Genomic DNA, 105055 nt, shown 5'->3' on the forward strand with positions numbered 1-105055 from the left:
TCATAATTAAAACTCGAGATATTAAATATCTATACTTCTCTAATGTCTAAGATCCTTGAAATCTTAAAATATCATCGCTTCCCAAAATACTTTGATTTTCCATAATTTCTTTTTCCAAATCATCATGTGATTAAACTCTAACATATCCTCACATTCGAAACATCTAATTTCTCTTAATTTAATCATGAGAATATGCTACCAAAGCTATGGTCATATTATGCAAGAGCATACATGTAAATTTAAATTTCTAAGAGTTTAATAATCGATGTGTCCTAACCAATGAAATGGAGAAGGCTTACGACAAAGTAACCATCCGATATGGGTCGTGATTTTGTTCATCAACTTTCGACGTAGGTGAGTGACGTTGGCTGTCCATGGCGGTAGAACATGATAATATGAGAGAGAGAGTTGTGAGAGAAATAACATGGAGAGAGAGAGAGAGAGAGAGAGAGAGAGTAATTATGTACGGTGGAGTACGGTGGCATGGGGAGTAGCACAACTAATCTATGGGGGTTGGCCAGTGTAGAACCTACGACGGGTAGTGGCTATTTCCAGCAATAAACGGTGGCTGAAACTGAGGGACGTGGGGTCTTTTTTTCCCTTCATATTTTCGAGTGGTGAATTAGTGGTTGTTGTGGTGTTTACAGAGGGTGGTAGTGGGAGTATGAGCAGTGACTGAGTGGTGCAATTGGGTGGTACGTGGTCGAGTTGTGGCATCGATTTTATGTGAAGGAAGGCTCACAACGTGGAGGTTCTACCTGTGGAGGGCACCGAAGGGCATTCTCACAATGCAATGGCTTGCCTTCTTGAGGGCTTTTGTTTCGTGCAAAAGGGTTGAGGAGAGGAGGCTTCAGGTGGTTGCTCGAATTTTGGTGATGGTGGTAGGGTGCTAAAAAGGGCTGAGAGATTGCTGGTAGGTATGTCAAATCATGTTAACTGGTTGTATTCGTGTTGTATCAAGACATATATATTATACTTAATGGATCAACCCGAACACGACCCGTTAAGAATTTCGTGTCAAAATCTTAAACTCTAACACAACCCATTAAGATAACGGGTTGATATTACACGACCTGTTTTGATCAGTTACTGAATACGGAATAGATTGACACGATACGACATGACATGACCCGACCTGTTTCAACATGTATACTTTAATGGGTTGAACAGACCCGTTTCAATCCATTTGACCAAATTGATTTTATATAAATATTAAAATATAAAAAATATCTATAAAAAATAAAAAAACTAACTATAAGTCCAAAATTACAATCCAAACAATAAAAATATTGACATTAAAATCTCAACAATATCAAATATAATAAACATACAATTATACAAATACGATAAACATATATTGTAATAATATTAAAATTACAATCTCAAATATGATAAACATACATCGTAAAATATAATGTTACAATCCAAAATATGATATAAATGTAAATTCAAATTCAAAATTTTTAATGGGTCATAATGGGTTGACTTGTTAGTGACCCGTTAAGCAATTGTATTTTAACGGATCAACCTGTTTTGACTAGAATCCGTTAAGACCAAACTCAAACCCACTTTTATCGTGTTATGTTCTTATTGGGTTAACAGGTCGTGTCACATATTGAAACCCCTAATTGATGGTGGGCAGTGGTTCAAGTCGCTAGCGGTTGTGTGGATTTTTCGTGCGCTGAGGTGGTGATAGTGAGGACGTGCAGTGGTTCTTTTAAGGCAGTTTAATCGTGGGTTGAGATGGGGTGGTTTCTCTGGGTTTGGTTTCCAACAAAAGGTGGTAGTGGTATAAGGTGCAGGGAAGGGCTTCAATGCATTGGTTGGGCTACTCTGGTGGTTCTCGGTTGGATGTGGGCCCTTCACAGTGCACTTTCCTTGTTGTGCCATGGGGTGGTCGGCTATCTCATGGTGCAACAGTGTGGGTGAGTCCATTGTTTCGTGTTATAGGGGGAGGGGTTGAGGAGACTGTGTGTGCAAAATAGTGAGACGTGGGTCATGAAGGGAGAAACTGTTGTGCACGAAATGTAATCTAAGTTTATGGTTATCTATATATAGACGTTGTTGAAACCCTAATGAAAGAGGAGAGAGAGATCAACGTGCATGGGTTATGCACGTGTCTAAGGTAGTGCTTTCGGCTTTAGCTTGTGGGTTTTGGGTCCATTTTGAAATATTTGGGCCTACATCTTGATAGTGTATGAACTTAACAAAAATGGGTTTGATAAGTTAAAGTAGTCCAAATAATTTCTTTGGCTTCTTTGTATTTCCATGGTTCGAGTATATTTTAAATACTAATGGGCCTCGACACAAAGTCTAAATTAGCCTTACTCGTTCCATAAATTTTTCGGTCCAAATATCAAATAAATAAATTCCACTTGGTCCATAAAATATTAACTGGATTTAACCTAATTATCAAATAAAAAAAATACATATTCCATCATAAATAGTTTTGGACCCGTAGCCTATTCTAAAATTATTCGTTAAATCTAATCTGGGCTTTTCATACATACTAACCTAAAAACAATTTAATAGAACCTGTGATTTTTTTTGGCTTAGTTCTAGTTTGGATGTTACACATCTTCATAATTGTCTTTCACAATATCATAAAATTATAATTTATTTTAATAATCATCCATCGTATAATCATAAAGTTTTAATGCACCTCCTTTATTTCTTAAAAATATATATTATCTATATTAGCTTTTAGAAAAGAGAAAATATCCTACTAAAATTAAAAATAATATTTGAAATTATTTTATATTTTTATAAATAAAAAATCATAAATATAGATAATTTAGATATTTCTCATTATCAATAATAAAAGTGAAATTCGTTAAATCTACTTTAAAATAAAAGTGATTAATTTGTAAATTTATTTTTATATAATCCCTTAATAACTAATGTATTTTCAAATAATAATAATTCCCCATTATCACAAAAAAAAAGGGTAATTTCCCCGAACGACGTCGTCCCTTTTCATCTCCCTTACCTCCATTTATTATCCCTCCCTTCAGAGTTCACATTGAACTGTGCAGAGAAATGGGGAGCATTGGCAACAGAGGCAGGCCAGTGGCAGCCCACCAGACCCCTGTCTGCACTCGTACCCACCAGATTGGATCCCTCCTCCTAGTCTTCGCCACCTTCTTCCTCACCCGCCTCCTCGACCGCTCCTTTCCTCCCTGCCCGAACTTCTCCTCCGATCGCTTCCCGACGACGTCCCAGAACCACGTCGGCTTCTCCGGCCACGGCGGGTCCCTCTCCTGGCCAGACAGAGGCTACGGGTCCCGCATCTCCCTCAAGATCTACGTCTACGAGGAGGACGAGATCGATGGACTGAAGTCACTCATGTATGGAAGAGACGGTACTATCACCGCCCAGGCTTGCTTGAAGGGCCAGTGGGGCACTCAGGTAAATTGCCCTCTTAAATTTTGGTGCATATCTTATGCAATACTTAGAGAAAATTTAAGTAAAAAACCCAAACTTCCGAACAGGAAATTGGGGCGCTTTAAGCAGTTGGTTTATTGAAGTTCACAGGGCTGTTTCATTTGGCTGCTTATTAGGAAAGTTAAGAATGGCGAATTAGTTGAAGTTTTAGAATATTTAAAAATGTTTGAAATAATCGGCTTAGAGGTTTGATTTACTCATTATGCAGGTTAAAGTACATAAGCTGCTTCTGAAGTCGAGTTATAGGACAAGAAAGAAAGAGGAAGCGGATCTGTTCTTTGTGCCGGCGTACGCTAAATGTGTTCGGATGATGGGTGGTCTTAATGATAAAGAGATTGACCAGACCTATGTTAAGGTATAATATTTCCACATTTTGTTGCTTGAAGTTATATGCATTTGTATCTTGGGTACCAATTTACTTAAATATATTTATTTCCATAAGCAGACCTCTGTTGTCAGTGTTGTGGTCATTTTGGTCGGTTTTGTTTTCAGGTCATTAGTCAAATGCCATATTTCAGGCGATCTGGAGGCCGTGACCACATTTTTATTTTCCCAAGGTAGTATTTTGGTTGGTTCTAGCATTCTGGGCTATCCATTTCTTCGTTGTCGTTCATACGAATAATCTTGCTTTCACTCAACTGCAGTGGTGCTGGAGCTCACTTGTTTAAATCTTGGGCTACCTACATAAATCGTTCCATTATTCTCACCCCTGAGGTATACCTTGCTTGGCTCAAAATAATCTTGTAAGCTTCGTTTTTTATATACATTCATTACTTACTGCAAAATTGAAAATACTCTAGTAAAGACTTTAACTAGTACTGTTGATTTGATGATAATACATACTCATAACCTTTCAGCACAATATATAGTCGCATAGCATCTGGTGCTCTTGCATCGCATAGCAAGGATAAAAAATATGTATTATGGTCTTTATGTTTAAATCATAAGCAACTCAAAAAAGAAAAAAAGCGAAGAGTATTAGGAGATGAACAGGAGCAAAATTTTGCGCCCCCCTTGTCCATTTTAGGGACTTACTATTTGTGTCAGTAAATGATGAAGCGGAATAAAAAGGAGAAGAACAGGTTTCTCCCTTGGGTCCTTGAAGACCACAAAGAGAAGGACAGCTTTTTATTAAAAATAACTTAATAATAAACTCAATGATCTTGATGTATTGTTCAGAACCAATCTTTATAGGTTAAAAAATCCTAATCCAGACATAATCATAAAATTACTTGAAGACTTTTAAAAAGAAAATAAAACAAACCCTAAAGGTACTTGGAAAATCTGAAAAGAGAGAAGTCCCAAAAATACTAGGAAAACCTGAACAAGAAATAAAACATAGCAAAGTGTAATACAATGTCAAAGTTCTGTCCTTTTAGTCTGTTTAAACGTGCAGGTTAAAGTCTTGTTAGGTAAGGTTTATGTCTGATCGTTTCTTTTTGTGTTAAGCTTCCATGATAGGTACAATTCTTTTCGTTTTCTCAGAAGAAAACATGCTAGGTCAAATTTCAACCCAATTTTGAGTGGGTTTCCCTTTAACTGCAGTGGCATGTATGACATTTGCTGGCACATGTCCAGAAATTGGCCCTTGGATGCCTTGTAAGGTTCTTCACAAAACATTTTTACCTTCAGCCAATTCTAAGCAGCAACGTGTGCGTCAAAAGTTAGCATTCATGTAAAGATATTTTCCAATGTGGCTGCAAGTGTAGCACTTGTGTGTCGTGTGATGTGGATTGAACAGTGATTATATGTTTAACCTGCAGTGGGAACAACTCTCTGAAATCTGCAGTACTGTGGTTAGCACTTGTGTGTCCTTTTGTTTTCCTATTGTCGGATTAGGACATGCATCAGTATATTATCTTTTAATATATTCCTTGGAGGTGTCCTAAAGTTTCTATTTTTTATGGTACTTGGTCTGGTCCTGCACTCAGTTTTAATGAATTTAGGGGTGAGTTCTCTATATGGCTATTTTACTGTTGGTCCTAATTCTATTCTATTACAGTTTTTTTGTTTGACTTGAAGAGTGTTTAATAATGTGTTAGTGCAGGGGGACCGGACTGATAAGAAAGACACAAGTTCTTTCAATACGTGGAAAGATCTCATAATTCCTGGAAACGTTGATGATAGGATGACTAAGACCGGGGATACCCTTGTCCAACCTTTGCCTCTATCGAAGCGGAAGTATTTGGCAAACTATTTAGGTCGTGCACAAGGAAAGGTTGGCCGCCTTCAGTTAATTGAGCTTGCCAAGCACTTCCCAGACAAGGTATGTCATCATCTATGGTTTCTTGATCACTCTAAGTGAAGTTATCTGGTTCATTCAATTTGTATTCCCATTGACTCTATTCTGTAATTTATTTTCCTAAAATGCTCAAGATTTACACATGCTTTGGTTAGGCAACATATTCCTTTTGTGCGTTTTTCTCCTATCTTGTTAATATATTCTGGTGGCCAGGCAGAATGACTCTGATATTCATTGCTATTATAACTGTGTTATTGGATGTGCGGCATGTTGTTTCTGAAAATCTAACTTCGAATATTTTTAACTTCTTGACCATTTTAAAGAGCTATAGAAAGTATGCATATTGATACTGTGAACAGTTGGAATCTCCAGAGCTGAAGTTCAGTGGCCCTGACAAATTGGGAAGGATTGAGTATTTTGAACACCTTCGTAATGCAAAGTTCTGCCTTGCTCCTCGTGGGGAGTCTTCATGGTCTCTTCGATATTATGAGTCTTACTTTGTGGTCTCTCTCTCTCTCTCTCTCTCTCTCTCTCTCTCTGTGGGTGGGTGGGTGGGTGAGTTTGTACACACACCTAGGGTTAACCAGTTGCAATGATGTACTTGTCTCTGCTAAACAGGAGTGTGTCCCAGTGATCTTATCCGATCAAATAGAATTGCCTTTTCAGAACGTTATTGACTACAGCCGGATATCAATCAAATGGCCATCCACTCAAATTGGTCCCCAACTTTTGGACTACCTAGACTCTATACCAGGTCAAATTCAGCACTCCATTTTATCTTGCTTTGCTTTTGTACGCTATTATATGTAATAGCTCAAGTTGGGTTATATTTCCAGATGAAGACATAGAGAGGATGATTGCCCGTGGCAGACAAATGAGGTGCATGTGGGTTTATGCTCCTGAATCAGAGTCATGTTCAGCAATGCATGGGATTTTGTGGGAACTTCAGAGGAAAGTTCGGCAATTTCATCAGTCGGCTGAGACATTCTGGCTGCACAATGGATCTATAGTAAACAGAAACTTGGTTGAATTCTCTAAATGGAAACCTCCCATCCCTTTGCCTTGATCATGGCTGGAGATGATCCCTTTGTTTGCCAGTAATTTTTTTTTTTTTTAAACCATACCTCAATTTTATTTGCTGTTTACTCTCAAGTCACCATGACTTTCTCAGCCTAGAAGAATTTCTCCAGAACCAAACCCCCCCCCCCCCCCCTCTCTCTTTCTCTCTCCTTTTCTTTTCTCTAGTCAGTTTATGTATAGACCCATGGATGTGTTATCTACACTTTCAAGAAAAGAAATTGTTAATGTTAAGTGCTGTAACCCCCACTTTCATCTCTCCAACGTTTTTTTGCAAGTTTCACTGTACCGTTCGTTTGGTCTACTGATTCTTGAGGCTGGAATTATTTTGAAATCATTAACCGATTTGGCCATTGCAATTTGCCTCATTTCTCTCACCAAAGCGCTTCTTGTTCTTCACCGGCTTGAGTTGTGGTTTTTTTTTCCCATGGAAAGCATTGGGGTTTTATTTTTAGGCCCTCACGTGAATAAAAGTTTTGATCAGAAGAGGAGGTTACAACCTTGAGGACTGAGATCTCTTGCTCAAAATTGCTGTTAACCAAGTACTTTGGGAGGAATCCTCTAATTATACTATTTCACCACTTTTTTCGAGAAATTTGGCTGGAGAAACTTCAGAAGCTGTAAAGATAGGCATCGTATACGGGTGAAGAAACTCGGGCAAACACTTCAACAGGTACTGCTAGAATGTCATTTATGCATTCCGCCCTGCGCAACTTTAACTTAGGACTTTGATTTCAAAATATAGGTTCGCTCCTATACATCTGTTCTTTATCTATTAACAGCCCGAAATGGTGTTCTTAGTACTGCTGGGTATAAGAGAACTGCACCCTGGTGTCTTTTGCATCCCTTCATTAATCATGAGCGTCCTCATCCTTTCAGCCTTCTCCCATCTATTTGAAGCAGCATAAATATGTGACAGAAGAACGCAAAGTGACTCATTAGCAGTCATCATCTTCGCATTTAAAGTTCCCTCTTTTACTATCTCGTCTGTCATCTCCATGTCCAGATAAATTCGACAAGCTCCCAGCATGGCTGTCCAAACTGTGTCATTGGGTTTCATTGGCATTCTCTTGATCAAATCATAAGCCTCTTTCAATCGCCCTGCTCGTGCCATAAGGTCAACTAAGCAACCATAATGCTTGATGCTTGGTTTCAAGCTGTACTTCTCCATCTTGGAAAATATTTCCATACCTTCATTGACAAAACCCCCGTGTACACATGCTGAGAGAACGGAAAGAAAGGTTATGTCATCAGGTCTTTTATTGGAACTTTCCATTCTGCCAAAAATTTCAAGAGCCTCTTCGCATTGTCCATGAGTGGCATAACCCGAGATCATGGCATTCCAGCAGGCAACGTTCTTCTCATCAATCCTTTCAAAGACCAACCTCGCAATGGCTAATTCCCCACATTTTGCATACATGTCGACCAATCCATTTAAAACAAACACATTGCTGCGAATCCCCGTACGATGTATCGCACAGTGGATTTCTTTACCAGCATCCAACAGCCCCAATTGAGCACAGGCAGATAGAACGCTCGCAATAGTGACCTCATCAGGCTCGAATCCTTCAGCTTGCATTTCACCAAATGCGTCCAGGGCTCTCTCACTAAACCCATTCTGCGCATACCCGGAAATCAATGAATTCCAATTCACCAAATTCCGGACTGGAATTCGTTCGAAAATGGCCTTGGCCTCTTTGACATTACCCTTCCTACAGTACCCAGAAATCATTGACGACCAAGCAAAGAAATTCCCGTATGGCATCTCCTCAAAAATTTCCCTCGCTGCCTCCATATCCCCATTGCTGGTGTACCCATCAACCATCACAGTCCAAGTCACGACATTCTTCAACTCAGGTGGAACCCTGTTGAACAATCGCCTGGCAGTAACAGTATCTCTGCGCTTTGCAAACCCATCAATCATTTCAATCCAAGTCACTGCATTTCGCGTCGACATCCTTTCAAATAAAACTGACGCCGATCTTGTATCTTCATTCCTCAGGTACCCCCCGATCATGGCATTCCATGTCACTACACTTCTATCAGGCATATAATCAAACATTTTACGCGAGTCAACCACATTGCCACACTTAGCATACATGTCAACCAATGAGGTCCCAACCATAACCCCACAATCCACCCCGGCCTTGACCGAATCTGCGTGCAAAGCTTTCCCAAAACTAAGGAAGGAAAGAGAAGCACAAGCCTTGAAAATCAAAGGGACTACCACACCCAGATGGTGAAGTCCTTTACGGCGAATTTGGGTGAACAAAACAATGGCTTCTCTTGGTGATCCTTTGGAGATATGATTCCTTACGAGGTAGCACCAATTCGAGAGACGTTCATTTTGCTGATTATTTATTTGGGTTTGCGATTGAGGGTAATGTGTAATTACCTGTGGGTTTTGGGACAAAGTAATTGTCATTTCACAGTCCCATTTGTTTCGCTCTTCCAACCTTCAATCTCAGCTAATATTTATTGTGTTATTACGTTTGGAAGCTCTTCAAGACCACCCCTTAAACTTCAATATAATAACACTAATGCCCCTCTAGTCTTTTCCCTCCATGAACCAACGAGATTAACGGTCCTTTGAATAACGGCGCTGAGAATGCCGAAACTATTGCAGAAGGGTAAAACTATCAGAGAATTGAAGCAATGGATGTTGATCATTTCTCGGTCGGAATCCTTGATGGGTTTCCAGTTTCTTGGAAAATGGGATTCTTGTTTCCTTTCATTTTTTGCAACATGCATGAATGGCAATCTTCGCATTTCTCCATAGAAGTTTCTTCTTGTTGGCTTGTTGGACTTGTGGTTAATTCCTCTATTTCTTTGCCCTTGGCTACAGGAAACACTACCGCTCTGTTCCTCTTCCTGTGCCCAATGTATATTGAATCACCGAGAACCTTTTCTGACTCTTATGGAATCCGGCCGTTTGTCTCATTTCTCCCACAGGGAACTGATATTACAGGCCATTTAGAGTTCTCACCTTGTTTTTTATTTATTTACTCTTGGACATGTTTTAATTCCTAGTTTTCTTTGTTAAGTTTGTATGAGCGAATCATGAACAACTTTGCTACACATGGCAGAATTACGTACCTTCAAGAGGATCATTAAAAACAATTCCAGAGAGCAGTTTTCATGCATTCCATACACTTGATGATGTTGCTCAATTGCCAGGGTTCTGCTTTGTAAGCTTCTCGTTTCTTCAAGTGCTTCTTCTCGGTGTTTCCTTCCTTCTTTTTCTGCTTTTTACTTCATTTGCTAGTCTTGTTTATGTCATGGAGGACGAAAAAAATCTGCTCTGTGCAGGACTGGAAGATGGATGATGAGCAATGAACTGTAGTAACGGTCCAAATTAAAAGGTTCCAAATGGGACAAAATATCTCATGATCAGTGAAACCCCCCAGAAGTGCTTGGTGTTGCATGCAGTCAAGCAGTGTTGGATCAATTAATAAATTAGTAAACTCTATTGCAGTAAAAGAGAGGTGTACGTGGTCTTAAAATGGCCTGCAAAAGCAAATAGATCAAGTCCTGAAACATCATTATGCAGCTTTGTGAAAGGCAAAATCTTCATATCTGAGCTTTATATATATATATATAAAAGATAAGGCATAAGCTTCGACAAATCATAGAGAAACTGAAGACTGCCGGCCGCATGCAGATACTGATCTCTAATTGAGCTGAGGGGCCTCATTCATCACACACACACGTGCAAGCTTGATCAGCAGGTTTCGAATTTGGCACCAGCTTTCTCAACCTCTTGATCTTCCAGTGTCTTCATCTATTCCCAAAAAAACATCAATTTTGTTTAGATCATCGATAAAAATAATCTGTAGAGTTTGATTAATAATATCCAATGAAAAAAGCAAAACATGCAGAAACATAACAATTATATATATATATATATAAACAGTAACAGAAAAACTGGACATGCATTATATGTCATTTTTTTTCCACATTAGTGTCAAGTTTCTGCATCAAACGCCGGGGGATTTCATGCACTATATAGCGTATGTAGTCGTCTCATAGCCAGCTGAAGAAATAGGACTGGGGGCAGTTTGTTTTGCTGCATGCTGTCATATGATAATGCAGCTGCCTGCAAAGCATGGACAATAACATATTAATATATACATGGCCAAAGAAATTATACGAGACATATATAGTTATATTAAACGTGCAAGAACCTGTTTGGAGGTAAACCAAAAAAAGAAGGCCATACATATATATATATATATATATATATATATATATGTTCACATGGAAAATTATGCACATCCCGATAAAAGTCACCTATTCTTTTTTTTTTTTGTTTTTAAAATATTTAAAGTGTTTAAAAAATACTTGAAAAAAACATACAAAATAAAAAAGTGCATTTTTCTTGGTAAGAACTATTAGGACCCAATATCGGCAGCCCTAGCAGTACCCATGTTTACATATACTTACCCAGAGTTTTTCTACAGACAACCGCCACTTGCAAATGGGACGTAATCGGGGTGGACGTGGCACGACTTATGTAGGTAAATAAAAAATAAAAAAACAAAAGAAAACAAAAATTGAGGCACAGATTATGTAAGGAAAAAAAAACAAAAAGAAAAAAGAGAGGCAAGAAGCAGACCAAAAACACATAAAACTGATCGGCGAGCACAACCGATGAAATGCCTCCTAATAGAATTTCTCCTCCTACAAAAACAAACTCATTTTTTAGATTTCATGTTGACAGATTTCTCCTAAATCCATTTCCATTATTTTTCCCAAATGGGTTTTGTTGTAGAAATGGCTTCATCCTGCATTTTCTTTTCTTTATGTCCATTGACAAGAACTTTTTTTATAGGTCAAGAACACGAAAGAAAATATGAGAAAGACAAGGATTGAGGAATAAGGAAATAAATGGGCAATTGGTCAAAATCTAAAGAGATCCATACATCTAAGGCTAAGAACCTCATTTCTTTTGTTTCTGCCATCAGAATCTTCTTTGGGTTTTCAAAAGTTCTCCAGGATTATAAACTAGACAGATGGAGAGGAAGAGGACGAGTGTTGTTCTTGAAATTGGAGAGGGAGTCGGCAAGTTCATAAAAACAGAGGTGAAGAGGGAGAATGGAGATAGAGAGCCAGAGAGGAAGAGGAGATGAAGATGAAAAACTATACGAAAGAGAGGGAGGGATATCATTGAAAACATACCTTTTTCCTAAAAAAAAATCAACTAAAACACAATCGTTTCATTAATGACATGGCCACCACATCAGCGATTGCACGCCAATTGTCCTAAAGCCGATTGCATCCAACGTTTTTCATTTTTTATTTACCTACATAAGTCGTGCCACGTCCACCCCAATTATGTCCCGTTTGCAAATGGCGGTTGTCTGTAAAAAAACTCATAAAAAAAACAAAAAACAAAAGAAAACAAAAATTGAGGCACGGATTATGTAACCAAAAAAAAACAAAAATAAAAAAAGAGAGGCAATAAGCAGACCAAAAACACAGAAAACTGATCGGCGAGCACAACCATTGAAATGCCTCCTAATAGAATTTCTCTTTCTACAAAAACAAACTCATTTTTTAGATTTTATGTTAACAGGTTTCTCCTAAATCCATTTCCACGATTTTTCTCAAATGGGTTTTGTTGTTGAAATGGCTTCATCTTGCATTTTCTTTTCTTTATGTCCATTGACAAGAACTTTTCTGGTGGGTCAAGAACACGAAAGAAAATATGAGAAAGACAAGGATTGAGGAATAAGGAAATAAAGGGGTTGTTGGTCAAAATCTAAAGAGATCCATACATCCAAAGCTAAGAACCTATTTTCTTTTGTTTCTGCCATCAAAATATTCTGTAGGTTTTTAAAAGTTCTCCAAGATTATAAACTAGACAGATGGAGAGGATGAGGACGAGTGTTGTTCTTGAAATTGGAGAGGGAGTCGGCGGGTTCATAAAAACAGAGGTGAGAGGGAGAGGAGATGAAGATGAAAAACTATACGAATGAGAGGGAGGGATATCATTGAAAACAAACCGTTTTTCCTCAAAAAAATCAATTGAAACACAGTCGTTTCATTAATGACATGGCCACCACATCAGCGATTGCACGGCGGTTGTCCTAAGGCCAATTGCATCCAGCGTTTTTCTTGTAACTCTTTTGAAATTAAATCAAGAATTTAATTTTTATTAACAAATTCACTTTGTCTCAAACCTAAATACTTAAGTCCGTTTGGATACAGAAACGATTTCGTCTTATCTTATCTAATTTCATCTCATCATTATATCTTTCTCAAATTCTCACACAAAATATAATAAACAGTTCAAATTTTCAAATCTCAAAATAATAATAATATTAAAAAATAATATTATAACAATATTTTATTCAATTTTCAACTTTTATTTAAAATATCTTATCTCATCTCATCTCATTATCTTTAGTCGATGGCATTAATTTCAAAGTTTTGTTTGATATTTAATTACCTAGCTATACCTAGTTTTAGTTGTTTATACAAATTCTCACCAGATTTCCCCAATCATGGTAGAATTAATTAATCTATGAAAATGGATGTGTATATATATTATTTGGTAAGTTTGATGGCGACATTGGAAGAGATATTTTGTTTGATTTTTAGATACTCCAATGATTATCGGGGGATAACCCAGGACCGTTCCCTACCTCGATCGGAAATCCATGAGGTGAAGGAAAGAATATTAATTATTTATGATTGCAATAGCCAGCTGGCATGCAATTTCAAAAGTAGACCTACTTTAAAACTCATCAATTTTATTCATTTATGATTGCATTATTCGCAGATCATCTACTCAAGTTATAATGTTCAAGCAACTAGCTTCCCATCACATTAATTCCTATTTTTTTTTTTTAAATATTATCGCAGGAGTTGTATTATATTTTTATTTAAAAAATAATATCACAAGATGAGACATAAAATCCACATCTAATTTAATTTTATCTCATCACATTTTATTTCTAAACATAATTTAAATATAAAACTTTCAAACTAATCATTACAACCTTTTCAAACTATTCATTACAAATTTTTCAAATGAAAAATAAAAAATAATTATAAATTTTTCAAATCACAAATAAAAATAATATTATAAAACTATATTCTTAAAATATTTTAACTTTATAATATTTTTTATTCAATTTTTTTCTCTTATTTTCCAAAATCCAAAAAATACTCAACTCAAACTATCTCACGACTGTTCACAAACTATCTTATTAATATCCACAAAATTCTTATATCATCTCCCTCTCCAAACCAGCCTTAAATCTTATCATCTTTAATTATATTTATTAATATAATATTTTATATAATTTTATTTATTAATTACTTAAATAAGCAAAGTGTGCTATATATCAATACATACATATTTATATATATAATATGAGGTGTTGAATATAAAGAGAAATACTTTAATTACAAAATAATTTCATAGAAATAAATTCATAAATTGGTGTGTCTTGATGTGATATATCAAATTATAAAGTTACTTTTATTATAAAGTAAACTTAATATATCATATGAAATCATGTCAGTTTATGAGTTTATTTTTATGAAATCTTTTTATAACTATAACATTTCTTAAATAATAATTATCTTTTACATAAAGGATCACTCGAAGAAGATGATTATGCATATCTGAAATTTGTTCATAATTATGCATTTAACTCAAATCTTGAAAAGCTTACACACTCATCGTTGGTTTGCAGTGCATTAATTAACATGGTTTCTCTTGTAGCCATCGGTAAGGGTGGACGGCGGGGCCCTGCACCCCGATCGTTCGATGCAAGGTAGGGCTCCCTGAGCACATACACGGGGATGGGGCCCACCCTCATTGGGCCATGTTTATCCACTAAATACAAATCCTCTCCAGCCCTCTCTCTCTCTCTCTCTCTCTCTCTCTCTCTCTCTCTCTCTCTCTCTCTCTCTCTCTCGTTGGTTTTATGGTATTGTTGTCGTCCCCAGCCGATCACTGTCACTGTCATGGTCGTCCCAACCGGTATCCCTCTCTAGTTATTTTTGTTCACTAGTTAAGTGGTTCGATTAATTAGCTATGGCCAAATCATCAATGGTGTTTGACATTTGTTCTAGTTGGTGAGTCTAGTTGGTAGTTTTTGGCAGTTGATTATGAATCTTGGTTGCCGGTTGGTGGTTTTTTATCTGGTGGGCGGGGCACGGACCTATTAGAGGGCCAATCCGCACCCAACATGCAAACGAGGAGCCCCCGCCCACTAGAGGCAGGGCCAGAATCCAGGGGCAAAACCTCCTCCTGCCCATGCCAGGAGTGGGGTGCAGGAAGGGGGCAAGAATCACATGATCATAATATCAACATGCACCCACACATACATCAGATAATTGAAGAAAAAAAATAATATATGGATCCTAGGATGTTCAACGATGTTGGAACAATTAGAAGTGTTATAAATCACAGTGCAATTTATATTTTTTCTAAAATTTTCATGAGAAATGTAGAATGGATGAATGTCGAGAAATTATATTTGGGATAAAAATTATTCTCAATTGAATGAATCTTTTACATCTCAAAGAAATTTTATTCTCAAACATACCGACATGTATAGCGTAGAAACTCAAGATTTTTAAAAGCACCAAAAAATTTTAAAAGAAATTTTCCCAAAAAAAAAAAAATAAGAATTGGATTCTCCTCATGATTGGGCCATTGGGTTGGCCCACTTGGAATTGGGCCACCAGGCAGTCTTGTGATGACCCCAATTAGCCTTAGGTCACTGGCCACTTCATGGTAATCAATGAGCGGCTCGATCTAGGGCCCCTTGTGGCTGAAACCACCATGGAATTTAAAAAAAGAAATATTATTGGGAGAAGTCACTATTTATAGCAGCCATTTTTACACACATTATGTGACAAAATCTACACCACACATTTTTTAAATTTAAAATTAGAGATGGATGAGAGAGAGTTGATGAGAGAGAGCGGAAATGAGAGAGAGAGAGAGCAGAGCTGAGAGAGAGAGAGCGGAAATGAGAGAGAGATCGAGATGAGAGAGAGAGCAGAGATGAGAGAGAGGACGACGAGGGAGAGACGATGAGAGAGAGGCCTAGATGAGAGAGAGAGTCGAGGAGAGAGAGAGAGAGCGAGTCGGTGAGAGAGAGAACTGAGATGAGAGAGAGACGATGAGGGATGAGAGAGAGTAGATGAGAGAGAGAGAACTGAGATGAGAGAGAGACGTTAATGAGAGAGAGAGGGGGAGAGAGAGAGACGCTGATGAGAGAGAGATGAGAGAGAGAGAGAAGCCGTCTGCGTTTGAAGAAAAAAAAAGTGGATGAGAGGCATTCACGTAGTGTGTGCATTGTGTGCACCACTACAGTAGATGCTCTCTAGCACTATTCTTAAAAAAAATTATTTTTAATTTTTTATTACATCTTCCATAAGAATTTATTTAAAAATACTTTTCCATTCAAATATATTCTGAGTAAGTCCTACTATTCTTGAAAAAACTACATCAATTTTTTCACTTTCTGACATCATATATCTTCTTGATTTTAGAAAGACTTTCATTTTGCTATCTGGTTAATTTCATGAGAAATTTTTAATTACATAAAATTAAATTAATAAAATGACATGATTTAATATAATATATTAAATTATAAAATAAATATATCAGAATACATAAAATCACGCCAATCAATAAAGCTTTCCACGTCCAATAATCTTGTCTATATCCTTGATAATAAATGAATATATAAAATAAATAAAAATAGTACTCGTAGTATAGTACTGTGAGCTGCTCCTACCGTACATTTTCTTCCCATTCCCCGGGACCAGTTGACAAAAAGCATGTACCACAAATGCAAATGGAAATGGTGCTGAGACAGAGGGTTCAATCTATTATGGTAGTTTGGAACACACAGAATTGGACCTCCATAATCATATTGTAAAGGATTATTTATATTTGTTTATAATCCATATTTATATATTTATATCTTAGTATATTATATTTATTTAAAAAATAAAGGGCGAGAGAAGAGAATCTTCTTTTGAAACTATGGCCAGGCTCCAACTGTCAGCTATTTTTTTTTTTTTTTCATTTGCTGTCAGCTAAATAAAAATAAGTTGATAGTCCATATATGGAAAAAAATAATGGTACATATAAATCTTAAATATACAAATTTTTTGCAGGCTTTTAATTAAAAAAAATAGACTTCATTATGAAAAAGCCACATACAATTTTTTAAAAAAATAGGCTTTTAATTATTTTTATAATTTTAAGATGTGTAAATCTTATATATATTTTTAAAAAATATAAATAAATATGCTACATACAATTTTTTTTAATAATAGACTAAACTTTTTTAATAATATTATATACAGTCGTAAAATATACAAGTAATGCGTAATCTTTTTAAAAAATAAGAAGGTCGGTTATTAAAAATTTAATTTTTTTAATATACATATCACATTTATTCACTTTTTTAAAAAATAAAAATCATAGTAGTTATATATTATTACAAATATCATTTCTTAAACTTTAATCACTGTGCATACCTTAAAAATCCCTTAAAAATCTACAAAAATCTACCTAGGATATTAGCTTAAACGGCCGTTATGCCTTCTCAACGTTTCTCAACTTTCTCTATTTAAAAATTAACGGTGTGCCTTTCCGTCAATCTTCGTGACATGTTAGCCAATCCCACGCATGTCATGATGTCATGTATGTATGTATATATGTATGGCTTTGATGGTATGGGAGAGAACAGGATGTTAATTTTATGTTTCTTTCTAGGTTTAGGGTTTCTCGTTGTCCAGCTTTACGTGCCGTCAGTGACGTCAAATTTAGGAAACTCTACTGAAGTTGCGTTTATGTCCTCCCTTAATCACATAATTACCAAATCAAGGCCACGTGGCTTGCTATGTGGTTCCATGGCACGGTCACATTTCGTTTCGACAAGTGTCCAGGTGCGATTGAATGCAAAAATATAAAATAATATTTAGGCTTTGAGAGTATTTCATTCTATCTCGTATCATTATTATAATTTTATCTAATTTTTACATAAAATATAATAAAAAATTAAAATTTTTCAAATCTCAATTCAATATTTTCAAATTCTAAAATTATAATAATATTTTATTCAACTTTTAACTTTTATTTAAAATCATTTTATATCATCTTATCATCCAAACCAACCCTTATAATTGTTTTATACATTATTTCCATATAATATTTTAAGTAAAATTCTATCTATTACAATCTCATTTCACTATGATATTATATTATTCATTAATTTTTAAATTTGTTTAAAAAAATAAAAAATAATCCCTAATAAACATACTGGATTTTACATAATAGAACATACAGGACATTGCTTATATTTTAATTATTTATATCGAAGAAATAAGCGATCCGATTATGTTACGTTTAGAAGTTGAAGTGATTTTATATTATTCATAAATAATAATGAAAAAATAGTGGATAATTTATAAATAGTAGTGAAGTAATCTAAAAATACTTCACTTATCAAACACAACTTTAATAAATTACCGAGTTCTACTTTTTAATAATTAATTTTATTTTTTTTCAAGAATAATTCGTTAGATTTGTATAGTTCATAACTGTATTTAATATTACTTTTTCATGTTTTTTTCATACCATAATGGTATGAAAATTGCGTGAAAGCTATCAAACACCATACGCACGTTATGCTATTGAAAACTTATCGTTAAAGTATTCATAAATTTATTCTTATAATTTTTTTTGGTAGGCAACGATGTTGTATTAAACAGATTGAAGACATAAAAAACCCTCCAAATACAAAAGATAACAGACATAATGGTCAATGTACGGCAGAATAAGGGGCACACGATCTAGGCAATCAAAGATGATATGTATAAAGAGCATAAAGCCCTTTTCATAAAAGGGTCCAGCAGGAGCCAAATGTGCAAATTGTATGTGGTGTGTCTCACATATCGACAAAAAAATCCAGACAAAAGCCACATCCGATGGGGCATAGGTTGGTATCATATCAACCACGTAGATAGTGTGTCGTGTAAAAGTTTTTAAATAGAATTATCATTTATAAATATATATATGAATAACATTTCATTTTATAAGAAAGAAAAATATGAAAAGAGATGGTGAAAAACCATATAATTACCGTCCCATATAATTTAATCTTGTTACCCATATAATTACTATTTTTTCATTATATAAAAATACAATGAAAAAATGGTAATGGTATATAAAGCATGGACTGAACTCATATTCTTCTGCAAGTAACTATCTATTAGATTTAATTTTTGAAAAAAATGATGGAACTTCCTAAATCCTCATTCCTTTTCAGACAAAATGGAGGATATAGAAATGTCTCTTAAAAAATATGGACGAAAATTGAGGCGTTATTAAGGAAAGGCAAGTGGGTCACACGCGCCACCATATAAGCGAGAAGGATAATCGTTAGGTAGGTGGGCAAATTGAATGAACGGCGCATGGTGGCTGTAGGCAGACAAATGGCGATCGATTTGAGTTTTTAACACAGGACAAAAAGTGAGAGAGAAAGAAGAGAAAATGAATTAAAACAAAAAAAGGATTAGAGAGTAGTAAGAAGAGGCCGGTACCAAAAAATGCGATTGAAAAAGATTCAAAATCTAATGTTTGGAGGCGATGTGGCGACCATGCACTGATTATTTTGGATGTTGATGACTATGAGTGATGAAGTAGAGGTTGACAATTATAATGGCAGTGGCATGGATGTGATTTTTTGTTAATGGGTATAAATCATAAATCTATTATTGAAATGTTAAAGAAAAATGAAAGAAAGAAATACTAAGAGAGAAAGAGAAATGAGAAAGTGAGAGATGAGAGAATTATAAACGTAACAAGTACTTGTTTGATACATATAGCACTTAAGAGGGTCAACTACTTCCTTTTAGGGGTGCTACCCACACCTTCTAGGCGAGCAGCTCCCGGTCCCGCTCCCATAGGTGAATGCTCTGGTCTGGATGTCAGGGCCGGATTGGCCCTCAGGGGTTGGAGGTGATGGCGAGATGGAGAGATTGCGACGGACAAGGAGAGAGAGAGAGAGAGAGAGGGGTTTTAATTTAAAACAAATTGGAGCACCAAAATAATATTTTTTTTTATTAGAAAAATATGGGAGGACTTAGGGCTAGCCTGGGCCCCGTCTCCCGAAATACGGGTGGCAAGCGGACAGGATATGGAGGCCTGCCGCCCACCTCACTCCCTTATTCGAGTGTGACTTTTATAGTGAGTAAAATGGATAAGGGCTTCTCAACTAGAGAACTGTAATGAATAGTTGTTTCATACATCTAGCAATTTTGACGAAGAAGTAACAAAACTAACTATTAAAAAAGCCAAAAAAAGAGTAATAATATTATGATACATATAATATTTTTACAATTTTTTATAACTATGTTTTAAAATGATGATATTTAAGTAAATAGATGATTAAAATATTTATTATATATATATTCTAAAAAATGTTATGTTTAGTAATAGAGAAATGATATTTATAATTGTAGAGTGCGTAATTGTCACACATCTCTTTAAAAAAATAAGTAAATACAGAATTTATATAAAAATAATAACTTTTTACTAATAAATCTTATTTTTTTTAAAATAATTATATAATACTTACATACTTTACGATCATAGCAATACCCTCAGCAATAACATGATATACTCAAAAATTGCACTATTTCCTCCATGTTCTTTTAATGTGGCCTTTTAAAGAGAAAAGAAGTGACCGACCTTACAGTCATGGTCGAGTTTATATACGGTAGAATTGCCCCCACGCATGATCTGGCACTTCTTTAAAGCCCTTTAAAGACTTTCATTTCATTGCTCCCCATAATATTAATTAAATATTCACTATCAATCTTTCTTTTTTTTTTTTTTTTTTTTTCTATTATTTATTTATTTATTTCAACCTGTCAGGCTCTTAGGGGCATCTTGGTCAATTCAAAAAGTCAGCCAAGATATTGTTGACGTGTGGGCAAGGTTCATCATTGGAAATGATTTTAGTATTTGAGAAGCAAAGCACTATAGCAGTCTCCATGGTCCATACAAGTACCCCTGTCGTTTTGTCTGTGAGAGGGCATCCTCGTCATTCCCTGAGGGTTCCGCATTAGCCAATAGCCACGGAGCTCTTTCACCACGGGCTGTGGCGTTAGTGTGCCCCACTCCTGCGTTGATGGGATTTGCTGTTTTGCTCGCCTGTTATTTATCATGGGGTATTTTTACAGTCTATGTGCTCGTATACAAATAATAATAATAATATAAATAAACTTCCTCAGACCATTTTCGTTATATATAAAAAATTCAAAAACTACTAAAAACATGATAGTCCAATGTCTTGATATATTAGGCGCACGAGAGTAAAAAATAATTTGTACTTTAAAATATAAAATAATAAATTCAGAAATTCTATTTTTATATCAATTCTTAGGTATTTTCTTTTTTTAGATTTTTGTATAAATTGGGCTAGTTTGGTTACATAGAACCAAACAATCTCATCTCATCTTATATAATTATTATAATTTTTTTAAACTTTCACATAAAATATAATAAATAATTCAATTTTTTTCAATCTCAAAATAAAAATAATATTAAAAAATAATATTATAATAATATTTTATTTAACTTTCAATAAAACATTTCATCTCATCTCATCTGAGCTGAATAGATTATAATGAGATATATGAAACAAATTTTACAATATTAATGATTATTAATAGGAATATTTTATAAAATATTAAATGCTCAATAAATATTTTAAAACTCATTATATATATATATATATATCTATGTTGTTATTAAACCCTACAGTTTTTGTTTTTTTTTTTAAAGTTTAGACATCAATTCTAAGAAAAATGATTAGAATACACAAGTCTTGCATATTCCAATTAAAAAAAGAAAAAAAAATATGTGACTAACTTGAAAAAATTATTTATTATTATTATTGACTCAACTTTTTTCAAACAAAATACGTAAGACTTGCATACCTTAAAATTGTATTTAGTATTGTTTCAAATCTAGATAATGGTGATTCGTTTTATAGCAATTCAACAACACCTCTCAAGTAAACTAATCTTAATAACTATTACATTGATATAAAATGTGGTAACCAATAAAAAAAATGATATGAAAATATCATTTCTATAATAATAATTATTGAAAAAAGAAAACAATTTTAAAAAATAAATTGATCCATCACCATGGTTTCTTCAATCAACGTAACATGGTTAAGAAGAAGAGTAAAAGAGGTAGTAGTGGGGCGTAGGACCCTTCAACGGCAACGATGGAGACCTTTAAACGAACAAAAGAATGTCATGGCACATCAATCCAATTCAATTGAAGTGATTAGCAATAAGATTATCTAACAAATGGTTTGACTATTGCTACCTTATTCGGCTTTCTTTTCATTTTTTTTTTATTTATTTTGAGCACCTTTTTAATGCGTCTAGTACCATACTTTTTATCACCCAATCAAGTTAAATATTTTTTAGCCGACACTTGCATTATCATGAAGTACTTGATGTTTTGTGCTAAACAAAAATAAAAAAAATTTTCAGGGGAAATTTGTTGTTGATAACTTGATTGACCAAGATGTAAGAAAAAGCTTGAAAAATCTATAGATTTTTCATTGATGAGATAATATGAGTTAAGATAAAAGTTAAAAATTAAATAAAATATTATTAAAATATATTTTTTAATATTATTTTTATTTTTAAATTTAAAAAAAATTAAATTATTTATTTTATTTTGTGTGAAAATTTAAAAATATTATAATAATTACATGAGATGAATTAAGAAATTTTGTGAAAAAAAACGAGGTCTATAAGCCGACGTGGATGACACATCCTTCACACGGTTTACATGACAAGATTTCATTTGTAAGATATTTTATTTTTAAACTTCTCTTACAAATCAAATCATGCCAAATCAATCAAATAGATTGTGTGTTGTCCACGTCGACTCGTAAATATAATTTTTTCGATTTTATAGAATGAGTAATGTTACATACAGTTGTGGGTGTGCAAGCGCTGCATAATCATTTTGAAAAATAGTGAGATTTACTATTAAAAATTTAATTTTTTAATATGGATCCTATATTTACTCACTTTTTTCAAAAGGATTGCATGACACATGTGCACTTCACGATTGCAACTATTATTTCTCATAACGTGTTAAGTAGGAAAAAATGCCAAATACAATCATAAAGTACTGTTCAAGCGTCATTTACTCATATTGAACAAAGTTAATAAATATGAGATCCACATAAAAAAAATTATTTTTTGAATAATAGACCTTACTTTTTTTTAAATAGAGTGCACGACGCTTGCAATTTTATGACTATATCTAGCATTACTGATTTTTTATCGTATAATCCTTACAATCTATACCATTCTTTTTTAAGTTATAAAATTGTTTTACATTTTATGAACTATCTATCTATTTTGTGTAAGATGCAATGAATGAAGAAAAATAATTAAGAAACTTCAAAATATGGCAAATGTTAAGGTAGCAAAATCTCATCCATTTAATTTAAAAATAATTGTCATAAATTAAGAATGCTATCAAGAAGTTATCACCATAAATTTAAAGGATCTCATAAACCCTACTTATTTATAATTTAATTATCGTATATTTTCCCTTTTGATGTATCCCTATCCCTATCTCTATCCCTATCCCTATCCCTATCCCAAACAAATTTCAAATCTTTCATCTATCTCAATTCCAATTTACCAGAATGCAATTAAACGAGTCTCACTTCCAATGGCTCATACAAATGATTATTCTTTGTTTTGAATAGAATTATTCTTAAATTATCAGTGTTTTGAAGTCTTTTACCCATGCAGGAGTAGAGCTCTTTCCTGGTTAAGGCTATTAATGGAAAAAGAGCCAATTGAGCTAGAATAGTTGACTAATTGTGATATAGTTTTATTTGACATTACTACTTTTGAGGTATATCTATTGAAATTGAGATATATATATATATATATATATATGTTGACAACTCAATTGTTTAAAATAGGAAATACTATACACAGCTTTCATATATCAAACACTAGGAACATATGGTTCATCTCCTACATTTAGAATGTGAAGTACAACATTACATCACTATGTAACAACTTTTATACAATCATTTTTTTTTTTATAACATTATTCTTGCCTATATACAAGTCAATTTTGTTCCAAACATGTCAATGCGACTACACATTTGCTCTTCAAAGCCTCTTATATCCAAACAAAAATTACGAGGATGACGTATTTATGTTGTTTTGAGATTTTGTGTTACATTGATTAAGAGATTTTGACTCAGAATAATTATATTTAAATGTCTTTACTCTACATACAATTCACGTGACATAATTTAATTTATATTTATTCAAAAAGTTTATGAAATTAGGTTAGGAAGAAATAGAAGTTTTTATTTATTTTTAATTTTTGCAAAAAAATAAAGTTGCTCGAGTATGAATAGAGATACAATTTAATTTTTGTATAAGAGTAATACTAGATATAATTATAAGATATGCAAGTTCCTCACATTATTTTTAAAAAAATGAATCCATCTTTAAAAAAACGAGTTTTTTCATATAAATTTTAGATTAATTATCCTATTTGTATTTTTCAAAAAAAGCCACAGAAATTAAATATTTTAAGATTGTACAAGTCAGAATCTCAGATGGCCAGAGATGAAAGTTAGATATACCATAATAGAGTCCAAGCAAACACACACAAGGAGTTCCAACAACACACCAAATCGTGGCAATCCCGTAAATAAAGCATTTAACATCGCGGATGATGGATGACGATGATGGTGGTATTTATCTATGGATGCACATAAATAAACGTACAGGGAGAGAGAGTAGCATTTGACTTCATTTGTCACAGTAGAGAGAGAAAGAGAGAAAGAATGAAGAAAATTGAATCGGATCGAATACAGTTTTGACGTCCGCAAGGACTGCAAAAACAATTTCTTTCTCTCTCTAAAACTTTCTACTTTCTCTCTCTAAAAGAATACAGCGAGGAACGGGGGGGCGTCTACTGAGCAGAGACTGAGAGATGAAGAAACCCTAGAGAGAAAAAAGAGAGCTCTGGGCTTTTTTATTTTTCTCCGTGCCACAATTTTAAGCCGAAGTAATTTTGAGAAAGATACGTATGTAAAGGAGAAAAGAGTTCGAATTTGGTTTTCTAGGGGATTCTTTTTTATCATTGTGATGTTTTATTGGTGGGCGTTGAAGACTTTGTGACCTATTCAATTTCCAACTCCGGTGAGTCCTTGGGTAGTCTTTGACTCCGTATTTTATTCCGTCTTCTTCGCTTTTCTTTTTTTCCCTTCTTAAAGTTTGATAGTCAGGTCCTGGGAGTTTTTGGAGTGTGTTGTTGCTCATTGGAAGCTCTGGATCGTTGATTGTTAAGATTTGGGAATCGATCGATGCGGGTTTAGTTGTTGTCTGCATTTGTTTAGCCCTTTGATTGTTGTTTGCAGTCGTGATTGTTGTTATTGTTTGATAAAGTTTCGATTTTGGGATTGCTTGGGGGAGGGGGGGGGGGTTTCATGTTTGAAACTTGAACTCGGAGGTATGAGAAAAGGAGTTGTTCTTTGATGGGTAAGGTTCACTTTCGTTTTCTTTTGTAGGGTTGTGAATTTTGGTGACGTGGGTTTGTTTTGGGATTTGGTTGCAGCTGTTGGCCGGTAGTGTGAGGAAATTGAGATTCAGAATCTGTGTTTGGGAGTGAATGTTTGATTGTGGATTGGTTAGTGCTTGCTTTTGTACGATGGTTGAAGCTATAGTAGATCTGAAAATTCGTAAATTATACAGAGATTCATGCGGAAGCGGCTTGGAGATTGCTGGTTTTGCAGAAACGATACAATTCTAGCATGTTCAGAATCGATGCTTATTCCTTGGTTTTGGGCTGTCTCGGTACTTGGCTTGCCTTTGGAAGAAGTCAACACCATATGCACAGGCAGAAAGCTTGCCCACTTCTATTGGTGCACAATAAGCTTCTTTGAAGCGAAAGAACTTGGATGTTGCGGAGAAGTGCTATCTGGTTTGAGCAATTTGTCCGGTTTTTCACGTCTTGTGTAATTGTAGTTTCTTGATTCTTGTTGTTTTAGATAGTTGTAGCACTTCGGTCAGTGTGTTTAGTTTGCGCTTCTGGAAAGATGGTACCTTCGGGGCCGCCCACACCAATTGGTGGCACCCAGTCCGTTTCACCTTCACTCTTGCGATCAAATTCTGGAATGTTAGGAGCTCAAGGGGGTCCCATGCCTTCCCAGACGGCTTTTCCTTCACATGTGTCACCCCGTACTCAGTTTAATAACATGAATATGCTAGGAAACGTGCCCAATATGTCATCCCTTCTTAATCAGTCTTTTGGAAATGGAGGTCCGAATACTTTGCTTTCGGGTCATGGAAGTAGCCAGCGTGGAGGTATTGATACTGGGGCTGAGTCGGATCAACTTTCTAGTATTGGCAATGGTATGGGTTTTAATACTCCTTCATCTTCATTTGTAGCTTCGAACATGGTGAACCCTTCTTCATCTGGGCAAAATCAGGGTCAGCAATTCTCGAACTCTTCTGGTAACCAGCTAATGTCAGATCAACAACAGTCCCATCAACTTGAATCCCAAAATTTCCAACATGGTCAGCCGGTAATGCAACAGTTCTCTGCTCCACATGGTTCCCACCAGCAACAGCAGCAGCAATTTCAACAAATTCGAGGAGGAGGTGGTGTTGGACCTGTAAAGTTGGAGCCCCAGGTGTCAAATGATCAGCACGGACAGCAACAGCAGCAGCAGTTACAATCATTAAGAAATCTTCGTCCGGTGAAGCTGGAACCGCAACAAATTCAGACAATGAGAAGTCTGGTGCCAGTAAAAATGGAACCTCAACATTCTGATCAATCCTTATTTCTGCAACAACAGCAGCAACAACAGCAGCAACAGCAACTCCTCCACATGTCAAGGCAGTCCTCACAGGCTGCTGCTGCCCAGATTAATATTCTGCATCAACAAAGACTCTTGCAGCTGCAGCAGCAACATCAACAACACCAGCAACAGCAACTATTGAAGGCAATGCCCCAGCAGCGTTCCCAATTGCAACAGCATTTTCAACAGCAGAATTTGCCTTTGAGACCTCCTGCAAAATCGGTCTATGCACCTGGGACATGTGCTAGGCGGCTCACACATTACATGTATCAGCAACAACACAGACCAGAGGTAAGATTTTCTTACCATTTATAGTCTTTTATATGCTTCATTTGGTGTGGCTGTTATGATCTGTAATAATTTATAAAACCTTTGTGTAGGACAACAATATTGAGTTCTGGAGGAAATTTGTTGCCGAGTACTTTGCCCCCCATGCTAAAAAGAGATGGTGTGTTTCTATGTATGGAAGTGGCCGGCAAACAACTGGAGTTTTTCCTCAGGTTGCTGCTAATGACATTAAATTACTCCTGAGGACATGCAAACCTGCTTAAGCTCTTCTTGTTGTTTATCTTTTGTATCTATAAACCACTGATACTTAATATTGCCTTCATGCTAGTTTGAAGTAAATAATTTCAATTCATGCTCTCAAAATTTTATTAGCCCTTATAAAAAAAAAATATAAGCCCTTGGATCTCTGTGCATTCATCCCGATTTGGATTCCTATTAACTCAAATACTCGTCCAAGTGAAAATGATCAATCGTGAATTTTTCAGGATGTGTGGCACTGTGAAATATGTAACCGCAAGCCTGGCCGTGGTTTTGGTATGTTCTCAATTAGTTTTTCAAGTTTGTTGTTCATTCCATGTTGTTTTCCTCGGCGCCCATTGCTGCTCTAATTTAGTGTCCTCTTTTAAATGTACGCTATGCTATTGGCTCACTAGCATCTTTGATTTTTGGTGAATAAAGTGTATCTAGTTACGCTCCTTGCTACTTTTATTTGGCGTATAGATAGAGTTTTCCATGTCTAACTGGTGTCTGAATTCTGTTTACTGTAGAAGCAACTGTTGAGGTTCTTCCCAGGCTTTTCAAAATAAAGTATGAAAGTGGTACTTTGGAAGAACTTCTTTATGTTGATATGCCCCGTGAATATGAGAATTCATCTGGTCAGATTGTCCTGGACTATGCTAAGGCAATACAGGAAAGTGTGTTTGAGCAACTTCGCGTTGTTCGTGATGGTCAGCTACGAATAGTTTTCTCTCCAGACCTAAAGGTTGCACAGAAGAGAATGGCATCTTTACCTCTAATGTCTGCATTATTCTTTATGCATTGCTATTGACATTTTCTTGTCTCTGGCCAACCTTTTGACTAGATATGCTCCTGGGAATTTTGTGCTCGGCGCCATGAAGAGCTCATCCCTCGAAGATTGCTGATACCTCAGGTAATGATGAAGTATCGTTTTGCGACTAGAGAAGCTCTTCTGTTTTACGGTTGACTACTTGATTCCTGCAAGATATCTTTATTGGGGAACCAAGTTAACTGGCTGATTGATATGCTGATTGGGGTATATTGTTTGTTCAGTGACAACTAGACCTTGCTTTTTTAAATACGATGAGGCAACCATTTGTTTTGGTGTAAATAAATATTTCTGTAAGGTGGTTAAATAGTTTACAACTACTGTCGTAGACTCTTAATAGTAGTGTGCTTGTTTGCTAATCATTTCTGCTAGACTTCGTAGAGCAGATTTAGTTTTTCTAAAAGACATGGGTTATAAAGGAAGTTCGTATATTTGGTGTGCTCCTTTTGGCTAGCTGCTAATGTTCAAATCATGTGGGGATCGACGTCTTGGATTTAGGAGGTTCTTTCCTTGATGGTTATGATAATGACTTGTTTCTGTATTTGATTGTCTGGATTCCTTTCTTTCGTTTTTGTATTCTGCTACTTGTCCTTATCTTGATAGTTATGATAATAACTTGTTTCTGTATTTGATTGTCTGGATTCCTTTTGTTTTTGTATTCCGCTTCTTGTCAGTATTCATGTAAACTTTTTGCCTCCAATGCGGCATAAAGATGGTTGAGAAATCTTTCTTTTTAAGCATGTTGATAATTGGAGAAATTTAATTGGATTGAATGTGGCAGTGCTACAAATCCTATGCGAATGCTTGCAAAGCACCTTCACTCTATTAATTAAGGGTTTATTAGAACACATGCAAATCTTTTTTTTTTGAAAGAGGCCGTAGCCCCATTTTTATTAATAGCCCTCACTTATGGCGGAGGAATACCGTGGTAACACAAAGTCCCGACTAACAGTCATCATCATTTACAACGTAAATACGGAAGGCCCAATTTATCAAGTCTCAACATCCCCTTAAATTCGCAAGGAAGGTTACGGAGCTCCAATATATCAGTCGATTGCCCCTGAGCTCCAATTTTTGCTAATCCATCTGCCACCTGATTGACATCACGGTATGCATGATGTACATGAATAACCATGTGGTTAGCAAAGGACTTTGCTTGATCCCATGCGTTCCTCACTGTGCAGATAACCACAAAATCGTTTTGCCACCATGGACAAATCAACTTGGAGTCAGATTCCACTTCCACCTCATAAAGATTTAGCTGCCTGCAAAGTTTCAGACCATCTACTAAAGCGAAAGCTTCTGCTTCTGAGTTGGACCGAGTCCCATAGTGCCTATAGAACGCAGCCACAAACTCTCCATTCGCATCTCTGATAATTCCTCCTCCACCACTCGGGCCTGGATTCCTGCGACTGCTCCCATCTATGTTCAGCTTGACATTTCCTCTGGTGGGTCTTAGCCACTTAAGAATAAGATACTTCGGTCTTTTAATAGGCAGTGAAGTTATGCCTAATTGCTTCAATACATATGGATCAAATCGTTTTATGACTGACAGATCTTGCTTTGCCATCAATCGCTCAGCCAAGAAGCTCTTAATCCTGAATACAATGGCCGCTCCTGTTTCCACCATACCCTCCATGCGTGCAGTGCAACACCTAATCCACAAGAACCAGCTAATAAGGGAAGGGAGAAGCCCAATCATTAAACTGATTTGGGAGGCTAGATTTGCCTTTCTAAACCACCAAGAAGGGGGGGGGGGGGGTTATTTCTTAGTGCTGAACCACCAAGAAGGGGGGTTATTTTTCTAGATTGTGTGATTGTTTATTTTTCATTTTCAGCTTTATCTTTACTTAAGTTTTGAGTCATATTACTGGATGTCTAATCCGAAGCCTGTCCAGCATTGATTGAAATGATATACAATGGGTTTTTATTAGTTTTAGATGAAATAAGTACTGTACCTTGGCTGTTTCATTTCAGATGTACCGTATCCTGGATTTGATAACCTGTAGGTCGGCACACACGCTTTCATTGGATGTGAAAATTACCCATTAATTGTTGAATTCTCCTCATCCCCAATTCCGTTCGAAGTAGTTGACGGTATTTGTGGTGCACAGGTTAGTCAGCTAGGAACTGCGGCTCAAAAATACCAGGCTGCTACTCAAAATGCATCGTCCAATATATCTGTTTCAGAGTTGCAAAATAATTGTAACATGTAAGCCCCTGACTTTTATGGTTCCTTGTTCTTATGCTATCTCTAAGCCTTTGAGTGGTGCTTCACTTTTGCTCCTGGAATTTACCTGTTTGATTAATTTCTTTTCAAGAAGGGGTAAAAATGTGAAAAAAGCAATAAAACACTTTATGGATTCCTTTTTTTTTTTTTTCAGAATGTTTTAATGTTTTTTAGCTCAGTTCTCTCTCTCTCTCTCTCTCTCTCTCTCTCTCTGTATCTGTCCACACATTTCTTTTCTTCACTTGTTTCTGTTCTCTCAAGCATCTTAAGCTTGATAATGATGAAATTATTTCCATCTACATTGACTTGAGGAGTGGTGGTTCGCACGTCTTTTGCAGTTCAGCTTGATGCATAATGCACACATTTTATGATCTTCATGTAGCTTTAATTGCACTAGCAACACGAGTATGGAAGCTAATAGAAGTTAAGATTTAATTATGTTTCATTGGCACTGTGCTGAGTATTTGCAAAAGACAACATTTGATTCTCAAACTTGCTTCATCTATGAAATATGTTTTGATTGTCAAATACTTTGTCAGATAAGGCTGCAGTGTATTATATTTTATTGTGACTACTTGGTTTCAAATTTTGGTTCCCCTCCCCCGCATGAAAAAAAAGAATCCCCTGCGGGCTGCAGGGTTTGAGGTATGCCTTGTGGTTACTGCTTATGATATTCGGTATATCTCGGTATGAATTACGTGAGAGTAGTTTGTCATTGACTTGCCTTGGCCTTGACCAATGATGTGTGGCATTTAAGGCCTTCATTAATTCTTTCTGTGTAATTTTTCTTTAGGTTTGTAGCATCCGCTCGACAGTTAGCGAAAGCCTTGGAAGTTCCATTGGTAAATGATTTAGGATATACAAAGAGATATGTTCGATGCCTTCAGGTAATGTCCCATTTCTAGATGTGCTATTAGCATCTCTCGTGTTATTCCTCCAGCTTTAAAAGTTGAATGCTGTGGGTTCCACATTTAAGAGTAGTAAATCACCTTACTTGGAATATGAAGTAAAATGCAAAACAACAATAAGCGGTTAGCAGTTGGGTAATTTGTGCTTGAGGTCTTTGCTATTTCTATCTAGGGAATAACATTTGCTTTTCTTTTCTTTCTTTCTTTTTGAGTACTATGTATTTCGATTTTGGCAAGCTATTTTCTATGTTGTTTATTTTCTAGTAGAGTAAGAGAGATTGGAAAAATCCGTGAAGGAATCTGCCTTCCAGTTATGAGCCACTCTCCTGGTTAAACGTCCACTAAGGGCTAGTTTGGATGTTGAGATGAGATATTCTTATCTCATCTCAACATCCAAACATCACTCAAACACAAACGCTTTTCAATTTTAAATATTCAACTTTTTCATCTAATCATTACAATTTTTGTAAAGTTCCAAACAGAACACAAAAATCAATTCAATTTTTTCAAATCCCAACAAAAATAATATTAAAAAATTATGCTCTAACAATATTTTAACTTTATAATATTTTTATTCAATTTTTTCACTAATTTCCCAAAATCTCATAAAGCATCTTAACTCAAACTATTTCACTACCATTCACAAATCATTTCACTACTATTCATAGATTTTGTTGACATGATGAACCCTTTCCATGTTACTACATCATTAAGGATATGCTTTTCCTTTAGGATCAACTACTTCATCATGTGTTGGATTAGGTTCTTTCCCTTGTTTGAGGTCAATACTTGAAATTTTCTCTTTCTATGTAAAAATCTAGCAGTTCAAACACAATGGTATGGTCAGATCTTTTGTGTGTTTGAGAGACATTTGGATTCCTTTCAGCTTTTGCTTCTCACAAAGCCCTAGTACCTAGGACTTATCCCTTATTAGTTATTGCTACAGTTTCTTTTATGTCATTAGACCACAATGGTAAGCACTGGTTAAAATGCTAAACTCTGTTCTTTACTATCATTCTCGTGCTTGCAGATATCAGAAGTGGTTAATAGTATGAAAGACTTGATTGATTATAGCTGGGAAAAAGGGACAGGACCTATGGGTAAGTTTCCTGCAAATTTTCTTTCATTAAAACTTTTACCTTTACGTATGTGTTTCATTGGTGGTCTTTTACCAAGGTTGAGAGTAATGTTAGAAGGTTAGATCAAAGAAATGAAGCTGGGAAACTCTTACCTAGATCCATGGTGGTATTGCTATGCTATCTTTTGATAAGTATTGCTATACTATTGAACTGATGCATCTAATGTGACTTTATTGGGGTAAATTTGTCATAGAAATTGCAGAAAGTTTATTTCCTTGATTTTAAGCAATTGAAGACTTTAGTGGCAGAATCTTCTTGTGACCCTAATGTGCACCCTGCCGCTCAAAATGCAAAACAAATCCAAAGGGAAGATGTAGTAGTAGCCCCAAATTTTATGCTGTTAACATAATGGTTAGCTGTTAATGTGTAAATCACCAAAATATATTTGCACGACTTTTTTCCTGTTTTGTTTGGACGGTTGGTCACTTTATTTAGGCATTACTTCTTTTTGTTAAATGTTATATATTCTGCGCTTGCTGGAGATCAAGTGATTCCTTTTGGTTTTCATGACATTTGGAGAATTCAGCTTCAGGAGTCTGTAAACTTTACTATTGCTTGCATTCGGTAGAGTAATCATGGGAAAGGGTTTTCGCTCTTTAGCAAGACTCTAGTAACAATGATGAGAGATCTGGAAAGATTGGATGGGCTAGGAGAAATGAGGCCTTTAAATAAGAATGTTGCGTGTGCTGTGAGGAAATCATATGTGATTTTGGATAAGATTTTTTTTGATCGGTAATTAAGAAGTTTTATTCATAATACTAGGCAAAACCCAAGTACGCAGGGAGTATACATGAGAAATACCTAGCTATAGTTTACAACTAAAAGTAGAAAGTCATGGACATTAAGTTCGTTACAAACAATGGCCCCCACCCAAGGAAACACTGTTGTAAAGAAAAAAACTTTCTGCTCCTCCATTGTTCTCTCGTGGTTTTTGAAGCTTCTATCATTTCGCTCCCGTCAAATACACCAACACATACATATGGAGACCATTTTCCATATTGCTGCAACTTGTGAATTTTCTCGAAGGCCTCTACAACGTGCTAGAAAATCCACCAATCTGCCGGGCTTGACCCATGATAAACCAAGCCCTATAAAAAAATTAGCCCACGTGGTCCTAGCCACCTCGCAATGTAGAAACAAATGATCAACTAATTCACCATCTTTCTTACACATGTAACACCAGTCCAATACCATTAACCGACGTCTCCTTAGATTATTTGTGGTGAGAATTTTGTCCAATGCTGCTGTCGAAACAAAAAAAAGCTGCTTTTGAAGGAGCTTTGGTCTGCCAGATGCTCTTCCATGGGAAAGTGAGCTTGCCTGGGCTTGATAAAACTTTGTGAAATGATCTGACCGTGAATTTACCTTTCTTGGAAGGGCTCCAAAACATCTTGTCCATAGTACCTTCGGTCATACGTACCGAATATAGTGCCGCATAGAAGTTTGTGATAACCTCCAACTCCCAGTCTTGGGCTGCCCTAGTGAAGTCCACATTCCATTGAGGGGAGCCACTAGAAAAAGCCAAGAGATCCGCTATCGCTACATCCTTTACTCGTGCTAGCTCAAATATGGCAAGGAAAGTATCTGAGACAACGTTTACCACACCATTTATCATGCCAAAATCTGACATGAGAGCCATACCCACAACAATATATGTGTCTCCTGAAAGTCTCCCAACCTTTAATGTTTTTCCACAAACCCACCCGATGTAAGCCACGTACCTCATTCGAGCACCAACCACCCCATGCTTCCCCATCCTGTGCAACTATGACAGACTCGGGCGCCCCCTTTCTTGTTGGTACCACTACAACCATTTACCTAATAGTGCTTGGTTGAACTTCGTCAAGTTACGAATCCCCAATTCACCCCTAGAAAATGGAGTGCACACCATGGACCAATTGACCAGATGGAAATTAACTTGTTCCCCAAACCACTCCATAAGAAATCGCGTTGTAGCTTCTCAATACGGTTGGCAATCTTTGCTGGGAGTGGGAACAGAGGAAAAAAATAGGTGGGGAGGTTAGAGAGAGTACTTTTAATCAATGTGAGCCTATCACCTTTCGATAAATACCTCCTCTTCCAAGATGCCAATTTGCGCTCCACCTATTCAATCATAGCATTCCAAATCTGCTCTAATTTGAAGGAAGCGCCCAAGGGTAAGCCAAGATACTGAAGAGGTAAAGAAGACACCTTACATCCCAAGAGAGAGGCTAGAGCCGCCGCTTTGGGAACATTCCCCATTGGCACCATTTCTGACTTTGAAAGATTAACTCTCAAACCCGAGACGGCTTCAAAATAAAGAAGTAGAGCCCTCAAAAATTGGATATGCTCGAGGTTTGCTCCACAAAATATGAGAGTGTCATCAGCAAACAAGTGAAAATATTAAGAGAGTCGAAATTACCATTCCCCATCGAGAAATTGTAGAGAAAACCACCTTTCACGAGGCCTACAATCATCTTACTGAGAGCTTCCATGACGAATAGGAAGAGTAAGGGAGAGAGCGGATCTCTCTGTCTCAAGCCACGAGAGGAGTCAAAGAAGCCCACTGGTGAGCCATTCACCAAGATAGAGAAGCGGACTGTTGAGATGCAAAACTCTATCCATTTCAGCCATCTCTCTCCAAAACCGCATCTTGCAAGTAAATAAATCAAGAATTTTCAATTAACATGATGATAGGCTTTTTCCATATCTAGTTTGCAAATTAACCTAGGTTCACGAGATTTGAGATGTCCGTCCAGCACTTCATTTGCAATTAGAACCGAATCTAGGACTTGTCTACCTTCGACATGCGTTTTGTGGCTTCGAGATTAACGTCTCTGTCACCGTACTCAATCGGTTTGCTAGCGCTTTGGAAAGAATCTTATAGACCCCAGTCACAAGGCTAATAGGATGATAGTCACGAACATCCACTGACCCCACCTTTTTTGGTATGAGTGCTAGGAAGGTGGCATTGAGAATTTTTTCAAAGCTAGCATAATTATAAAGTTGCTATATTTCCAAGGAGTTAATGCAGTGCCCGGCTTACCCAATGCTCTCCCTCCTTTCCATATATGGGGGAGGTGAAATGGACAGGCTGGATTGAAATTCTTCAACATATTAGCTTGTCACTTGATTGGAATGAGCTTCTGAGCAACTGAATTTTGGAAACTACACTCCCCTGCCTCTCTTGTTTGCATAGGTGCATGAAAACTTATTACAGGGCTTGATCATTGGTACACGGTTCCACTGTTATCATAGTGCAGGAATTGAATTTTCTTTCTCCATTAATAGAGCTTTGCTTAGTTTCTTTTTCTATCCTCTGTCAATGAATCAGGAGTGTGGAAACCTGGCCTTGCGACATATTTGGTTTGTAAACGTGTATCTTTTTAAGGTCTTCTCTAAGCAGATCTATGATTGATGTGTTTGGGGGAGTCAATGATGGTTCCATTGCATAGATTTATAACACATCAAAAATAAAAAAATGGAATGGATCTTTTAATCACAAGCCATTTGAAATTTGGCCAGCCAATAACATGAATTTAGAGCTTCTTTGTCTAGAGGCTGAAATCCCCCACTTCGATTTATGCCCAATTAGCATCTCTGAATCAAGATTCGGGGCAGGCTTCCAATATTTCCTTTTGGTGCTTTAGAAAGGATTGTCTCAGATACTTCTAAAAAACAAAAAAAGAAATGATCGTATGAGAGAAAAAAAAGAGAAATGACTGGTCCATAGGTATGGGGAAGCTGTATGATCTTTCAAGAGAAGCAAAGGATCTCTCTCTGTTTTATAATACGTGTTGCGTTCCCTATCACATCCAATATACAGGGTAACTTGGAGGCTCATGTTCAGGCAAAGCATTGTTTTTAAAGGGATTTATTGAGTGGATACGTTATCTTAGCTTTTTTAGTTTCTCAATACCAGCGGGCATAATATTCCCAAAACTATTTAACTAAAAATCTTCAACGGTAGATTTTCTTGTCTCGCAGCCCATCGGGCCCCTAGATCTCTTTAAGTTGGGGATGTGCCTTGTGTTAAAATATCAGATCTGCAAATATGCCTTTATTGTTGCTCATAAAGATAGTGTAGTTATAACAGTGAAAAGAAAATGTTATTGTCGATAGATTTAGGCTTTTCAAATGCGAGGGAGTCTGTAGTGGCAGTTTTCAACATTGTGGACCTAATACTGACAAATGAAGAGCTGCTTCCTTCCACCCCAAACTATTTTGCTGTCTTCTGTTGGAAAATAGATTTTTTCCAGTGTATATGCATGTAAAAAATCTACCAAACTTTTCATAGTTATTTTTTCGTAATATGCAACTGTATAGGTATTCCAATGCCCTCATAGATTTATTTGTGTTTTTGTTTTTTGCGTGTTCTCTGGATTTTTATTTGCAAGATACATCACAACTGTAGTTTGGATTTTCAAATGCCAAGGGTAGCTCATTTTTTTCCGTTTCTTCTCAGAAAGCTTGGCCAAGTATCCTAGGAGGACAAGTACTTCGCATAGTCAGTCTCAACAGCCTGAGGAACAGCTACAACAGCATCAAAAAGTGGCCCAGAACTCAAACAGTGATCAAAGCTCTGTCCAGGCTGCTGCTATGCAATTTGCTGCTGGCAATGGTGTGTCTGGTGTAAATAATAATTCCCTCAATGCATCATCCACGTCAACCTCTGCAAGCACAATTGTTGGGCTTCTCCATCAGAACTCCATGAACTCCAGACAGCAAAATTCCATGAATGCAAGCAGTCCTTATGGTGGAAATTCTGTTCAAATTCCTTCCCCGGGTTCATCCAGTACTATTCCACAGGCACAGGCACAGGCACAGGCACAGCCCAATCCATCTCCATTTCAATCACCAACACCATCATCTAACAATCCTCCACAAGCGCATGGTGCCTTAACAGCTGCCAACCACATGAGTACCTCGAATTCACCTGCAAATATGTCCGTGCAACAGCCAGTGCTTTCCAGCGAGGCTGACCCAAGTGATTCACAGAGCTCTGTTCAGAAAATCCTACATGAGGTGATGATGTCCAACCAACTTAATGGCACAGTTGGTATGGTTAGTGTTGGTTCTTTGGGGAATGACATGAAAAATGTTAATGGGATTTTGCCAACAAGCAGCAACGCAGGTCTCAACGGTGGCCACTACTTGATGGGCAATGGGACGGTTAACAGTAATTCAGGTATGGGTTCTGGATTTGGTACCATGGGTGGACTTGGTCAGTCTGCCATGGTTAATGGAATCAGAGCGGCCATGGGAAATAATTCTGCCATGAATGGAAGGGTAGGAATGCTATCAATGGCTCGAGACCAAAGCATGAATCATCAACAGGATTTGGGAAACCAGCTGCTTAATGGGCTAGGAGCACTTAACGGGTTTAATAATCTCCAGTTTGATTGGAAACCGGCCCCATGAGAAAGGCTCTGTTGATCACACTGATATTCCTGTTCTTGATTACAGCTGCTGCTTGTGCAGCATGAGAAATGGTCGAATTGCCTGCTGCCCTGTGTGAAGATGGTTGTATACGGCGAGATTTTTACAGGGTTTTGCTCCCACGTTGTACTAGTCTGTTTTTCATATATAAAAAGGAAATTTGGTGGCTGGTTGTGGCTGAAGGGGCTAAGTTGCTGTGATTTTAAATGTACTAAATATATATATGTATATGAGGTAGGTTTAAGTTGCACTTGGTGTAACTTTAAATAGTACACTTTAATTTTCCTCTTAATCAATATTTTGAGTCCATTTTTTTCACATGCTAATTACTCAATTTAGAGTTTTATGGCTAATCAGTTGGTTTTTTAAGATGGCATCTTTTTTAATCTTCAATTGAGGTCAAATTTAGCAACCATAAGGATTTATTGAGATATTTTTCTTACAAGAAAACCATAACTAAGCCCTGTAATATTCTCAAATGGTTACACCAGATACGGTTGGATTTAAGAGCATTCATAGTGGCTTCATCAAAGCCATCTTTAAAATTTGTTGAAAAGTACATGTTTTCTATAATTTCAAAATTTTCCTATTCATGACTTTACATTGGATTAACTATTAGATTCATCAAATTAATAATATAATAATATTTTTTAATAATATATATATATATTTTCTTATTTTGCAATTACACTATCCAAAGAAAGCCCACCGATTAATAATTAAAGATTAAAGGAAAGGCATCCCAAACAGCATCGGCAGCTTTTTTGCTGACTTGGAATTAGATGGGAGCATCGGAATTTTTAGCTAATAATATTATATTATATTATTATAATAAATAAAAGTTACTATAGCTATAACCCTATAATATTAACCAATTAAAAGAACAAACTATAACCTTATAGTATTAGCCAATATAGTTGATTTTATCCACATTTCTTCAAATTTTGAAGATGCATTGGCTTTTGATGAAGTCAATGCCAATGCTTAGTATACATATGTTGCTTTGAATATGGGAAAGTTACACTCTGCGATCTCAAACCATCTTTATTTTTCTTTCTATTTATATTTTTAATTTACTTTCTAAATTATTAAAACTATCAACTATTGTTTCCTCCAAGGTTGAAAAAGGCAAATGTATAGTTTTCCAGCAACATCCGAGAGACACGCGCGGCACAAGAAGGCTCTCAGGCTGCAAATCGTTCGGAGAGAAGTGGTAGTTTCATGAAAATCATCGCGCGTGGGCCTCATGCACCACCTCTTCATGGAGGTTTTCCCACTACATGCATTGGACCAGTAGACTCGCCACCATCAGATCATTCAGATATGACTGTTGTGGCTTCAAAGAGACAGACGCGTGGACACCACGTGCTGTCATAGATTTCAAAGTTTACTAGAGTTGGTCCAAACAGTAATCCGTCCATTTTCGCCTCTATCGTACTGCTTTCCTTATTGCTTTTCTCAAATTTTGCTAGAATACTCTTATATGTAAAGAGTTTAGTAAAATATTCGAACCGTTGGTGCCCGACAATCATCACCTCCTCCACAACCCACGAGCTCCACTTTTTTTTACTTTTGCGAATCACATGTACTCATTTTGGAGAGTGTGGAGTTTTGTGACGACATATAATGAGATGGAGTTCGGATTTTTTAACTGACTTTTTATTATAAGAGTTGTCCTATTTGGCCATAGGATTGTGAAGACGAGGCAGTGGATTTCCCCAATAACCACTTCAAGACAAAATGTAGTCTCTACAATCACCATGGCTACGGTCATGGAACTACAAACCCACTTTCGGATTGTATAAAAACCGCCAATTTGTGCTGCTTAGCCCTAGCAGGGAAGGGTAGGAAACATTTATTTGTTTTTAGGGCTCATTTCTTTTTATTAGTTAAGAAAGAGTGTTTGTTGGGGTCTCCTACCCCTTACTCATGTATTTATGTATCCCTTAATTATAATATATCGAGCTTGCTTAGAAGAAAAAAAAAATATTGTTCCTAGCTAGCAAATTTTGACACGGTCAAATCTTAATTAAAAATGTAATTTTGTTATATATATATCCTAATTTTTTGGGGGATGGGCAGTGGGGAGAGGTGGTCGTGCGCATGCATGCAGATCCACCCGTGAGTGGCCATCTTTTAATTATCATTGAGAATGATTTGGTGTATGCATGTTTTTTAAGAATAGCATGAAAATTTGATGTTAGTCTTCTATTGACGATACACCCTTTAGCGCCCTAGCTAGCAGTCCACGCATCTAAATGCACAAAGCAACATCTGATCTGCAAAATTGTGCTGAGCTTGTATTATCACTTCTCTGTATAAAGTTATAAACTCATGCACATGTACAATCCACACAAACACACAAGTGCTAGCCTCCACTCTTGAGACTCCCCGGGTATGCTTTGAGAAACTACAGTCATGTAAAAGATACTTGATATTTAGGAGTTCCTGAGAGAGACTGAATATGCATTGTCGAATGCAGGGTGGTTTATAGAGTAATAGCATGTACAAAATGAAGGAGATATTATGAGTACAATGATAACATTTAACATAACATTAGTGCCCTTTCTCCAAAAGGAAATGCTTGTTTTTTCATTTCTGTTTTCAGGCCTCTATATATTTCTCTATGGTAGTAGATAAGGTGGACTTTGGCACTGCACCAATCACACTCTCTTTCTTCTCTCCATTCTTGAAGAACAGCACAGTTGGAATGCTTCTGATTCCATACTTAGTGGCGATGTTCGGGCTGTCATCGGTGTTGAGCTTGCAGCATAGGATCTTTCCTGCATATTCTTTTGCTAGTTCATCAATTACAGGTGCAATCATCTTGCATGGTCCACACCATGGTGCCCAAAACTCCACCAGAACTGGGTTTTCACTCGCAATTACAAGGTTATTCCAGCTTGAATCTGTCACCACTTGAACTGCAGATTTCCAAGTACTATTTGTATCAATTAAAAGGATTGTATATTTTCTCAGAAAATATTAGGAGATATTGGGGGAGTGAAAATGACAACTACGGAATCTCTGACTGCCTTCTGTTTTCGTTCTCAGCATTCAACAATTATATTATGATGGGGAAAATTAGGAGACAAAGGCAGTTGCAGTAGTAACTCTTAATAACTTAGCTAAAATGAAAAAACCTTAAACACACCCCTCGGTGGTTTTTGCTGCAATATTTTGCTAAAGAGTTATTAAAGAGTTAGCAGCTAACCTTCATCCAGAGCTTCCCGAGCTTTGCAGACAATGCTTGATTTTCGGGGTCTGCTTTTGAGGGAATGAGGATAAGATGAAGATGATAAAGAGGATGTAAGAATGGACTTCTTCAATCCGCTACATATCGGCAAATGAAGTTTTTCTTTTGAATAAAATGGATGATAACATTGTAGAGCAGCAGTTCTTGTGGTGCAAACTGTGCTCACTTGAAAACAGTTCTCCAGAGCCATTTTTTCCCCCTACAATTACAATATTTTTTTGGTTTTGTGAACGGTACGACTACAAGATTTTCAAGGGCTCTCCGACTTTTTTGTAAGTGGATATTATTACAAGATTCTATGGTCGTAAAGAGTGCTCAAATTCATGTGGATGACATTTATGTACGGAAACTCTCAATTTGTACCACTCGAAAAGTCATGAAAATACCCAAAACACTCTCCTTTTATAGACAGATGCAGAAATCCAAATCATCCCACTTTCCAGGATTTATCGATCCTTTCATTGGTGGACCACAAATTTCTCATCCGTTCAGCAGCTTTGACTGCTTTTATGTTCACATCTCAGCACAAGGCTTTTCAGGACTATTACTTGCTATATTCAACAACCATATTAAGATTTTAATACGTGCAAAGCCATTGGAATCCCTCTAGATATCCTTTCTGCTTTCTTGTCCCCTTTTGAGTATAGTATATCCTTTCCCCAATACAGATTCACTGCATAAATAATGTTGCGTGTACCAAAAAACAAGATCCCACACTGACTCATGACCACACTAATGCTGGGAGAGAGGGAAGAAGAATTGATACTAGCAAAAAATGGTTCTCATAATATTTTCTATTTAGGGTGTTCAAGCCATACATGCTGTCCAAGCAAGCCATGTAGCTCCAGGTGATGCAACTCATCCGTTATAGCTCATGTAGTGTGCATGCCTCTGTGCATAGCACACTAGCTGTACGAAATATGTTAGTCTAGAATATTCTTTCATTTTCTGTATAAAAAGGCACTCGACCTCATTGTAATGTTCGAAACACAGAAATATACAAACATTTATTTAAGCATAGGGGAATCTAAACACCAGTACAAAACATCTTTTACTATCATCTAATACAAGTGTGAAAATTAATTATCCAGTCTTAAAATGAATATTCCTTCAAATCTGCCCTCGAGTCACCCACTTCTGGGTCAACCATGCACTCTTCTTCAGTAAGGGGAGGGAGTTGCCTGGTCTTGCGCTTCACGTTATGCTTGTGCCACTCACCCTTGAAGTGATCCCTGAACTCCTTGGAATCCCCGAAAAATGCATTGCATGTACTGCACTTATTTTGCTTCCCCTCCCCCTTGGCATTCCCACTTTCAACAGAAACAGTGGTCTGTTTTCGGAATTTCTCGCTTAGTTCAGATGTATATTTAGCAGATTCCTTAGAGCCTGATGGCATGTTGTCATAATCATCATAATCATCTACATGGGTATCATCTCCCTCCACATGCACAGAGTGTGCAAGAACTTCAAACCGTCCTTGCAAATTGCTCACAAATTCACTAGAGTCCCGATATAAACCAGGATCAATTTCACAAACCTGCACAACGACACAAATATTGAACATTCAGGTAGACAGATTGCTTCATTTAACAAATCCCATGACAGTAAGAAATAGTATAGAACAAAAGTAAGTTCTAATAAGAGATCAGCAATCATAAGTGTACATGACTCTTCCAAGCTAATTAGCATGATTGAAGTGCACCAACTGGTGGCATTTTGAATTTAGCAACAGATTATGAAAAATCCGTAAGTAACTTTCTTTCGCTTAATTGGAGACCACTTGGACCTCTGAAGGTAATATTTGATCCTAGATCTGGTATACTTATCTAGCTAAATTATGATAGACAAAACTACACAACTTACATCAACAAAACGAAGAGTGAAAAACAGAAATGCCGCTCAGTCTCTGCTATTTGATCTAATCTATACATCACAAGCTTCACACTACCGATATATATATATGTATATATATATATATATATATATATATATATATGGGTGCATTTGATAAAACCACTGCTATTCAATTTACTCATTTTCATTCTTTCCATGTAAATATAACTAATTTACAACACCCAAGAGCACGTGCATGCAATCCTTACTTTGAAATTTGAACAGGCATGACGGTTAATAGTCAACTAGCACTAAAAACTGATACGCGAAAGGGAAATGAATAGATCAAAGCTTAAAAGCCTACCATAGTTGGCAGTCAAGACATCTATAAACAGATAAAAAGGACCCAAACTTACAATAGACGGCTGACTTCCAAAATCATCTTTTGAAACAATGGTAGCATTCCAGATATTCAGCTTCTCCAAAAGAGAGGAATAATTCTTTTCTGGAACATAGAGTCGTAATCTCATTGGTGACCGTTTTATTGGAAAGAGCTTCTGAAGCTCATGTATAACTTCCAGAGCCTGCATAAGTTGTGTCATTGCTAGAGAACAAAATATTTATGTATCATACGTTCTCAATGAGGAGATGGCAGTGAGAAAAAACTAATATCCTTTTGTACCATCTTAAAATTGACGTGCAGGTGTAAAAATTCCACCAAATTTAATACCATCAATCCCTTCGTCAAAATTTACACACCCAAATGCAGCAAATAGATTTACCTGCTTCTTTGAGCTACCATGTGGATCAACAGCAAAATGAATTTCATGCATAAGTCGCTCAATCATGCTAATGGTGTAAGGCCGTTGAGTTTCAGGATTGAAGGTCTTCTGCATAACAATGGTCGCAATATCCCGAAACTGACTAGATAACTGAGATTCTCTCTCCTTCCCCGCCACTTGAAGATCTCCTTTATCCAAAATCTGCCACCAATACGTATACAATTCAATTTATTAATCCAAAAACAAATGAAACCAACATTAGACCTTTACTGGGTTCACTCAGCGGCAACATAGCATATGACATGTACCATTGCAACAGTGGACTAAATTAACGCATCTCACTGACCTCCAAGCATATTTTTCCCTGATCATCAGTTCCAAAAGCCGCAAGCAAATCTTTTGACTTGGAAAGAATTCCTTTTGAAACATTTGAATAAACCGTCTGTGACTGCAACACTTCATCCAAATCTTTCTCACTGTTCCCAAAAAATCTCATCACAATGGTAACCATTCACATATCGAAACATTCAAATCTTAGTGGAATAAGTGAAAAATATCCAAGCACTAAATTAGGAAATGTATAGTCAATCGGCTTCTCGGACAACAATATTGATCATAAGTATTATTAGGGAAGTGGTTGTGGAGGTACCAAATGGAAGGGAACTCGCTGTGGAGAGAGGTTATTGATCATAAGTACGGTTGTGTGTGGGGGGGATGGTGCTCTAAAGAGGGTAGGGATTCTTATGGAGTAAACCTGTGGAAATTCATAAGGAAGGGGTGGAATACCTTTGAAAAACATCTCAAGTTTGAGGTGGGTGATGGAACACGTAACCGCTTTTGGTTCGATGTATGGAGTGGAGAGAGTCCTCTTTGCATGGCTTTCCCAGTTGTTTTTAACTTGGCCGGAAATCAGCAAGCTCCAGTTTCAGAAGTTCTATGTTGTGCCAATGGGATGGTCACTTGGAATGTCACTTTTACAAGAAATGCTCAGGACTGGGAACTAGAAGAGCTGGCAGATTTTTACAGTTATTTGTATTCAGCAAGGCTAGGGGCCAATGGAGGTGACCGTATGTTGTGGATTCACACGAGGACAGAAAAGTTTACTGTTAAATCCTTCTACAAGGTCTTGACAGTCCTACAGCCTACTTTCTTTCCATGGAAGAGTATATGGAAGGTATTAGTTCCATCTAAAGTTGCTTTTTTTACTCGGACAGCTGCTCATTGGAAGATTTTGACAGTTGATAATTTAAGAAAGCAAGGTATGATGATCACGGAGTGGTGCTACATGTGTAAAAAAAGTGGGGAATCGGTAGATCACTTGCTCTTACATTGTGAGGTGGCTGAGGAGCTATGGGCTAGTATTCTTAGTAGAGCTGGGCTGAGTTGGGCTATGCCCAAGAGTGTGGTGGATCTATTAGCATGCTGGAATAGATCTCATAGTAGTGTCCAACTAGCAGCCGTGTGGCGGGTGATTCCTTTGTGCTTAATGTGGTGTTTATGGTCGGAAAGGAATGACAGGTGCTTTAATAACAGGGAGCGTGCAGCGGGGGAAATTTGAAACTTTTTTGTATTCTCTCTTTTCCAGTGGTTTTCTGCTCTTGTATTGAAGGGAGGGAATGTTCATAAGTTTTTATCTTCTTTCTACAGTTTTTATACTTCCTGTTTACTTGGGCATCGCCTAATTTCATTCACATCAATAAAGATTATTACTTATCAAAAAAAAAATAATTGCTCGTACTGAATTTTTACTCTTTTTTTTTTTTTATAAGTAATACTGAATTTTTACTTTAAATGTTTTACTTTCAGACTTTACTACTCCCTAATCCCTAGCTTGTATTTAGGTGTTTTTACTTGTATACTTCTTGTGTACTGGGACTATGCCTATTTATTTGCATTAATAAACTCTCTTATTACTTATCAAAAAAAATATTTGCTCATTTACATGCAATGTTAAATTAAATTCTAAACCGAGGTTTGCTATAGAGGACAGCATATATACATACATATATATACATGGTTGGCCAATAAACGTAAAAAACTAGGGTCCCATAAGAGAGAGAGAGAGAGAGAGAGAGAGAGAGAGACATACACGCCAGAGCGCCAAGAGAGAACCTTGTTCTTGTAGCAGGCGATCTCGAAGCGAGTGCCATGCTTCTTGAGGCGGACCACAGCAACATTCGTCAGTCTCTTTTGCCCTACTGGCTGCACCAGTATCCGAGACATTTTTCCTCCTTTTTCTTGCCTTTCACCTTGCTCCCTGCTCCCACAAAGCCAAAACAACGATCAAACCCGTTCTGTTTGGTGACGTTGATTATCTCTAAAGTTTTTCAAGCTAATGTTATCCCTATCCCCAAAATAAATAGGACTAGGACACTGGTCACTGGGATATGAAATTATTAGGACTAGTTCAAACAACCCAAAATCCCCAGTAAGGATTTTGCTGTTCGTGTTTTAGTTGGCTAATTCTGGTTCTGGATATGTACAAGACCCATGCTTTTTTGACAACAAATCTCTTCTTCTCCAAAACAGCCTTGGTAACTTGTAAACACAGATATGAAAACTGGAATGATGGGTTTTTATGTTGACTCTAGGAACCCCGAGTTCATTTTTTACTTCTTCCAGATAAAGAACAAATAACTGCTTTTTATAAAAACAACAATTAGAAAAAACGGAGTACGAAACAATGACTAAGATTTGGATGAAAACCACCCACCTAAAATCCAAAAAACAAAAAACAAAAAACAAAACTAAATCACAGTTTCTCTGAAACGGGAAAAATAAATTGCAATTTACTAGCAGCAGAAAGATATGGATACGCAGGAAGGAATAAAAATGTCAATCTAACATTGTGGAGTACAAATATAGTCAGTCTCCAGTGTCCGTGTCGGATTTAGACTTGGGTTTTTTGCAACAACGTTTTATAAGTAAATACCTGTGGCGTGGAGTGGGCGGGGGACGTAGACGTTCGGCGGAGGAACACGCGCTGCGACGGAGCGGAACGAGCAACACGAGCGGACCGAGCTGCGATGACTTTGTGGAGGTGGCGTCGGCGTCGGACTTCGGAGCGTGGAGATAGATTGACAGAGAACAAAGATAAGAATGAGGAAGTTCGAACTTAGGTATTTTCGCCAAGGGGGGTGAAGAACGGGACCCCAGTTTTCAAGTTATTCACGAAAATGCTATTTAAGTATATTTCGGGCCGGAATATCGAAATACGACCGGAACGGCCAAAATTTAGAAATGTTATTCAAAATCAAACTATTTCATCTTATATAATCATTATAATTTTTTTAAATTTTTATAAAAAATATAATAAACAATTCAACTTTTTTAAATTTCAAAATAATAATTATATTATAATAATATTTTATTCAAATTTCAATAAACTATTTCATCTCATCTAAACTGTGTAATCAAATAAAGCCTTAATTGGAAACGAAATATGTACTATATAGTGCCGGTTACACAATATATAGGGGCGGAACAACCTTAATGCTTCCCCCCCCCCCCACCCCCCCAAATTTTTAAAAGTTGATGAAAATTAAGTTTTAGAATGTGTTTTTATAAAGTAGACTATATAAAAATTAGTATTTAGCCTCTAAAATTATTTTTTCTTAACTTAGCCTCCCAAACTAAATTTTTTGCTTCCGCCCTTGACCATATATATGCTTTTATTATATATTTTTATTTTTTTCTTTAAGTATGTAAAGTATGACTGCTGAATAGAAGAAATTATTTTAGTAATTTCTTATAAGCACAATGTTGGCACGAAGGGGTTCATAAGTATTGCTATATGCAATTATAAAGTGTGCAAATGTCGTATAATCGTTTAAAAAAGAAGGAGATATATTATTAAAAAATTATTATTATTTATATAAATTCTGTATTTATTCATTTTCTAAAAAAAATTACACAACACTTACATATAAATATCATTTCTTTTCAAAGATAAAATATTAGAATTACGAAAAAGAAAAATTTGTGGATATTAAAAATGGGCTAATTATTGCAGACAATAATGGGCCAACGGAACTGATATTGGATATGTGTACAGTTACTGTGAATGGGCTAGAGAATGCAGCAAGACTTTAATGGGCTTAACACGAACAGTTGGGTTACAACATGGGCTAGTGTTTTTATTCTTATTATTTTCTCTATGATTTGATTTCCTTATTTCAATAACAAAATAATAAAAAAATGGCATATTTTATATTAATAATTTATTATCCTCTCTTATTCATCTCACGGTCTAAATGAGTTATAATCTCATTATTAATTAGCTTCAAGGACTCGTAAGTAGGATGTCATATTTGAAGGGAAAAAAAAATCAGATTAATTTGTAAATTATGCGTGCAGCAAAAATAAACGGAATCTTAAAAGGAACGACTACATATACAAAGAAAATATATAAAAATAAATCAACAAATTGACATGATTTCATGATTATATATAGAGAAGAGAACATACTTCAAACCCAAAAAAAAAAAAAAAATCAAATCTAGTACTCTTTTTTTATCACGATGACCTTCAATCCCTTAAATGAAACCACAAATTCACTTCAGGAGCAAAGGCTCCAGCCTCCGTATGTGTAAATATTTGAGAAAAGATATTTGTAATCGTGAATTGTGTAATTGTTACATAATTGTTTTGAAAAAAATAAATAAAATATGAGACCTACATGAAAAAAATATAATCATTACACATCTCATCTCATTTAATCATTACAACTTTTTCAATTTTTCATACAAAATATAATAAACAATTTAACTTTTTCAAATCTAAAAAATATATATATATTATAACAACATTTTATTCAACTTTTAACTTTCATCTTATCTCATTTTATCTTATCTGTGTAACCAAATGAGGAATGTAATTACCTAACCTATTAAGATTATATTGATCCAATAGGATCTCATGTCATTCTTAAAAACATATAACTTATTATATTATAAATTACAAAGGACTTATGATATATTTATATCTTCTGTATATACATAAATCACATATACAATATTATAACTTATGGATTAAACAAATACAGTGCATGCCCAACATTCATGTGATCATTTCCAACCGATGGACTGAATATTTTATTTAAGAAAATATTATTGCAAATCTTGATCAATCAAATTGAATTATTAGGACACTAATTAATCCCAACAATATAATCATGTATATATATATATATATATATATATATATATATATGGGATTTATATATATAAACTGTTCCAACTTCCAGCATGTTAAAAGTAACCCTGCCAAAAACAAGGTGTGAGGAATGAGATACGTCCACCATTACCCAACTGAAAGGTACTGGCGGCGTATAGATTGATCGAACAAATTACCAACTTTGATATGAAATGCTAATGTTGACGTCCCATCACTGGAAACATTGGGTTGGGATAGGAATTAAGGATTTAATTAAGGCTTCATTAGAACTTGATCATTGATCAGTGGACCAAGATCATGGTTTCCTAGCTATAATTATATATATATATATATATATATATATATATATATATATATATCTAGGGCATTCTAATTACTGGATCTTTTCAAATCCTAATCATTGATCTCATGAAATTCATTGGAAGAGATTTTTCTATATCATCATGATCAGTAGTATTATCACTTGAAAACCCAAATATATATATATATAAATAATCTTAATTAATATATATTGATCATCTTTACCACATGCATTTGAAAATATATTACAAAGTAATAAAAATGCTGATTTAGTAAAATGCTTGTTATTAATATCTGATGTTGTTCAGGACTCGTTTGGATAAAGAATATTTCAAAATATCTGTAAATAGTTATAGGAAAATAGTAGTGGATATTTTGTGAGTTCGAACTTCTACAGATCATCACGTACGTACTCGACCTGATCTCTGAGTAATTGTTTTCAGCACCTATAGCTAGCGTAACCCGAACAATGACAAATAATCCCAAAACGTGTCTATGAGCCTTATGATTAAGAGTTGAGATTAGACATATTAGATAAAGGTTGGGGAATTTAATGTTCTAATTGACCCTTTTAAAAGTAAAAGGGCAGTAGCTAAACTGTCATTGTCTTAGAGCACTAACCCATTGATCATGTAGTACTATTATTTAAAGGCCAGATTTCTCAATGGAGAATATATGGCTAGCTTGGAACGTCGTTGTACGCAGTTTGCTGAAAATGAGATCATCAGATCATAAGAAACGCAATCAAACACCAACTAACTGCACTTAATTGACCCTTGGCCTTTAGAAACACATTCATATTGTAGCTAGCTATTGATCTGGTTTATTCTGTTCTGTAAGCATAAAATGACAAGAAAAGTCTACCAAATGATCAATTCTTCTGGGTTACTTCATCCTTGTGTTGGATAACACGTCATGATATGTGTGGCTGTGCGTGTGTGTGTGTGTGTGTGTGTGTGTGTGTGTGTGTGTATATATATATATATATATATATATATCATTAATCTGCCAATTAAGTTATCAGAACTTGAGTTCATGACTTTTTCGGGTATGCGATGGAGTCATTTAAGACATGAAGACAACAACGATGATCTTTTGATCAGAAAAAGTAGTCGGAAAAATTATTTCCGGCGATTTTAGGTATTAATTTCAGCTAGCTATAGTCATCGTCAGAAAAAGCCAATAATCTTGTGGCATGCATCTTATATGATACTGACATTGCAGAGTCTCGTTTCAAATCAAGATTTGATATCATGTTAAACTATCAGAACTTATCGTAAAGTTTATATAAATCATGAAAGAGATCATAAAAATTTGACTATTTAAATTATAATGGTCTTAATAGATACATAACCCACATCAATTGAAATGATTAGTGGGGGACAAAGATTGGTTACTGACAATATTGTTCTTGTTTGCATGTGTTTCCAATAGCCCATGTTTTTCATTATTTGTTGAAAAAGATCGAAAACAGATCGATCAGAAACCTGAAGTATTAGTCATTTCAATAGCCAAGCACCTCATAGGTTTTGATGTTGCATCAGACATGCAATTTTCAAGGTCCATCAACAGCTAAATTAGGTCAGTCCTATCTGATCTTCTCTCTTTTTAGGCAAGTGCCAGCAGCTAGTACTACTGTTTGTGGAGGTTTAATGAAGGCCAGCATCATCAGCAACTACCCAACAACAGAAAGCATTTATTGAGACCATGAGGATAATGAGGTAAGCTTTGCAAAGCGAGAGGTGCATAAAAATATATATCTCCATCATAATGGAGATATTCGTGTGTGTGTGTGTGTGTAAGAACAAATTAGCAGGTGGGACGTGAATAGTCAAAGTAGTTTGTTGCATGTTTTCAATACCTGTTGATGTAAAAGGCAAGGTTATTATATATATGTAGAGAGAGAGAGAGAGAGAGAGAGAGGCCGCCAAGGGTTGCTTATATATAGGTTTCTTGGGAAGGTAAGAGAGAAAAGGTATGTTATGGTTTTCATATAAAGACATAATTCTGAAGGAAATGGATGTTTTGGCTGTGCAAGTAATAACAGAACTTGCTTTGCAATTAGTACTGTTTGAAAGATATTCATTACTTTCCACAAATGTAATTGCACGCAACATGACCCACATGAAACTCATCACATGCGCAGTCTGCAGATCGATCAAACCAGCAGCAGACGTATCATATATTCTTCAAACGGTTAATTATTTCTCTCCAGTCTCCTGGAATCGAAGATGAATATTAAAAAATATATATGCAGAAAACAGCTAGCTAGCGAGGCAGAGAATCACTTTTCATGAATATTTTAACAAGTCCGCTAGCTTTATAAGGTAATATCTTTGAAAGCAGCAGCTAATTATTTCTACATTAACCTTATAATTGGCTGCATGTTTCCAAGGTCTTGGCTCAAGATAATTCAACCAATATATATTGTGATTTATATATGCTGCTCCGGTACTATTACTGATGAGGGCTTTAATTAATATTAAAACATGCAAGGAGCTAGAACAGTGGCCTGCTCAGACATATAGTGAGAAAGATCTCTAGGCAGAGAGATTTTATATATATATATATATATATATATGCCAGGAGATCAACAGCTTGAACAGATATCCAATTAATTTTGCTAAGCTCATGTCGATACTCCTCTTGCATGATACCTCGTTCATCTATTAGCCCTCAAGAACAGATATCCTGTACCACTATTGACATAATCTTGCACATTCAAATTATTATGTTTCAGCATGCATATAATTAATATCGTACGGTAAGATTTGGGCACCTATTTGACGAGAAATGGCATTTGAAAGTGCAATTTTTGTTAATGTGTATTAAGAATATAACATAAATAATCAAATTTACCTCTTCCTAGAAGTTTAACCTTTTGCGGGAGAAGTGGTAATTTCACAATATGGTATCAGAGCTACCGGATGTTTTGATTTCAAATCTTGACTCTAACCAATTTAATTAAATATTCTACGTGTTAAGCCTACTTATTGAGGGGAAGTTTGACCCACATGTGAGGGGGAGTGTTAAAAATATAATATAGATAATTAAATTTACTTCTTACTGTAAACTTTTAGGACAAGTGGTAATTTTATAATGTGATAATTTCATTGCAAAAAAGGCGATCACAACTTGGAGGGTGTAAATTGTATTAATGTTCTAATAAAAATTATTCATCTGACCCCTAGGTACCCACTTGACCAATGTTGCCTCTGATTTTCAATGGTTGAATGATGAATTTTCAACATATCCTTAATTTATCCTCTAATAACACAAATAAAATCATAAATTGGTGATTTGGAGTACTCACATGAATGTTTGATCTTCAATTATATATAAAGATGCGAACAATTCAAATGTACAGGTCAATAAATGCGTGCTGCCTCCATTTGCTTTATTTTGGGTTGAAAAAGTACCAAATGTCTTCCTCATTAAGGCTAGAGCTATTTGCTTTTGCCATAAGAAAAAAGTTACCAAATTCAAGACAACATCTTTAATTTTGCTGCTGCGATCAATTCCAAATTTGAAATATCACCTCAACTTGGCCTCCTAAATGTTTACTTTTTATAACTTCCATTTAATTTAGACATTAAAATCTTACATTGAAGTTGAAATATTAGTTTGATGATCATGACCTTACTTGGTAACTAGTTAAGATTCGTGACATTTTTAATATGTCTTATTAGAGTAATGCTAGATATAATTTTAGAGTGTACGTGAGGTCATGTGTACTCTCTTTGAAAAAAGTGGAGTCCACATTAAAAAAATAATTTTTTCATGTAAATCCTATATTTACCCACTTTTTTCAAATGACCTGGAGTGTGTAGAGCTTGCATACCCCAGGATTGCATATATTATTTTTCTTCCTATTATTTGTTTTATGTTATTATTCCACTACAAGAAAAATAAGCATTTATTACAGATTATTTACGACGAAAATAGACTACTTTTGGCAGGAAATAGTCATTTTCGCAGGAAATAATTGACCACAAATAAACAGTTTTCTTGTAGTGAATTCCGAGATTACAATTTGCATAAATGGCTAAGATCAATCGACCACCTGCTATACACACACACACACACATATATATATAGTTGTGATATTCAAACCTACAAATATATAATTTCAAAAAATTTAGAAAACCAACCAACTGCTAGCTATTGATGGAGTCATAAGGTATTCAAGAAAAATCAAACCTAACCCATGCATATCAGGGAGCCGGGTCCATTGAAAGAAAAATCAATTAAGTTTGATCAAGATGAACATTATAAGTTAACCAGATTAATTATTAATATTCCAATATCACCCAACTACAAATTCTATAAGAATTAAACAACATGGATGAAATGAAAATAAAACAAACATGTTTGATAGGATGGACCTGTTAGATTGGCACATTCATTAGTTACAATTAGATACCGATTTCATACCAACTAGCTAGACCAATTAATGATGTGTAGTTTAATTTATTAATTTATGGTGATGTTAATAGATAAGCTATTTTAAGCATATTTAGATGGGAAGAAAGGTTTTCGATTTCGTGGGGTATGAAATCCTAATCAGTTAAGAAACACAATACATTAATACTTGATCTTCACAAATATTATCATCTCTCTCTCTCTCTCTCTCTCTCTATATATATATATATATATATTTATATATATATACACACACTTGACTTGTCATCTGCATGCATGGAAGTATGGAAAAAGCTGGCTAGCTAGGCTGACGGTTTACCAGTAGTTTTCTTGATGCTGTACTTGCACGGCATTTGGTTAACCCTGACCTGACAGTTTCTTGTTTAAAAACAATGAAGCTGGATTGACTGCGCTAGCCCTAACCCTTCTCTGAGCAGCTTTCTCCATAAATAGTTTTTACTGCAGTAGTTTTGTCTTTTGTTTTCTTCTTTCCGATCAACCAAATTCTTTTTGAATGTAATTTTGCGTTATCGTAGTTATATATATATATATATATATATATATATATATATATATAAGCATGTTCCAAGACTTACATATATGAGTTATTTTATTTTCAAGCTAGTTGCTGTGGAAAGCATACCATCCACGTTATTTAAATGATAATATTTGATTCGTAAAATTTCAATTTTAAAATTTATCTTTCAAATCAAATTAATTATGCTATATAAGTATTTTATTAGATATGTTGATCTACGCATTGACTTGAGAAAATAATTTTTCTTTAAGGAAACCAACCTGCATGCATGTGCATGATGGCTAAGAAAAAAACCTTATTGGATTTTCCCAGTATTGTTAATTTGTTGCTGTTATCAAGTCAACATTGATGTAGCTAGTAATTTGATCTCCATAAAAAACAAAATTTCAGGGCCATTGGAAAAAAAAAAAGTAAGATGTCATCTGATCTCAGCACAGGATATATATAATAGTTATGAGATATGGGTACTTTCATTAGCTTACAGAAAATTAATTGGGACTTTTCCAAAACGAAAAAGAAAATTGGGGCGCAGCAAGCAATTTTACCAAGCTATCATTCCACCACAAGAAAAACCTTCTTTCCTGGCGAGTTTTGAAAATCATCGATATTGATCTAAAACGGTTTTAGGATTTTATCGAACCTGCGGCAATTTAGAAATCGCCGAAAATAAGCAAAAGCAGCAATTAAGAGTTGTATTTGAGACGATTTTGAACGCTGGAAAAAACTTGATTTCTTGTAGTGTTCTAACCTTCCTTAACCAAAAAATGGAAAAGAAGAAGAAAATATTCATGTCATCCTTAATTAATTCTTTAATTGGATCAGATCCATTAATTAATTATCTTGAATTCAATTAATAATTCCTTTAAGCATAAGCTAATTATCTCATGCTGTACAGCTACAAGGCACGAGTACATGAATATCAATATCTTCCAATTATAGCAAGATTATGATCTGCTTGTTCAGAGTTCAAGTTACATATATATGACAACGTACCTTATGATAAGTACCAAACTTGATCTTCTATATATACTAATTAATAGTACTGGAAATCAGATTCGGTCTGCATGCATGTGCCAGATAATTGAACTGCTTCCACTGATCAGAATTAGCATGATCATGAGCTAAAATGGAGAAAAGTTTACTTAATGACATATTATCTTGTATGCTGATATGGTCCCTTTTTCATACCAAATAAGAGACTATTATATATATATATATATATTCAGCATTAATATCTAAATATATAATAATTAATAATGTTATTTGGTATTGAGATATTTGTCACCAATAATATTCACTAGAAAAATGATATTTACAGTCATAGAGTAAGCAAGTGTACTTGCACACTCATTTTGAAAAAAATGTATATGTATGGGACTCACTCACATGAAAAAATTAATTTTTTAATGGTGAATACCCCACTCTTTTTTCAAAGAAGTGCACGACGCTTGTATAAATCATGACTGTATCTAGCATTACTTATATATATATAATAATATTCCTTTGAGATTAATTGCAGATGAACTTATCCATTTTTTTTGTACCCAGATATTTAATTAATAATATATATACCTTATACATAAAAGAAATTAGGAAACCTTTTTAATTAGACTAGCTAGGAGAAATGTCCCTTTGATGAAAAAAACACTACAATGTCGAAGTCCCTGGGTTTGATTTAACGTGGTACCATGGATTAAGAAGAATTTAAGAGAGAGAGAGAGAGAGAGAGAGAGAGAGAGAGAGAGAGAGATAACTGTAAAGCTAGGGTCATTGGATCAACACATTACAAATACATAGGCTTAATGTGTCGTGTAAAACCAACAAAAGTGACTTGCCATCCACAACCCTAAACCAACCCCTCTCCCCCCAACTTTCTTATTCTGTTGGTACTCATTTCTTCTACTCCTTTATATCTTGCTGTGGACTTCTCTTTGGTGTATTTGATGTCATAGAATTCTAACAGCTATTCTGGTGGCCGCACCCACAACGCGCTCCGTGAAGCTGCTGCCATGGAGGATTCTGCAGCCGGTTCTAGTGACGATAACAAAAGTACTAATACTACTTGTCCCCGAGGACACTGGAGGCCCGCTGAGGATGAACAACTCCGGCAACTGGTGGAACAATATGGTGCTCAAAACTGGAACTCGATTGCAGAGAAGCTTCAAGGAAGATCAGGTAAAATTAATACATACTCTTGAGATTAACCTCTCTCTCTCTCTCTCTCTCTGGGATCTTGGATTTTACTAGAATATTAGAGTTTCAAAGTTTGAAATTGAATTTTCTCTGGACAAACCTTGATATCCTTATCTGATCTAACTGCTTAATTTAGGAGCTATGTGGTACACCCTAGGCGCTACATGATCATGACACTAAAGAAAATTACAAAATCTCTCTCTGTCTCTCTCCGAAGTATATATATAACTAATGAGTTCTCTCTCTCTCTTTTGGACATAAAAATTCAGGGAAGAGCTGCAGATTGAGGTGGTTCAATCAACTTGATCCCAGAATCAATAGACGGCCATTTACGGAGGAGGAAGAAGAAAGACTTCTTGCAGCTCACCGCATTCATGGAAACAAGTGGGCTCTCATAGCAAGGCTATTCCCTGGTCGAACGGATAATGCTGTGAAGAATCACTGGCATGTGATCATGGCGAGAAAGCAAAGAGAACAATCCAAGATATGCGGAAAGAGAACCTATCAAGACGTTTACGACGACTCTAATACCGCTAGTAGTACCTTTCATGAAAGGAAAACACTATGCCAGTACTTGGGGGAATTTAGCTCCAAAGTTGGGTCGAGTAGTACTGAGAGCAGCAGATTCTTTGAATTCCGAAACCCAAATAAAGAAATTAGGTCGATAGTCTCGGATTCAGTACCTTCCAGTTGTTTGCTTTCTTGGAACTTCGCCTCGATGGGAACAGTAGAAAGCAACTCATCTTCGATGGATTTTCTCAGAAGAGAAGGAAGAGATCACTACTTCAAATCCAGTTCTAGAGATCATTGCATTTCTGATCAGTACCACTCAAATAGTTCAGATAAATATCTGTATAGATATCATCCCAATTCTTCTGTTTATGGCAGTAATTACAGGCGGAGTTGCACTAAATTGGGACTTCCAAACTACACCATGGTTGTTCCTGGTCCCTTTGGCTACCAGCTTAACCTTGGAGATGATTATGAACCCAATGGAAGGATGATCGAGAGAGATGAGTTAATGAGTTTTTGCGATAACTCACCCACTTTAGATCAGAAGTTCATGAAGGCAACCGCAGATCATCAGCAAAAGATCAAAGGAGATATTGAATCCATTGAACCCAAGGAAATTCCCTTCATTGATTTTCTTGGTGTGGGAATCACTTCTTGATCATTAGCTTAAAACAGCCTTTTTTTATTTATTTATCTTTTTATGGTATTTATAATAATTATGCATGCTTCAGTTTCATTAATTTCTCAGCTTATGATATTTATATATAGTTTCCTAGTCATTTTCTAGTACTCACACTTAACACTGCCACATTTGAGGTTTACCAGCCAGCTATCATGCACCTAATTAAATATGGTGATTAGGGCGCCATTTCAAGCATATTTTCTTTTAGGTGAGAGGTTAGTACTTATACAGTGATCTCAAGCTGGCGTTAGAGATTTGAAGAATCCAACTACTTTCGTCAATAAAAATCATTGAATTTGTGATCTCATTTTCTTGTTCTATCTTAATCACTACATCAATGTGTAACAGACGGAAAGATATATATAATTTTTGTCCTAATTTAGAGTCGTGGAAGGATTTTTTTTTTATTGATTTGGGGGAAGGGGGGTTTCGAACTCTAAACCTCTATTTTAGAGATAAGTTGTAGGTTATGTCAACCAAGCCACATGCTTTTGACAGTCATGGAAGTAATTAGTTGATCAAAGAACAATATAATTCTTGCGGCATGATTCGGAGCTTGTTGGAAATTTCTAGCTTTCTGTTAAACCCCCTTGAACATGATGCAATCTTCACCTGCATTTGTAGTCACCAGCTTCAAGCTTTGGCTGATTGCTAAGAACTAGTAGCAAATTAAAAGGCATCACGGTAGAATTAACAGCTTGTAATTCAAATGCATGCAGCTTTAATTTGGTGAAGATCATATACTAATATATATATATATTTGCTGCAGAATTATCAAGTTTGCATAAGATTTTTTAGTACTAGCTAGAGCAAATTCCAGCTATCACAAGAAACAACTACCGCTATTTTTTTTTTTTAATTTTTAATTTTTTTTAATTTATAAGAAGCCCATGATCAAGAAATGGTCAATTACTACATGATAGCAAACATTGACATGATTATAACTGTAAGGTTATTTAATTAATTTATTAATGCCTGATCAGGAGTTTTTTCTATGCAATATTCCAAGATCATGAATTTCAACTCATTCAATGCGTGCTCGAGATATATAATTAATATTAAGGGCCAGCGCTAGCTTAACGTATCGTATAAATCATTCTAGATCAACCTGATGAAGAAAGTCATGAGGGCATGAAATTAAAGCCAACCGTACATTTTAGCAGTCTTTTATGCTCTATTAGTTTCTGTGCTAAACGAATTAGTCGATCGGTCATATTTTCACATTAACGAATGAGTAAAGCTGCTTGCTGCCATGTTGATTTCCGATTGTTTTCCTTCGAGATCGATGTTGCAATATATAGTACTATCATGGCCCCATGATGCATACGACATAGCTAGCCTCTTACAAAACTGGCTCAAGAATGAGTCTCTTTCAAAAGAAAAGGATGAACTTCTCAACAAAAGGCTTTCAACAAGAGTAGTGTTACGCATACAAATAGATTTCATAAAAATAAATCTATAAACTGACATGTCTTTATATGATACGTTAGATTTGTTTTATAATAAAAATAATTTAATTTTATGATATAACGTGCACGTCAAGCCATACCAGTTTTTAAATTTGTTTTTATGAGATATTTTTTTTATAATTAAAATATTTCTCTTTCAACAATAGACATGCAAACATATATACGTGTATATATATATTGCAAATCCAGTGTCTGGATGCTGTTGCTGTTCTCCCACTGCAGGTTTAATAACTTTAATTTGTGGGTGTGTGAGTAATTTTCATATATTTACTGTTTTATTTTCAAGGCATCTTTGTCATGGACGGATGGCTTGATGCGCGCAATTGCCCAAAGAATTTAAAGAAAGGGACACTTGCCCAAGAAACGTACGACGTTTAGCATTCATGTCAGCGATTTTCTTCAAATGCCATATATATTCATTGTATATTATCAGATGCATGTATGTGTGTGTATTTATATATATATATATATATATATATATATGTATATATGGCCGCCATATTTGAATACATGAAGAAAAAAACAGGTCAAAAAGGGTTGAGTGAACGTTTTTGTCAATTGATTAATATATCACACGAACGTGTAACTTAATTACAGTTTGTTCCCCCTCGATTTTTTAATTAACCTAAAAAACGAATTAGAGCCTCTAGCATTTACAAGAATAAGACGTACATAATCTGTTGAATATGCATGATGCCTTTTTCTCGTCAGCATGGTAAGAAAAACAACATGATTTATTTATTGTAATAAAAGGATCGCTTTTCAACTTTGATGCGCAATTTTTTTAACAAAAAGAGTACGACCCTCCTCACTTTTGATGAATATCTCGTATAAGCAGAAGATTTTGAAAACAAAAAGTCAAAAAGCCAATATTTCTTCTAAATGTATTAGGGGTGAAAACTGACTCATTCGGCACGATTTGAGGATAAAATTGACACTAACCGACGCTTAAATTTTGGGAGAGAAAACCAGCCGAAACCGGTTGATGGGGAGGAGAAACGTCGATGCAGGCCGATGCTTCATTTCTGTAACAGTTCACAATCGGTTCTCAGACCAAGTTTCGTCTGAGAGAGTAGAGACTAGAGAGAGAGAGTTATAAAGGAGAGAGAGAGAGAGAGAGAGAGAGTGAGAGTGGATGAGAACTGAGACGGGAGGAAGAAGACGCGAGGAAGAAGACGAATTAATATCAAAACGATGCTTAAACCAAATGGCGTCGTTCTACTTATTTTTTTAATACGTTATGAATAAAACGACGCCGACCAAACGGCATCGTTTCAATTGTGTTTAAAACACAACTATAGAATTAAAACGACGTTGTTCCACTTAAACTTAAGTAGAACGGCGTCGTTTTGATTATAGAATATATATAAAAAATAAATTTCTTTAGTCGGCTGGTTTAACAGTTTGAACCAGGTTCTAACTGGCTGATATCGGTTTTCTCAATTTTGTACCGCACGTCGACCGATTCTCCATCAGTTTCGACCGGTTCCAATCTCGACCAGCCGATCTGAGTCAGTTCTTCGGTTTGTTGTACAGCCCTAAAATGCATAACAATTAGGGCTGTCCAGAAAACTGGCCCGAATTGGTTGGTTCGGTCCCGTTTTGGACCGATTCTGTTCAAGGTCGGTTCCTCCATTTTAAAATCGGCCGATCTGATCTCGATTTTATGTTTTCAAGACCGGACCGGTTTGCATATTTATATATTTTTAATTAATTTTTAATATTATATAAAATATTTTTTATGTTATATATAATTTTTATAAATTATAGTTATATATGAAATAATGTTATATTATAATTTATAACATAAAATTTTAATCTTAAACATGAACATTTAGTTGATCATATGTTTTAAATATAAAATATATATTAATTATATTTTATGGCTTAATAAATTCTCAATATATTTCTTTTGATAATTAATTAATTATATTAATTAATATAATTAATATATTAATTACTATGTTATCACTAACATATAGTAATAGTACTATACCAATAATATTACTATATACTAATAGTATTATTATATTACTAATATATATATATTAATATATATAAGTAGAAGATATTAGAGATTTAATATATATTAAAAACTGAAAAATTGGACCGAACCGAAACAAAACTGGTAAAATTGGAAGTACTGGTTTAGGACGGTAACCAATGCGGTATTAGTTCTTGAAAATATAAAACCGGTATATACCGATTTGGTCTCAAAATTTGTCCAAAACCAAACCAAACTGGACCGATTATATCTCTAATAACAATCATGACAATTTGCAAAGCTATTGATGTAGCCAAAATTTCACCTTACGGGAGTTGTGAGAACTTTCAACAATGGGAGGAGAGAGTCTGAGCATTAGCAAGCCTTGAAGTGTCTAAGATCCAAGCATATCCATGACGGTCCGTGATTTTCACATGCTAGAATATTTATGGGAAAAAACCTATCCATCGAATAGCATAGAGATTGGTTAACGCAACTCAGAGGCGGAGGCGGGCGGAGGCATTCATGGAATGGTAGATCTAAACCCAAGGAAGAAAAATAGAAAAGAGAATAAGTAAATTGAAAGAAAGAGGAAAAGGAAGAGAAAAGAAAAAGTACAGGAAAGGGAGAAAAAATGATTGAGGATTTGGCTTTTTAATCTATTAAGACACCTATAATCCTGTAGTCAAGTGAATTCTTTCTTTTTTTTCTCATCCCTTAGGGTCTAGAGTTAAGAGAAATTCTATTTATAAACCAGTGTATAAAGTATTCTTTATAATGTTGACATAACAAGATTTAATTTGCAAGATAAATTTAAAATTTAACTATCTTACACATTATTGGATCCTGCCACATAAATAATGTAAAGAGTGTATTCTCCACACTGAACTTATATGTAGCTCAATTATGGTTTGTTTGAGAAGTGCGATAAGATGAGAATTTTGTGAATAACAATAAAATAGTTTGAGTTGAGTATTTTTTGGATTTTGCGAAAGGAGAGAGAAAAAATTAAATAAAAAATAATATAAAGTTAAAATATTTTAATAATATAGTTTTATAATATTATTTTTGTTTGGAGATTTACAAAAGTTAGAATTATTTTTTATTTTTTATTTGAAAATTTGAAAAATTTTTAATTATTAGTTTAAAAAAATTATAATAATTATTTTAAAATTTTTTTATTTAAATTATATTTAATAATAAAATAAAATCAAATGAAATCAAATAAAAATTTTATATCTCATCTAAGGCTTCAATCCTTCCTTAAAATTGGCTAATCGAAACTGAGTAAGGAAGTAATTTAAATTGGATTTTGACTTCAATTTAGCCCAGCATCTCATCCAAGCATACTTCCTAGGCCTATGTTGGGTAGGTCCAATGGGCTGCCCGAACCTTAGGTCTTTCCTAATGTTTAGGGTCAACGTCTCCACTTTCTAGAACCATCATCCATTGGCTATTGAAGTCGTTGGCCATTAGTTTTTTCAATTATTCACTACACCTAATAAAGCATGCAATTAATTATTATTGTCAAAATCCATTGAATAATAAAATATGAAAAATATTTTAACTACAAAAAAAATTATATAAAAATAATTTCACAAATTAACATGACTTCATATAATTTATTAGATTATAAAATTACTTATATTTAATAAATCATATAAAATTACGTCAATTTGTAAAATTACTTTTGTGTAATTTGAAATATATTAAAAATTACGATTATGATATATAAATATATATATATATATTATATTTTTATTTTAATCTCATCTCACTATACTATCGTGACACTATTCATAACTCTTGGATGGATTTTTTTTTTTCTTTTAACTGTTAATAGCTAGGACGTCGCGTGTCATAATAAAATAAAAATAAGATAAAAGTATAGTATGTAATATAATTCAAACAATTATTTTCTATTAAATTAGCATCACAATAAATAAAAATACTCTTAAAGCCTTTGCGAGCATCTCTTTTGTACATGATATAATAAATTCTGAATTACTAATATCAACATCGGCATCGATCGATTATCTTCATTTGAAACTTTAGTTGCAATATATAATTGAAATGTACATGATCAATAATTAAATCTAAAAATCATGTTAACTATAGTGTCTTCAAAAATCGAAAAAGGCTTCATTTGAATCCTTGAACGAGTTCAGCTTATCTTACTTGGATTCTGTTTTAAACCTATCACAACATTCAAATACACAACTTCTAATTACTAAATATCAATTAACTTAAAACATCTTTACACGTAGGATCTACAATTTTTTTCATCTCAACATTTATTTATACGCGGGACCTACAAACTTTTTCAACTTCCCATAAATATATTTTAACTCATCTTAACATCCAAACGCATCTAAACTCATCTTATGTGAGTCTCACAAAATTCACTCTACCATCTCAACTCACAACTATTCATAAATAACTCAACTTATCTCAATTCAATTTAGCTCAACATCCAAACTAAGCTAGAAAAAAGAATATAAGATCATAGATAATAAAGCCAGATGTTTTGTTATTTTAACAGAAGATTAATAAAACTATGAACCCATAATAAAGTTAAAAATAATGGAATGAAAGATGAGTTCGTAGATTAGGCATTGACAATTTACATTATTACTAAATAACAAAGAAAGAACAAAAACTAAATGCCAAGCAAGTTGTTAGTTAGTGATCACCTAACTTGCAAAATAACATACCATTATTTAATTCATTTCTGATTAATCATCATCGACAGATCCGTCTCTTCTAACAAAAGGACATAAATCCGCCTGCTTAATATTTATCAATTTCGACTTTTCTTCGTACTCTTGGATTCTCCAATGTTTATACTAATTACAAGTCCCTAAAGGAAATGATTTTTATTTTTATTTTTATTTTTAAAAAATATCATGTTATCTCAATTTTATTGATTACTTTTACTTATGATGGACGAGTATATACCTTATACAAAGAGTGAAAACTTAGGAGTACAAAGATAGAAAGAAAAAAAAAATCCCAAAAAGAAAACTCCTGAAAGATAAATAGAGACTATATATCAATAAGAAGTGTTATAGAGACTAGATATAAAGAAATTATATAGATGTAAATTTATAAAGTGATGCTGTTTTATGTGATCCGTTAAATCTATTTTACAATAAAAATAACTTTACATAAATCTAACGTATAATATTAAGTCACGTCATTTTGTAGATTTGTAATTATGTAATCAATTTGTGACTAAATGATTTCTCTATATAAAAACAGAATACAATGAGAATGACAAAGAAATAACGGAAATAAGTTAATGCCGAGTAGAAAAAAGACATGCTCGATCCATAAATAAAAGAGCAATCACAATTCCTAAAAGGAAATTATTATTTTGTATAGAGAAATACTTTAACTACAAAGAGATTATACAAAGATAAATTCATAAACTGACGTGACTTGATACAATATGTCAGATTGTAAAGTTACTTTTATTGTAAAATAAATCTAATAAATTATATAAAACTACATAAATTTATGGATTTATTTATATATACTCTCTTTGTATGTATAGTACTTCTTTTTTGTACAATATTACATTAGTTAAAGCGACATTCATTTATATATAGAAAGCTCTTCAATCGGTGGAGTATATATAATATATTAGACATAGATAATTTCGAGGCTCATGAAAACGATTATAGATATATTCGAGAAACTTTACGCACTATAGCTCTGCACTGATCGAAGGGACACTTGCTTAAACAACAATTGAGAGGTGTTTTTAAAAAAATATATGTAACCCATATGGTAATTGAGAGAAATTGGTTTTTGAACTAATATAAGTAATTATCATGCCATAAGCTAGCTGTTAATCCTTTTAAAATTAATTAGTGTTGGAAGAAAGATACTTATAATTGACTTAAAATTAAGAAAAATTCTATTATAAAGTCGGTATATAGAACATATCTAATAAAGTGCATGTAGCACATCTAATAAAGTACTTACATGACATAATTTAATTTAAAAGATAAATTAAATTTAAATCTTGCAGATCAGATTTTACTATTTAAGTGATGTGGATAGTGTGCTGATCTACACACCAGCTTGAGAATATAATAACTCTAAAATTAATTGATATTAAAAAATATTATATATTCATGCCTTTTATGACATTGGAATTAGTTTGATTTTAGAGAGGTAACAGGGAACAATTTACAGACACACCTTCACAACATTAATGCTATGAAAATTGTATAAATATACTAATTGAACACTTTTTTTTTTTTTTTGCAATTTTCATTAATTGAATATACATGAATTGTCAATTTATGTCGGAGCGTCACTCTTGTGAGAAAGGGTCTTCGCCCATTAATAATGGGATTTGCAGAGAAGTCCAGGTCAATTTCCTATATCCCATCACCAAGACCATGCCTTTCTCTCTTCCGCAGGCCATTTCCAAATTCTCATCTCCAGCAGCAACAACAACTCCATCCAAGAAAGGAATCGCCATGGATATCATGGAGCAAGAAGACATGCAATTTCTTGGTATCTTTGGTGTCTATAGAGAAGCGTATAAGATCATGATCTTCTCATGGCGGAAAATCTTGAGCCAGATTACCCTGGCCTTGGTCATCCCTCTATCTTTCATCTTCTTGGTTCACATGGAAGTCTCAGATCTTCTCTTCTCGAGGATCGTCCACAACGAGATAGTCCTGGACGAAACCAGAGCCGGAACTCCAAAACACAACAAGGTCTCAGATGTTGTCACCTCCGAATGGATCAATTTCTGGCTTTTCAAGGCTGCCTATTTCACTTTCCTCCTCATTTTCTCCCTCCTCTCCACCTCCGCCGTCGTTTACACCATTGCATGCATTTACACCGACCAGGAAGTAACCTTCAAGAAGGTCATGAGCGTTGTCCCAAAGGTCTGGAAAAGGCTTATGGTCACTTTCATCTGCACTTACATCGCCTTCTTCGCTTACAACTTCGTGGCTATTTTGATTGTGGTCATATGCGTATTTGTCCTAGTTGATTCTGAATCCAGATATTTTCTCCAAATTTTCATAGCCTTGGGGATCTTGTACTTGGTGGGATTTGTGTACATGACCATAGTTTGGCAGTTAGCCAGCGTCGTGACAGTTTTAGAAGACAGTTGTGGAGTTCAGGCGATGTTGAAAAGCAAGGCACTGTTGAAGGGGAAGATGTGGGTGGCCACAGTTATATTTTTTAAGCTCAATTTTTCTCTTGCAATCATACAGATAGCTTTTAGTAAGCTTGTTGTTCATGGCTGGCGTCTGGGTATAGCGAGCAGGGTTGGATATGGGATTATCTGTTCGTTGTTGCTTTTCAAGTTGGTGCTTTTCGGGCTTATAATTCAGACAGTGATATATTTTGTCTGCAAATCCTACCACCATGAAAACATCGACAAGTCGGCTCTCTCGGATCACCTTGAAGTCTATCTTGGAGAGTACTATGTTCCTTTGAAGGCCAAGGATGTTCAGCTCGAGCAGTTCGATGTTTGATCATTTTGGCCATGGATGTCAGACAAATAATGATCTATAAATGTAATATTAGCTGTTGTCAGTTTAATATCTACATCATCTTGAGAGTGTTGCATGTCACACTAAAGAATCAATGGTTATTTGTGTTATTTTTCATATACATTGCATCAATATTTACCTAAAAAAAAAATAGTTTTAATTCTAGTATGTCACTATAAGAAAATAGGCATTTTCCAGATATTTTCTGATCATCGTAAAAACAAATCGCCACAATTAATCCCTATTTGCAGTATTTTTTGTCTCGCCACTGAAATCCAACATGAAATGTGCTGAAATTACTGTTCCCTTATTTGTGGCGACCTTTTACGGCGATATATTGTCGTCAGAAATATTTTTCCTATATCGGCATTTTATTTGCGATGAATATTAATGTCGTCACAATAGATATTTTTCTGGCGACTTAATGCTTATTAGTGGCGAATAAAAAGTGTTAGAAATAGCATTTTACAAAAGTTTATAAAAAATTGTCGATGATTATTAGGACGAATCTTTAGTCGCTAGAAATGAGCAGTTCCAACAATTTGTAAAACCATCGAAAATAGTAGTTCCACGTTTGCGGCAACTTATGGAGCATTTGCAACGAGTTAATATTGCCACAAATAAAATTTATTTCTGAAACTGTGTTTTATTTTCGATGACTACTAAAATCGCCGCATGTTCTAAGAAAATAGGGTATTTCCAATGATTTTAAAATCGCCGCAAAAACTACTTAGCAATTAGAGTTTTTGCAAAATTTATGAAAACTGTACAAAATCTTTTCCGACGACCTTTACTCGCCGCAATTGAGTATTTCGAGCGATATTTTATTCATTGGTAATGACTTTTATCATTTTCGGCGAGGTTATGTTGATTTGCGGCGATATTAAGACATTGCAAAAAGCTAATAAAATTAAATTGCCTGCTTGTTTTCCCATCATTTCCCTCCAGCCGTTTCGCTCCCCTCCCTCCCCTTCTCTCTCCCCAACTCTTCCTTCTCGAGCATAACTCACTCCATCGCGTGAATTTGGCATCAACATTCCTACCAAGCCATTGCCACCTCATCTCAATGGCCACCCCTTCCTTCCCATTCCATCCCGCCACCAATCTCTTGTCTCTCCGAATCTGGCGTCACCCATCTTTCTCTCTCGGATTTCTCTATGTCGCTGCCATTAGGGGCGCCGTTTGCCACACCCTTCTCCTCTGGAGCCCCCTTCTCCTCTATGCCCAGCCCAGTAACCCGAGGCCCTCCCTCTCTCCATTGCTTTGTTCGCAACCCACGTCTATAAATGCGATATAAGTTTTTGGGTAATGTTTAAGGCTTATATCTTTCATCTAATCTTATTCGGATGTAAGATTGTTAATCTTGCTATTTATTTATTTTATCAAGGTTTCCTTTAATAATTTAGTGCACTGCTTGCAGCTAACTGTATAGATGTTGAAGGGAATGCACATAGCAGTCCAGTTGTGAGGTTACCTTTTACTTCTCTGTTTAATATTCTTGGCATGTGAGATGATTATATGTTAATTGCATAAACTAGATGCATGCAATCTTAAAGATCTTGATCATTGTTAACATTTGTGAAGAACTCAAATTTGTTCAACTTTTAAAATTTTAGATTTTAATGTTTATAAGGTTCTAATATATTGAGATTATTTGGACAGATTGAAAATGAATATGGTTTCATACGGAAATAACATACTATTATTTAATTCATTTCTGATTAATCATCATCGACAGATCCGTCTCTTCTAACAAAAAGGACATAAATCCGACTGCTTAATATTCTTTTTTATTGTTTTGATTTTTCTTTGTCTTGGATTCTCCAAAGTTTATACTAATTAAAAGTCCCTAAAGGAAATGATTTTTATTTTCATTTTTAAAAAATATGTTATTTCAATTTTTATTGATTACCTTTACTTATAACGAATAAATACCTCATACAAAGAATGAAAACTTGGGATTATAAAGATATACAGAATTTATAGAAAGAAAAAAAAATCCCAAAACCAAAATCCTAAAAAAGTAAATAGAGAATATATATAAATGATAAGTGTTAAGAAATTACATAAAAGTAAATTTATAAAGTGATGTTGCTTCATGTGATCTGTTAGATCTACTTTACAGTAAAAATAATTTTATAATCTAACGTATAACGATATCAAGTCATGTCATTTTGTAAGTTTACAATTATATAATTTCCTTGTGTCTAAATGATTTCTCTATATAAAAACAGAACACAATGAGATTGACTTAGAAATAAAGAAATACGTTAATGCCGAATAGAGAAAAGACATGCACGATCCATAAATAAAAGAGCAATCACAGTTCCTAAAAGAAAACGATTATTTTAGTTTTAACTTTTATCCAAAGCATGTCAAGTTTTGTACAATATTACATTAGTTAAAGCGACATTCATGATTTATATATAGAAAGCCCTTCAATCGGTGGAGTATATATAATGTATTAGACATAGATAATTTCGAGGCTCATGAAAACGATTATAGATATATTCGAGAAACTTTACACACTATAGCTTTGCACTAATCGAAGGGACACTTGCTTAAACAACAATTGAGAGGTGCTTTAAAAAAAATATATGTAACCCAATATAGTAATTGAGAGAAATTGGTTTTTGAACTAATATAAGTAATTATCATGTCATAAGCTAGCTGTTAATCCACTTAAAATTAATTGGTGTTAGAAGAAAGATATATACTTTCCGTTTGGATACAGAAACACTCTCAACCCATCTCATTTCATCATTATAATTTTTTCAAATTTTCATACAAAATATAATAAATAATTCAACTTTTTCAAATTTCAAAACAATAATAATGTTAAAAATTAATATTCTAACAATATTTTATTTAACTCATCTAAAACCATCTCACTATCCAAATGAGCCAAATTAAGAAAAATTATATTATGAAGTCGGTGTGCAGAGCACATCTAATAAAGTGTTGATATGACATAATTTAATTTGAAAGATAAATTAAATTTAAATATTATAAATCAAATCTTATCATTTTAGTGATGAGAATGGTGTGTTGATCTACACACAAACTTAAAAATAGAATAACTCTAAAATTAGTTGGTATTAAAAAAATATATATTCATGCCTTTTATGACATTGGAAGTTTTATTTTAGGGAGGTAACAGGCTAGGAACAATTTATAGACACACCTTCACAACATTAATGCTATGAAAACTGTATAAATATATTAATTGAACATTTTTTTGTAATTGAATATACAGGAACCAATTCATATCGATGGGTCACTCTTGTGAGAGAGCCTAGCTTAAGGGTCTTCGCCCATTAATAAGACGCGTGCATGACTTGACCTGGTTTGTTTGAAGGGTTGGAGACTTTTGGGATCTGCAGAAAAGTCCGAGTCAATTTCCTATATCCAATCCCCAAGACCACTCTTTCCCTTCCGCAGGCCATTTCCAAATTCTCATCTCCAGCAGCAACAACAACTCCATCCAAGAAAGGAATCGCCATGGATATGGAGCAAGAAGACATGCAGTTTCTTGGTATCTTTGGTGTCTATAGAGAAGCGTACAAGATCATCTTCTCATGGCGGAAAATCTTGAGCCAGATTACCCTGGCCTTGGTCATCCCTCTATCTTTCATCTACTTGGTTCACATGGAAGTCTCAGATCTTCTCTTCTCGAGGATCGTCCACAACGAGATAGTCCTGGACGAAACCAGAGCCGGAACTCCAAAACACAACAAGCTCTCAGATGTCCTCACCTCCGAATGGATCACTTTCTTGCTTTTCAAGGCTGCCTATTTCACTTTCCTCCTCGTCTTCTCCCTCCTCTCCACCTCCGCCGTCGTTTACACCATTGCATGCATTTACACCGGCCGGGAAGTAACCTTCAAGAAGGTCATGAGCGTTGTCCCAAAGGTCTGGAAACGGCTTATGGTCACTTTCATCTGCACTTTCATCGCCTTCTTCGCTTACAACATCGTGGCTTTTCTGATCATGATCACATGCGCAATTTTCCTAATTGAGTCTGCATCCAGATATTTTGTCCCCATTCTCATAGCCGTGGGGATCTTGTACTTGGTGGGATTTGTGTACATGACCATAGTTTGGCAGTTAGCCAGCGTCGTGACAGTTTTAGAAGACAGCTATGGAGTTCAGGCGATGCTGAAAAGCAAGGCGCTGTTGAAGGGGAAGATGTGGGTGGCCACAGTTATATTTTTTAAGCTCAATATTTCTCTTGCAATCATACAGATAGCATATAGAAAGCTTGTTGTTCATGGCTGGCGTCTGGGCATGGTGAGCAGAGTTGGATATGGGATTATCTGTTTGTTGTTGCTTTTCAAGTTGGTGCTTTTCGGGCTTATAATTCAGACAGTGATATATTTTGTCTGCAAATCCTACCACCATGAAAACATCGACAAGTCGGCTCTCTCGGATCACCTTGAAGTCTATCTTGGAGAGTATGTTCCTTTGAAGGCCAAGGATGTTCAGCTGGAGCAGTTCAATGTTTGATCATTTTGGCTATGGATGTCAGACAAATAATGATCTATACATGTAATATTAGCTGCTGTTATGAGTTTTATATCTACATATCATCTTGAGAGTGTTGCATGTCACAGTACTACATGAGAATCAATGGTTATTTGTGTTATTTTTAATATACATTGCATCAATATTTACCAAAAACAAAAACCAGTTTGAATTCTAATGTAACAATGTTGGGTTCAACCTTTTCTGCTGTCTCTTTTGAGTTGCTGGCTGTTTTGAGGAAGTGGTCAATGCGTATGATATGGGGTTGGTTGACTTGAACCTTGGAATCTGTTTGTTGGAATTGAGAAAAATAATTAGGAACCAGATGGGAAACTTCCTCCTTTGAAATTCTGTTCTCAAGACCAAGGTGAGCTTTTTACATTATTAGTTAGAAGGGGTGATTTTATATATATATTCTAACGTCTTTTATGGTTTAAAAAGAAATAGATACAACACGTGAATCTCGATACATTTAATTCACCGAAACTTTATTCCCACGCTTCCAGGTCATAAGGACATAACTAATTTGAGATTGGGACTGAACCCAATCATCCATCCTATGCAATCAGTGTATCTACCTGGTTGGCAACTTCCATTATTGTCTTCACCAATTAGGTTCTTTTGTTATGCTTCTAAGTGAAGTTGTTTTAATGATCATGGATGAACAAAAGAAAAAGAAAGAAACAAATATATAGGTCCGTTTAGATAGTGAGATGAGATTAAATAATTTTAAATAAAAGTTAAAATTTGAATAAAATATTGTTAGAATATTATTTTTTAATATTATTATTGTTTTGAGATTTAAAAAAATTAAATTATTTATTATATTTTGTGTAAAAATTAAAAAAAAATTATAATGATAAAATGAAATGATCTGTAGCTAAATGGGACCTAGTTTGCCAATCTTCCACGCATTTAATGGAAGCAGGAGGCCAACAATATTTGATCACAAATACAAAAAAACCAAACACACACACACACAATAATTACTACCTCTACCATCTTCAAAGCTTAGAGAGTAAAGAAAATTTGTTGAAAGGAACATGAGAAGAGATCTCGTAAGAATAATGGAGATTTAATGCTGACCAAGATACGAAAATCATCACCTCTTCATTCGAAAATATAAAATGAAGAAAAGGTGACAAGTGAGGTAACCACAGATGGAGAGATAGAGAGAGAGTAAACAGAGAAAATCTTAGATATCCAGAAAAACCTAAATTAAATATCATGTCAGTATTACACATTACCTATTAAAAAAAAAAAGAAAAAGAAATTGAAGAACCTTCTGGACAATTCTTTTAAGAGAACGAAGATGACAACAATCGTTGGAGAAGGCGACCGCTAGAGAGAAGGGGACGCTTGTTGGCTGGGGAAGAGCGAAGTCTCTTGGCAAGAATGGGGTTGAAGAAGAATATGGCTTGCGGGTTGAAGAAGAAAAGAGTGAAGAAGAGAAGGGAGTTTCTAGAGAAAGAAAGAAAAGAAAGATGAAATTGAGGGTTTTGGTAATAAAGAAAAAGAAAAACAAAAGGAAAGAGGGAGCAGTAGGTAGATAAATAATAAAATAACATTTTGGTCTGTATACAGTACCTCACCAGACATGAAGAAGAGCTAAGATATATGCATAAATGTCAAACTTAAAAAATTTAGTTAGGATAATGTAGATATTTTTTTCCACATTTGTTTTTAATTTAAACTTACATTGATAAACGACTAGGTAATTATCATTGCTCTAACGGCAGCAATCCTATGCAAGAGATATTATTTTCAATTCCTCTCTTAAAAGTGTTTGAATCAAACGACGCCGTTCTAAGAAGAAAGAAAAAACTTTAGCAGTGCTTGCCTGGGCCCTCTGCAACATTCGCCTTTCACTTTCAGCAGAGCACGCAAAACAAGAAAACTCAATAAAGAGATAAAGATCCTTTCTGTTTCGAATCTAATTTTCTTCTCTCTATTTCCTATCAATTCCATTGATTCACAGAAATCGAATTCTACGTTAATGGTAGTGTTGTTGATTGGCTGGGACTGTTAAGGTTTGTTTGCGTACAATGGATACGGCGTCGTCTTCGACTCCAGCAGAGTTTGATTACCTGTTCAAGTTGTTGCTGATTGGGGATTCTGGCGTTGGGAAGAGCACGTTCCTCTTGAGCTTCACTTCCAATACCTTCGAGGATCTCTCTCCGACAATCGGTGAGTTTGGCGTTTCCCCCTCATCTTACCAATGGCGTGAATTGTTATTATAATTGTTATGTATTTATTTCTCTGATTTCTCAAATATTCAATTTATATTATTAAAAATGATTTCTAGGTGTGGATTTTAAGGTGAAACATATTACCATTGGGGGAAAGAAGTTGAAGCTTGCAATTTGGGACACAGGTATTTAACTGGAATTTGTTTATTGTATTTGCAAATGTTTGATCATGAAATGTTATTGTCTGAAAAGTCTCTGCTTTAGAGTTGTGTGAAAAAACCTCGGATTCCCGCATCCATTATATGGGAATGTCCTGTTATCGGCTGTTTGTTTTACGTAGAGTGTGATAGAAAAGTATGGGTTATAAATTTATGATAAATAACATGAAAGCTCAATTATATTAGATTCCCTTATAATGCATAATCAAACCGCATTTGGTGACCGGTAGTTATTGTTCTTGGAAATATTAAACGTATTTTTTGGTTGTTCCCTGGATTATGAGCTGGTTTAAGGAGTCCCCCAATCATGCGAAGGATACTTTGATTTTGGGTGAGCATATGATATGTTGATTTATACTAATGCAGTTGGGTTTCATGGAGTAGAGTGACAAATTTTAGTATTTTACAACTTTCAGCTAGTATATAATTAATATATGCTATTTATCACACATGTGTCTGTGCACACACACTCTTACTTTGAAAGCACATTAATTCAGGTTATATTTTGCTCCCATGCTTTGTTTCTGACATTAATTTCCTGTTTTCTCATCATGAAGCTGGACAAGAAAGATTTAGAACTCTAACTAGCTCATATTACAGAGGAGCTCAAGGGATAATAATGGGTATGTTGATTCATCGCCATTTATCTATGCTTTCTTTTCCTCTGTGTGCCTTATTATCATTGGGAGTTCACTATTTTGTTAGTGAAAACTGTAAACAAGTATGCTTTATTTGTTGAATATAAAATTACACACACATGTTAAAACTGCTTGGGATAAATTCAAATTTAGGTTACCTTGTCAAGGTCAAACTTGGGATTAATTTTTAATTCTTAATGGAAGGGGTGAGCTAAACAGAATCAGTTTTTCTGTCATCCAACCGCATAATTTTTTTCTTTCATCATGCCATAGGATTAATTATTTTGCATAGAAACGGAATGCAAATGCATGGCTGATATTTGGGATTGTTTGAAGACCATATCATGCATGCCTTCATCCTCGATTTGTCTCTTTTGAGTTCTATTTTTCGTAATTTCTTTACTGATAAAAAACTCTTAATTTCATGTTTTGTGTGTCTGTTTTTGTGCTTTGTGCGTAAAATTTTGGTACTGCTATCGCCTTGATATTTTGTTGTTGGCTTAGATGTGTTGTTTTGAGGTATAAACCTTACTTCCCAGCAAAGGAAGCGCAGAGTTGTTCTTCTGGAGAGAATTCTTTTTTTTTTCCTAAAAAACAAATCTTATTCTTGTTCATTTCATAGAGTGGAAATGCTGTAATTCTATACAAGTAAGTTGTTTTACTTATGATTTGCATTAACTTCGTGTTTTATGTTATTGAATCCCCTACTACAGAGTCACTAGTATCCTTAAGGATGACCAGTGTTGTTTAAGTGTGGACCTAGTTCTCCTTTATTGATTTTTTGGTAATAATAAACTAAACAATGTTCTTGTCTTTTTCTGCCCAACTGTATGTTTGTAATTGATCTAGTAACCTTTTATGTTGTACTTCTTTAATTGGGACGGGTTATTTTCTATACCTTAGTCATTGGATTTGGTAAATGGTGCAGTGTATGATGTAACAAGGCGAGAAACCTTTACAAATCTATCTGATATATGGGCCAAGGAAATTGACTTGTACTCAACAAATCAAGATTGCATCAAGATGCTTGTTGGCAACAAAGTTGATAAGGTATTTCTTTAGTGAACTTGCATTTATAGTCTTTTGATTCTTGAGAGCATCCTGATCTTGATAAAAATGTCTGAAGGTTAGGATTGTACTAAGATCTCTCATCCCCAGACCATATAATTGTGAGAACAACACCTGGGTAGTTTCCTCTTAATGTGTTCGAGGAAATTAACAATGAACTATTAACCTTGATCGCATGATTAGGATATGTAACCAGTTTTTTTGAACTTTGTCTTGTGAGCTTTCTAGTTGCAGGATTCTTGGGATGTTATGTTGTTTCTATTATTTTCTTATGACAGTTTTTTGAATTAAAGATGTCAAGTGCATTGAATTTACCTGTATTTTCAGGAGGGTGAAAGGGTTGTCAGCAAAAAAGAGGGTATTGACTTTGCAAGAGAATATGGATGCCTTTTCTTGGAATGTAGTGCGAAAACTCGAGTCAATGTGGAGCAATGCTTCGAGGAGCTTGTATTAAAGGTATGCAAAATGTTAAAACCTTTCCTCTCTAAATTGTTTTTATATCATAATATACTTTTATATGTGATTCCTCGGATGTGCACCAGTTCTGGTATGGGTTTGGTTCCAGGTGTCAAGTTTTAGTCCCCTACTTTTCAAAAACTGGGAAATAAGGATTGCCCTTATAATAAAACTGATCCTCTTAGTGGAATCAAGCTAGATTCATGCTCATTCTCGTGGGGTATCTATCTGGTCAGCTTTTGTAACTCTTGGGGTGAATCTTACTGTTGGATTGGACCCCAGCGACAATTTTCTAAGCCTCGTGCCTTTTGAAGGTGTGGCACAAGGACACAAGCAGCAAAAGGATACTGCATATAAACAAAATTCTTTGTTAGTATAAAGTCACGGTTATATGCATAATGACATTCTTAGGTCCGCAAGGAAGCATGTACATCAAGGAAACTGATTTATACAGACCTAGGGTGTGTAAGCCCCGTGATGGCCCTTTGAAAAAAGTGAGATCCACTGTGAAAAGGTGGGTTTCACTTTTTCTCAAAGGACCTACACAGGGCTTGCACGCCCTAGGCTTGTATCTAGTACTCATTATCGTAAGTTGCATCTTCTTCTCGTAAGATTTGAAGGCATAAATACACACTTTTCTGTGTGTCTCTCTCTCATACTGGTTCACCAAATTATGTGGTGAAGAAGGTAATTCATGTAGCAGAATAACTATGGTGGTTGTGCCTTTTATAGCAAAGAATGCATTCATTTGTTTGGTTTATTTGCTCAAATATTTTGTTGAGCTTTAAAGAGTAACTTGTGTGGATGATGCGAGGGTAACATGTTGATGTGCCAGATTTTGGAGACGCCTAGTCTCTTGGCTGAGGGCTCAGCTGGGGTGAAAAAGAGCAACATCTTCAAACAGAAACCTCCCCAATCTGGTGCTTCCACTAGTGGCTGCTGCTCTTAGTGATTGTACTCTGTTGTTTCTTCAAACTCTCCCCTCCAAAAGTAGCATTTCGTTCTTACCTTCTTCCCCAATTTGATCTAAAATGTTCACATGCAATTCAATTTGATGGGAAAGTGTACATTTAGTTCAAAAAACAATGACTAATGTCTCCAATGACACTCCTCTTCCCCTTTACAGCTCATGAAACGAAGGTTTGCAAGAATCAGTTGAATATTGCTGATAATATTTCAATCCGTATGCGATGGACTGAATGGTCTTGATTTGATCACAATTTTAGAATCATTCACCTTTGGACATGATCTTGTTCGGTTTCAGTTTTATTTTTCTGGGGTTGGTTTGGCTTCACGGCCGTGTTTCAATATTTTATCATTACTTTTCGAATACTTTTTATTATTATTTAATATTTTATTATTACTTTTTTAATATTATTTACAGATCAACTAGGATCACTTCACTATCCAAAAGTAATCTAAATATCGATCCAGAGAGGTACAAAGTGATAGCTTAATCATTTTATAGAAATTTTAGATTTACTCAGAGTTGAAAGATTATGAGACTTATATGTTAAAACTTTCATCTATTTTATAATTAAAGAGTTTTACATAACATATATGTTTACAATTCTTTTTTGTTTTGTTTTTAAATTATCTTTCATACTCCCAACATTTTTTTAACCAAAATGTATTCATGAATCCATGAAAATTCTTGATGTACAAAATAAGAATCCACCAAGATAGGTTAATAGTTGAAAGAGTTATAACCAAGAATGGATATAAGTATAGGCATAATCTTTTATATAATTATATTTTAAATTGAAAATAATTTTATTTTTTATCTCCTATACTATACATTAATATATGATTTGTCATTTTGTCATTTTATTTAAATTTATATATTTATATATTAATATGTGTGTTTAAAAAGAATGATAAAAATGATAAATTGTATATTGATGTGTAGTGTAAGAGATGATAAGTAAAATTTTTATTTAATAAAATGATATTATTTTTTATATAAAATAAAATTGTATAAAAATGATTATAAGTGCATTATTATTTTTAAAAAAATAAAAAAATAGATATAGCAATCATAGACAAGATTGAATTGACGTTGTTAGTTTTCTTTGTACCTGTGTTGACATCAGTAGTTGTCAGTGTCGGTTTTTATTAAATTTATCTCCATTTATTTCAACATTTTAATTAAAAAAAATTAAATTTATTTTAAATTAAAAAAATTAAAATTAAATTATAATTCACAACTCACTCCAATCCAAACAAACACTAATTTTGAAACTTGATAGTTCAAAGTGGAGCCCATACAACTGACAGAGTGGAGAGGACCCAGAACCAGAAGGTGGGGTCATCTACGCTAAAATCATTGCGTTGGGACTTGAGTGGGTTTTTTTATTTATTTATTTAAAAAACAAGTAAAAGGAAGAGAAAGGAAGTGAGGGAGCGCCGTAGGGCATGAACACGCTAGTAGAGGATTCTGCCACCACCTCCACCGCCGCTACTGATCCCGGCAACGTTACAAATCCGACGGAGCCGAAGACCCTCGCCGGAGATTCCGACCAGGAGGCGAAATATGGCCCCCCGCGACCACTAGCGCCGGCGTTCATAATGTCCTCCTCCACAGAACCCGATGCCATTTTCACCGGTGGCGGCATCAGGTTTCCTGTCTTTCTCGTGTTTCTTTGTTTTCATTGCTGCTCTTTTAAATGTATTAATTGTTAGATTTCTATTTGTCTGTCTGTTGGGATCTCTTCTTGATAGATATATGTTATTTCTTCGGTTTGGTGCTATATTTTCAGAATTTCACTTTCCCGTTTGATTGATTTTTCTCCAAGTGTGGTCTGGTTTTGGAAGTTTACTCAAAACGCAACTCTCAAATGTTATGCTTTGGCTGGAAAATCCTTGTGGAAATCCTCTGTGCCGATTGCGTTCGAGTTGTTGGTTGGGTCTGGATTTTTGTTAATTTTGGGAGAGCACGTACCAAGTTGTTCGCTTTTATGCTAAATAACATATAAAAAACAGTTGCAAGTCTGGTTTTAGGCTTCGGGTTTGATTTAGCATTAATTAATCCTATGCTCAGTGATGTCAAGTGGTAGAGTCGTTGCATTGGGGTTGACTTGACTTATATTGCGCTTGGAATTCAAAATCTATTTTTATGATTTTGAATTGTCATATGCTTTTGAATCTAATATGGGACCTTTTACACAATTCAACTTTGATCATTATGTACCCTAATCGACATCTACATGGACAGGCAGGCCTTATGTTTAACTAAGGGCATAGTCTTTTCCACTAAGGGAAAGATCACAGAAAGTAGAGGTGAAAGTTGGTTGGTCCGGACCGGAGAAACCGATCGGACCGGACTGACCCTAGACCCAGACCGGTCGGTCTCGGTCCCTAAAATAGAGGATCGAGACTTTTCGGTTTGGTCCGGTCCCGTTCCAGGGGTTTCCCATCCCAGACCGGATTGGACTGTACCGACCAAATTAAAAAAAAAATTATATATATTATTTATATAATAATTGTATAATTAATTTTATAATTTTCATCTAACCTATCACCATTAAAAATATAAAATTTTAAATATGTTATTAACAAATTAATATTTGATCAATTAACTAATGTATAATATCAATTAACTAATTATATATAAGTTAAGAATGTAATTTTCATCTAATTTATTATCATTGACCATATAAAATAATTTTTTATTGAGTTAGTTACATAATCCACATTAATAATTCACTTAATTTTAATTTAGTATTTTAAATAAATTTTTTAATTAATTTATTTAAAAAAAAGAAGAAAAAAAATTGGGCTGGACCAATAGCTACCAATCTAGTCTGGTCCGGGGGGTGATGGACCGAAAATAACCCCCCCGGACCGATTTACACCCCTAACAGAAAGGTCTTTGAACCCTTGATATATCATGGAAAGATTATATTACCTTTGATATATGTTTATAAAGAATACCATGGGTGTGGTGAAGCTTGAAATCTTTTCTTGACATTTTTTTTTTCTCTTTGGCAAATGGAAGACTGTTTCAAATATTATATAGACCCACAGGGCCACAATTGTCCGAGAGTGGTTGAAGTTACATATTTGACTAAATGTTCTATTTTTATGATTAAGCCTTCTTACTGGAAGCCAAAATGGAAGTTTCAACTATGGATATTCCACTTTCAAGGGTAAAAGAGCTTCCATGGAGGATTTCTACGAGACTAGAATTTCCGAAGTTGATGGTCAGATGGTCGCATTTTTTGGTGTTTTTGATGGTACGGCCTAGGATATTATTTTCTCTCCTCATATGATGATTTTTTTTTTAAGCTCAAGATTCTTTCTATGAGTAGGGACATTACTTATCCAATTATCTGTTTTGTTTTTACGTGGTTATTGTCATCCAATTCAGGCCATGGGGGTTCGAGAACTGCTGAATACCTAAAAAACAACCTTTTCAAGAATTTAAGTAGCCACCCAGATTTTATCAAAGACACAAAGACAGCTATTGGTACGAAGTCGATTAACTTCTACTGTCATTATTTGTATGGAGTGATTTAAACTATTTATTCATGTGGATCATACTCCAGTAACAAATTTTCTTTTTCCATTGTAGTTGAAGTATTTAGACAGACAGATGCTGATTACCTCAATGAAGAAAAAGGCCAGCAAAAAGATGCTGGTTCAACTGCATCAACTGCTGTGCTGTTAGGTGACCGGCTGCTTGTTGCAAATGTTGGTGATTCCAGAGTAGTTGCCTCTAGAGCTGGTTCAGGTTGCTGCCTTATCTGTTAACATTGGGATTTTTTTACAACCATGCCTCTAACATCAGTATAAATTAGGAAATTTAGACCTTAAAGCAATCAAGAATTTCTCACCACCTATGGTTCATATTTTCTTTTGAAAATTAATTTGCAGACCAAAATTGCCTTTTTTAAATGACTTTTATAAGCCAGACCAATGGATTGACTTCTATAGGTTTTACTTGATTTATATGAGAATATACATATTAAGAAATCTCTTTTGTCTCTTTAATTTGATGGTTAATTTGATGGTTGTTATTGTTGCCTTTTACAGCTATCGCTTTGTCTATTGATCACAAACCTGACAGATCTGATGAGCGTGAACGGATTGAACAGGCTGGAGGTTTCATCATTTGGGCTGGTAAATTTTGTCTTCTTGGTATTATGTGTATGCATTTATTGTGGTTGGTTTAGCTTGTGACCATAACTTCTGCAATGAGGAATTTTTATCTGCATATAGTGTTGCATAAAGAATAGAATGCAACTGAAGGCTGAGCTATTCAAGTTGTTCTTTCACCAATTTAGTTTGTTATGCAACAGTTCTTGTGAACTTGTAACATGGTGCTGCTTTCACAGGCACTTGGAGGGTTGGTGGTGTTCTTGCCATTTCTCGTGCATTTGGAGACAAACTACTAAAGCAATATGTTGTTGCTGAGCCAGAAATCCAGGTTAACTTTTACCTTTCCCTTCTTTTTTTTTTTTTTTTTCCCACTTGAAAGCTGAAGTGATAATCTTGACTGTTTCTTGCATCAATATTTGTCATTCATAAAGGAAGTTATAACAAGTTTTCGATTTAATTGGTGACGTTACTGTATTTGCTCAGTGTGTTTCTATTGGAATGTATGAGGGTTAAACAAACAGATTATTGGGAACAGGTGCAACATAAGATGATTTGTCTCAAGTAGCAAGGAAGATGGAATGGATTTTGATAGGTCTTAGGTTAAAATCTTACCAAGCAAAAGAAAAGGGTGCAACTTTTACATAATTTGCTTTCCATTATTGAATCTCAAATCTTTCCTTGTTAACTACAAAATATCGTGCTAGGGGTTTTACATTTTTGTTTTCCTAATCTCTGCTAATATATTTTGAAATCTTTCATTGTTTAACTGCTTCCATACATATCATGGATTTCGTAGTTTTATCTTGTAAGGTTCTATTCATGAAAAGTACCCTGAATTTTAAGCTGGCTGTCATGCTACCCCGAACCACTTCCTTTCTCTTGATAATTTTCTCGTACATTTTGTCATTTTATTGCTGAAGCATGTGAAGATTTTGTAATGGAGCTTCACTTTACTATATTCCTTGTTTTGTTACTCAATTGTTTTTTCATGTTCCAATGCCTAGGAAGAAGAAATTGATGGTGTAGATTTTATAATTCTTGCTAGTGACGGACTTTGGAATGTCATATCGAATAAGGTGAGTGTTTGGTAAGCCTTAAATTACTCTGCCATTGAAACTGTTTGAAATTCCCTTTTCAGTTTTTCTTTCGAGAAGCTGTAGTGGTTATCTTTTTTAATTTTGGAGGGGGGGTTGAGTTTGTAAAAAGGACCCATGTATTGCACCCTTTAAATTCACCGGAAAAAAGAACAGAAAATGGATATTCTCTTTCCTCGGTTTGTTTTGGTGAATTATTTGGACCACCTGAGTTCCCATTCTTTGTAAAAAGGTTTATCTTGTTACTGAGATGAGGCCAGTTCAAATAATCTATACTCTCCTTCCTTTAAAATAGCCTAAAATGTCCTTCACTTATCTAATTGTGTTTCAGTAGTACGTATTAGGATGCTAAATCCAGTTATAGATAATTTAAAGGGAAAGGGAGGATAATCAGTGAAGGAGATGATAGTTATGTATTCTCTAATGTCTACACCAATTGCATGCCGTCGGAAGTATAAATTATATTTCATGGAATCACAGTATCTCACAAAGCTGTCTCTATTCCTTCCAGGATGCTGTGGCTTTAGTACAGGATATATCAAATGCAGAGGAGGCATCAAGAAGACTTGTGACAGAAGCTTATGCCCGAGGAAGTTCTGATAATATCACTTGTATCGTTGTTCGGTTTGATGTTTCATGAGCAGACACGTTAAGCCTTTCAAGTATAAGTTAATGATCTTTCCTATCATGATTATTCAAGACTTTTACTGTAATCTTTCCTTATTTTCAAAGTCTTGCAGGCTTTAGGATCATAAAAAAGTATCCATGCAAGTAACAAAAAAGCAGATTCTTCAACTCTTTTTTCCCCATCTTCTCAATGTAGAGTGTGAACAGGCTAAGATCTGACTTTTGAAGATGTTGGTCCTGAACAACACATAATTAATTTGTGTTTAATTGATGGTTTATGGAATTGATGCAAATCTAGATACTTTGTCAATCTCACGTCTGAAATCCCTTTCCTGGAGTCTTCCTTTGAAGTCTTCAGCCCCAAACTCAATTCTTAAGGCTGTGTTTGGTAAGTGAGATTACTTCATTGTTATCCAATATTATTTATAAATTATTTATTATTATTCACAAATCATCTGAGATCACCTCAGCATCCAAATATAGCCTAATTGGTTGATGGTTACTATCAGCTTATCTGATGGCTCCCACATTGGCCTCTTCCCTTGTATCAACCTACCTCACCATTTTAAATACATACATATATCTCTCTGTATATAAGAAGTGTTACAGTCATGAAAATTTATTTTATAATAAAAATAATTTTATAATTTGATATATCGCATTAAGTCACGTTAGTTTATAAATTTATTTTTATTAAATTTCTTTATGTCCAAAACATTTCAACGTATCTTTTCGCCTGTTGATTTATGGGTATAGATTGAAATATTGTGTAATAAAAAATTGTTACCAATCCGAAATAATATTCTAAAATTCGTTTTTTGGACTCTACTAGCAGCCATAAATTGTAATGCCCTTTTCCCCTTAGCATCCCTTCCCTTCCCTTCCTTATTTACCAATATATTGATAAATAAAAATAAAAAATAAGGCAAGAATATCTCAATCTTCCAATCGGTATATCCTTGCAAATTGGATGATTATCACACAAGGGAAGAAAAACCCACATTTCAATATTTTAGTCTTTAAATTGGGAAGCTCTGAAAATCGTCATTGTATATATAAATAAATATTAAAAAAAGTATAAAAGCATTAAATATTCATATATCAAAGTCAAACTATATGTACGAGTCAGAAACTGACACGTCCGGTTTGGGTTGAGTCAGAATATTCGGGTTGGATCGGTAGCGACCTTTTACCAAATAAGGCCTCAGCCCATTCCAAAAATAGGCCCATACCTCTAAAATGAGAGGAATGCAAACTCTTTTATATATCTTCTTCGGCTCGAAGGGTTTTAACGAAGCTTCGGAATAATGGCTTTGGGAGGGGCTCTACACGTGAGCTCGAAAGCGGAGCTGAAGTGGAAGGAGAAGCTGAAGAAGAAGGCCAAGTCCGGAGGATTCGAGTCCTTAGGCCTCAGCTCCAATGTCTTCAGAGCAATCAAGCGGAAGGGCTACAAAGTCCCCACCCCGATCCAGCGCAAGACCATGCCGCTCATACTCGCCGGCGCCGACGTCGTCGCCATGGCCCGCACTGGTTCTGGAAAGACCGCCGCCTTTCTTGTCCCTATGATCGAGCGGCTGTGCCAACACACCCCTCAGAGCGGCGCCAGGGCTCTTGTCTTGTCCCCCACTCGGGACTTGGCTCTCCAGACCCTCAAGTTCGCCAAGGAACTCGGCCGCTTCACGGGTTTGTTCTTTTTAGTTTTTATTTTTTTAATCTAAAATTTTGGGGGCTGCCCATTGTTTGGTTGCTGAGAAATTTTTTTGGGGGAAATAGAGATGAAAACAAATGGATTTTTTAATTGCATATTATTTGATAATGTCTTAGTATTATCCGATATCATATTCTTACAGTATCCTTTTAGTGATCCAATAAGAGTTTCATTGCAGATCTTCGTATTAGTTTACTAGTTGGTGGCGATAGCATGGAGAGTCAATTTGAAGAATTAGCACAGAGTCCTGATATTATAATTGCAACTCCGGGTAGGCTCATGCATCATTTGTCCGAGGTTGATGACATGTCGTTGCGCACAGTGGAATATGTTGTTTTCGACGAAGCAGATTGTCTATTTGGCATGGGTTTTGCGGAGCAGCTGCATAAGATTCTTGCACAGCTGAGTGAGAATCGTCAGACCTTGCTTTTCAGTGCCACATTACCCAGTGCCCTTGCCGAGTTTGCCAAGGCTGGTCTGCGAGACCCTCAGCTTGTGCGGCTTGATCTGGAAACTAGGATTAGCCCTGACCTCAAGGTTTGCTTTTTTACCTTACGACAGGAAGAAAAACACGCCGCTCTACTCTATTTGATAAGGGAGCAAATTAGTTCCGATCAGCAGACGTTGATATTTGTGTCCACCAAACATCATGTGGAGTTTCTCAATACGTTGTTTAGAGAAGAGGGAATTGAGCCCTCTGTATGTTATGGTGATATGGATCAAGATGCTCGCAAGATTCACATATCAAGGTTTAGAGCAAGAAGGACTATGCTGCTAATTGTGACGGATGTTGCAGCAAGGGGCATCGACATTCCATTGCTTGACAATGTCATCAACTGGGACTTCCCCCCAAAACCTAAAATTTTTGTTCATAGAGTTGGACGAGCTGCAAGGGCAGGTCGTACCGGTACTGCATTTTCTTTTCTGACATCTGAGGATATGCCTTATCTTTTGGATCTTCATCTATTTCTCTCAAAACCTATTAGAGCTGCGCCCAATGAAGAGGAGGTTTTGAGGGACATGGATGGAGTAATGTCCAGGATTGATCAAGCAACTGCAAATGGAGAAACTGTCTACGGGCGTTTTCCCCAGACTGTTATTGACCTTGTTTCAGATAGAGTTAGGGAAGTAATTGATTCTTCCGCGGAGCTGACTTATATGCTGAGAACCTGCACCAATGCATTTCGCTTGTATTCAAAAACCAAACCATTACCTTCAAAGGAGTCCATTAGAAGAGCAAAGGATTTACCCTGTGGAGGCTTGCACCCAATATTCAGAAGTATAATGGGAGGTGGAGAATCAATGGCTTTAGCATTTTCTGAGCGCCTGAAAATGTTCAGGTACCCTGCTAGAATGGTGTTTTTTTTTTTTTTTTTTTTTTTTTTTTTTTTTTTTTTTTTTTTTAAGTAGAGTTACTTGGCAATGCTTTTTGTTTGTTTCTTAACATCTAGAACGACTGATTTATGCTAGACCCAAGCAGACTATTCTTGAAGCTGAAGGCGAAGCTGCTAAATCAAAGCATCTGCAGGTAACTCTTCACTTGTATGATTTTGCAGAGGAGTTTCCTCTAATTCATAATTGTATATTCCTCATCTCCCTATGTAAACGCTTCTATCTTAGTTTTACTCTAAATTATAGTTTTCTTTCTATCGATGATGAAAACCTAGCCTCTTTGATATAGTTAATATTTACATGTTGTGTACTTGCTTTCATGGTACACGTTGGGATTTTACTTGGTGCTTTGTAGCATATTTATCATATTTGATAATGCCTCATGCTTTTTGTCATGTAGTTAAAATGTTGAAACCATATGAAAGCATAGGTGTACAGAAAGAAATATATGATGAGTCAGCTCTTTAAAACTTTTCCTGTGTTTGGTTTACCACTTGAGAAAATAATGGAGAAAATTTCATGTTAACCATGAATAAGAAAGGAAAAGAGAAGAAAGAGGGACAAAACTAATTAGGGAAATTATCCACTCAGACCCATCAAAATGTTCTCCTGAGAACAGAGATATTTGAGAACTTAGATGGCATGAATAAGAACTCCTTTAAATTCTTTCTCCACCTAAGAACCTTTTTCATTTTGTTTTGCTACTCCTCTCTTTTTGGAGAGACCTTATTCTCAGTTTTCCTGAAACTTTATTCCGGTGATTTGCTCAGCTTTCCTGAAATTCTAATATGATAAAAAGAGCTTTCAAAAGTTTAAAACGAGTAATATTTCCCAAAATAGAACGTGATAGGACTTTAGAGCTTGGCACTAATTTATGATTTGCAGGAACTTAATTTTGCCTTCCATACATTCTCTCGGACTTATCTTCTCTTAAATTTCTATATAAGCTTGAATTTATTATGTTGAGGTTATGTCTTGATCTCAGGGCCCTTCTGGTCAATGGGTTGATGTAATGAAGAAAAAGAGAGCTATTCATGAAGATATTATTAATTTGGTGCATCAACAACGCTCTATCAATCATGTGGAGAAGGTAGATCTGCTAAGTACTATATTATGATTTTTCAATCGTACATTATAGATAGGTATTTCTCATGTATACTTCCTGTATACTTGGGCTTTGCCTATTATTTTAAATAAAACTTCTTGATTACTTATAAAAAAAAAAAGTACTATATTATGATTTTGAAGTTCTTTAAGATGCAAAGTGATTTGCAGTTATAGCACTTGATATTTTATCTGCAAACCAGAGTGTTTTATGCCAGGATGTGTTTCTTGTGTTTATTGTTTATTTTTACTTGCCATGACGTCTTTGTCATTCACATGAAAAAGAGAGAGGTGTTTTTCTAGGTCAGTGCCTGAAGATCTGGTTGCATTCATGAAAAACTGAATGTAATACTTATTTATGGCTAGATTGCGCCCGAGGATGTGGAAGACACGGTAGTGTATGGCTCCGAGTTGACCTTAGGTATTAGATTGATAATTTCTGGCATGGTCATATATTAGTAGGAAGCTTTGTTGCTCATGAATACATTTCATTTTCCCCTTATATGCATTTTTGTGCTTATATCTTTACCGTGCAAGCCTGGTCTGCGAAAAAGTTCAAGCCTGGCCCTATGTACTTCTATGGTAGGTTCAAGCACTTAATCTATTGGATGGAAAAGCTGAATACTCCACAGTTTGTGGTGTTTGCTTTTTTTTGATAAGTAATAATATTATATATATATATATATATATATATATCAATGGGAGTAAACAAGTACACTGGACGTATACAAGAAAACACCTAGCCCATACAAGAGAGCCCCTAATGACCCAAATATCCCATGAAACCTACCCAAAATACATCAAGCCCAAAGCACCTCCCCAACTCCTTGTTTCCATAAAACTAATCCTCTACCCGAACATCCCACTACGAGATCGTCTTCATAATGCCTTCCCTTTATTCTTCCCTCGACTTGAGCTACCTCCCTTAGCGTCGTAGTTGATTGGACATGAAAAACTCTTTTAACTCCCTGCTTTTCTTAAAATGAGATTTAGTTTCAAGCGCGTGACTCGTCTCAATCGCAGTGAGTAGAGCTTTAAATTGGTGTTCATATGCTCCCTGTTCTTCATATGAAAGCCCTAGGATTTGCTTTAACCCGTTAACCTTATTCAGAACCCAATCCGATGTTGAACCTGCTATATCGTTTAACGGAGGAAGAGAAACCCAAGGAACGACATTATCCCCAGTCACGGTACCCAATTGTCCTGATCGGTTTGTGGTATATACTTACTTTATACTGTAATTGGCTTAATTGTATGATTTCCTTATATATTTTTCTCGTTCTAGATCGATGTATTTCTTGTATACTTGTGCACTTGGATTGCTCATTTTAATAAACCTTATTAATTATCAAACAAGATATATTGATGGTATCAGAAAAGATATATTGATGGAATAATTTGATTTCCCGGTTTACTTAGCAATTAAATTGTAGCTTCCTGGTGTTTCTGATTTATTTGTCTTTTGGCTCTTGCAGGAAGTCATTCCTGAAGTCACTTCTTCCAAACAGAAGAAAAAAGGTTTTGTCCTTGTCCATTTCTTATTTATACCTATCAAAAAGATTTTTTTGATTCTATTGATATATATATATATATATATATATATAATATTTTTACTTATAAAAAAAGATTTTTTTTATTTGTTTAGTTTATGTTTTTCTCTCTCACACACAAACACAAATGTAATCATGTATAGATGCACTTATGTATGTATTTACATGTGTATAATGTAGAGTCATATGCTTAGTTTAATATTTATCTTGGTACCCGGAGCCAATCCCCTATCGATCCTGCCATCATGCCACGGAATGGGAGTTAGAGACCACAGTTTCAATTTTTTTATTTTTGCTTTTCCTAAATCACAAACAATGTTTTCTTCCATATCAGATCCTTATAACTTTATAATTGGTTTGATGTTATGCCTCAAACAATTTTATTCCACTCATGGAAACCTGGCATGTGGTAACAGAATTAAGATTCTTTCTGAAGCATTATTATCACGGAAGAATTTAGTATGTGGTAAAAATTTGATGGGATTCAGCCTTGTGACTTTGTACAAGGAACATTGGAGGGGGGGCCTTACATACAAAGACCTCAGAGTCTTAGCCTGAGTTCTTACTGATAAAAAAAATGTCTTAGCCTGAGTTCTTACTGATAAAAAAGAAAAGTCTTAGCCTGAGTTAAAAAGGCCATTGCAAGTATTGTGGCTTTTGAAAACTGGATAGTTAGTTTCAGAATATGGGTTTCTTTTGTGAAAACTGAAGAATGATTCGATTGATTCATAATAAATGATAGGAAATTTAATTAAGTAGTTATACTATCTGGGTATCATCCATTCTTGCTCAGGCCATTTCTTTCTTAATATTATTTTGTAAAGGAAGTTATGGAATTAAAGAAGAGGTGAAAGAATAGCAACCAACCACCAAAAAAGAAAAAGAGAGATTTTTTTTAGATTTGCATTACTTTAAATGTTTATGAGAGCGCACCTTTGATAAGACCCTGATATTTTTTAATGATCCCCACTAGTCTTTGGTGGTGTCTTTGGTGGGAAAGGAATGCAAGAAGCTTTAAAGATTGTGAGCGGTCAATGGAAAAGCTCAGAACCTTCTTCTTTAACACTTTATTCCGTTGGTCAATTGTAATAGATTTCAATGGTTTGAATCTCCATGACTTTCTTGTATCTCTAGACAATCATGACTAGGCGTTGCACTTGCTTATATCTTGTGTACTTGGGCTAAGCCTATTTCTATCAATAAACTTGCTTACTGATAAAAACAATTATTAATGATATTTTATATTTTTGTTTAATGTCAGAAGCTCGTGGGTCTAAAAGAAGGGCAAAGAGCTTCAAAGATGAGGAGTACTTTATAAGTTCAGTACCAACAAATCATGTAGGTTATGCATCTTTTCATATTCTAGTTTTTGATGTTCAGTAAGTCCAGACATTTTGATAAGTAAAGAAGTAAAGTCCAAACATTCCCAATAGTTAAAATGCTATTTCATATTTTATGCTCCCTTAGATGATAATGGAGCATAATATGAGCGGTAAATTTTCTCTGGACATTGTGAAGGTGATTGACCATGATTTGCATCCTGTGTTATCCTCAGCATATGGAAGCAGGACTAGCAGTAAGAGCTAACCAAGACTTCGGATCAAATAGGTATTCCCCATAATATCTAGCTCAGTTTGCATGTCGTCCTTCTAATCTATCCTTATGATGAATCCAGACCATAAAAAGCTTTAATAGCCTGGAAGTGAAAAGTTGGAAAGTTTAAACTGTATATGGCAAGATTAAAGAAGTATTATACATGCTTAGATGCATACATGCGCACACACATTCATGAGAAATTTAAGAGGAAGTTGTTGGGTCGTTTCTGGCATGCAAATGGCTGCTTTCTGTAGATGCCAGTGAACTTATCTACCACATGCCCTGCTATCAGCTTTAGTATTTCGGTAAATGTATATTGCACATGCTTCTAACTATAAAAAAATATATATATATTGCACGTGCTTTTACAATTCTACGTGCACGTCTCTGTCTGTCAGTCTGTCTCTATCTCCTCCCTGGAAGTGAGCAATATCAAGATCAAAGCTTCACTTCTGAACATATTTTTATGAAGTGAAGTGGCATGATTATTTTTTAGATTTTGTGAGTTAGATATACAAAACCCCTGTATTTTCTTACTGGTGCGCATCTACTGACACTATATTAATCTTAGGTTGGAAACTGCAGTCCTAGATTTAGTTGCAGATGATGGTGCGGGCATGCAGAAACAGAAGTCTCACTTTCACTGGGACAAGGTAGTATAAGCTATTAACCTTTGGTTAATTATTGTGATATAGTTTATCTTCTTGACGTTAAAAATCCCTTTGGTGCAGAGGAGTAAAAAGTATGTCAAGCTAAACAATGGTGACCGTGTTACAGCTAGTGGAAAGGTATATATATTTTTTTTAACTATTTTCCTCTTTTTGTCTCCATCCGCAACTTACTGATATTCACTTTTAAATTATGGCATTTTTCCCTACAAAAAAGGACATTTGAAAGAAAAATTGTATTACTAGGCATCGGAGTTTTGTGGGAATGAATATGATAACATCTGGCTTTGTTTTCAGTTCAGAGCATTAAACTTGCTGTCAGTATTCCATTTTTTTTATGGGCAGCAGTAAAGGGTTGTTTTATCTTATTTGGTCGTAAGATTTCTGTTTTATGCCTTCCTACTTTCCTTTCAAATTTGGTGCCCTCGACACTGTTGGGATTACCTTGATCTTCCTCGTCTTATCATGGACCAAGGGACTTGCCAACTCTCTGACACATGTATAATGGAAGCAAGATGGTATGGCAATTTATCTGAGCATGGCCAATGGTCCAATCCTTCACGAAAGGGACAAGTAACTGAATTTATAAGAGCTGGGGGTGGAGAAAATTTTCATGTTAACCCCTAGGGGTTGGGTCAAGTGGTAAAGGCCTTGGGCTTGGGGGTATGCTCTCCTTGGGCTAAGGTTCAAATCTCATTGGGTGCAAACAATATTTAGGAGCCACCTTGCACAGGCCCTCGGCAAGGAGTTTCCAACTGTTCCTGGACACCTGGTGCCAATAAAAAAAAAAAAATGTTTAGAACATTTGCAAGAAATGGAAGTTGTCTAGGTGGCTATTTAGTGACCACTTGTGTGGTCAATGGCAGAATATTCTTCTCATTTGTTGATACGATTTAGGTGGGTTATCTCTAGGTCATTTTGGTAATGTGCCCTTTGATTTGTCTCTCATTGCTTTAAATACCCAAGTCTTTGTTATACATGTTGGCATAGATTGGAATTTCGTATGTCTAATCTTTTTGCATGTCATATTTTTAGCGATGATCAGATTGTCTTTAATTTGAAAAACAGCCAAAATATATAGATATTCTCTCTGAAGGATATACAACTACATGGATCTGGGTTGCTTAATCCCTTCCGGTGCATGTTGGAACAAGGAATTATTGGGTAGCTAGTTAGTGGCATGCTGTTGGTCTATCTGTTTATTATTAACGGTGTCCTGTGCTTAATAATAAATCATTTCATATATTCACAACAAATGCGGGATTTACTTATTTTCATGCCTGAAAGAATGGACGGTTTCTTTTGATACCTGGTGTGTAGATAAAGACAGAGAGTGGTGCAAAAGTAAAAGCCAATAAAACCGGGATATACAAGAAGTGGAAACAACAGTCACACAATAAAATATCTCTTAAAGGAACCATGAATGAAGGGAATGCCGAGGAATCCAGGAGCATGTCAGGTAATTTAATGAATTGGAAGCCCCTGATGATTGTTCATCTTATTTTCTCTTGAACTTTGTTGAAATTTGCCAAAAACTTGCTTTTTATTTTCAGGGCATCTTAGATCGCAAGGAAATAATAGAAAGTTTAAAGGGAGCAAGAAGCAGCATTATGTGCCTAATGCTCATGTACGTTCAGAAATTAAAGATCTAGATCAAGTTCGGAAAGATAGGCAGAAAAAGGCAAACAAAATCTCCTACATGAAGAACAATGGCAAGTCTGGTAAGGGGAAAAAATTTAATAGAAATGGCAAAAGAGGGAAGGGTAAGTAGTGAAGTCACCGAAAAAGATGGTTTTGTGCCGTTCGGGTGCTCTCAGAAGAAGATTCTTTGCAATTAGAATGGGGAAAAGAGTGCCTGAATTTTTCACAGCCAACTACATGTTTTGTGGTTTTGTGTTTGGATCAAGACTGCTTAATCAGCTTGCCCGTGTAATTGAATTAAAATATGCACGTATTTGAGTGCACAACAGCTAAATTTGTTAATGGGGTTGTGATACTCTGCTCATACTTCAATTTCCTAGAAATCTCAATTATTCTTTGATCCGATTAATCAAAACTATTTTGTAAGGCCCTGCACTTGTAGGAAATTCATTGGATGCAATCTAGAATTAGAAAGAATGCAAATGTTTCAAACAGGGCTGCTTTGGATGAATTCAAAGATGAGCTAAGATAGTTTTAAATGAATGATAAAAGTTGAATAAAATATTATTTTTTAATTTTATTATTGTTTTCGGATTTGAAAAAGTTGAATTATTTATTATATTTTGTGTGAAAATTTGAAAAAGTTGTAATGATAAGATGAGATGAGATGAGATGAAACGTTTTCCGAATCTAGACAGGGCCTAAGGGTTATGGGAAAGGAAAATATTTTAGACATAAATGTATTACACAAAAGTAAACTCACAAACTGATGTGGCTTGATGTGATACGTCAAATTGCAAAGTAATTTTTTTATTTTGTAAAATAGATCTAACGGATCCCATGAAATTACATCAATTTGTAACTTTATTTTTGTGTAATGCCTTTGTTTCAAACATTAAGGGTTTTGTGTAATCTCAATTTAAAAAGAATGCTAATTCTGTGTGATGCAGCTCATGCTTTTTGTTTCCTAGAAATGATCAAGAAAAAGTATTATGTAACGCCCCAAACTTTGAGAGATTCATTTGGTACAACCTAGAAAAAAAATAAAGAAATTAGAATGCCTATTTTAAAGAGCTATGGGTTACTCCTCCATCAATTATAATTTATCAATCTGCACAGTATGCACTCGAACGTGGGTACGTTCGACTATTTGTGTTGAACCTTGAAATAAATAAAATCCTGTTTACTACCAAACAGGTGGTTCTATGGTGTAGTGGTTAGCACTCTGGACTTTGAATCCAGCGACCTGGGTTCGACTCCCGGTAGGACCTTTTTCTTTCAAGTTTTATTTTTCTATATATAATTGTTCTTCTTCAGAAATCAATATCTTTACGAATGATTTTATTTTATTTGAACTCCAAAAAAGCACCGTATTGCACAATTCTCATATTTCTAATATTTAACTGAATTTTACCTCTGAATTTTGAAATTCTTTTTTTTTTAAAGAATTGTTTTTGAAGAAAAAAAAGGGTCTACGGCCGAGAGTCGCAGAAAACACTTGCCAGGTGTGCTCTCTGGTTGTAGGGGGGTGCACTCACAATCCCGCCCCTTGCCAATGAGGTACCTGTTCGACAAAGGTGCCCTGCTTTGCAAGGTAAACCCATCCTATGGACAGGTAGAGGTGTCCGATCCTCTGTAAGCCGAATCAGCGAGTCCTGTAGCAGCTCACAAAAACAGAGCAGGACATGGGTACCGTTTTACCACCTTTTGATGATGTGCAGTAAAACGCATGCCTCTGGCACGCAAGGTGGTTGTCCCGTCTCCTATAACCCACAGGTGAGACCTTAGGGTGGAGGTGGCGTTGTCAGGGCTTCGAAATAGCCCTTTTTTTATTTGAAATTCCAATTACAAAATCATTTGTGCCCTTTTATGGTGGTCTATTGCTTAGATGAAACGCCAGAAATTTATCAGATCAGAATTCCACTATTGGTAGAGCCGTAGAGCTACTACTATATACTATGATTTCAGTTTTTGTAAGATTACCCAAAAATATAAAAAGATTCCCATTTCTGTACTTTCCATGCATATACTCTTACTCAAACCGCTCTAGTAGTCCAATCCAGGCAGCCAATGCCATCAGATTCTTCTTCTTGTGTTCTTAATTAATTAAAAGTATCAATTTTGCTGTGTTCTTGTTTAACCATTTCAAGGGAGATGATTCTTAGGAGAAACAGATCGAGGCATACAAAAAACATGACTTATCCAGCAACTTTAGAATCAATTTCCTCTAAACAAAAACAAGGCTAGGCTTCATTAAAACTTAAACAGATGCTATTTGGCAATTTGAGTTAATTGAGAATGCTGAGGGAGTTAAATTGCCCAGTTGTGCCGATTGTAGTAAGGACGCTGAAGTTGATTGCTTGGTCTCCACCAATAGGGGGTTTGCAAAACTTAATGTATGTAGATGGTAATTCTCTTGTCAATCCCAGAATGGCGGAGGGAGGGGGGGGGGGGATGTTCTTGGGGGTTAGGGTTAGGGGTTATGGTTAGGCTACAAATACTGTTGTTGAATGTAGAGCTTTTGTGGATGGTCTTCATCTTTGTCAGCAGATGAGACTCAGAGATGTGCTGGTTGAGTTGGATTCTAGTGTTGTGGTGGGTTGATTTATCAGAGACGTAAATATTGGTATATGTGACATTTTTGGGAAGAAGTGCAAAATATTATTTCTTCTCTAAACATTCATTTTAAACATGTGTTTAGGAAAGCTAATATAAGAGTTGATTTTTAGCCAAACATAGGGCTAATGGCGCAACTTGAGATTTTGTTGGTGAAGAGTTTGAGAGGTTAGGAATCTTTGGATGTTGGTTGGGTATTTTTGAGAGGTCTTACTTATTACTGTAATTATGGTGATTCCTCTGCCTAAGTGAGGGTTTTATTTTTAATAAAATGTGGAGGTGCCATCCTCCTTTAAAAAAAAAAAATGGTTGCGAGTAAATGACTGCTGCTTTTAGTAACGAGATATGTATTCTCAACTTTATAGCATCCATAACCAACAGAACTTTTAGTAACAGGCTTTTCTCTAAATGCCCACACAGCAATAGCATATCAAGATGCATAAACACAAGAGTTCAAACTACTTTTTAAATTGTAGCTGGGTTCTGACAAAATACATACTACTTTTTAGCTCAAACCTTCATTCAATGAGCTGGGTGAGCAACATTGCTGGCTGTGCGGTGTGCATGGAAGGCACAGGCACAATGCACGGACATTAAGTTCAGACAGCCGCTCATGATAAGCGAATGCCTTCCCGAGCAAGTGTGGAGTGCAGGAAATGAATCGCACACCGCCTGAACAGCAGGGGGGGTGAGTGCCGTGCACTGGCTGATGTTGAGAGTCCTAAGCCCATCCTCGTCATTAATTTCTTTCACTGATTCCCACATTGAAGTCTTCTTCACTCGGCTGTGGGCCAAAGAGTACATTGCTCTGTCTGTGATGTTCTGACAGTAGTACAGGCCAAGGGATCTCAAATGAAGACATCTGTTTGCAAGAGCAATCACACTATCATCTGCAATGTAAGAATAAATGGGTCAAGACTTTTTAAATCATAACAAGCCAAATACACTTCCCGTTGGCCAAAAAACTTTAAAACTATACATCTTTTCGGATTTAATACACTATCAATTATCATTTACATGTTTGATTGTTCCTAAATTTCGTACTTCTACTAAATCATTTACACATTACCATTGTCTAAAGCAAAAAAATAGGAATCAGAAAACATCTTAAAGGATTCAAACTCATTGCACTCTGTCAATTTTACTTCCCAACAACAGTCAGCTCGCAACACCTCCAAACCATGTAGAACAAGGAATTCCAGAGAGAGCCCGTCTAAATAAAACTATGTTTTGATCTCTCCCTTCTGAGAATTTCGAAGCAAGAACACACATTACAGTTAAAGATGACTATAGCATATAGGGGCGGTAAGCATCTTAACTACACAGTGATCATCAACTAGTTGGCATATGAGAGAATGAAACATCTTAAAACAAGTAAGCAATGGCATCTGCTAGTTGGAACTGAACTGACAAAGCAGATAGAGATCCACCAGGTTACTTTTGGTATAACAGAGACCAGAGATCAGGTGTACGTGTTTTCTTGGCAGAGAGAGAGAGAGAGCGAATCAGTTGCCCAAGACATTATTCGCATTGTTGAGGAACATCCTATGACCATACAAATCCTCATAGAAAGGGACCAAGTCTACAGAAGGAGCCATGAGGCAAATTGCCCAGTTGCTGGCACATCTAAATAAGGGACTTATAATATTCTGAAATTTGAGCACCAGGACAGACTACTCCTTTTTTCAACAAAGTATGGATTCATTACCCGTATCTTGAACAAAGTCTACAGAAGGGATCAGGGAATTGCAGGTGATGAAACCGATGAATCTGAATAAGGAGCTCATAATTTGGTGAAATTTAGCACCAGAACCCACTAGTTTTATCGTTTTAACAAAAATATAGATTCATTGCCCCTACATATCAGGTACCTGTTATGCGAACACAGCCGCACAAATCAAGAGTTCTGAGATCAGGGCATCCATATGCTAAACTCATTACTCCCACATCACTTACATTATCACACCATCCTAGATTCAAAGACTGCAACTGACTGCAGTAACATCCAATAGCCTGCATATCATTAAAGAAATATAATTAAATTATCTCACTTCCTATGACTTGAGTTGAAAGAAACAATTTAAATTATCTCATTTATACCTGCAATGCACTGTCAGATGCAGCTTTGACACATCCACAAAGATTTAAAACCTTTAACTTACGGCAAAAACTAGCCAGATATGCAAGAGCACTGTCACTGAATGCTGAACATCCACTGATGTTGAGTTTTGAAAGATTAGGGCAACCATGAGCCAGGGCATACAGGGAGCTGTCACTAAGCTTGAAACTTTTGCTGAGGTCCAGGACCTGCAGATCATGACAGCAGTTTGCAATAGTTTCAACAGCATGATCCTCAAGCTGTGGTTTATCTTGGCGCAATATGAGACTCTGCAATTTTGTGAACTTTGGAGCAAGAGATAGGACCAAGTTGTTCATGTTCTTGCTGCACCTGAAAAATGAGTTCATGCCATCTGATAGGTACGGTATTCACAGGTACCAGGATCTACTTATTTTGTTAAAAATTTAGAGAAAAATGTACTGTCAACATCATTAACAATTTTTTATGGACAATACTGTAAAATAGAAACTGAAAAAATATATTTATATATATATATATATATATATCTTGGTTTATCAGGTTTAGACAATGTAAAAAAAGAGGAAAATATATGATTGCTTAAACTCATTTGGATATAAACCACATTCAGAAAAATTCAAATATCTAAGGTACTAAAACTTCAAAGACTTTTTCTTCCCCTGTTAACAATCTTGAAACCCGCGAGGAAATAAATCATATCCCAAAACAACAAAATAATTTGGATCTAACACAGAATCATGACTTCCTCACACGGCTTCACATCTGAACACAAAAACATGAAGGTCCAATGGAAGGCAGCATGCAATTGATTCCACGTGTACCAGGATTTCCAGAATAAAATAGTTACTGTTTATAATGCATATAAATCACCAGAAGTAGTTGAAAAAGACAAAAAAACAAAAGGTTTCCATGACCATACAGTAACAAACAACAAAGCCATCCATGGAATTCAGGTTTCCAACTCAATTCATGATATTCCCTCATCAAAAATCAACATAAATAGAAACTTTCCAGGCAAACTTGTGTAATATAAAGAGTTGAAACTGAAACATCAAGCAACACAATGACGTGATCTTTAGCACTACAAAAAAGAAAAAGAAAAAAGAAAAACATTTTTTTTATAGGTATAAAAAAAAAAAAAAAACCGTTAAAAGCTGTCTCTTGTTTTGAGATGCCCATCATTCTACAAATTTAGCAAAATCTTATAATCATGAATGAGGAAGAAATAGTACAAATTACAGGAACTCATTCCATCAAAGTTTTCACAATAAGCATATAGGGCAAGAGGAATGTACACATAATGCTATGTTTTTAAACTTTGTACAGTAAAAAAAAAATAATGAAATAAATAACACAAATAAAGAGAAGTGGAGCTACAAGACTTTACACCCTTAAAGCTAATGATTCCACAACAGAACTGCGCAGCACTGAGTTCTTATAAAACTCCTATCCTTTTCTATTCTCTTCCCCCTTTCAGGGCACCTGGGTAAATCCATAAAGATCAAAATATGAAATATACAAGTTGAATTCAAACAAAGTAAATGCTCACTCCTATGATACGAATATATAGGTGAAAAAAAAAAGCTTGACCAAAAGCAATTAGTAAAATTTTTTTCTAATTTGAAGGATGGCAAATTATATGATGCGATCATACGACTGTCCATGAAAGGATACAAAACCAAGAAAAATAGCACCACAACCACTTGAAGCAAAAAATAAATATATATACCATGAGAAAGAGAGATGGGTAAGGCCCAAGCAAATAGCATCTCTCCACCCACGACACACTCCGGATGCCATGATCACCGTCTTATCATCAACAAGAGAAACAATTTGCAACAAGAGCTCTGTGGGAATATCCTTCCACTCAGTGATGATACCACCTTCCATTTTCACCCCTCCTTTCCGAATCCCATTTCCACCAAGCATCATAAGCTTCTCAAAGCACAAGTTCAAGTCCTCAGCCCTCAGGTTGCCTTTACCTACCATTTCACTCTCAATCCAACACCAATGTTCACTTTACCTGTGTACCTGTATAAATAATCAACTCCACGGTTCTGTCACCAAATAGAGAGAGGAAATGGATAACGCATTTGCAAATTCCAAGACCTTGAATTCAGGGACAAAAAGGTGGAGGAAACCAACACGTTAACAAACTGGGAAAACCAACACAAACCCATACGTGATCACCATAAGAGATTGACAGAGTTGAAATTCTCAGAGAGTAAATTTCACAACTACAATCAAATCTCGAGAATTTACACGTACACGTAAATACTTTCTTCTGTTTTGGTTTTTTTTTTTTTTTTTTTTTACCATGTATATCCTCAAGCTATTCACAGGAAAGTACGTGGTGATCAATGAAACGGGAATTGGTCAAAACAGACCAATTTGACGACTAACAGAGCAGAAAAATGTGTCAAAAGAATAGAAAGATGAAAAACCAAAGAACCTCTTTTCTGCAAAAACAGAAACGCCCATTTCGAGCTATTGAATATAAGCTGCGTTTTGACCCAAACAAGCACAAGTTCTAGAGGGAAACGATCGATAAAATTTAGAAAAAACTGTATATCTTTTGGTTTTCATTCCAAAACCAAACGGTTCTGATCAAAACAGAGGAAAACACTGAATTCCTGGCAGATAATCCCAACGAAGAAAAGAAAAAACAAATACCTCTTCAAAACCTACGCAAACACCAACATCTAAGAACAAAAATTAACAAACCAGTTGATGATATTAACCAAGAAAAAAAGAAAGGCTCGTAAGAAACAGATAATCTGCAAAACAAAAATTAGGGTTATGATTATGTACCTCGGAAAGCTGACTTGGTGAACAAAAGTTTCTAGCTTTGATCAGTTTTGTATTCGAGTGTGCAATTGCTTATCAAAGGCTTGCTATATGTCTGTATTAGAACTCCATTTTTCTTTTCTATATTATTGTTATTATTTTAATTTATAAGAGGAAAAGAAAAGGAGGGAGAAGCGTACGAATGGAGGTGGGGTTATTGACTCTATGCCGCCACGTGGGACAATGATGACCATCGATGTGATCTGGTGGTGCATACAGTGGGTCCTATGCAAAGTTGTCGGTCTTGATTTTATCTGAAATTTGATTGAAAATTTGCAAATTCAGCACAAAAATTAAGAAACAAATAGAAATAAAAGGGAAGGAAAATACATAATTTAAAAAAAAAAAAAAAAAACAATGGAAGACGTTTGATGGTGGATTATTGGATGAGAAAAGAATAAAGGGGAAGGTGAAGAAGATTGACAACGTATAGAAGGTTCCATTTGCTTGATCAAAACCGAAACCGTACCCAAAAGCAATCCCTTGTGAAAGTCAAGTCCAAAAAATGCTTATCTTTTCAGTTTGTGCATCTTATGCTTTATCTTTGATACATTTTCCTTTATCTTTTTGGATTCTGAATTATCTTTTTATTCATTTTAGAAAGTTTCTTTTTCTTTATTTTTTTAAGCTAGAAAGTTACTTTGTAGATATCAATTTTTGGAAATCCTTCACCAACAAGCTACTTCTCAAGTTACAAATAAATGGTTATTATTTATACCATTTGGTTCAAGTAAATCCCCACATTGAGTATGAGTATGAAATTTAAGCAATTTCAAGTTGCATAAGTTGCGACTTTGTAATCGAATAATATAGACATATGGTTCAATCGTCGAGTCGGGGAGACCGTGGATGCTAGTTTAAAATGTTTTAGGTGATGCTATGTTTACAATTTAAGTGTTTCAAATTGTTTGAGTGCAAGTTTGACCATGTGTATATAAGCTTTTAGACACCATCATCCTCTTTAGAGTCTTAAGCCAGTTTTCAAATTAAGTTAGTTTCTCCTAATCAAGTACTAGTAACTTAATCAAATTTAAATGATAAATGGACTTCATGGGGGTATGTTTGGTTTTCCACTTTTCTCAAAAGTTTTTTGAAAGTTTTAAAAATAAATTTTTAAAATCAAATCAAAAAATTATATTTAAATAACTTTTCAACTCTACCATTGCTTTCACAAACTTTGATAGAAAACATATTTAAAAATTAAAAAAGTATTTAAAAGTTTATTTGTTCTTTTAACCCAATAAACAACAAATCTAAAAATATGTCCTTGATAAAAGACAAATTAATATGTCCTTCTTACATAGCAATGTGAAGAAGGGAGTGTGTTAAGGATTAATCTTGGTAAACCGTTACCACAAGAATAAGAAATCACATCACATTTTGTTTTTTTGTAGTTTTCAAAGGAACATATTGACTCTATTTTTATTCACTTTACTTCCATCTCTATGCTTGTCACTGTATTCTCTATGTATAGTCTAATCCCACAAATAAATAATGCTGCTTGTCCCCTTGTCAATCGGAAATGTCTTTTCTTTCGAGTCTTGTGTGCCTCAAAGTAGGTGGAAAATTGGTTCTTCTCTGCTATTTGGATTTGATATACATCAATTACTATTTATCTTCGTATCTATATTTGACAACTTTTTTTTTTTATAAAATTAGAGTGTGGAAGTGAATAATGACTGATGAGAAGAATTATTCTTTACGATTATACAAAAAAATTATATAACGTTAACCTTATTATTTTGTAAGGAGATCCACTTAATTACTGCATGAGTTGAAGCCTTTTGGTGTCAAATATTGAGACAAATAATTTTAAAATTTTGGCCAAATTATGGATGAAGAACATGGAGGCCTTTTAAATTTTCAGAAACTAAAATATTTTTCAAATAGAAACAAAGTGGAACATTATAAATTATTTAGTAAAACATGCCCATCATCTGAATTAGAACCCTTGTATGCAGATAAAGATGTGTTGTTTTAATGATTAATCTTTCCTTAGATGTTTTTGAGCAAGTTGTTTACTAGGTTATTTTGCCTCATCGGATTAAAGATGGGAGATTGATAACTAGGAAATGTAGTGTGCAACATGTATAGTGTGAGAGATGGGGGGTTTAAACATGAACAGTGATGAATAGTAAAATCTCTTTGACTAGTTCCATCCTAATAATTATCATTTGTAGATAGCTTTATCTTGTGAGGGAAGAGGATAAGGAGGAAGAGCCTTGCTACCGTACCGATAGTTTGGATCGATAAGTGCAAATCATTTTTTTTTCAACTATTTTTATAGATCTTTAAACAATTTTTTTTTTTTTTTTTTTAAAAAAGTCAATTCACTAATAATCACTTCTTCTTCTTTTTTTTTTTTAGAAAGAGCTGGAAGCCACCCACATAGCAGCCCCATCCCAATTTTATTAATAAACCCTCACTTGTGACATAGGAATACCGTGGTTACAACCTGAGGCCTGGGGGTTACAAATATCGAAATAAACAAAAAACCAGGCCTCCAAAAAAAAAAAAACCATATAAACTCAACCACAATACAATTGGCACCAAGAAAGCAAAAATAACTAAATAACTCAAAGCCATAACCTGCAAGAAAAAGACCTGCACAAACATAGAGTAAGAAAGATTTAACTGAGAGCAAAGAAAAACATACCTGGAGATAAACCAGCGCCCATAACCCACTAGCAACGTCTTTGAGTTTTCTTTATATAAGGAAGACCCCCTCTGTCCAGCCAGATATTACCTTTAATGGGAGCAAGCAGCTCAGATAAAGAAAACTAAGAGCCAGATTGACCATTAGCACCCATTTTAGCAAACCCATCAACAACCGAGTTGCATTCTCTATAGCAGTGAACAAGAGAAACATTAAGCCCAGCTATACGACTCTGGATTTCATCCCAATAATATTCCATATACCACAGGCCACATCTCTAATTCATTAACCAGTTAAGCACTAACATGGAGTCAAGTTCAATCTCCATAGAAAAAAAAAAAACCCAACAAGTCAATGTGCCGGAGCCCATGAAGTAAACCCATCAACTCTGCATAGTTGTTAGAATTATGCCCAGTGGCTTCAACAAACCCGCAAAGTAAATCACATTTATCATCCCGAATGATGCCTCCTGCACCCGAAGGACCCGGATTATCGAGAGAACAACCATCCACGTTCAATTTAACCCAACCTTGCTTAGGAAGCTTCCACTTGACCGGAAAAATAAACTCATTCCTCATGACATTTAATGACATATTGAAACATTGTAAAATACATCCATCACGCTGAGTAAGCAAATTAACATCCTTGAGCTTTAAAGCAATCCAAGATACCCAATATTTTATGGAACACCAAACCTGTTGGACCGATTCCATCAATCCATCCATCCTGGCCTTACAACGACGCCCCCATAATCGCCAAGTAATAATAGCTGGAAGAGGACCCAACAATTGACCAGGGCGATTAGAATTTTTTGCCTGCCTATACCAACACTCCACCCGCTGTCTCCATAAACCACCTTCCATCTAAGGAACTCCAAGAACCATCGAACATATACGCCAAAATTTTTCAGCAAATTCCCCTCTTGCGAGACTATGATTAAGATCTTCATACTTAGAATTGGAACAACAATCGCATCGGGAGACAATAGAAATACCAATTCTGCGGATTTTGTCATCCACAGGAAGACAATCATGTATGGCCTTCCACATAGTAATCGACATTTTTTTGGGAAGAGTAGGATGCCAGACCCATTTTGCCCAAGGGAAATCTGGACCCCTCATACGAATACAATTCCACGCGCTTTTAGTAGAGAAATGCCCGTCATCATTAGGGAGCCAAATCAGCATATCCTTCCCATTTTTAACCCGACCCAGATTCAAAATAAGCTCCTTAGCTTTATGATGTCCAACCAATCGAGTAAAAAACTCCATATTCCAACCCAACCCAGTTTTACAATCTTCCAATTTTAGATTCGACTTATCAGAAATCTAAATATTATCACAAAGAAGGCCATCATCAGCCCAATTATCATGCCAAAAAAGGAGTTTACCCTCCTGAACTTTCCATTTAGAATTAGCTTGCACTAAAGGAATACTTTGTAAGATCATCTTCCAGAAAAGATACCCTTTATTTGGATCCACCATAGAAATATGTCTATCACCAATATATTTAGCAAGAAAAAACTGAGACCAAAGAGATGTACCTTGCAAAAGGTTCCAAGCTAACTTCATGTGAAGAGAAGACTGCACGTCTTGAAGACTGCGAATTCCCAGCCCACCTTCCGCAACAGGCTTACAAATAGCCACCCAAGAACGCCGTTTTTTCTTAGCCTTACCATCTTTAACACCTCAAAAAAAGGTACTGATGATTCTTTGAAGTTTCTCAATCACAACTTTAGGCGTCTTTGAGATAGAAAGGCCATGCACAAGAATACTTTGAAGCACATGTTTAATGAGAATTAGTCGTGCACCACTGGATAACAATCTGGCTTGCCATCCCTCCAATCTGGACTGAACTTTAGCAATTAAGTCATCAAAATGAGTAATCTTTAGACGTCCTAAAATAATAGGAACTCCTAAATATTTGAAAGGAAAACTTCCTTCTGTAAAACCAGTGAAGCGAAGGAGAGCCCGACGTCTAGAAACAGAAACCTATGAAGAGAAAAAAATAAAGGATTTGTTTTTACTCACTGCTTGCCCATTTGAACCTATTTTTTATCATCTTCAAAAAAATTTCCTCCACTAGGATGAATAAATAAGGAGAGATGGGGTCACCTTGACGCAACCCATGACCACCTTTGAAAAAATCTTTGGGGACACCGTTTATGACCACAGAGAACCAAGGATTAGTGATGCATTGACGAATCAACATACAAAAAAATTCAGAGAACCCAAAAGCTTTAAGAACATGCAAAAGAAATGACCAGTCTACATTATTATAGGCCTTCGCCATGTCAATTTTCAAAACAACATTCCCACCATGAGCTAGTTTATTAATAGAGTGAATCATCTCTTGCGTCACACTAATATTTTCAAAGATGCTGCGACCTGGGAGGAAGGCTCCTTGTTCAAGAGAAATAATTTTAGTAATCAGAGGGGAGAGACGATTAACCATAATTTTAGTATAAATTTTGTAGAACACATTGCACAGGCTGATCGGCCTAAACTTATCAAAACTCGTCGGATTTTCTACTTTCGGAATTAAAACCAGGAAAGTTGCATTGAAAAAACGTGGAAGAGCCATACCTCGGAAAAACTCTGCCACAACATCAACAACATCAGTACCCACTATTTGCCAACAAGATCGATAGAAGCCCGACCCAAACTCATCAAGACCTGAGCTACTATCTTCTGGAATGGAACAAAGAGCATCATAGACTTCCTGAGATAAAGGAGCATGAGAAATGAAATCATTGTCACTCTGCGAAATAATCGGTTGGACTAATTCCCCCAGACTCGGTTCATCGCGGCAATTGCCAGCCTCTAAGAATAGCCCCTTCGTGGATCTGCTCTGGTG

General features: G+C 35.3%; 12 protein-coding genes and 1 non-coding gene across 20 annotated transcripts; 9 read left to right on the top strand and 4 right to left on the bottom strand.

Moving 5' to 3' along the window:
* Positions 1 to 2965: 2965 nt before the first annotated feature.
* LOC121244608 (probable glucuronosyltransferase Os01g0926400) lies at positions 2966 to 6997 on the top strand. Its single transcript, XM_041142757.1, has 8 exons — positions 2966 to 3408; positions 3653 to 3799; positions 3937 to 4001; positions 4089 to 4158; positions 5492 to 5710; positions 6046 to 6189; positions 6305 to 6440; positions 6523 to 6997. Exons 1-8 carry the CDS (start codon positions 3040 to 3042, stop codon positions 6750 to 6752), a joined length of 1380 nt encoding a protein of 459 aa, XP_040998691.1. The 5' UTR covers positions 2966 to 3039; the 3' UTR covers positions 6753 to 6997.
* Positions 6998 to 7291: 294 nt separating this feature from the next.
* On the bottom strand, positions 7292 to 9574 carry LOC121244607 (pentatricopeptide repeat-containing protein At3g21470). Its single transcript, XM_041142756.1, has one exon. It carries the CDS (start codon positions 9186 to 9188, stop codon positions 7539 to 7541), a length of 1650 nt encoding a protein of 549 aa, XP_040998690.1. The 5' UTR covers positions 9189 to 9574; the 3' UTR covers positions 7292 to 7538.
* A 15047-nt stretch (positions 9575 to 24621) lies between these two features.
* LOC121244986 (transcriptional corepressor SEUSS-like) lies at positions 24622 to 38055 on the top strand. Of its 5 annotated transcripts, XM_041143246.1 has the most exons (11): positions 24622 to 25027; positions 25580 to 26191; positions 26276 to 26979; positions 27069 to 27188; positions 27462 to 27510; positions 27744 to 27958; positions 28058 to 28126; positions 30157 to 30254; positions 31066 to 31159; positions 32211 to 32280; positions 36764 to 38055. In XM_041143246.1, exons 2-11 carry the CDS (start codon positions 25924 to 25926, stop codon positions 37717 to 37719), a joined length of 2643 nt encoding a protein of 880 aa, XP_040999180.1. In that variant the 5' UTR covers positions 24622 to 25027; positions 25580 to 25923; the 3' UTR covers positions 37720 to 38055. The 5 variants fall into 5 exon arrangements, with proteins under 5 accessions (XP_040999180.1, XP_040999179.1, XP_040999178.1 ...); XM_041143245.1 differs by having other exon boundaries at positions 25396 to 26979; XM_041143244.1 differs by having other exon boundaries at positions 25443 to 26979.
* A 2098-nt stretch (positions 38056 to 40153) lies between these two features.
* LOC121244503 (thioredoxin M-type, chloroplastic-like) lies at positions 40154 to 41366 on the bottom strand. The gene is made up of 2 exons (XM_041142599.1): positions 40952 to 41366; positions 40154 to 40661 (listed from the first exon to the last, which is right to left on the bottom strand). Exons 1-2 carry the CDS (start codon positions 41181 to 41183, stop codon positions 40342 to 40344), a joined length of 552 nt encoding a protein of 183 aa, XP_040998533.1. The 5' UTR covers positions 41184 to 41366; the 3' UTR covers positions 40154 to 40341.
* A 550-nt stretch (positions 41367 to 41916) lies between these two features.
* On the bottom strand, positions 41917 to 46770 carry LOC121244502 (ribosome maturation protein SBDS). The gene is made up of 7 exons (XM_041142598.1): positions 46636 to 46770; positions 46541 to 46597; positions 45698 to 45865; positions 43955 to 44084; positions 43609 to 43809; positions 43243 to 43410; positions 41917 to 42530 (listed from the first exon to the last, which is right to left on the bottom strand). The coding sequence occupies exons 3-7, from the start codon at positions 45829 to 45831 to the stop codon at positions 42087 to 42089; spliced, it is 1077 nt and encodes a 358-aa protein (XP_040998532.1). The 5' UTR covers positions 45832 to 45865; positions 46541 to 46597; positions 46636 to 46770; the 3' UTR covers positions 41917 to 42086.
* A 9053-nt stretch (positions 46771 to 55823) lies between these two features.
* LOC121243899 (transcription factor LAF1-like) lies at positions 55824 to 57485 on the top strand. The gene is made up of 2 exons (XM_041141961.1): positions 55824 to 56218; positions 56506 to 57485. The coding sequence occupies exons 1-2, from the start codon at positions 56053 to 56055 to the stop codon at positions 57405 to 57407; spliced, it is 1068 nt and encodes a 355-aa protein (XP_040997895.1). The 5' UTR covers positions 55824 to 56052; the 3' UTR covers positions 57408 to 57485.
* Positions 57486 to 65197: 7712 nt separating this feature from the next.
* Positions 65198 to 66391, top strand: LOC121244774. Its single transcript, XM_041142982.1, has one exon. The coding sequence runs from the start codon at positions 65198 to 65200 to the stop codon at positions 66389 to 66391; it is 1194 nt and encodes a 397-aa protein (XP_040998916.1).
* Positions 66392 to 69743: 3352 nt separating this feature from the next.
* Positions 69744 to 71128, top strand: LOC121244927. The gene has a single exon (XM_041143176.1). It carries the CDS (start codon positions 69911 to 69913, stop codon positions 70913 to 70915), a length of 1005 nt encoding a protein of 334 aa, XP_040999110.1. The 5' UTR covers positions 69744 to 69910; the 3' UTR covers positions 70916 to 71128.
* Positions 71129 to 72673: 1545 nt separating this feature from the next.
* LOC121244638 (ras-related protein RABC1) lies at positions 72674 to 76714 on the top strand. The gene is made up of 6 exons (XM_041142797.1): positions 72674 to 73120; positions 73239 to 73307; positions 73898 to 73963; positions 74907 to 75028; positions 75374 to 75502; positions 76338 to 76714. Exons 1-6 carry the CDS (start codon positions 72979 to 72981, stop codon positions 76449 to 76451), a joined length of 642 nt encoding a protein of 213 aa, XP_040998731.1. The 5' UTR covers positions 72674 to 72978; the 3' UTR covers positions 76452 to 76714.
* A 1141-nt stretch (positions 76715 to 77855) lies between these two features.
* Positions 77856 to 82616, top strand: LOC121244637 (probable protein phosphatase 2C 11). Its single transcript, XM_041142795.1, has 8 exons — positions 77856 to 78120; positions 79595 to 79737; positions 79872 to 79970; positions 80076 to 80234; positions 80537 to 80623; positions 80839 to 80930; positions 81607 to 81678; positions 82208 to 82616. The coding sequence occupies exons 1-8, from the start codon at positions 77918 to 77920 to the stop codon at positions 82334 to 82336; spliced, it is 984 nt and encodes a 327-aa protein (XP_040998729.1). The 5' UTR covers positions 77856 to 77917; the 3' UTR covers positions 82337 to 82616.
* Positions 82617 to 83610: 994 nt separating this feature from the next.
* LOC121244466 (putative DEAD-box ATP-dependent RNA helicase 29) lies at positions 83611 to 92324 on the top strand. 2 transcript variants are annotated; one of them, XM_041142543.1, is made up of 11 exons: positions 83611 to 84006; positions 84210 to 85371; positions 85502 to 85559; positions 86409 to 86513; positions 88003 to 88045; positions 89339 to 89415; positions 89633 to 89685; positions 90245 to 90326; positions 90405 to 90461; positions 91662 to 91800; positions 91895 to 92324. In XM_041142543.1, the coding sequence occupies exons 1-11, from the start codon at positions 83631 to 83633 to the stop codon at positions 92110 to 92112; spliced, it is 2370 nt and encodes a 789-aa protein (XP_040998477.1). In that variant the 5' UTR covers positions 83611 to 83630; the 3' UTR covers positions 92113 to 92324. The 2 variants fall into 2 exon arrangements, with proteins under 2 accessions (XP_040998477.1, XP_040998478.1); XM_041142544.1 differs by having other exon boundaries at positions 89342 to 89415.
* An 857-nt stretch (positions 92325 to 93181) lies between these two features.
* On the top strand, positions 93182 to 93253 carry TRNAQ-UUG. Its single transcript has one exon. It is a non-coding gene; the product is annotated as a tRNA-Gln (tRNA).
* Positions 93254 to 94928: 1675 nt separating this feature from the next.
* Positions 94929 to 99656, bottom strand: LOC121244557 (F-box protein SKP2B). 3 transcript variants are annotated; one of them, XM_041142683.1, is made up of 5 exons: positions 99508 to 99656; positions 98426 to 98805; positions 96699 to 97047; positions 96470 to 96611; positions 94929 to 95488 (listed from the first exon to the last, which is right to left on the bottom strand). In XM_041142683.1, exons 2-5 carry the CDS (start codon positions 98683 to 98685, stop codon positions 95121 to 95123), a joined length of 1119 nt encoding a protein of 372 aa, XP_040998617.1. In that variant the 5' UTR covers positions 98686 to 98805; positions 99508 to 99656; the 3' UTR covers positions 94929 to 95120. The 3 variants fall into 3 exon arrangements, with proteins under 3 accessions (XP_040998617.1, XP_040998616.1, XP_040998618.1); XM_041142682.1 differs by having other exon boundaries at positions 98426 to 98719; positions 99500 to 99651; XM_041142684.1 differs by having other exon boundaries at positions 98426 to 98753; positions 99508 to 99649.
* Positions 99657 to 105055: the final 5399 nt, after the last annotated feature.

The sequence above is a fragment of the Juglans microcarpa x Juglans regia genome, chromosome 8S (genome assembly GCF_004785595.1).
Source record: "Juglans microcarpa x Juglans regia isolate MS1-56 chromosome 8S, Jm3101_v1.0, whole genome shotgun sequence".
NCBI classification, from domain to species: domain Eukaryota; kingdom Viridiplantae; phylum Streptophyta; class Magnoliopsida; order Fagales; family Juglandaceae; genus Juglans; species Juglans microcarpa x Juglans regia.

Bases quoted from the DNA above. Each gene is read 5' to 3' on its own strand.
- LOC121244608 (XM_041142757.1), top strand. From the start codon at position 3,040: ATGGGGAGCATTGGCAACAGAGGCAGGCCAGTGGCAGCCCACCAGACC. The intron at 3,800-3,936 runs GTATAATATTTC...TTTTGTTTTCAG, and splicing joins TTGACCAGACCTATGTTAAG to GTCATTAGTCAAATGCCATA. The intron at 5,711-6,045 runs GTATGTCATCAT...TACTGTGAACAG, and splicing joins CCAAGCACTTCCCAGACAAG to TTGGAATCTCCAGAGCTGAA.
- LOC121244607 (XM_041142756.1), bottom strand. From the start codon at position 9,188: ATGACAATTACTTTGTCCCAAAACCCACAGGTAATTACACATTACCCT.
- LOC121244986 (XM_041143245.1), top strand. From the start codon at position 25,924: ATGGTACCTTCGGGGCCGCCCACACCAATTGGTGGCACCCAGTCCGTT. The intron at 27,511-27,743 runs GTATGTTCTCAA...TGTTTACTGTAG, and splicing joins CAAGCCTGGCCGTGGTTTTG to AAGCAACTGTTGAGGTTCTT. The intron at 30,255-31,065 runs GTAAGCCCCTGA...ATTTTTCTTTAG, and splicing joins TTGCAAAATAATTGTAACAT to GTTTGTAGCATCCGCTCGAC.
- LOC121244503 (XM_041142599.1), bottom strand. From the start codon at position 41,183: ATGGCTCTGGAGAACTGTTTTCAAGTGAGCACAGTTTGCACCACAAGA. The intron at 40,662-40,951 runs GTTAGCTGCTAA...GGAAATCTGCAG, and splicing joins TCGGGAAGCTCTGGATGAAG to TTCAAGTGGTGACAGATTCA.
- LOC121244502 (XM_041142598.1), bottom strand. From the start codon at position 45,831: ATGTCTCGGATACTGGTGCAGCCAGTAGGGCAAAAGAGACTGACGAAT. The intron at 43,810-43,954 runs GTCAGTGAGATG...TATTGGTGGCAG, and splicing joins AGGGAAAAATATGCTTGGAG to ATTTTGGATAAAGGAGATCT. The intron at 42,531-43,242 runs GTAAGTTTGGGT...GTCGTTGTGCAG, and splicing joins TTGGAAGTCAGCCGTCTATT to GTTTGTGAAATTGATCCTGG.
- LOC121243899 (XM_041141961.1), top strand. From the start codon at position 56,053: ATGGAGGATTCTGCAGCCGGTTCTAGTGACGATAACAAAAGTACTAAT. The intron at 56,219-56,505 runs GTAAAATTAATA...ATAAAAATTCAG, and splicing joins GAAGCTTCAAGGAAGATCAG to GGAAGAGCTGCAGATTGAGG.
- LOC121244774 (XM_041142982.1), top strand. From the start codon at position 65,198: ATGTCGGAGCGTCACTCTTGTGAGAAAGGGTCTTCGCCCATTAATAAT.
- LOC121244927 (XM_041143176.1), top strand. From the start codon at position 69,911: ATGGATATGGAGCAAGAAGACATGCAGTTTCTTGGTATCTTTGGTGTC.
- LOC121244638 (XM_041142797.1), top strand. From the start codon at position 72,979: ATGGATACGGCGTCGTCTTCGACTCCAGCAGAGTTTGATTACCTGTTC. The intron at 73,121-73,238 runs GTGAGTTTGGCG...AATGATTTCTAG, and splicing joins GGATCTCTCTCCGACAATCG to GTGTGGATTTTAAGGTGAAA. The intron at 73,308-73,897 runs GTATTTAACTGG...CTCATCATGAAG, and splicing joins GCTTGCAATTTGGGACACAG to CTGGACAAGAAAGATTTAGA.
- LOC121244637 (XM_041142795.1), top strand. From the start codon at position 77,918: ATGAACACGCTAGTAGAGGATTCTGCCACCACCTCCACCGCCGCTACT. The intron at 78,121-79,594 runs GTTTCCTGTCTT...TTTATGATTAAG, and splicing joins TTCACCGGTGGCGGCATCAG to CCTTCTTACTGGAAGCCAAA. The intron at 80,931-81,606 runs GTTAACTTTTAC...TCCAATGCCTAG, and splicing joins TTGCTGAGCCAGAAATCCAG to GAAGAAGAAATTGATGGTGT.
- LOC121244466 (XM_041142543.1), top strand. From the start codon at position 83,631: ATGGCTTTGGGAGGGGCTCTACACGTGAGCTCGAAAGCGGAGCTGAAG. The intron at 85,372-85,501 runs GTACCCTGCTAG...GATTTATGCTAG, and splicing joins GAGCGCCTGAAAATGTTCAG to ACCCAAGCAGACTATTCTTG. The intron at 91,801-91,894 runs GTAATTTAATGA...TTTTATTTTCAG, and splicing joins GGAATCCAGGAGCATGTCAG to GGCATCTTAGATCGCAAGGA.
- LOC121244557 (XM_041142683.1), bottom strand. From the start codon at position 98,685: ATGGTAGGTAAAGGCAACCTGAGGGCTGAGGACTTGAACTTGTGCTTT. The intron at 96,612-96,698 runs GTATAAATGAGA...AATGATATGCAG, and splicing joins CATCTGACAGTGCATTGCAG to GCTATTGGATGTTACTGCAG. The intron at 95,489-96,469 runs GTACCTGATATG...CTTACATTGCAG, and splicing joins CGGCTGTGTTCGCATAACAG to ATGATAGTGTGATTGCTCTT.